Below are 144179 nucleotides of genomic sequence, written 5' to 3'. Positions count from 1 at the left end.
CATTATGAACCTAATTATGCTATGAATAGGAGAAGTAGGACATCCCTCTCCTATTCATAGCATAATTAGGTTCATAATGAAATAAATGTGACAATTTAAAACTTAAATCTACCTTTTAACAGGGTCATATCTGGATCATGGTGTAACTTAGTGGCTGGTTGGATAAGAAGCTCCCTCCAAAAATGTTTGCCTTATCACTGCTTCTGTTTCGATTGGATTCTAACCTTGCGGTGAATTATAGTGTGCAGTTGGACGATTGAGGACGAAGTTTCCAATAGAGCCTGAGAACGTTGAATATGCTTTGAAGTTGAATTAAGGCAAATATCAACTTCAAAAAACCAGAATTGCGGCTTTTCAAGTTCGCAAAGAACCGATCTCTTCTAATTTGGAATGACAAGATTGAATCTTGCAGGGTCAGCGCTGCGTGAATTGATTTTTTATTGAGGATTGAAGACTTTGGATTTTTACTAAAGCATTAGCTCATTGAGGCAACTGCTCATCTGAAAAGGCGCTCCATTCACTGAATGGATTATAATTGGAAGAATATTTTAACATGGAGAAGCAAGGTCACCGCGATGATGGCTTGATTTGAATCGTCCAAGATTACGCGGAGACGGAAATACATGATGCTCGCAGCCGCTAATAGAACCTGTTGCATCACTTTTTATTTATTGTTTCTTGGGGCTCTCGTGAAGCGGCGCTAGTTCGGTGCAAGGTAAATCACATTTGATGAATCTGCTCGCGGTGTGAGTCGCTGGTGTTGCTGGAGCTGGCGTTATCAACTCATCGGATCTTGTGGGAAATAGCAACAATTTTCATTTCGACGCAAAGAAATTTCAATTCTGGAATAGAAACGTGAACGTGAGAGCAATGAGTGGTGGAGTCACCAGTCAATCTGAACCGGTCGCGTTTGATCGCACGTCAGAATACTGTTAATGCAGCAAACGCTTAAAATTGTAAAGTATCCGAGGTCAGATTGCTTTGTGCTCTTTAAGGCAATTACAAGGCTATCATCATTGTTTTCCAGTGATATAGCGTCCGCGGCATCGTACTTTATACCTAGTAAATCACTCTTGGAAAAAAGCCGTTTATTTGTTTTATTTTTTTGCTGAATTGCGGCAGAGACGAATTGATTGAATGAGCTGCGGCTGATCGATTTCTAATGGAAGGAATTTGCAGCAGCAGTCATAATCCGAGGCTTGCTAATTGACGTCGCCCTCTCAGCCACGGTGCTGAGCACGGGCGCAGGGGACTGGAGCACAGTATTTTCCACAAATTCCTCGGCTCTGCGCAATAATAATGCACTTCGGACGCCTATAAAAGGTGAACTTACATCATTACGCTTTTTACCGTTCTCGGTGGAGCCTAATTCACAAGGTGAAGAAAGCGGCATTTACCGAGGAAACGTGATGCAGTGTACGGGAAGACATGACTAGGTTGCGCATGCTTCAGGAATATTCTGTTGGAGGTGTGCTTCTCAAAAGGTTCCAGTGAAAACCTTAAGCAACACAGGCTGTGCAACGTGTGTCGACTTTACAATTCATGGATTGATCCATGAAAAATGCGTCTTCGTCAGTAATTAAAGATAGAATAAAAGAAATCTACAACGTTTCCCATATTTAATACTTATGAAATGATTCCTCAAATCAGAATGTGAATTGCTGAAGTCTATCACATACAAGTTTGTCTGAGTCGCAGTTGACTGCATACAATTCTGGGAAAAGTTATCGTTTGTAAACTCTGAATTGGTGTTTCCCCCAGCAATTCCGCCGAAAAATGTGAAGTCAAGAACACAACTCCAGCAAGGTATACAGTTCTGGTAAAAATGATAAAATAAGAGAAGACAGGGAAACTGGGTATTAGTCTGAATCTGTATTGCATAATATCCTCCTAACTAAAAAATTTGGGGTTTTCCGGTATAATAAATTGAGAAATTAAAGAAAAGTTGAATTTCAGGAAGGGAAAAAGATAAAACACTTTGTATTTTTGACATTGTAAACTGGAATGTAAACAGCAAATTTACTTATTTCCGAGTTATCACAATCTCGGCAGATGCCGGATTTTACCTAATACTAGCACTAAGTGCCAAGCATTTAGGCTTGGATGATCCTACGTACTTAAAAACTAAAGGGGCGCTGGTGGTAGTGGGCGGTGATAGGTCAATGGGAGAATCCGTCGAGAACTCCCCGCGACATCGACCACGTATGCAGAATGGTGTACTTCTGCACGATTTGAACCAGATTGTGCGAAATTCCTAAGACATCAAGGGAAGCTGTGAGGGATTTAAGCACAATACCTGTAGCTGACAATATTATGGGAATTACAAGCACCCGCTCGAGACGCCAAGTTCATAGGTCATAGTAACCGATGTTGCTATTATGGAGAGTGACCTGACTTGTCAACTAACAGTACGTCAGGCTTGTTATATGCAGTATAGCGACCAGTCAGAACTTGCCGGTCCCAATACATGGTGTAAGCAGAACTATTAATTACTACTTGCGGCTCATATCGGTAGACCGGACATGTTCCCGTGATCAGCTTATGCTTGTATGCAAGGTTTTGATGGATAACCTTACATACAGCATTATGCTTGGTGATGTATTGCACCGGTGTCATAACAGCACAGCCAGAAATGAGATGGTCCAACTTCTCTAACGTCGAACCATACATTCTGCACTGGGCGTTCTCCACCCGTTTTTTTATGATGAGCTTTTTATAAGCTCAGGTGGCGACCACGCCATCCTGAATGGCACACATGAACCCCTCCGCAGCACACAGCCATCTGTTCGACAAGTGCAAATCAACAAATTGCTGCCAAAGACAATTCACGTGTTTACCGTGCATTGCCTTCGACTTCCATTCATCGATCCGCTCTTGGTCTGACCTCAATCCAATAAGAGGATTGAAAAATCGATCCTTCAAGTTAAGTGGTGTCAGTCCATAGTCTGCCTTACAGAGAGAGTCGACTTGGCGATGATGTTGTGCCGCCACGTCAACCACGTCCCTACCACCGATGTCACGAGGCAGGTTCATCCGCTCCACGGCAGACTTTCGATGATGTATTCGGAATTTGGACATAGTTGTGCGTATCCACCGCTGGACGTTTTCCAGATCGGTCTTCGTCCACGGCAATATTCTTCCCCGAGAGATGCGATTTTAGCACCAGCTTTACACGTCGCAGGAATTCGGACAGCAGAGCATCCTTCAGATCACCAACTCGAGCATGGGTTTCTTGCAGAATTCCTAGGTACTTGTAGAAGTCTGTCTCGGTCATAGCTTCGATGTGGAGGTCAACAATGCTATGTCCGGCATGTGGCTCGTGATGACCTTTGCGGATGGCTTGGATTCTACATTTGTCCAATCCAAACTCCATCCGAATATCACGGCTGAACATGTTTATTATTCGCAACAGACTTCTAAGAAGGTCGTCAGTCCCAGCATACAGCTTGATGTCATCTAAGTACATCAAGTGTGTCAGTTCGCACTTAGCACGTAGGCCATACTTTATTGCAAAACCATACCATCTAGCATCATTCAGTAGCCATGAAAAGGAGTTCAGTGCCATACAAAACCAAAGGGAACTCAACGAATCCCCCTGGAAGATGCCCCTCCGTATACGGATGAGTTGCTCTTGCAGGAGCAGAATGTTGTTGGTCTCGAGGTGCGCACTGATCCTTCCACTAATAATGGACGTGATGAGTTTGTAGAGGGTTGGTAAGCAAGTAATCGTTCTTGTGTCTGCGGGGTCCTATACCGTGTCCTTCTTAGGGAGAAGGTAGGTAATGCCCGCAATGCGGAAGGGTGGAAATTCCTCCGGTCGATTCATGACCTCGTTTATACTGCATGCCAACCGACTGTGAACGCTGGGAAATTTGTTATACCAGAAATTCTGCATCCGATCCAGACTGGGCCCCTCCAGTTCTTCGAGCTGTTTATGGCCCGTCGAACTTCCTCTTCGGTGACATCCGCAAAATTCGAGATATGAAAAAGCTCCGCTGGTTCCTCCCTTATGTTGCATTCTGGACATGTCTGGAATAACTTTCGCCGTACTGTCGTAACCGACTGCATATGACAGAAAGTTTCTGTTTTAGTGTGTCCAGAATTTCAACTACGGGTGTCTCACTAGGGATGGCATAGTTCCGGTAAATCCTCTGCACTTTATTTCTCACCCGTCTACTGGCATTGCCAGTGATGATCTGAATCATTCTAGCTATGTCCTGCGTTAGTGAATCCCGCCGACGTCCCAGACGAATTTTCCATGATGGATCTCTTTGGTCACTCAAATCAATAACACGAAAGCGAATATTCTGACCGTGCAATCTGGCAGCCGCAACTGTACCATAATACACAAGTGATTGCAATTGCAGCAGCGACATGTTAGCACAGAGCTGAGATGCAATCTCATCATTGATTTGAGATAGAATTCAGCTGGATGGTAGAAAAGAGTGCCGCGGCGAGTACTGAAACTGTTAACTGCAGTGCGGCGTGGTGTTGTTGATGCTGCCGCCTCTGCCCCCATCGACTCTTGGTCACCAGTTTCCCCGATGACCCCATGTCGACCACCCTTCCTAATGATGGCTGGGATTGTGTCGCTGCGAGTAATAAAGCGGTACTGGTCTGCGACTCGCTGCATAGTCACGTACGCGAATTGCGGGAAACACCCGACGAATCTCTGGTGTAACAAGGGGCGGTAAGATGTTGTACCCGGCCCCGCTGTTATTTCGTAGTAGGAGCGGATGGTGAAGAGATTCATTTCTTCAGTCCATTTCATCGGCTGCCTTCGCGAACAACTGCGGCAGGCGGCGCTATGCCCCTGGTCGTCGTGGCGCCTAGACGTCGAACCGCCCCACGACTTGCGGTTTCGACGCCGTGCTATCCATTACGGGAGCCCGACGACTCCCGCCGGTTATCCATACCGGGCCTCAAATTTCTCCTTCTTCTCATTGGATGGATTTGCATTTTATACCTAGCTACCAGGTGTTGGGATAGCTTCCTCAGTGAGATGTATTATATGTATATATCCATTAATCCATCAATTTATATTGTCTCTGCGGTAGGCTTCTCATTTTTTCGAAAAGTGCCAAGCTATCCATGGTATACTCAGTTAGTATTAGCCTATTGTCTCAGCTTCGGTAATACATCCCCAGAGTGTTTGGCAGCCGGTATCAGTTTTTTGCTCCGCTGCTGCCAGACACGTTTTCGTTCGTCTCAACTAAAAATATTGAACTTCGAATCATCTTCTATTTTTCTTACCTACGTGTAGCTTTTTTCAAGCGGATCAAGACATAACTAGCTTTCGTCAGAATCCTTCGAATCTTATCCGCCCTGAATACTTTGTAAAATGTTCCGAGGTAAATGCGATAAAACAGTTCCCTGGTGGAATCGGAAACTGTAAAGACTTTGGAACTTACGCAGACGAATTCTTAATCGTGCTTGAAAAAGCAATAAGCATCAAAACTTGTTAGAATGCTCATATTTTGATCATGGTGTATGATAATTTAACGGCTCGATTGATAAGAAGCCCCTCCAAGAAATTCTGCCTTGCCACCGTTTTTGTTTAGATTTACTAATTCTAACCTAGCAGTTACGCATTTATCAAGCAATCTTAAAGAAGGGCACTGAGCACCTAGACCGGTCTCCAGGAAATACCTTTTGGGAGTGTTCCTCTGGACTACATGGCTACCTCTTGACAGTAAGTTAGGATAGTGTTTATAGCAAACTTTAGAAAGGATAGGTATTCAAATTCAAAAAATTTCACACAAATTATTCTCACCAAAATTCTGGCTAGCGTCGCAGTCGCGTGAAAGCGATAAGGTCTTACCCGTTAAGTCAAATCCAATATACGAGTACACCAGCGTGAAAACTCCTGCCATTTTGCTCTCCATTTCATGGTTTCAGGATACAACTCTGAAAGCTGAGTATCTGATAGGGATGTTCGTGGAAATTGACGGGGTTTTGGCTGTGCTCTCTTCTACAGTAGTGATGATGACACTTTAGGTATTATTATATAAGTGGATCTACGCTGTGCTAACGCAAAGATTGTGGTGCGCTGAAGTAGGTGTGGATCACTAGGTATATCGAAGTAGGTATGGATTGCTACCTGAAGCAACGAGAAGCCGTCATACTGTCGCCATTTCTGTGGAGTATGCTGATTGGATTATTCTTATGTGAAAGACCAATACAGGCTCAAGTATATGCGGATGACTTGGTTGTGCTGATTGTAGATCAAAATTTCGGAACGGTATGCGGAAGAATTCAACATGCTGTTGACTTGATTATTTAATAGTGCCTTAAGTATGGACTTTCAGGAAATCCAAATAAAAATATAATGGCATTATTTGTAAAAAAGGAATATATTGGAAAATCTTTCACTTTCAAAAATGAAGAACCCACCGAAATTGTTATCTGGGAGGCTTTCTAGATAAGGCTCTTTTTCAAAAGAAATATGTAGAGGCAAAGATGAAACGACCTCTCATAGGGGTCGCGGATCTCCATAACTCTGTTTGTTAGGAGCTGGGGCCGACCAGAAAAATGCGTGATAAGGTGCAAGGCGTAAGCCCTTCTATATCAATGGCTCATAAACAGAACAAAGTTTTGAATAAAAATGAAAGGTGGTCCGTTTCTTGGGGAAAATATACAACGGTCTTTCCGTCTGAAGGATATGCGATCCTAAAAGCGGCCACCTGAATCATTGGCGAGGTTCTGGAAAGAGTCATACCACCAATGTTGATGATATTTTATTTTGACAATTAATCAATGATTATTTTTTTCGCGCAATCGAGAAATTAAATTAAATTATTAACAACAATTGGTGACCATGATTAGAATTATAGAAGTTTCCAAGAATATTGTTGGAAATTTAGAGGTGTCAACCGGGCCAACCGCTGTTGGTGAAATCGAGAAGTCCAGGGTTCGGAAGGAGCATCCCATGCTGAATGGTGGAAAGCCTTCGAAACATTTCTCAGTCATGTGGACGATTTAAAACGATTGAAGGCAAATTCATACAAAATCAAATCAAAAATCAAAGTTTCTGAGTTAAAAATAGACACAACTGTGAAAAATTTACAAATTGACAAGCGATTACCAACTGTTACAAATGTGGTGGGATCGTGGCACCAAGTTAAAGACACGATCCACAAAGTGGCCTATGCAACCCTCGGGGTCACCGAGGCAGGTCAGCGGTTCTTCAACCGACAACTAGGTCGGTTTGGAATGACGATATTCAAATGATGGCCCGTGAAAAAAAACCTACCACAAGCTTCTCGAAGATAAAACGCTGGCCAATTGGCAAATTTACAAGAATGCCAACTGGGAAGCAAAGAAAGCGGTCGCTGCAATTCGAGCAGTCTATTGCAAAGGCCTTTACGATAAGCTGGACACTCGAGATGGCGAGAGAAATTTTTATCGACTTGTCAAAAGCCAACACCAATGCACACAGGATCTCGAACATTTAGAGAATATTTCGAGAAAATTATTCATTCTCCACTTCTACAAGCGCTGCCGATATTTGGAGCAATTTCACCTGTCAAACCTACCCAGAACCGAGCGATTTGAATATGTCGAATCAATGCCAATGGAGAACTGCGTTATGAAATTATGAAATTGCTTCACGCATTAGCGCAACTTGGACGAAGTGGAGTTCCACAATTGATATTTTTTGTGATAGTAGTGTAGCGTAGCAAGGAACGTATCAAAAATAAAATTTATCGCAATATCGTCCTTTCTGTCGCCCTCTATTGTTCTGAGTAGTCCGTCAACTAGAAAAGATAATAGACGGGGTCTTGCGGTAAAAGAGACGAAGATGCTGCATTGAACTAGTGGTGTGATATCTGCGATCGATATGGGGTTACACTGATTGTGGAAATGGTTACGCCATTCGCGCTAACGAGAACTCACTTACCAAAATCGGTCTGAACATCGAAGTCGATGATAAGCGACCAAAAGGCCGGCCGAAACAACGGTGTCTTGATACGCTGGATGCGGATTTGACACCTCGCGACTGTATCTAAATTAGGCCTCTGATAGAACAGAATGACGCAACCGATTACGATGAACCAACCTCGCTTGTGAACGGGACAAAGGCTAAAGAAAAAGAAGAAGCATTTGGAGGAGATAAACTAATGAAAAGTATCATCTGAAGTGAGTTCTTTTCAAAAGTTGTGTTTACTGGCTGACCGTTGATTTCAGAATAAATAATAAAAGCAAATAGGCTTTTGGAGACGGCGTCGTCTTTTGATTGTCGTATGTCCCTGTGGGTTGCGTCGCTTCGTCACTCACAAAACAAGATGACCATAGACAAAACTGGGACAGGACGCTTAATAATTGCGTGGCAGTACGGGTGCCAGCGTTTTGGCAAAGGAACCCTGCATCATGGTTCCGCCAGCTCGAGGCCAGAATTTGCTTTAGTCGGTGTCATGGTTGTCGCCACACAGTTTAACCACGCGACCGTTGAGCATGATGAGGAGAGGACTTCCGGAAAGCAGATAATCCAGCCTGTTATGTGCGGATTCCTGGTCTTTGAACACGCTGACCGCCACCGCTGATAAAATCCATGAGGTCCACACGCGTGGTTGGCGACATGTCAAACTATGTGGCCCAACTGCAGCAGACGGTGGCTGCGCTGATGGCCACCATTTCTAAATTGGTGGGGATAGTCAGTGATTTGCGTTTGGGATGTGAGTCTAGATTCGCCTGCTGGAAATGGTAGCTCGCGGAGCAATAATGGCCGGGGGGAGGTTTCGTTGCGATCAGTCCCGAGTCTGCAATGGGGCTCATCTGAAGTTGCTCTTACCACGAAGTCTCATCGCATGTTATCTGATACCATAAGAACCGGGATAGTCTTCTGAGAATATATTTTTCAAGAGAATTCTAGGAGTTCTTCTGCTACTACTGTCATTTTTTACCCAAGGATGCCTACCATCAATTGATCTTCATGCTTACTTGTCTGAGCCGAAAACCAAAGACTCCCGTCTGATTGTGGGGCCTTCAGAGGCTTCAGACATTGCCGATGTGAAGTGAGCTAAATCTGCCAGCCATTGAGTTTCGTTTCGAAGCAAGTGAAATCCGCTTAACGCCCCTCACCTTTGCTTTGAAACGGAAACCCGACAAAGCGTCCCCCCGTCAACTTCGGCTCCTTAGCTTTAACAGCCAGTACACTTCCGAAATCCAAAACGTATGTTGAAAGTATAACGTAGTTGCCGAAGCTTTGTTACGTGTTGCAGAGAGCAGGAGGCGCAAAAGGATGACGCAGTTCTTTAAAGCCTCGAGAACAACTGCACATTTAGTGTGTTTGGTATCTGCGGCTCAATGTCCAGTATATATTGCGAAACCTCAGACAAGCGTGAAGGGCATATATTCCGGTCAATTTCTGTGAGGAAGTATTTCACGGCGTTCACGATTTAGCACACCCAGGTATCTGGGCCACGAATGGGTTAGTCATCGGAAAATATTTCTAGTCATCCACGGACAAGAAAATTAATCTTTGAGTCAGATAGTGGATCGCATCCCAGAACTACATAACTACAAAAAATGCGAAGAAACGGGTGTTCGCGTGGTCTGCCAAGCGCTTTTACACTTCCACAATCCACCTCTATGTACTCTGCCCTTTGCAAAACTTGCACGGTTTCAGGATGAAGCCTTATATACCTCGATGCGCATCCTGCCGAAAAAAAGAGGGAAATCTGATTTCCGACAGAATGGGCATATTTGGGCGATGGGGTGTTTTGATGAACTGTTCAACAAGCAGAATATCGGCGAGGAGGTCCCGCCAACAGAACACGACGAACAAATACTGCCACCACCAAGTAAAGAAGAAACAGTCCGTACAATCCATCGGCTTAAAAATCGTAAATCGGCAGGAGCCGATGGAATTACAGTCGAATTCGTTCGGAGGCGACCAACTACACGAAGCGGTTCATTAACTTATGCTCAAGGTGTGGGATAGCGAATCAATGCTTGACGACTGGCAACGGACCATTAGCTGTCCTATACATAAAAACGGGGATAATCACGCAATGCATCACGTTGTTGACTACCATTTATAAAATATTCTCCGCTATCTTGCTAGGTCGGATAGCCCCATATGGCCAGAACATCATTGGCCCATACCAAAGAGGCTTCACTCCAACAAATCAACAGCAGACAAACGGAAAAACTTGGAATATGGACACCAGTTGCATCATATTTTCATCGACTAAGGCCCCTTATGATAGCATAACCAGGGTAAAACTGTACACGATCATGAGGGAATTCGGTATTCCATCGAAATTGATAAGACTGACTAGGCAGAACCTGACCAATGTGCGAGGCCAGATAAAAGCAGCAGGATCACTCTCAACATCAACAACGGTCTAAGATGCCCTATCATGCGTCCTCTTTAGCCTGGCCCTGGAAAAAATGGTCCGTGATGCTGAGGTAAAAGCGAGAGGCGCAATTCAACTACTGGCCTATGCTGAGGATATCGATATCATGGGAAGAATGACCCGATACGTACAAACTGAGTAAGCGATGCGAGCTTTTAGGCTGCACATCAACGAAGGCAAGACGAATATATGGTAGCAAGGTCAGCGCCAAAAACGAAAGAACCAACAACATCAAATCGCACTGGTCAAACGAGAACAATGAGGATAGGACAACACAACTTTAAGACTTGATAACTTCTCCTATCTAGGGTCGAACATCACAACCGATAACAACTACGACGATGAAATGCCCGCACGGTTGTTGGCAGCTAAAAAAGGCTATTTCAACTTGCAAAAACTCACCACCATATGGTTAAAGCTCTTACTGTACAAGACTATGATCTTGCCGGTCCCCATGTATTCCTCGGAGACTCGGGTTTTTAGCAAGAAAAAATGCGAACTCTTGGCCGCGTTCGAGAGAAGAATCCTTTGAAGAATTTTTGGCCCCCTACATGAGGATGGACGATTCCGTAGCCTACACAATGACGAAATCTATGAGCGGTATCATGACCGCCTGGTTGGGGATAAATTCCGACTTAATAGGTTGCGATGGGCGGGTCACTTAATCCGTATGGATGAGGTGGGCAATATATAAGACAAAAAAGGAAGACGAGGCAGACCCTGCCTGAGATGGAGCGATGGCGTAGGTCAGGACGCCAGACAGCTTTTAGAGATATTGAATTAGAAATTCTGGAGTTTCTTATCATGACAGGCCTAGACCGAGTATCGGTTGTTTCGTCGATGATGGTGATGATGATCATGGTATTTTTTTCCGAAGAATCCCAACTCCTAGTGGTGAGAAGTTGGTAGTATAGTGGTATAGTAAAATATTGAAAAAATTTTCAATTTGAAATGGAAAATTGATTTGGAAAAGTTAATTTGGAATGGCCGAAATTAGTTTGGAAAATTCTGAATTTGGTTTGGAATGTTTTGAATTAGACTTGCAAAACCTATTTACATACCTTGGTAAAATAAAGAAACAAATTTACCTAGGCTGTCGATGTGACTTACAAAGTAAGTTAAAAATAATTTTCGTGTTGCTGTTGAGTAGACGTGAATGAAACCTAAGGCAGCCAAAATCCCATACTTCCAGAGTCAAACGAAAAAGGTGTTCATACATTGGATGGAGTTGTGATCACCAAGGCAGGCTTGACGAGGAGGGGGGATCGAAAAGGGGCATACTCCCCGGGGCCGGAGTTTTCTCAGGGCCCGGAGTTAAAATTCCTCTGAAAAAAGAAGGGATAATAGAGAGCCCGAATAATTCTCACCCCAGGCTGGTATTGTTTTCACCCTGGGTTCCATTTTTCCGCATAATTTTCACCTTGGGCCGAATTGCGGCCCTGTTCCCAGGTCATGAAAGTCAAATATGTACATATATTTGGATCATCTCAATCACCGGCTGATATGGAAAAAACACGTTGAAACGGAGAAATGGCAACTAAATTTTAAAGTAAGAAGTATGGAATGACTCCGTCGCAAAATCTCTAAGCTAAGAGTACTAACTTTTACTCTACAAATTCTATTTGGAATTACGGAGCCCAACTCTCTCGATGAACGAGTATTGAGTTACATTCCTATTATCGCCGATGAAAATTCTAATCTAATTTAATAATTTAAATATTTCACCCTAAGGCCTCAGGGAATGAAGGAAGGATAATCAGCTGTTATTTTCCGGTCAGTAGAAAATTTAAATTGCTTTGGAAACTTTTGTGTCCGGAATCGTACACCATCCTTTTAAGCAAAAATTTGGAAAGTGCCGGCAAAATACTAGACGAAATCAAATAAAAGTGAGCAATTATTACAAGGAATAACATTGTTTATTGAAAACATAAACAATTCGGGAAACCAGAAGCTTGACGCTTCAGGTATAAAAGGTTTTGTGTTTCCTTATGTGAGGTGCATTCCCTCAAATTCCCGGAAAAATCCATATCCCACCCAAATCCACTCATCTCCCAGGCCATGCAGATCGAGATCGTCGAAGAGAATCTTCTACGAACTCATCTGTTCCCACAAATCCTCGTATCTCTTCAAGCCCGTAACCTTCTTTTCGACCCCGGCGGTAGAGTAATCTTCTACAACGGTAATTACTCCTCATCCCAGTTTACAAAACCTACCCATCCTTAGCGCCACTCCTAGCTTCCTTTCCCAAACCCCTCACGCATGCCCCCCATCCCATCCTACATCCTAGTTCCTTTCCCGCCCGCCCGCTTTTATAAAAAAACTTAACTAATGGAGGTTTTTTTCGACTTTTCTTCCAGAGTACATATTATGTATATTTCAATATATTCTTTAGTGATAAGTTAGTTTAAGTCATAGATTATACCTTAGATTAAGCTAGGCTGTTTAGCATTATATGTTTATAGGTTAAATAAAAATTGTTGTTTTTTATGTGAGGTGCATAACGCAATTCTCCATTGGCCGATAGCATTGACTTGAGATATTTAAATCGCTCAGTTGTGTCAGCGGCGGTGACCTGCCCAGAACTAATCGATTTAAATATCTCGGGTCAATGCTATCAGCCAATGAAGAATTGCATAATGAAACTGTTTCACGTATTAACGCAATCTGAATGAAGTGGCATTCCACAACCGGTGTTCTTTGTGATCGACGTATCTCTATACTGTAAAATACTGTAAACTTATCCACATTATCATTGCCTACTATGTAATATTTTCTCTAAAATACTGTAAATTCATATGTACCGGCCTAGGTAAAAATTGTATAAAATATGAAATATGAATTAAAAATACGTAGTTCGTTGGAACTATCGAACACAAGCCTAACGTGTTTTATTCTGTGGAGTCCAGGCAATTTGCTGCTTCCAAAATTTACACTGCTTGACTAGGTCATTGTGGAGTTCAGGCAATTGCTGCTCCCATAGCTGGTTAGTCTGGAGTTTTGGCATTTAGCTGCTCCGACTAACCATAAACTAATTTACAAAGAAAGAAGAGTAAGGGATTGCCAAGTGGACTGGCAACAACCACATAAGGTGGCACATCACAATACTTCTACTATAAAAGACAATGAATGGCGTTTTGCGGTAATGGGGACTAAGATGTTCTATTGGACTAGTGGCGTGACACGTTTTCATCACATCTGAAATGCGGATATCCGCGATCGGTATGGGGTTGCATAGATCGTGGAAAAACTGCGAGAGGCGTTTTCGATGGTTTGGTTACGTAATTCCCGCTAACGAGAATTCACTCCCCAATATTGGGTTGAACATCGAAGTGAATGGTAAGCGACCAAAAGGCCGGCCGAAACAACGGTGGCTTGACACATTGGATGGGGATTTAAAAGTCTCGCGAACACATCCAGATCAGGCATTTGATAAAATAAAATGGCGAAACCGATCTCGACGAGCCGATCCCGCTTGTAAAAGGCACAACGGCTGAAAAAAACGAAAAAGATGTGAGAAGTGACGAGCGCATGACAGCTCCGTGTCACATAGCTAAAAATTCCATTGATCGCTATTTTTTAAAAAACTATTTAACTAAATCTTTTGATGGAAAGCCTTATATTGATAATAGTCAACCTCATACGCTTCATACTATGAGTTTAATATTATTAGCAAATGCGAAGAATTTAACCGACACCAAATATAAACAAGTCGGAAAACCGAAAGTTTGAGTGAAGAACTATCCCATTTGTACGTAGCCCGTTATGTATATGCATTTAGCATGTTTGACTACCCACGTTAGTGTGATAATGATATTCAGTTGCAGTAAATTTATACGGTAAAGTCAACTTTGAGCTACTGTAACTTTGTTAGTAATAGTATGATTTTGATCAAACATGGGGATAATACGCTTCATATTATATTTTATATTACTACCGACTTTTATAATTCTGGAATAAATTTAAGGGGGGTTTTACTCAATTTCCCCAAAAATATATTAATATACTATTATTAACTTAATTTGAACAGATATCGATATAAAGAGTATTTTGAGGCCTTGGCACCATATAGAGGTAGCTCCATGATTTTTTTCAGATTTTTGGGTTGGGTAGTTTCTGAGAATGGGTCCGTTAAAGCAATCGTCACTTTCCACCCCTCCCACTCCCCGCCTTTGTAACAAATCTCAAAATTAAGACCGGCTTCGAAAAGTACTAATCGAGAGCTTTCATTTGATATATTCGGTGAAAAAAAATTGTACACCTCCCTTTTACATGTATGGGGACCCCCCCAAATCTCAACGTAGGAGGATATCAATCACTACATGTCTGGGGATCCACAGTTCCCACCTTCTCACCAAATTTCGTGTCAATTGTTGTAGCCGTTTTTAAGAAAAGTGCTTGTGACAGATAGACAGACAGACATTGAACCGATTTTAATAAGGTTTAAACCTTAAAAAGGGCTGGGGAGAAATATATTCTTCATGAATGGAATTTTCATATTTCACTCGAATGTCAATTATTCCCGTTAATTATGACGTGATCATATCATTTGTATGGCTTACGATGCTGTTAATCCGCACGAAATTGACAAGTTTGAACTGCTATAATTTTGTCACTTATAGTTCGATTTTCATGAAACTTGGCACGCGTATGCACGATACTACCCTCTAGTATTCCTAGGATGAACTTAATGGAGGTTTTTTAGTCAATTTTGTAAAAGTTGGTAATATACCAACAGATATCGGAATGGGACATATTTTGAGGCCTAGATTTCATCTAGGCGCACCACCCTGATTTTTTTTCGGATTTTTAGGTCCGAAAATGAGTTCTGTCTCACTTTAAGTGCCTACATTTTGACTCCTTACTCACGCACTTTGCAATTCACGTCAAAACTAATATCAGTTTCGGAAAGTACTAATCGAGAATTTTCATTTGATACCCTACACGACTATATCCAGTGAAACAATTTTTGAATCCCCTCTTTGCATGTATGGGGAGCCCCCCTTTAAACTCCACCTAAATTTATGCCACTCGAGGTATGCTGTATGTTCCCATCTGTCCACCAAATTTTGTTCGGATCGGTTCAGCCGTTTTGGAGAAAAGTGCATGTGACAGACAGACAGACATTGAATCAATTTTAATAAGGTTTTGTTTTACACAAAACCTTCAAAACAACATTTCATATTCTGACCTGAACAAAGTCCGTATTCGTAGACTTAATTGGATTAAAAAAGCGTAAAATAATTTTATTTCTAGTAATTTATTGGGTGCCCTTTCTGTTTTTTTATTGCCTTAAGCCTATTTGGCATAGATTCAACAAATTTTTTGTTAAATTTGGTGAAATTTGTTCCCGTTTAGTACGCAAAGCGATTTTAAGGTCTTTTGTGTTCCTTACGTTATAATAATTTAATTTTTTCTCAAAAATAGACCATAAATTTTCTATGGGATTAATGTCGGAACTTTGTGGAGGCCTATTCACCCGTTTCCGAAAATTATAAAGCAACCAACGGTGCCCAATAAGTGCAGTATGTTTTGGATCATTATCCTGCTGAAATACATACTTTCTGTGGATGTTAAAATTTCGGGCACTCTCATGCAAATTAGCTTTTAAAATTTGAATGTATTGTTTGGCATCCATTATACCATCGACAAAGTGTAAATTGCCGACAGCAGAAGCAGCAAAACATCCACAGACCATTACGGAACCGCCACCATGTTTGAAAGTCGGTATAAGGTTTCTAGTGAAGAGTCTTGTATTCCTTTCACGCCATATTCGCACACGCCTGTCAGATATTTTCACATTAAATGAAAACACAAAACCTTATTCCAATCGGTTTACTGTCTGTCCGTCACACGCGCTTTTCTCGGAGACAGTTATAGCGATTGATACCAAATTTGATAGAAAGGTGGGAACTGTGAACGCTCACACATACAGTTACATCCTTTTACGTTGAATTTAAGGGAGGGTCCCCATACATGCAAAATAATAATAATAATAATCGTTGGCGCAACAATCCATATTGGATCAGGTCCTTGAAGTGTGTTAGAGCACTTCATTCAAAACCGTAACGGTACACTAGGAGGCAATGTGGTCAGCATTGCGCTCGCCCGAGATTATTACCCTGATTTGACTCAGGTACTCATTCACAGCTGAGTCGACTGGTATCCATGCAAAAGGGGGGTGTAAAATTTTTTTCATCAAATATAGTCATGTGGGGTATTAAATTAAAGGTCTCGGTTAGTACTTTTCGAAGCCGATCTTAGTTTTAACATTTGCTTTAAAGGTGGGGAGTGCGAGGGGTTGAAAGTGATCGTTTCTTTTAGGGGGCCATACCATACCATGATGTAGGCTATAATGTAGAGCACGATCATATCAAGTTTGGTGGAAATCGCACTATTACTAACAAAGTTATAATATGTCAAAATTGTTGCTACTTTGAAAATTGAAGAAATGAATGTCAATACCACCGGAAAGTCGATACTCTCACATAATATACGGATATGTTACGTACTACATACTAAGAGATACACAAAACCTTTCGTACCTGAAGCGTCCAGCTTTCGATTTCCCGACTTGTTTTTCTGTTGACGTTACTAATAAATGGTTTGCGAACAACAATGCAACTGCAATTGCTGTCGCCTTGTTAAAACCATTCTATATTGTCTTTTGGATTCTGCCGGTCTCTTTGTAAATCGCAACGACACTTTTGATGGTAGAATGACTTCTATGGAAAAATTTTCCTATTTTCCTTAATGATTTGCTGTCCTTGTACAATTACCCCACTAGTTTTCGCTCACTGTTAAGTAGTTCACCAGATTTCCTACCCATTATAATTTTTTTTGAAAAATGGCGTTTTTTTAACTATGCTTTGCTCGAAATTGTTTATCTCACTTTACTTGAAGTTAACAACTGAAATTTTACAGGGTGGCACAATAAGTATTGTACTAAAAGCATATTTTAACTGATTGACTTAAGCCAGAAATTTCATTCCTCTTAATGTAATAGTGATCGCAGCTAACATTTCGTATTGTTAGACAACTGCAGACACTGTAAGCAATAAAATTTGTGTATTTTATTTGACATATTTAGTACTAATTTCGAGTAATATCCGTGTGGAAAAATTCAATGACAATTCTTCTGATTGGCTATAATTGGCGCCTAAGTTTCAACCCGGCAGGCAATTTCTAGATTTCAATTCAAATCAAAAATTATTTTGCATTATAGAACTGGAGTTACTTCTATTCTGTAAAATGGAAGGCAATGCTATGAGTGGCTAGTTTAGAAAGATTGATGAATTATTATGACTTCTTTAAGCGAAAAAAAAACTATAAAATAAGCGCTTATACGAGGGTAGTTCAATAAGTCCTTAGAATGGCCAGCCGATGGCGCGCGAATCGCCCTAAATCATCTGTTTTTAGTCAGCGCCACTCCCGACTAGATATATAGTGCAGTCACAGTCCACATCTTCTGAGTTTACGTGTTTTTATAATCAATTGAAAAAAAAATTGCTTGTTAAAAAAATGGAAAGAAACGAGTTCAGAGCGGTAATAAAACATTTTCATTTAAAGGGCTTAACTCCATATGAGATAAAAAATGAATTAGACTCGTTTCATGGCACATCTGCCCCCGCCTTAGCAACGGTTTATAATTGGGTGAACGAATTGAAGCGTGGTCGTAAATCAACAAGTGACGAAGCACATTCGGGAAGGCCCGTAGAAGTGACTACTCCCGAAATCATCAATAAAATCCACGATATGGTGTTGAAGGATAGAAGATTAAAAGTGCGCGAGTTAGCTATGGCCACAGGGATATCAATAGGTACAGTTTTTTCAATTATGCAAGTCGGGAAACCGGAAGCTGGACGCTTCAGGTACGAAAGGTTTTGTATATTTCTTAGTACGTACCACGTAATATATGCATATGTCCACTTTCAGGTGATTTCAGGTGATGATTCAGGTGGTCTTCAATTTTCAAAGAAGCAACAACTTCGACGTATTATAAATTTGTTAGTAATAGTGCGATTTCCATGAAACTTGGTATGATCATGCTCTACATTATAGCCTACATTTCGTGCCGCTAGGATGAATTTAAGGGGGGTCTCCAGCCAATTACAAAAAATTATAGTAATATACTATTATTAACTTTCCTTGAACAGATATCAGTATGAAAGGTATTTCGGAGCCAAGGTACCATATAGTGGCAGGCTCCTGATTTTTTTCAGATTTTTCGGTTCAGTAGTTTCTGAGAATGGCCCCCTTAAAGAAATGATTACTTTCAACCCCCCGCACTCCCCATGTTTCAAAGAAATGTCAAAACTAAGATCGGCTTCGAAAAGTACTAATCGAGACCTTCAATTTGATACCCGACATGACTATATTTGATGAAAAAAAAATTTACACCCCCCTTTTCCATGTATGGGGACCCCCCTTAAATTCGACGTAAAAGAATGTAACTCACTGTATGTGTGAGCGTTCACAGTTCCCACCTTTCTACCAAATTTTGTGTCAATCGCTATAACCGTCTCCGAGAAAAACGCGTGTGACGGACAGACAGACAGGCAGACGGTAAACCGATTTTAATAAGGTTTTGTGTTTACAGCAAACCTTAATTAGGCATGAGAAAGCTATCAGCAATGTGGGTGCCGCGTTTGCTCTCAGCTGAGAATAAACGAAATAGAGTGGTCACCTCTGAGGCTCTTTTGGCGCGCATAAGTCGGAATCCTGAGGAATTTTTCGTCGGTTTGAAACATGGATACACCACTACACTCCTGAGACGAAGGAACATTCAAAACAGTGGATCGGCACGGGTGAACCAGCTGCAAAGAAGTCGAAGACCGTAAAGTCAGCTGATAAGGTTATGGCTACAGTTTTTTGGGATGCCCGTGGAATTATCCTTATCAAAAGAGTAAAACAATTACTGGTGAGTATTATGCATCATTATTAGGGCAGCTGAAAGAATAAATTAAAACAAGTCGGGAAACCGGAAGCTGGACGCTTCAGGTACGAAAGGTTTTGTGTATTTCTTAGTACGCAGCACGTAATATATGCATATATTATGTGGGAATATCCACTTTGGGATGATATTGACATTTATAGTCTTGAATTTGCGACGAAGCGACAACTTTGACGTATTATAACTTTGTTAGTAATAGTGCGATTTCCACCAAACTTGGTAAGATGATGCTCTATATTATATCCTATATTGTTGCGAAATTTCGTAGTCCTAGCATGAATTTAAGGGGGTTCTGCAGCGAATTACTAAAAATTATAGTAATATACTATTATTAACTTTATTTATACAGATATCAGTGTGAAAGGTATTTCGGAGCCCAGGCACTATATAGTGGCAGCCTCTCAATTTTTTTCAGATTTTTCGGTTTGGTAGTTTTTGAGAATGGCCCCCGTAAAGGAATGGTCACTTTCAACCACCCGCACTCCCCACCTTTCCAACAAATGTAAAAACTAAGCCCAGCTTCGAAAAGTACTGGCCGAGACCTTTAATTTGATACCCCACATGACTATATTTGATGAAAAAAAAATTTACACCCTCCTTTTGCATGTATGGGGACCCCCCCTTAAATTCGTTGTAAAAGGATGTAATTCACTGTATGCGTGAGCGTTCACAGTTCCCAGCTTTCCACCAAATTTGGTGTCAATCGCTGCAACCGTCTCCGAGAAAAATGCGTGTGACGGACAGACAGACAGACAGTAAACCGATTTTAATAAGGTTTTGTGTTTACACAAAACCTTAAAAAACGACCACATTTGGCGCAAAAAAAAATTCTTTTTCATCACGACAACGGCCGAGTTCACACGTGCTTCGTTTCAATGGCTAAAATTGAAGAATTAAAATTTGAATTGGTCGAACATCCTCCGTATTCACCTGATTTAGCCCCCAGTGACTTTTTTTTATTTCCAAACTCGAAAAAATGGGTCGGTGGACAGAGATTTACGGACAACGAAGACGTCATTGCCTCTTTAAGTACCTATTTTGAGGAACCTCCGAAAACACACTTTTCTGAAGGATTAAAAAAACTTGAAAAACGATTGACCAAGTGTATAGAGATCCAAGGAGATTATGTTGAAAAATAAAAAAAAACTAACTCAAAAAAATTGTTTTTACACTTTATCCTAAAGACTTATTGAACTACCCTCGTATGTTTTCAGCCTGGTGAAGAGAACTGGCCCAAAGGCCGTACTATTTAGGTTAGTTAAAAGAGAACAGAAAACAGAAATTATAAATTTTTGCAACCCAGTAAATCATTTATCATCCCTTCCTCTTTCCCGTATGGAAACATTGTTCCTCAAGGAATTCATAATGAGATCTTCTGAATCGAGAGTTCATTAAGAACATATTTCCATCTGTCTTATCCATATTTTATCGATGTTCGAAATTGACGATAGTCACAGATCATAAGGTAAATCAATCCATAAATATCTGTAAACAGAATCGTTATGTTGCTGTTCATTAGTTCCCAGGTCTATAGCTTTATACAAAAAATGTTAAAGGTTGAAAAGGTAATTGTGCAGTATTTTTAGCGTAAGTGAACCGAGAACAGGTTCAGCCCGTTAATAGGTGGATCATGACTGAAGCTGAATGCCTCGTCACACCTTACATCACCCCAATCGATGTGAGAAGAGCAAAGGATAGGGAAACGGATTTGTAGATATTCTAGTCGAACTGGCGATACACTCAGCGCTGCTAATTGTCCGACGCTTCCGTCGGTTCGCGCCTCACCAACCCAATCGGAATCCCGTACATCACGGGCTATGAAAACATTATGACAGTCAAAATAATTGCACCTTGTATGCTATTTGATTGGGAGTCATAAATCTCAGTGATCAATTCTGAATAACCTGCACAGGTACAAATGTGTACTATATTGTGAAGCAATGCCTGGCCTGGGTAACTCGTCGCTGCAGTCGTGAATCATTTGCTGCAAATGAAGGCGTTCTATATCCCAAACCTTCTCAGCAACTATCGCCGCGGATAGCTTGGGTAGGAGAGCGTTAGAAGTAATGTAATTTGATATCTTCGGACGGACTTGTACATTCCTCGCCGGCAAACTATAACCCGGACCTCTGCGATGCATGCAGAGTGCACGGCACGGCATGGAAATTATAAACGTGTGATTTACCGATGAGACCTCATTACCGATGCAGGATTGCGAAAGGCTGCAGTTAAATCGAACCTCTCTGCACCTTCGGGTCAGACAACTGACTTGCCATGGATCCATGGATCTATGAATTCTGCGCCGCTGATTGCCGCCGCTACTCCGGAGCTCTGGAAATTGGAAACGATATTACAATTCGATTAAGAATGCTAAGTAATTTCCATTAGCCGAGCAGATAGCGCCTGCTCTGGGTTGCCGCGAAGCAGCGAGACTGCCAGTCTATTCTGGCTTTTCTGTTTTGGGCATGCATCCATTGACTACTCCGCTCCTTCGCTCGGCTGTGCACACTTAAGAAATTAATTTATGCATCTTGGAGCGCCTCCGCCATAATCTGAGCCACGTTACCATCTTGTTCCGAGCCGAGCGACACTATTAACAAGCATCCAACGTGCAATTATTTCCACGGAGTTCACATCTCGGGTCGGCGTTGCATCTTGCCTGCATAGCTGACTGGCCAATGTTGATACGATTGAAGCGATTCAGGTTTGGAATTCGAATCGAGATGCATTTTCATTTACGGCGGGTTCCATTGAAGAAGTCGGGAAGGTCTCTAACGCCATTCTGCCCAGGAGCTTCCAAGAATGTTTCTTCTCGGTAACGATTGTTAGTAAAGTCAGTCATCACTGCTTCTTCCACCAGCTATGCACGGATTCCAAAAACGCATATCGTTCGTTTTTCCAACTGGGACCTGCTAGCCTTTAACCTGATTGCTACTCATGCATAACAATTGAAAGCTGTGAGAACGTGAACGCAAGAATGTTAGATGGAAATTACATAAAAACGGACGGTTGGTGGCGATTTCCACGCCGTTCTCGCCTTGAAAGTGCACTTCTTACCCTTCCGAAGCGCAGCGTCTTCAGAAGAAGAAACTGCACTTGTTCTGAAATGCAATTGATTCCACACTCCTCGAATCACTTTTACTGGATGCAAGCTGCCTGTGTCATTGAGGTGCTACGCGTTTGTAAGATAAGTTGTAATTGCAGAAAGATAAATGCTTGTGTTTTGTGCTGGTATCAAAACGGTATTAGAAGCTGACGTCCGCCGTTAACTAGCTGAACTGGTTTCACTTTCTATGAGTAAGAACTTTGCGGTGCTCAATGATCAGGGATGATATCATTGTGGAGTGTGGAAATCTCCGCTATAGAATAAATTTACGGTATATCAATCCGCAAATCTGAGCAATATATGTTGTGATCGACGCGATACCACCTATGACTACGCCTATAAGATAACTGCTCAGGTGGAGTTTGCCACGTGACTTGCTCAGGTTAAGCGATGCAGGTTAACAAAGATTAATGGATTTTCTGAATTCATTAGCGCTATGTAAGGCAATTTGTTGGGATGTGTTTCTATGCATTCCGTCCTATTTGATTCATTCAGTTCTAAACTTTTTTTTTTAAATTATTATACAGGGTGTCCCATTGACGACGGTAGAAATTTTAATGGTGGATAGTTCCACTCCATGGAATGCTCATCTATCTGTTACCGTTACCCTCCAGTCGATAAGAATTCCGATTTAGAATCGATTTTTCTTCTATCTAAGGACATTAACTTCTAGTCCGTCCACATAAAATTTCTCCTGATTTTAAAACTAGTGTTTTTCAGTAGAGATGTTTCTCTGAGCCACTTTTGCACTCTCTCTATTCCCTTTATTTCATGCTATTTCGATACGAAGACAGGATCTTCTGTTTTTATCTTTATAAGTGTAAAATGTATCTTTTTTAGAACTTGATTAATTATCCATTTGATCAGTGGCGCGGCGTGGATGAGAATGAAGGGAAGCAATATTTCTTTAATTTATAGAGTTGAACTTTTAAAATCATTTTAAGTAGTCAGAACCTCTCTCGTTGCTAGTTGCTTTGTGCACCCAAGTACCACAAAGGAGGGCGTGCAGCGTTTTCACCCCCATGTTACAATATCAAAGCCATTCAAATAAATTAATCCCTAGAAACATCGCTAGATTGCACTTAGATTTCATCATCGTAGCTGTTATCGGTTGTAATTTTCGACCCTAGATAGGAGAAATTATCAACGGTTGTATTCTCTTTTTTTTATTCTACCCACCATACAGGCAGATTTTAAAACTCCACCATGCTATTAACATAGTATGCTGGTACCAAGCCCATGTAAAGGAGGAGGGTTGGAGGCAACGTACTCTGTACTATCCTCAGTAAAACAAAAATAAAATGCTGAGATCAGGGAAAGAGATAAATAGAGTATAGTTGGAGTTATTCTATAATAATATGCTAAATCCTACCTGATCTCTCTTGGTGACAGGCCCCGCGACAGGTCGACCAAGAAAATGCATACAATATCATTACAAACATGATGATCGGTGTGAATCACAAGCCTCGGAGAAATGCTAGGGCGTCCACCTCAGTCGACGCGGCAGGACGGGCCCCGGTCCTGTCGAGGAATGGGCAAGGGTTCTTGACGCATGGACGGCGTCAGGACGTAAGCAAGTTATTATAGAACGCACACAACGAACAAAACAAATACGTGTCTGCACGCTAAATGTTGGTACCCTAACTGGAAAGACGGAGGAACTCCCAAGAGCCCTTCGGAAAAGGCGCATTGATATCTGCGCTCTGCAAGAAACCCGATGGTCTGGTGCCAAAAGCTGCGACATTGAACGCGAACGCGGTAAAAATGGCTACAAACTTCTCTATTTTGGTAACCCACACACTCAATATGGTGTTGGCATTGCCATCTCAGAGGGTTTCCGTGATGCCATTAAAGAAGTCGAACGATTTGATGATCGGCTGATGAAACTCACCATTATATCAGCTGATCGCACCATTCACTTCTTCACCGCGTATGCACCACGGACAGGTCGACCTGATGCCGAGAAAGATGCCTTCTGTTAACTTCTTGATGAAAAGACTTGCCACGTGTCTGCTGACGATTACATAATCATTGCCGGCGACCTTAATGGTGGGTGAAAAGGCAGACGGTAACAGGTACCATTGGGGAAAGGGGTTCGGAGCGCGCAATGAAGGTGGCGAGCGTATAATCGATTTTGCGGACACCCATGACCTTGTACTTATGAATACATGGTTCATCAAACGATTGTCTCATCTTCCCACATTTTATAGTGGGAACAGTAAAACGCAAATCGGCTATATTCTCATAAGACGCCAACATTTTACCACTGTCACTGATTGCAAGGTCGTTCCCTATGAGACCATCGCACCTCAACATCGGCCGTTGATTGCCGTCCTGCGAATTAAGCCACCGATAAAACAGCGTGAGGAACGCACTGGCCCGCCGCGAATTAAATCGTGGCGATTTGGTGAGAAGAAAGAAGAAACGATCTCACTCATACGATTGCCAACCATTACGAATGTGGAAGAATCATGGAACCAAATGAAAGACATGATCCACAAAGCGGCCTCTGCAACCCTCAGGGTCACCAAGCCGGGTAAGCGGTACATCAACCGAGATACTTGGCTTTGGAATGATGATGTTGAAATGAAGGTCCGCGAAAAGAAACGCCTCTACCACAAATTTCTCGACGATAAAACGCCTGCTAATTGGCAAATTTATAAGAATGCCAACCGGGAAGCAAAAAAAGCGGTCGCTGTCACTCGAGCGAACCAGCGGGATGGCGAGAGAGATCTGTATCGACTTGCTAAAAGCCGTAATTAACGCACACAGGATATCGAACACTTCTGTTGTGTTAATGACAAGAACGGTACTTTGTTTACCAACCGTCGAGCCGCAACGGATAGATGGCGAGAATACTTCGAGCAGATTTCAACTGAAGAATTTGCTCATCCTCCACTTCCATTGCCGACATTTGGAGCAGTTCCACCAGTCAGCGCAACTGAAGTCGAGGAGGCAATAAAACAAATGAAATCGGGGAAAACAACAGGACCTTTCAACACGTTGTCAACTTACGATATTTTTCTCCTTCAAGCTATTTATTGAATATTTTCAAATCGAAATATTACGATCCAAAATGATTCAAAGATGTGAACCGAAGATGTTCTCAAAAACTCAAGATTTCGATTAGTGCAAATTAGTTAGAGTTTGTATCTTTATAATTTCCTATCATCAATATTTAACACTTCTTCTCCTTAAAGTATTTTATTTTTTTACGTATTTTGAATATTTAAATTTTAATTTAATAATGAAGGGCGATACATAATGAATGGTAAAAAATGTTTGATCCCACTGTTTATGACTTCAGAACAAAAATCAGTATTAATGTGTTCACCGCCGCGGTTGGAAACAGAAGAGACCGGCTTATTTCCATGCGGTCCTTACTGTCCCAACCAACGGCATTTTTCCACCGCTAATTCTCCACTCCCTTGGTGCGTTCTAAAATGAGTGAGTGGAGAGTTCCGCGCCATCTACCCGTCCGCGTCCGCAACATTCGAAATAAATTTCGAATGCTGCAGATCCTGCCGCGCCACAACCTGACGACATCGCATCTGAGCTCTGGAAAGCGAAGAGCTGGGACCCAACACTGTGGCTCAGTGAATTCTTTAACCGGTTTATTCAGGAAGGAAGAACACCATCTGACTAGCAAGAAATACCACTGTTCCAATATGGAAAAAGAAAGGTAGCCTAGCAGAATGTTCAAATTACCGTCCGATCCGGTTACTTTCCCATACCATGAAGATTTTTGAACGCATTCTTGACAACCGTATTCGCGAAATCGTTAAAATAACCGTGAATGAAGCCGGATTTGTCAAGAACTGCGGAACTACTGATGCAATACACGCTCCGCGGTTACTCATGAAAAAACACCGTGAGAAGCATCGCCCTCTTTACATTGCCTTTCTGGATTTAGAGAAAGCGTTTAACCGTGTACCCCACGAACTCATCTGATATGCTTTACGACAACACTTCGTGCCAGAAGAACTCGTGCGCTGAGTTCAATTGCTCTACCACGATCCGAAAAGTAAAGTTCGAAGTATGGCGGGTGTATCAAAACCGCTTCGTGTCTCTGTTGGTGTTCAAGGAAGTGCCCTCTCACCACTCCTCTTTGTCCTTGTTATGGACACCGTCACACGGGATATCCAATGTCCAGCGCCCTACACAATGCTTTATGCTGATGATCTGTTAGCAAAAATGATCTCGAGCAACTTGTTCAAAAATGGAATGATCGCCTCTTGCAACACGGTCTCAGATTGAGTTTAAACAAAACTGAATTTTTGACGACCGATCCCCATGAAACAGGCACAATCACTGTCAGCGGCAGTGATCTGCCCAGAACCACAGTTAGATACTCGACAGCTACCTCACTCCCCCTTGCCCCTCAAGGGGGGAAATCAGTGCGAGCACACATGATTTCAAAATGTTTTGCCCTTAAGCATGAGCGAGATGTACCGAAAATCCGATCAGCTGTGTTTGACATACCGCCCGGACTTGCCAATGTATTGGTGATATTGGCAAGTTTTTGCTTATGTATAAGTGAATACGTGAAACAACTTTTTGTTATATGGGTGAGCACGCCGTGGTACCAGAATAGCAAAAGCTCACCGATCTTTCTCTTACCAATACGATTTGACGAAGATTATGCCTTTTCCTTGTTTAGCGTCTCTAATGTGTACAGATAAGCTTCTGCAAGCACATTCGCAAGTGGGGTCATTTTAGTAAGGGTACTTACTGCCTATAGTAGATCTACTGTGCCCAGAACTGAGCGATTTAAATACCTCGGGTCAACGCTATCAGCCAATGGAGAACTGCGTTATGAAATTGTTTCACGCATTAACGCAACCTGGATGAAGTGGCGTCCCACAACTGGTGTTCTTTGTGATCGACGTATCAATGAACGTCTCAAATCTAAAATTTACCACAATGTCATCCGCCCTGTCGCTCTCTATAGTTCTGAGTGTTGGCCGACCATAAAAGACAATGAACGGCGTCTTGCGGTAATGGAGACGAAGATGCTACGTTGGACTAGTGGCTTCACACGTTTAGATCATATCCGAAATGAGGATATCCGCGATCGTTATGGGGTTGCACCGATCGTGGAAAAGTTGCGAGAGAGGCGTCTTCGATGGTACGGTCACGCAATTCGTGCAAATGAGAACTCACTTGATAAGATTGGTCTGAACATCGAAGTCGATGGTAAACGACCAAAAGGCAGGCCTAAACAAACGGTGGCTTGATACGCTGGATGGGGATTTAAAAGCCTCGCAATTGAACCCAGATCAGGCATTTGATAGAACCAAATGGCGAAGCCGATCACGACGAGCCGACCCGGCTTCTGAACGGGACAAAGGCTGAAGAAAAAAAAGATACAGGCAGATTTTAAGATACATCTCGTTGGGCATATTTGTATTCGTAAATACGAATAAATTCGTACGACGATTTTCTAAGAATACAAATATTCGTATTCGAAAATGATGCGCAGATGCATTTTTTTTGTATTGAAATGTTATTATTCGCTTGGATAGCGAGTATTAGCGCCTTAGTGATCTGATCATGTTGTAGAATAGGTCTAGGTAAATGTCTGCACCTGTATCAGACATCAGACAGACTAATGCCAGTTTCTGATAAATGTCTGTTTCAGGCAATGTCTATTTCTGTATCAGACAAATGTCTGAGGCTGCCTCGGACAAATTTAGAGTCTATCTCAGACATCAGACAATCTGTATCAGACAATAACCGGACAGATTATTGTGTGAAGCAAACAAATGGTTGGGCAATTGACTCACACAGTACGTGCATATAAATAATTGCCACTTACGAAATACGCATATATAAATATTTAAGTTTATAAATGGTGAATAGTCCGGCACACAGCCACGCCTAGGCAACGTATAGTGGCATATTCGCGATTTTTTAGATTTTTTTTTACCAGTTTCTGAGAATGGGTCAGTGAAAGAAATAGCCAATTTCCAGCGCCCGCCTTTCATAAGTACAGCACAGTATATATCAATGGATCGAATAGAAACAAAAAGAGAAGTTTTGAAAGTGTGTTTTCGTATTGATGGCTATAACCGTCTCTGAGAAATATGCGTGTGACGGACAAACAGACAGTAAACCGATTTTAATAAGGTTTTCTTTTACACAAAACTTTAAAAAGGCCATGGATTCCTATAATGAAGAATACCAATAAACTTCTAAGATGAAAGGGGTCAATTATTTTAAAGACCCATTCTCAGAAAGTCTCCAGATAGCTGAGTGGTTAGAGCACAAAACTGTCGTATGGAAGGTCGCGGTTTATATCTCACTGGCAGTGGAATTTGTATTTGACGTCGGATACCAGTCGACTCAGCTGCGAACGAGTACTTGAGTCAAATCAAGGTAATAATCTCGGGTGAGCGTAATGCTGACCACATTGTCTCCTACAGTGTTACTGTAGTATACCGTTATAATCTTGAATGAAATGCTTTAACACATAAAGGCCGGTTTACCGTGCATTGCCTTCGACTTCCATTCATCGATCCGCTCTTGGTCCGGCTTCACCCCACTCAGAGGATTGAAAAATCGATCCTTCAAGTTAAGTGGAGTCAATCCACAGTCTGCTTTGCAGACAACCGCATGCAAGGGACTCGCCTGCTCTTTGCTGTAAAAATAAGCGCGCAACGAGCCGACTTGGCGATGATGTTGTGCCGCGACGTTAATCACGCCCCTACCACCGACGTCACGCGGCAGGTTCATCCGCTCCAAGGCAGACTTTGGATGATGTATTCGGAATTTGGACATAGTTGTCCGTATCCGCCGCTGGACGTTTTCCAGATCGGTCTTCGTCCACGGTAATATTCCGAATGCATAAGCCAGTGAAGGGATAGCGAATACATTCAACGCGCTTATTTTATTCTTCCCCGAGAAATGCGATTTCAGCACCAGCTTTACACGTCGCAGAAATTCGAACAGCAGAGCATCCTTCAGATCGCCAATTCGAGCATGGGTTCGTTGCAAAATTCCTAGGTACTTGTAGAAGTCTGTCTCGGTCATAGCTTCGCTGTGGAGGTCACCAATGCTATGTCCGGCACGCGGCTCGTGATGACCTTTGCGGATGGTTTGGATTCGACACTTGTCTAATCCAAACTCCATCCGAATATCACGGCTGTACATGTATATTATTCGCAACAGACTTCTAAGATGGTCGTCAGTACCAGCATACAGCTTGATGTCATCTAAGTACATCAAGTGTGTTAGCTCGCACTTAGCACGTAGGCCATACTTTATTGCAAAACCATACCCTCTAGCGTCATTCAGTAGCCATGAAAGGGGGTTCAGTGCCATACAAAACCAAAGGGGGCTCAATGAGTCCTCCGGGAAGATGCCCCTCCGTATTCGGATGGGCTTTGAGGTATTAGCACCCTCGCATGTACGCATTGATAAGGTGGTATGCCACCCTTCCATGATTGTTGCCAAAGACTTTATTAGTTTCGGATCAATGCAATGTAGGATGTAGGATATCGATTAGCAAGGTATGCGGAACGCTATCAAAAGCCTTGGCATAATCGATATAGCAACTAAAGAGGTTTCTTTGGCCTCTAGTTGCTTAGGATAATGAGTTGCTCTTTGCAACCTTTTGACCCAACTCGGGAGCCCTTCTGCTCCTCGGAGAGAATGTTGTTGGTCTCGAGGACATGATGAATTTGTAGAGGGTTGGTAAGTAAGAAATCGGTCTTGTGTCTGCGGGGTCCTGCACCGTATCCTTCTTAGGGATAAGGTAGGTAATCCCTGCAGTGAGGAAGGATGGAAATTCCTCCGGCCGACTCATGACCTCATTTATACCGCGTGCCAGCCGACTGTGTACGCTGGGAAATTTCTTATACCAGAAATTCAGCACCCGATCCAGACCTGGGCCCCTCCAGTTCTTCGAGCTGTTTATGGCTCGTCGAACTTTCTCTCTTTCTGCCAAATTCATGCCAGGCGTATTGGCATGGAGGGTGTCTTCGGCGGTGATCCCCTCTGCGTGGTCAGCATGCTGGGCGGATAACCTCCAAAGTCCACCCCAATACTCTTTCGCTTATGTCACCGAAAACTGTATTGTCTGGACGCTCTGTTGGGATTCGTTGAGAGATCTGAAAAAGTTCCTCGCGTATATTGCATTCTGGACACGTCTGGAATGACTTTCGCCATACCGTCGTAACCGACTGCATATGATAGAAAGTTTCTGCTTTAATGTGTCCAGAATTTCAACTACGGGTGTCTCACTGGGGATGGCATAGTTCCGGTAAACCCTCTGTACTTTATTTCGCACCCGTCCGCTGGTATTGCCAGTGCTGATCTGAGTCAGTCTAGCACTGTCTTGCCTTAGTGAGTCCCGCCGACGTTCCAGACGCATTTTCCGTGGTGGATCTCTTTGGTCACTCAAACCATAACACGAAAGCGAATTTTCTGACCGTGCAATCTGATAGCCGCAATTGCACCATAATACACAAGTGATTGTAGTACAGCAGCGACATATCAGCACAGAGCCGAGATGCAATCTAATCATTGATTTGAGATAGAATACCCGGAGTTGCTGGAGATGCATAGAGCCTGGGAATACCTGGTCTATACAAAAGATCCATATCCGAGAATTCTATACACGCTCTTTGGAATTCATTCCGAACCTCAGCTGGACGGTGGAGAAGAGTGCTTCGGCGAGTACTGAAACTGTTGCCTGCAGTGCGGTTTCGACGCTGTGCTGTCCATTATGGAAGGCCGACTCTGTGACCAAGTCAGACGACTCCCGCCGGTTATCCGTACCGGACCTTAAATTTCTTCTCCTTCTCATACATGGATTTGCATTTTATACCTAACTGCTAGGTATGGGGATAGCTTTCTCAGTGAGTACTCTGCAAAGTTCCTGCACTTTCCTCACCTATCCCCTGAGACGCTGAGGGAGCGTGGAGCCATTCAGACTGAAGCTACCGGGTACTCCACCGAAAAATCTGAAGGGAAATGATGGTGGTCCAGGCTTCAATATCCCTACTCCAATAAGTTATTTAAATTTGCTGTAAACCCCTCTTAAGTTTGTCCTAGATCTGTTAAATTTTGCAGTAATATAGCTTCTATTGGCCACAAGAGGAACAACAGGAGAAGCAAATCCACTTTCCAGACAGCATAGAATGTGTTGAAGGTGTGAAGTAGCTAACCGGTGCGTGGCGCTTCAGGTTCATGTATTGTTAGTTGGTGTGTTGATGGAGCCTAAATCATCACGTGCACGACACCAACACTGCCAAAACGATGTACAGAACTCATCACGCGCAAGTGATTGAAGAACGTGGAATATGTGCGATAATTTTCTTCCATCACCTCTCTCGGGCGTCTAAGCAATCTAAGCAAATCTAAGCAAAAATGTTTTATGAAAATTTGTCGTAAAAGTAGTACTTTTCGAGTTATTCATGTTCAAATATATCGTTTTTGGATTGAAAAATGCAAGTTTAAACGGTTTTTCGCAAATTACTCGAAAACCATGCATTCTCTGTAGAAATGATGCGAAACGGAAACAAAGCATATTTAATAACAAAAAGATGAGCCTTTTCATTTTTTTTAGAGGTGCATTTGGACTGAGTTATAGCTCGTCGAGCTTAAATCCATAAAAGCTGAACAAAACATTAATACTTTCAAGGTTAAATAACGCAAAATTTTTAGTGGAAATTTAATCAGACCTTTTTTTAAAAAAGAAACATTTATTTTTTTAAATATTTCAAAAAAATAAAAAAGAGTGAAAAAATACTAAAGTGAAAAAAATGTAGCTAGATTTTTATCTTTTAGAATATTAAACAAGTCGGGAAACCGGAAGCTGGACGCTTCAGGTACGAAAGGTTTTGTGTATTTCTTAGTACGTAGCACATAATATATATATTATGTGAGAGTATCCACTTTTGGATGATATTGAATTTATAGCCTTTAATTTGCAAAGAAGCGACAACTTTGACGTATTATAACTTTGTTAGCAATAGTGCGATTTCCACCAAACTTGGTAACATCATGCTCTATGTTACACCCTATATTGTTGCGAAATTTGGTGGTCCTAGCATGAACTTAAGGGGGGTTTTGCAGCGAATTACTAAAAATTATAGTAATATACTATTATTAACTTTATTTGTGCAGATATCAGTGTGGAAGGTATTTCGGAGCCCAGGTACCATATAGTGGCAGCCTCTCGATTTTTTTCAGATTTTTCGGTTGGGTAGTTTCTGAGAATGGCCCCCGTAAAGGAATGGTCACTTTCAACCCCCCGCACTCCCCACATTTCCAACAAATGTCAAAACTAAGACCGTTTTTGAAAAGTACTGACCGAGACCTTTAATTTGATACCCCACATGACTATATTTGATGAAAAAAAAAATTACACCCCCCTTTTGCATGTATGGGGACTCCCCCTTAAATTCGACGTAAGAGGATGTAACTCACTGTATGCGTGAGCGTTCACAGTTCCCACCTTTCTACCAAATTTGGTGTTAATCGCTGTAACCGTTTCTGAGAAAAATGCGTGTGACGGACAGACAGACAGACAGACAGACAGACAGACAGACAGACAGACGGACAGACAGACAGACAGACAGACAGACAGACAGACAGTAAACCGATTTTAATAAGGTTTTGTGTTTACACAAAACCTTAAAAAATGATTTTTTTTAAATAAAAAAAAACGGTAATTAATACTTTTTTTTCTGAAACTACGCACTTGAAATCCACAAAATTGTCAGAATTTATTGTGAAAACTTAGCTACAGTAAATTCTCAAAGTATTTCGCTTGCTTTCAATGTATATGGGAAACTCAGGTTTTGTTTTCTATATCAAAAATTCAGGCAATTACATTATTGTGATCATAGCTCCGTTATTATTTATCTTACTGACTTCTATTGTACCTCATTTTTGCTTTGTTTCTGCTTCATATCGTTTCTACATATCACGCATAGTTTTCGAGTTGTTTGCGCTTAAAAGCATGCATTTTTTCAATGCAAAAATGACATATTTGAACAAGAATGACTCGAAAACTACTAATAGTACGAATAATTCTCATAAGACATTTTTTGCTTAGGTTTTGCTATTTAATTGATTGCTAAAGTTATTTTTAAAAAATGTCCACTCCGGTGCCACACACCTCTCGGGGGAGCGCACATCGGCGCTATATAACTTTTGTTTCCTATGCCACACCCTACTTCCAGCCCAAATTGCATACAATCGACCTTGACTAAAAGAATTCAGAGGTCGCACCCGATTTTCAGCTTCAATGACTGGACTATAAACAATGGATTTATGTAAAACGATCGATTAACGTTGCCACCTTAGGCTCTAGCCTGCCATTTCGGTATTGCGGTTTAAGGTCACCGTGAGGTAGGATGCTCACCGGAGTGCCGTGGACCACCACAAAAAAAAAACAAACAAACAACAACAAAGCTTTAACCTTAAATTAAGATAGCTGCTACGGTTTTTAGGTTAAATATATCTTAAAGTTGAGATGTTTGCTATTTATGAATAAAAATTTCGTTTGACTCCTAAATGCTGCCTCAATCACAAATGTTTTCAAGAGAGCCATCGTGTGCTTCGAAAGTTAGATAAGCATTGGTTATGGGATTGACATTGCAGGACCCTCATCCTTAGTAGATTGTCACCTTCGCAACTCAACATTCGAGGCCGCTTCATCCCAGAAACCTTCCTTTCTGAGGAATCTCAAAAGATCTCTCCAGAATATATACGTGTACCGCCATAGTAAATGGGAAAACATTTAAGTATTTATTGTCGCACTAGTGATGAAAGTAGCTATTCGGTGATAGCTCTAATCACATCAGGTCTAAATTTCCAGAGATTAATAGTAACCATACACGTGTGTGTACGATGTATATTAAAATTAAACAATCACAAATATCTATCTTTTTTCCTCACCTTTTCTGTAAATCGAAGGCACCCCACATTGCTACTGACGGATTATGTGAAATGAGCAATTAAAGGATTTCATACAAATGTTATTCAAACAATCGGGGTTGGAAGGCTATTAAACTGCTTTAAAAATTTAATGTGCCGTGACCTCGGAACAATCCTTCAGAAGACATTGGAAGCCGCAAACAACTCAAGCTGAAAATTTTGTGAGTAGGATGCAGTTTTCCGCCAATGCCTATCAATCGATAGCGTCCCCACGTTATAAAGGGTAATAAACCAGAGCAGGTCTTCCTCACCTCAAATTATGGCTATCGATTTGTGTAAAGGAACTCATCGAAATACAAACAATTACTTCATCGTAAGGCGTGGGCTGCAAAGTGGGAGCCTAGTATGCGAATCATTAATGAACTTGTCAAAGTTGTGATAAACGGAGTGTGATATCCTTTCGATTAGGTATGCGCAAATGCGAATTATATCGAGAAAGCTTGTGAATATTTCAAGATGAGAGAAACATGTACTTATTTGGAGTTCTCCTGTGCCTATGGCGTCATCGTTATGACGCCATCGATAATCGTGCTCCCCTTGCAGAGGGTGTGCTGGCTCTGCGGTTGCGCTTAGGCCGGACGTGTAGGTTCTTTTACTACCCCAACCCACGCAAGGCCACACCACTCGTAGTGAGTAGAATCACACGGAGCGTTGCTATGAATGAACCCACGCTTCATGCTTCCCAGAATAGCACGTGCCATCGTGACGCAATTAATGCGGATAATGGGGAGAGAGTGTTTTCAAAATTGATTTTTGACGTCATACATGGGTATGGTGAAAGAAGTATTTATTCATAATGATATGTGTACCGCTTCGTTATCAATCATTGACGTTGTTTTTCTTCATTAATGAGCAAGTACCCATTGTATTCCACTTTAATTGGATGGCGTCCTTTATTATTGGGGAAAATTAAAGTGATGTGAGCTGTTTTAAAGCAGCAGATATAGAAGCTATGGATTACATAATGGGAGGCTTATACTTGTTTAGAGATATACGTATAGTCAATCTAGCACAGGTGTCGGTTTCGGGAACAGTCACTATCCTGGAAAGGTAACTGAGATCATATATTGTTGTTACGAAAGTCAAATAATACAGAAATCGGGGAAAGCTCCAGCGTGATTTTCCTGGTGGAACACAAATAATCCTTTAAAAATTGTTAACTCGCTCAAAATCTATTAGGTATTTGAAAGACCTAAATACGAATATGTTTCCACGTAGTCCTTAATTGTAGGAAGGGATGTAAATATATCTGGCTCGTGTCAGTTAATCGGAAAATACGTTGTGGGTGGGAGAGATATCCTAATTAGGCGTTATCTCAACGTTTGTGGAAACTCACGTCACTTCCCATTATCTGACACATTATATATTTCTATTTTGAAAACGAACAAAAAATATTATCTTAAGTCATTAGGGTTCGACTTATTGGTATGAAGATAAAAAAGTTTCTAAAGTCTAAAAGTGTCTTAGACCCCAACTGATCCTTTTAGGGATCATTTTAGTACAAAGGAATGAAATGTAAAGCTCTAGCTTTAAGACATAAGGTTTTGAGAGGGCGATGTAGGCTACAAATCCCGCTGTTAGAAATTTTGACGAAAATAGGTTTTCTTTCGAAATATTTTTCTTCAGCCTTTCTCCCGTTCAAAAGCGGGGTCGGCTCGAGGTTTTCTTTCGAAATGTTGGGGTTTTACATTTACTAAACAGAGAAAATCATATGTTACTACAATGTTACTCCCTTTTGTAAATATGCAATGTTGTATTTATTTAAGAAATGATGTAAATCAATTTGTTAATGACTTTTATTATATTATATATTCGAAATTTGCTGGTATATTCCACACACAACACACCAACCATACAACTTGCAATGAAAATCCATGCTCTTTGGTGGTCAGTTTTTGATTTAAATCCTGCATTGACTACTCCTAATTGATTAATAATATCCAAAGCATTCAGAAAATTCTCATATCATGACATTAACAAAACGCTCTTGAAATGTTGAAGCGATTGAAAAATTGGCTCAAGGATAACAAGAAGTCAGAAAATGGTTTCCTAATAAACATTGGCAAACTTATCTTGTAACCAATATGTCTATCAGTATCTGGCCCGTACGCTGATGTAGTTCCGTATTCGAGATTATGACTGCCCAAAAGCTGGGTATTAATGAAGGGTTAGAGGATTTGAGTTTCGATCATTAGTGCCGCATAGGTGTAGAAGCACGGAACAACCTGAACTTGATGTTGGTTTTGAGGTATCTACATTATCGCATCTCACACGGTTAACACGTTGAGTAAGATGGAGTTGGCTGCCACCATCATCAGAAATAATAATAATTAAAATGGTGGCCACAGGTTAGAATAGGTCCCAGGGCGAAACGTGGAACCAACAGCTCTACTACCAAACCCCGCTCTCAGCGGGGGTTTTTTTAACGAAAAGCTGCAGACGGAAAAGGATGAAGGTGAGTCTCCCGCGCCTAAAAATGGGACGAATTGTATCAACTGGTCCTCCAGGCTGGGGGTTGGATAGGGCTGACAACCCTACTAGGAAAACAACTTGTTACGAAGCCACAACAGGAGCCTTCGGACTGGACGGATAACAAAACGAAGAATCCGGCAACGACAAAGGAATAAAGATTTGTGCATTTTCTCATGGAACGTGCGCTCCCTGTACAAAGATGAAACTGCTGAGCAACTACCCGATACCCACTCCAAATATAGAGCTGATGTAACAGCGTTACAGGAAATGCGTTGGACAGGCACCGGTTTCCTGGAGAAAAGTCGCTACACTATATATTATAGTGGCCATCCAGTAAACCATGTGCACGTAATAGGATTCTTAGTCAGCCAAAAAATTAAACCTGCTGTTATCGGCTTTGAAAACATAAGCGAACGGCTATGCACTCTGCGGTTGCAAGTTTAGAAATATAAGCCTCATTAACGTTCACGCTCTTATAGAGGAGATTGCAGATTCGGAGAAGGATACCTTCGACGAGGTAGTTGAGCGGACTCTCGAAGCCTGTCCCAAGTATGATATCAAAATCATACTTGGAGATTTCAACAGTCAAGTAGGGACGAAGCCCGTATTCAGGCGATACGTCGGCGCCCATAGCTTACACCAAAATACAAATGATGACGGACTGCCGATCATTCAATTAGCAGTGTCACACGAAATGGTTGTTGGAAGTAACTGATTTACGCGGAAAGGAGCCTACAAACAAACGTGGGCCTCTCCAGACGGGACGACTTTCAACCTCTCAGCCTTGATGAATGTCAGAACATATAGGGGGCCAATATAGACTCGGATCACTATTTCGTTGGCATCGTTCTCCGAACTCGAATAACAACACTATTCAGAATCCCCTCTGACAATCAGGTGAGAGTTAACACTGAAGCCATCCACAACACAACCCTCCGCGACACCTATAAGATGGAAATGGATGCCGCAATAACCACAGTCAACAGAGATCCAGGAGATGAAGCATAAAAAAATGATCTTCACAATCACCTGAAGAACGTTGTCATAAATACGGCCACAAACGTACTTGGCCCCAGTCGCAAAAAGAGTCGGAACGGCTGGTTTGACGATGAATATAAGCTAGCAACGGAACGGAAGGATACCGCATACCGAGTAATGTTGCATTCTCAAAGAACGCGGGCACGCACAGAGACTTATCACGAACTCCGTCGAGCGGAGAAGCGACTTCACAGACGGAAAAGGGAAGCCCGGGAGAACCAACAAATCTGTAAACTCGAAAAATACAGGGAGCAACCGCACCAGGCGCGGAAGTTTTGCCAACAAGTCAGCAGGATGAAGTCTTACACACTTCGATGTTCATCCTGCCGAGGCAAAGAGGGAAATCTGATTTCCGACAGAATGAGCATATTGGAGCGATGGGTTGAGTACTTTGATGAACTACTGAACAACCAGAACATCGGCGAGTTGGAGGTCCCGCAACTGAAGACGACGGACAAATACTGCCACCACCAAGTATAGAAGAAACAGTCCGTACAGTTCATCGGCTTAAAATTCATAAGTCAGGAGCCGCTGGAATTAGAGACGAATTGGTTAAATATGGAGGCGACCAATTACACCAAGTGGTTCATCATCTTGTCTTCAAGGTGTGGGGCAGCGAATCAATGCCTGACGACTGGTAAAGAGGCATTATCTGTCTCATACATAAAAAGGAAGATATCACACAGTGCAGCAATTATAGAGGTATCATGTTGCTGAGTACCATCTATAAGATATTCTCCTTTATCTTGCTAGGCCGGATAGCCCCATACGCCAGAATATCATTGGCCCATACCGAAGAGGCTTCACTCCAAGCGAATCAGCAACAGATCAGATTTTCTCTCTGCGGCAAGCGAAGGAAAAACTTTTGGAATATGGACATCAGTTGCTCCATCTCTTCATCGACTTTAAAGCCGCCCATGATAGCATAGCCAGGGTAAAACTGTACACGGCCATGAGAGAATTCGGTATCCCGACGAAATTGATAGGACTGATTAGGCTGACCCTGATCAATGTGCAAGGCCAGATAAAAGCAGCAGGATCACTCTCAAGACCATTCGACATCAACAACGGGCTACGACAAGGGGATTCCCTATCATGCGTCCTCTTTAACCTGGCCCAGGAGAAAGTGATCCTTGATGATGAGGTAAATGCAAGGGGTACGATCCTCTTTAAGTCCAGCCTTCATCCAGATCGAGAAGGCGGCGCGAGGTCTTGGGCTGCACATCAATGAATGCAAGAGAAAGTATATGGTGGCAACGTCAGCACCAAAAACCAACCAACCAACAACATCAAACCGCACTGGCCAAACGGGAAGAATAAAGATAGGTGTTTACAACTTTAAGACCGCTGATAATTTCTCCTATCTAGGGTCGAAAATCATAACCGATAACAACTGCGATGACGAAATTCGCGCACGGTTGTTGACAGCCAACAGAGCCTATTTCAGCTTGCAAAAATTGTTCCGCTCGAAACGTCTCACCATAGGGTCAAAGCTCTTACTGTACAAGACTATGATCTTGAGAGTCCTCATGTATTCCTCGGAAACTTGGGTTCTTAGCAAGAAAAATTGCGAACTCTTGGTCGCGTTCGAGAGAAGAATCCTCCGAAGAATTTTTGGGCTCCTACATGAGGATGAACGATTCCGTAGCCTACATAACGACGAAATCTATGAGCGATACCATGACCGTCCGTTTGTGGATAAAATCCGACTCAATAGGCTACGGTGGGCGGGTCACTTAATCCGTATGGGCGAGGATGACCCAGCCTGGAAAGCCTATAAGGATAATCTATGGTAGAAAAAGAAGACGAGGCAGACCCTGCCTAAGATGGAGTGATGGCGTAGGTCAAAGCTAGACAGCTTTTAGGGATATCGAATTGGTGGACCTCGGCTCAAAACCGGGATGTCTGGAGTTCCTTATTAAGGCATGCCTAGACCGGATACCGGTTGTTGCGCCGTTGATGATGATGATGACTAAATATTGGCAAATTTATTTTGTAATGAACATGTCTATCAGTATCTGGCCCATACGCTGATGTAGTTCCGTATTCGAGATAATGATTGGCCAAAAACTGAGTGTTAATTAAGGGTTAGAGGATTCGAGTTTCAATCATTAGTAGCGCATAGGTGTAGAAGCACGGAACAACCTGAACTTGATGTTGGTTTTGAGCTATCTATGTTATCGCATCTCACACGGTTAACACGTTGAATAACATGGAGTTGGGTGCCACCATCATCAGAAATAATAATCATCGGTAAACAAATTGATCAGACCTTTCAACGTACTATACTTATTAATGTAAATAAGAAAGGAGTGATAACCGTCAGACTGAGAAACTTGCTTTGTTGGCCTTCATCTTTACTTCGACCCTGCTTATCTCCTTTTCCGAATTCAGGGCCATTTGAATAGGGTAGGTTTGAGAGTAAGCAAATGTCATCAGTGTAGTCAAGATGTTTAAAAAAAGATGATAATAATTAAACCCTCGCTACTTTAGCACACAATACTCCCTGCATTAGCATAGCATAGATACACCTAACTTAAGTATTATTGACTTGGTGCTCCCTGGCAATATCACAAATGTGATGTCCAGACTAAAACTTACAGGAGGACAACTGGTCCTTGAAATAATAGTATATGGGACATTCTTGTTCAGCATTTCTTTGTCTAACCCTTCATACGCTTTGGTATTAAAACTACTTTAAGCTTCTGCTAAGAGGTAGCCACTTTCGTGTTAAAAGCTAATTCTCTTCTTTCCAATTCTATCATCTGCTCTCCCAGATGATGCTTTTCCAAGAGAGTCTAAACTGACCCAGTTCTGGAGTTTTTGAAAGTACCATGCGATTTTATAAGAGAGTTCAACTTAGCCAACTCAACTCGATTAGGAACCCTGAGCAACTTTGAAATCTCTCTTTCGACCTCCAATTACTCACAGTATGTTCAAAAGAAGTCTCGTTTTGAATTTCTTATGATTCTCTTACGTTCACGCTGAAGTCTCTTGTAGTTTGACTAGTCTGCTTTGCAGCTCTCAATTCCATCACGAAACTGTTTAAAAGTGTTTTCTCTGGCCAATGAGGTAAACTTCTTCAAAGGACTTTAGAAGTGTGCGATTTGCGGTTTCCAAATGTTCTATCTCCAAAGGAGTCGTCAAGACCCCAGGGGCTACACTTTACTGGTGTTCACATCATGATCTGCCCGAAAAAGGGTTTAAAGGCATTCAAGGAATTTTGACAGTCTTGCTGTCAGTAGAAAGGAACAGGCTTTGGAATGATGTAGGTTACTTTGACTCATCTTTATTTTATAGTTCAGGTGTCCGGATAGCTGAGTGGTTAGAGCATAAGGTTCGTACGGAAGGTCGCGGTTCAAATCTCACTGGTGGCAGTGGGATTTGTATCGTAATTTGACGCCAGATACCAGTCGACTCAGCTGTGAATGAGTACCTGAGTCAAATCAGGGTAATAATCTCAGGCGAGCACAATGCTGAAAACATTGCCTCCTACAATGTACTGTAGTGTACCGTTACGGTCTTGAATGAAGTGCTCCAACACACTTCAAGGCCCTGACCCAATATGGGTTGTTGCGCCAAACGATTATTATTATTATTAAAAACAGTTCAGGTCACTCTCGAAAAAAAAATAAAGATTAAACATTTTTGAATTTAAATTTTACCAGCGAAAAGTAGAGCAACTCTTCGTGAGCACCATCGAACCAGTCCAGTTCAAGCACTAGGTTTAAACAGTTCACATCAATCTATCTTTCCTGGCACTCCCAAATTATTCCCTGCCCTGCCAGTTTATAATCGCTATCGATTTTCATATATTGATGCTAGCGAAAGCTTTCTCATTGTAGAACAAGCGAAATACATGCACTACTTCACAGAAATCCGTAAGGCGTTGATGTGGTCAGTACAGGAGGATATCCTTGAAGCTTGATGCAGTATTTCATTCAAGACTGTTACGGTACACTACAGGATTACTATACAATCTACAAGGCGATATGATCAGCATTGCGTTGGTCCGTGATTATTGTCTTGATTTTTCTCAGGAACTCACCCACAGCGACGAGTGGTATCCGACATTCAGTCATAGTACGAACCCTTCTGCCACCTGACTGACTTCAACCGCGACCTTCCGATGCGAAAGCCTAACGCTGTAATCATTTAGCCATCCGTACACAGTGGAGGAGGACCCACAGCAGAAACTAGTTTGCTTGTTATCGAAGTTTTTATTGTGTTCTTTGATGCATTCCAAATTAATTTTAGCTATTATCTTTGCGATACCTTCAATTATTGCACTCAAGACTCAAGATTGCCCTGCTTCGGAAATATGAGTATTATGGATTTCTTCCACTCTCTAGGAAAGATCTCAGATTCTCAGGAGTGAAAGTTGCAACTCTATAGAGACTACAGGGGCTGCGGTGAACAGTTTCCCGAAAAAGCCGCCAAGCAAGGCTGAACTGCTCTGTTGTTTGGAGGAGCAGTCCGTCTCCACATGTTACAGTGACTACGAGAGGTGGAGCTTTATCGGTTGTTATATGGATGAGATGGATGGATGGATGGATGTTGTCCGGATAGCTCAGTGGTTAGAGCACTGGGTTGTCATACGGGAGGCCGCGGTTCAAATCTCGCTGGTGGCAGTGGGATTTGTATCGTGACTTGACGTCGGATGCCAGTCGACTCAGCTGTGAATGAGTACCTGAGTTAAATCAGGGTAATAATCTCGGGCGAGCGCAATGCTGACCACATTGCCTCCTACAGTGTTCTGCAGTGTACCGTTACGGTCTTGAATGAAGTGCTCTAACACACTTCAAGGCCCTGATCCAATATGGATTGTTGCGCCAACGATTATTATTATTATATATGGATGAGAATCGTGATGAAATGCTCTTTTTGTCTCAAAAGATACTCGTCATTGTGGATGAGGTGCCTAACACATACTGGTTGGACTTCACAGGATTTGTATCTGTACTGGAGCCCATGTACATTACGTTTACCCCTGCTCGTGATATCGATATCAATTCACTTTGAAGATTCTACTGTCATGTTATCTTTTCGAGACATGGGCGACAATTTGGCTAGCGTCAGAGGTACTCGCAATTTTTAATTACACATGTGTGCTCATCAATATTCTGCAGCGAGCTGTTCAAAATGTCTGTCATCCGGCCAGGGAGATAGTTCTTTCACTGTCGAACTTTTCGATTACGAAAGCGAGCCGTTTTGAACTTGGAGCGTCGAAGCCTCAAGAAGTAGTTGCGGACACGTACCACAAGCGGAGGCAAGCATCCATCAAGTAATAATCCCATTCGAGTTCGGTGCCAATGCTTATCTTGTTATGCGTACCTAAAAAACAGCTACCAAATCGACTACTGTGCTGGGCGTTGCCTGTTGGCTTACATCTAACTGATGTTACTGTAGATTCTGTGTTCGATGTCCTCCCCGCTATCCAATGAAAATATGTTCCCATCATTGTCAATACAATTCCCAAGATTATGTTTCCCTGTTATATGTCCGGTCGTATTCCGTGGTTCTGAGTACTGGCCAACTATTCAACTCAATAAACGCCGCCTCGCGGCAATGGAGATGGGAAATGTCGCATTGGACCAATGGTGTAACGGGCCATGAATACATTCGAAATGAGGAGACCCGCGATCGATATGGGGGTTTACCAATCGTGGAAAAATTGAAAGAGAGGCGGCTTCAATGATATGGACATTTAACTCGCTCCGACGAGAACTTACTAATTAAGATTGCCATCGAAATAGATGGGAAACAACCAAAAAGTCGATCGAAACAACTATGGCCTTATATGCTAGATGGTGATTTGAGAGCCTCGCGATTCCACTCAGACTATGTAAAATCGCTCAATCGATCAAGAAGAGCCACGAATTATTGTAGCCAATGAAACATTATACTTCGCACTTCTCTCATTGATGCAGTCGACAAAACGTAAGCTGCGGAGCTACCGAATTCTAATCAGGACCACTCTTCTTTATGGGTATTAAACAAACAACAATAACCAAAATGCCAGAAAAATAGGTTGACACTTTCAAATAATGGATTCTTTGGTAACTTTGTGGCCCAGCACATATGCGTGGGGGATATGATACAGCGAGGGGAGTTGTATCATCTATTTGATGATCCCCATGGGCCAGTTCGGATGAAGGATCGGAAACTCGAGTGGGCCGATCATGTCGAGCGGCTGGATGCAATGGGAATGCCCTAAGGCCACTATCCAGGTTGCATTCCAGGAGAACGCTGGAAACACACAATAGACGCAGGTAGTCCAGTTTTTCTAGGAAAACCGAGCTGGAGGCCGGTGGTCAGCAGATCAAATGCATTGGAAGCTACGTATCAAGGAGACCTGGATACGAATTGGACTCGCGACAATGTAGCTAAGTAAGCAAATAAGGGTATACCATGCTTAAGGAGTTAAAAGTCATTACTTCAGTGCATTTAGGATATTTTCTATTCTGGTTGTAAACATTTAGCACCTCCGGGTGACTCTTGATTGGGCTGACGTTCATGTGCCCATTTTAGATTTAAGTTCTCCCACGATCAATAGGTCATATTGAATTGAGTAATTAGAGGACAGTATTCTGCATATAAATATCACGAGACACATTACAATTTTCATTCAGGTATTGTCACTGTTGATTCCTACATTCTTCTGCAAGTTGTTAACAAGAAACGCAACAAGGCTGTGCACCAGGTCGCCGGTGTAAATTGCCTTAAAGCCTAATTTTCGCAACCGTCCCAATCGAATTGAATTGCGCTGAACATAAATTGAACAGCGGAACAACCATTATTGATATTTTTGTTAACAGCATTGTGCGACTGCAATTGCCGGAGTGCACTTTTCACATGCAATCTTCTGAACAACTCGTTATTTGCGCCCAACATAGTGTTAAAATATTTGCGGCGCAATGTTTTTTTCTCCAATTTAATTGTGCAGATCGTGACAACTTATTTAAAATTATTAAATATTTGAGATTGGCTGATACAGCTATAGTCGCCCCATAGGTGAGCGGCATCGAACCGAACCGAATCGACTTGCAGACAGTATTGTGATTTGTGTTGTTGTTGCTAACGATATCGAAGACGAATTTATACTTTTACTTCGCCCTCGGTCTTGGTATTAGGCACTGTCGCGGATACTTTTGGATGTCAGGTCGACTGATGGTACCCATACATTTTGGGATATTTTACATATGTTAAATGTCTAGTGAGTGGGGAAAACCAATTGTAATGGGCAACGTATTGTACTATTAAGTTACGAGCACTTTCTATATTAAATCTAAAAACAATCTTACTTTTTCGAACAATTGTTTGGAAGACCCTGTCACACAAAATTCTGGTTGGGACCTTATTCCTGGAATCTTGGAAAAAGCATTCCATCAAACATTCTCCCTACTTCAAGCAGGCAGTTTGTTACGTCTGCTTCGGATCTACCTTTTCTTAAGGAATTTCCGAATCTGCATTCGTGTTAATGTTGAAGATAAACATATGTGCATTTTTAAGGTTTTGTATAAAACAAAATCTTATTAAAATTGGTTTACTATCTGTCTGTCTATTTGTCCGTTACATGCATTTTTCTCGGAGAGCGTAGCAGCGATTGACACCAAATATGGTGAAAAGGTAGGAACTGTGAATGCTCAAGCATAGAGTGAGTGACATCATGGTACGTCGAATTCAAGAGGAGGCTCCCATATATGCAAAAGGGGGGTGTACATTTTTTTTCACCAAATATAGTCATGTGGAGTATCAAATGGCAGGCCTCGGTTAGTACTGCTGGTCTTAGTTTTGACATTTCTTGGAAAGGCGGGGAGTTCGGGGGGTCGAAAGTGATCATTTATTTAACGGGGCTATTCTCAGAAACTGCCCAACCGAAGTTTCCGAAATACCTTCCATAATGATATCCCTTCAAATAAAGTTAATAATAGTATATTACTGCAGAACCTCCTTAAGTGTATCCTGGCACCACGAATTACAACAATGTAGGCTATAGTTAGAACTTGATCCTACCAATTTTGATGTAAATCTCACTATTACTAACAAAGTTATAGCAGGACAAAGTTGACACTACTTTGGAAATTCAAGATTTTGAATGTCAATATCACCCTAAAGTGGATATTCTCACTTAATATATGCGTATATTACGTGTTACGTACTAATGGGACAAATTCATTATCAAGTGTCTTTATAAAAGAAATACACAAAACCTTTCATACCAGAAGCATCCAGCTTCTGGTTTCCCGACTTGTTATAAAGTGCTGACTTTTATGGTATAATATCAAATAGTTATTATTACAAAATGCGGGTGGAAACGAAAGCGTGGATTGGTATCCACGATGGAACGCAAAACCTGGGAAAAATCTGATGAACAAATACTAACTGCTCTACTACCGAATTCAATCTCCTTTTTTAAGGTTTCGTGTGAAACAAAACCTTATTAGAATCGAGACGGTGTCTGTCTGTCCGTCTGTCTGTCTGTCTGTCTGTCACACCCGATTTATTCGGAAACGGCTGGACCGATTGTCACGAAAATTGGTGAGAGTATGTAATCTGGTGATCCCTTTACATGCAGTAAGTGGCGCCATCTTGTGTTAAGTTTAAGGGGGGGCTCCCCGTACATGTGAATGGAGGGTGCAAATTTTTTTTTCACAGAATGTAGCCAAGTAGGGTATCAATTGAAAGGTCTCAATTAGTACTTTTCGAATCTGGTTCAATATTTGATATCGGATAAAACATAGGGGAGTGAGGGTTGAAAATATGACCCACAAAAAGTGTAACAGGTCTCGTTCTCAGAACCTATCCAACCGAAAAATCTGAAAAAAATCACAGTGGTGTATCTCTACGAAATCTAGGCCTCAAAATATATCCGGTTCCGATATCAGCACAATTAAAGTTAATAATAGTATATTTCCACATTTTAGAAATTTACTCGGGACCCCTCTTATGTTCATCCCAGAAGTACAAAATTTGGCATGCGTGTAATGAAGGCTATAATGCACAGTTTGGTCAAGTTTGAACAAAATCCAACTATTATTAACAAAGTTATAGGGGGTGAAACTTTACAATTTTTTGTGAATTTCGTGCACTCTACAACCCGCATGACGTCATCATCACATATCAATTCGTCAATACCACAACCAAATGAATTCTTATGAATTGGGTCGCAGACAATTATTTTGTTTTAGTTTTTTAGTTATTTGTCAACCAGACATGTGTGTATGTAGGTATATAATATATGCGTGCTAATCAACTTTGCGGGTAGTGCCTAATTCAGATAGATATAAGACGTAAATTGGAAATGTGGGTACGATAAATTTAGATACGTGCATATATGTGTACAGTAGGTAATAGGCAGTTTGTTTGTTTAGGGTGAGCGTGATATCTATGGCTCTAATATGTACGTATGTCTTGTAGTTTGGAAAAATATGAAGGATTATGTTGGATTTGTAGCTATATACGGACAGAAAAATGTGCGTCTCTTACATAAGATGAACATAAAACCTTCATACCCGAAGCGCGAGCTTCCGGTATTCCGACTTGTTTTTCTTTAGCCTTTGCCTCGTTCACATGCGGAGTCGGCTCGTCGTGATCAGTTGCACCCATTTTTCTCTGTCGTTGGCCTGAACTGAATGTAGCCGCAAGGCTTCCAAACCACCATCCAGCGTATCAAGCCTCCGTTGTTCCGGCCGGCCTTTTGATCGCTTCCCGTAGACTTCGACGTTAAGACCAATCTTGGCAAGTCAATTCTCCGTAGCGCGAATTACGTGATTATATCATCGAAGACGTCTCGCTCGCAAATTTGCTAGGATCGGTACAACCCTATATCGATCGCGAATATCCTAATTTTGGATGTGTTCATGGCGTATTACGTCAGTAGAACAAAGCAATATCTTCGTCTCCATTACCGCGAAACACCGGTAATTGTCTTTTATAGTTGGCAAATAATCAGGACCATAGAGGGCGACAGGGTGGACGTCAATGCGGTAAATTTTAAATTTAAGACGTTCGTTGGTAAGTCGATCACAGAGGACACCATTTCATTCAGATTGCGCTAATGCGTGAAGCAATTTCATAACGCAATAAACTTAATGTCATCTGTGTCGCTAGATGTAATTTTCATTCATCATATATTGATATTTCGGGAACAATTTGTTCCCTTCTTCAGTGCCGGGGTATAATCGTAGCACAGTTTTCATTGGTTGATAGCATTGATCCGAGATATTTAAATCTCTCAGTTCCGTTTAGGCCACTGCTATTGGCAGTGATAGTGCCTGCTTGATTTCGTTAGGAAAATATTATTGGCATAAGGTAATGTTGAGTCCGTTCGACGTTGGATCTCCCGTATGACAGTGTCTCGTGCGTCACACAGTCAAACGCTTTCTCTAGATCTAGAGCAATGTAAAGTGGGTTATGCTTTTCACGGTGTTTCTCCATGAGTATGAGTATTGCATTAGTAGTTCCGCAGTTCTTGACAAACCCGGTTTGATCCACGCTTATTTGAATGATGTCGCGAATACGATTCTCTTCGGACAGCAACCGGATAGGATGGTAATTTGAACATTCTGCTGGGCTACCTTTCTTTTCCCATATTGGAACGGTGGCGCTTTCTTGCCAGTCAGATGGCGTTCTTCTTTCCTACATTACCTGATTGAAGAACTCACTGAACGACAGTGTTGGGCACCAGCACTTCGCTTTCCAGAGCCCAGATGCAATGTTGTCCTGTTACTTTCCCTGATTTCATTCAATTTCAGTGGCGCTCAATGTGAGATTGCTCCAAATATTGGCAGTACTTGTGGAAGTGGAGGATGAATAAATTCTTTCGTTGAAATGTGCTCATAATATTCTCGCCATCTGTCCGTCCCTGCTAGTCGATCAGTGAGTAAAGTACCATTCTTATCATTTACGCAACAGAAGTGTTCGATACCCTGTTTGCGTGGACAAGTCGATACATACGAGTATCTCTGTCGCTATTCCGACTGTCCAGTTTATCGTAAAGATCTTTGTAATGAACCCCTCGAGTAACAGCGATCGTTTTCTTTGCTTCCCGGTTGGCATTCTTGTAAATTTGTCAGCTGGCCAGCGTTTTATGGTCGTGAAACTTGTGGTAGAGGCGTTTTACCGGTGGAGGAGCCGGATGGCAGGGGGCTCCTTGAACTGACAGTTCCCTTCCTCCTCTCCCCTCCCGTTGGTGAAATGAATTCCCTGATTTGAAGGCTCCGCAAGGCGGGATAGTTCGGGGGCTGGCCCGAAGTAATGTGACAAACGGTTCCAGGCTAGCTCTCTGACGATGGGGAGGTGTTTAGTTGGTAGTCCGACGACGTACCAAATCGGGAGTCCAACACTGTGTGCGTAAATGCATTCACCTACCCCCCCCCCCCCCCCCGCCAACACAAAAAAAAAAAAGGAGTCGTTCTTTACGGACCTTTATTTACTCAACGTCATTTCAAAGCCAAGTATCTCGTTCATAAACCGCTTATCTGGTTTGATGACCTCAAGGGTTGCATAGTCATTCTGTGCATCGTGTTCGTGATCGGTTTCGGATGTGATCAAAACGTGTCATGCCACTAGTCCAACATAACATCTTCGTCTCCATTACCGCAAGACGCTGGTGGTGTGATATCGTATTTTGAAATTTCAATCGAAAATCAATTTTAAAATTTCTTTAAAGTTTGAACCGTTATATCTTCGCAGTGATGATGACTTTTGCAATTAAAAAATATCCATTTGTACGAAATTTTATGTAGTTTCCGAAAATGGTATCCAATCTGCTATTCAATAATTGGGGGAGTGAGAAATTGTGATTTTGCTGTGGAGGTCACTTTGAAACTATTCACGAAAAACGCTATAACTCTGTAACGGTTAAAGGTAGAGTATCCTTTCCATGGATCAATTTTCCTCAAACAAGTGGTACTAGCCACCATTGAAATTTCTACCGCTATGAACGAGAGACCCTGCATGCAGTATCTGTTCATTGGATTATGAACGATAAGAAAATATGCAAACTTTCAACTTCGAGCAGCAATGAGAACCAACGTTTGGAATGTAGGTTAACAAAATATGACACATAGCTCCTTACATTTAATTCTTGGTAATCCCACTTCCATTTCACATTACATCTTTTCTGCGATCAGGTGTACCACGAATACAATTTCTAATCATTGCTCTTAAAGCACCCTCATTGTACCATATATCCTTCAAGCTTTCTTTTAAATTTTTAAGTGTAGTAGGTCTACGCTGATATACCTTGTGTTCTAGATAAGGCCAACAATTCTCTATCAGGTTTAAGTCCGAAGAATTGCTGAGGCAAGACAGTAGATACAGATCCAGGGAATTTAGATAATTCATGATAGCTTTGGATGTATGGCAATGTGTCATGAAGGCATATTCTGTGCACAGAAGCTGCAGATTGTTGATATATGGTGCCAAAACCTTTTGTATTACGCTAATGTAATGCCCAGATCGTGTTATACTGTTAATGATTGTATTGGATCAGGTCCTTCTTCAGGAGTGCAGCTCCAAATCATTACTGCTGGTGGATATTTAGTTTTTTTAACCATACAGGCATCAGGAAAGCATTCACACTTTCTTCTCAAAACATAATTTACTACTTCGGACATCACTTCTAGATGACATTGGTCGTTAAAGGTGACCTCCAAAAATTAAAAAAGCCAGAATTTTGAATTCGAGAAAAAACTATTTCCAACCAATTTACCGTTCTTCAATAACTTTATTATTTATTAATTTTAATCCTCGTGGAATCGAGCCCATACAATCGCTGTCGCCGCATCGCTTCCGTTATCTTTGGCTTTTTAGCTGCGTACTGCATTTCGATCCGTTTAGTGTATGATGGGATAATTCAGCGCTAGCCCCTCTTATATCATCTAAAATACTCTGGGAGCTTGCAGTTTGAGCCTCTCGTCCCGTCCCTCTCACAAAATTAATCGTTCTTCCCTTTGAGTATTGTTTCTTTATTTTCCTCCTTATCACCAACAACACTGTGTTTTCATGGGATTTCAGGCACTGATGATTTAGAAAGACCGAAATTCAAGGCAGTCGCTGCATAGCTCAACCTTCCCTCTTTCGAAAAGGGCACAACTTGCATCTTCTTTTCTAACTTAATATCTCCTTTCTTACCTATTTCTTGTTAAGTTAGGGTTCTTATAAAACTAAAGGGTAAGTCTAAAACAAAATCAATTTTTTAATTAAGGGTACCGTTATACAGACTATAAACCTCACAAATAACTAGTCTGAACTCGAATATTGAAAAACCAACAAGTTTAAAATACGGCTTTCGGCAGAACTCTTAGACTGTGAGGCAAATAACGGTTCTAATCTTATACTAATATTCCAACTAAGGTAGAGGAAAAGCAAATGAAGGTGGGTATATACTTTAATTTTTGTCCATAATTAAAAAGCGAGTGATATATCGTGCAACCTCTTCTAACGGACCCCTCTATTTAGCAGATCCTTCTTAATACCAGGCAATATCTGTTGCACGAGGGGATGCTGAGGAGTGCTGACAGGTGAAGCCGTGTTGCCCATTACGTTCGGGTCCTTCTCGTTGCTAAGAAGATAGAGCTCGACTGGTGGAGGTGTCGGATGGCAGGCGGTTCCTTGAACTGACAGTTCCCTTCCTCCTTTCCTCTCTCGTTGGTGAAAGGAATTCCCTGATTTGAAGGCTCCGCAAGGCGGGAGAATTCGGGGACTAGCCCCAACTAATATTACAAACGGTTCCAGGCTAGCTCTCTGATGATGGGGATGTGTTTAGTTGGTAGTTCTACAACGTACCGTACGTAAATGCGTTCACCTACCCCAGCCCACAAAAAAAAATCTGTTGCGCGGCCCCAGTTGCGTTTCTTAACACAACAGTTCCTCTATTTAGCGGGCCGACGAAATAATGGACCTGGACAGAAACATTCATAACGGATAACAGAGGCCGAGGTTTTTCTCGGAAAATTCCCACCTGGGTCTGTTTACTTTTTTTGTTTCGTTTCTATGGAAAGATATTATTTCTTTTGGGTTTATACTTTCTTATGCTCAGTTCAGTTCTGTCTTGACCTAATAACCACGTAACGCAAAAGATCTTCCCTTGCTTCATTACGTCATATATGTGTCACCTCTATTTAACGGATGCCTTCGAATAACGAACAAAATGGCGTGCGCCGTGGATGTCCAGCAAATAGAGGTCTCACTATAGTTAATTTTCTCAAAAAAGTTCATCGTACATAATTCGATTGACAGATACTGCATTGTACAGGGTGTCCGAAAAGTCAACGATAATACTTAAAAGGCTGCTAGAGCAACCAACAAGGATCCAGAAAAACATTAAATGATTTTAGCAAAAAATTGATAGTTTTCGAGATATCGTTCTCTTGGATCAGATTGGATCTTATTCTTAGATTCAAATTTCAGCTTTTCGATACTAATTAGCCATTTCATTAATCAAATAGCAAACTTTGGTTAACAATTCAAAACTTTTAATAACAAATCTGTTTTAAATTGAAGTATGACATTTTTTTGTTTTTCATCCCTAAAGTTTGAACCGTCATACGGTACATGAAAGTCCTGGGGGTTTAACGTGAGTACCTGCCGTGTAGGCATAATCCCATGGTCTTCTTCGGACACGGATTGATTTTGGGACCACAATCAGAACCCCGCCATGCAAGCATTCATACCAGCCGATGCGAGGCCTATCTAACACCTCTGCCGCAACTAAGGAGTACGGCGCCCGGGTTGTACAGCGCAACTCCACGCTTGAGCTCCGAGGAGCTCTGCCCGCGATGTAGGCATAACCACAATCACCATGAAACTCCCACAAGAACACATCCTCCAGGAATTCTCCTGGAGCATATGTTCTCAGAGGGCCGTCCCGGTTCCCATGGTACCAGATAACCTCTGGTAAGGCTTCGTGGCCGAAGCCACTTCAGATGAGTCCCTTGCAGACTCAAGTCTGATCGCCATCCTCGAGTACGTGGGGACGGAACTCCCCAACGGGTTAACTGGAATCAGCCCGAGGCGGAGAACCGCAACGGAACCTTTCACCAGCTAACTACCGCTGTCATACGGTACAAAAAAATACTAGCTACCTTGGCCAGTGGCAGGTGCTGCATATTTCCGAAAACTACATCAAAAGAGCAAACTTTTCAAGTCACTGGCTAAGTTAGCTTAGTATTTAGACACTCGAAAATCTGATCCAAGAGAACGATTTTAACGAATTCCATTGAATTGCCAATATCTCGAAAATGATCAACTCTTTGCTAAGGTTATTTAATGGTTTTCTGTAGGTTGCTCTAGCAGCTGTTTAAGTATTATCATTGAGTTTTTGGTCACCCTGTATATATACTATTATTAACCTTATTTGAACAAGCATGAGTATGTAAGGAATTTCGAAGCCTAGATACTCTATAGTGGCAGCTTTGTAATTTTTCGATTTGTTGGTTGAGCAGTTTCTGAGAAAAGGTCCATAAAAGAAATAATCACTTTCACTCTCCTCTTTTGCAATAAATGTCAAAATTAAGACTGACTTGTATGCAACATTTGGGGATGGCACCATCCTCCCCCACCCCTTCAGCAGTGAGCATACTTCGATGATTGTTATCGACGATGTCAACTCTCGTCGAACACATTCGTGATATGGTCAATCTGATTAGATGTTCTGTCTTGTGGCAGCAGCAGTCCGACACCTGATTCGCTTCTACTGTACTCGGGTTATCAAAGTACAAAAGCAGAGCTCTGCAAAAGGGAGAAGAGAGTTCTTTAGTTTCCAACCACCTTACTTCGTTTAGGCTTATAATGTTCAATTTACATAGTTAGAATTCTCATTCAAGTTGGAAAATTCTAGGGACTCACTTCACAAACATCCCAGAAACCAATCATAAACGATAGCCAAAGGTTGTAGCCGTGAGTTGAGACGCCATCCCAAGCATTGTTGACGTTTCGGTAGCGATGGAGTTTCGAAATTTGCAAGCTGCTAGCCCGCGAATTTCTATCCCTTTTAGTCAGCTTTGGCAAGCAGGGAATACTTTGAGTTTATCCTTAAACTCCAGCTCACAAGCTCCTAAACATCCTTACCGATTCAACAAGGTGGTGCGAATTTGAGAAGACAGTAGCTGAGGCGCTCTTTGATCTCTGAAGCCATTTAATTCGAAATGAATGTAGTGTAATCACATTCCTTTACATGGGTAGATACCTTTACCGAGAAGTCGTAGCCCATGCGGTGCACTGCACTAGCTCGGCCTGATGGGCTTTACCGACATCTACCTCACGGAAGAATGCTAGATCTCGTCTGATCCCATTGTTCATTCGCTTCGAGAATCGCTCTGCCTGGTGCCTCTAATGCCTGGTTCCCTGTCCTTAATGCCTAGGCGTGCTTGAGTTCCACAGACATATTTAATATGATAAGACCCTGGAGCGTAAGTGTTATGTGAATTTAATGGCGATGATGACCCACTCCGAGTAGGTGCAAGAGGCAACGTTACAGAGTTCAGGCGCACAATGATGCACATTTAGGTGGGAACTGTGCAAATTTGGTCTAATCGATTAAATCAAATATGTCGATTGTTTATGCTAGGTATTTCAGCCCATTCATTACAATGTAATAAACAATTTCCACAGAAAACAGAGAAAAGAAGACAGCGTTCCTCGTTGCTGTTACTGTTGATTCATGTAATTTTCCGAATCAATTCATGCGATCGTCTGCTGATTGTTTCATTGCAGGCTTTTCTAAAAGGAAGAGACTGAGGTGCTTTCAACGGTTTTGATGTTTTCTGACTGGTGCTCACAATTTGAATTATACTCGTTGCGAATTACATAACTCCGCAAGTTCGTTTGCAAGGAAAACTATAAAAAAGGTTTTCCTTTCAGATGCAGTAAACCACTGGGAGTAAATAGAAGGTACAAGTTGGTCTGAGGTATTTGCTTATCTGTTGCAAGTCATTGTTTGAGTCCATATCTTATGGGTGGTGCTGTTTTGTTAATAGACAATCTATTGAGATAACTGCCAATTATGCTAGCTTTAATGAGGAAATGATTCGCTGATAAAATAATGCAGTTTAATTTCCATGCCTTTTGCGATTTTTCTTTACACTCACTCAAAAGAGCAATGAGCAGTTGCAGTCTCTTTGGGAAGAACCTTTTCGGTGGGAGTTGAGTTATGATATCAGGAAAAACCAAATTTTGGCTAAGAATTGCAAATGCATATCACTTAACATTGAAGGGGATCATCCCGTATGCAGACTGTTTTTTCGCTTTCCTGGGAAATTATTTTTGAAGAACTAAATAAAGATACAAATGCTAATTTTTCATCATATAATTATCAGGATCTTGAGCATACGTAATAATTTCTTCAGCCCGATATCGTCGATCATTATTGAAGTACGCGGCAGCATATCCACACATCTCCAAAAAAATTGTCTTCCGGTGCCACGCTAGAGAGCGCTCTCCTCATTTCAAAGAAGAAAAAAAACGGCCGCTTCAAACGCCATTGATTATGACGAAAGAGAGCTTAATATTTTGCAAAATAGTTAGTATATTATGTATTTTAACATTCGAGGAAAATTAAGTTAATGAGCAGGATTTTTTTGAGAAAAGTCAAACCAATTTTTCTTTTTCGAGAGCTACTACTCTTACAGAATTTCCTTAAATATGACGGGGTTTAGAGTAAAATCTTTGTTATAATTCAGTCAGAGTCCGGATAGCTGAGTGGTTAGAGCGCAAGGCTGTCGTACGGAAGGTCGCGGTTCAAATCTCACTGGTAGCAGTGGAATTTGCATCGTGATTTGACGTCGGATACCAGTCGACTCAGCTGTGAATGAGTACCTGCGTCAAATCAGGGTAATAATCTCGGGCGAGCGCAATGCTGACCACATTGCCTCCCACAGTGTACTGTGGTGTACCGTTACGGTCTTGAATGAAGTTCTCTAACAAACTTCAAGGCCCTGATCCAACATGGATTGTTGCGCCAACGATTATTATTATTATATAATTCAGGGTTTATTTTAATGTCGCGATAACACTAAAATTAATTTCGAAATAACCTGTATATACATATATGGTCGTTTTTGTCACCTAAATGGCGCGTAGAGGGATATCACTCAGTGCAGCAATTATAGAGGATATTCTCCGCTATCTTGCTAGGCCGGATAGCCCCATACGCCCAGAATAACATTGCCCCATATCAAAGAGGCTCACTACAGGCAAATCAGCAACAGATCAGATTTTTCCTCTGCAGCAAGCGACGGAAAAACTGTTGGAATATGGCCATCAGTTACACCATCCCTTCATCGACTTTAAAGCCGCATATAAAAGCATAGTCAGGGTAAAGCTGTACACGGCCATAAAGGAATTCGGTATCCCGACGAAATTGATAAGACTGACTAGGCTGACCCTGAAAAATGCGCAAGGCCAGATGAAAGCAGCAGGATCACTCTCGAAACCATTCAACGTTAACAACGGTCTAAAACAAGGGGATACCCTATCATGCTTCTTCTTTAACCTGGCCTAGGAGAAAATGATTCGCCATTCAGAAGTAAATGCGAGAGGCACCATCTTCTTCATGTCCACCCAACTACTGACCTATACTGACGATATTGACATCATGGGAAGAACGACCCGACATGTACAGTGTACCTTCATCCAGATAGAGAGCAAGATGAAGTACATGGTGGCAACGTCAACACCAGAAACCAAAGAACAACACAAAATCGTACTAGTCAAACGAAAACGATGAAGAAGGAGACTACAACTTTGAGACCGTTGAAAATTTCTCCTACTACGACGAAAATCACAACTCATAACAGCTATGACGATGAAATCCGTGCACGGTTGCTGGCTGCCAATAGAGCCTATTTCAACTTACAAAAACTATTTCGCTCGAAACGTCTCACTATAGGGTCAAAGCCCTCACTGTTCAAGACAATGATCTTGCCCCCAGGATGAACGATTCCGTAGCCTACATAACGACGAAATCTATGATCGATATTATGTGGTTGTGGATAAAATCCGGCTCAACGGGTTGCGGTGGGCGGATCACCTAATCCGTGTGGATGAGGATGATCGAGCCCAGAAAGTCTATAAGGGCAATATCTATGATAGAAAAAGAAGACAATTCAGACCCTGGCTAAGATGCTTGATGGCGTACATCAGGACGCCAGACCGTTTTTAGGGATATCGAAATGGTGGACTTCGACGCCAAACCAGGGTGCCTGAAGTTCTCTACTAAGCCAGACCTAGACCGGATACTGGTTCTTGCGCCGCTGGTGATGATGAGGGTGTCGATCGTTACTTGAATGTATTATAGAAGCAACATAACGCTTTTTCTCTCAGAGAGCTTCTTCAACTCTCTGAAGAAGTGAATAATCTGGGAGCCACTCCAGATAAAAAGCTTCTTTGGAACAGACGTGTTAAGGTAACGGACCTTTGCCTCGACATGGGGACTCAGGCCTCACATGGGGATGTGGATATACGTTGCTATTATTAGGGCGATGTTTGCTTATGCATCTGTAGTGTGGTGGGTTAAGGTGAAACAAAAGGGTTTTCGCTGCAAACTAACCACACTGGAATTAACCGATCGCCCGAAAACAACACAGGGTTCTGGAATAGCAGTCTACCTTTCGATTAGGAACGAGAAGTGGGATTTACCCTTCGGGTAATATGCAACGGCCTTTCAGGGTGAAGTGTATGCGATCCTAAGGGCGGCAACCTAGATGATCATTCAGGAATGTAGAAATCGATTGAACTCTGTTTGTAAATTCAATACAGTGGAACTACTCTGGGTAGTTGGTCATTATCGTATAAAGGGAAATAAAACCTCGGATGGTTTATCCAAAGCGGATTCAATTTTCCCTTCTCCCGGACCAGAACCAGCAGTTGGGGTGTCAGTAGCATTGGCTAATGCTGCTATTAAAAGTTGAGAACAAGCTTCCCATAATGATAAGTGGCAGAGCCTTAATGTTTCTAAACACACCAAACTTTTCCTGCCAGAACCAAACACTACTGCAAAGTTTATTTTGTCGAAAAGCTGGAATTGTTTGCATTCTGACTGATCGTAACTCGTTAGATGAGCATAGGTTCAGAATAAGATGAATGTGTCCATCCTATAATGAAGAAGCAGCATCCACGGAACATTTTCTATGTGGGTTCCCCGCCTAAGGAGGCATTAAACCTGAAATGATCTGGTGCTGATGTGCTACAACTGCAGCGGGTACTAAGGGAAATACTGCATTACATAAACCAATGCGAAATATTCTGTTAGAAGGGGGAATCGAGTACAATGGACCAATAGGGTCTTAATGTTCAGAGGATTTGCCCCTACCCCACCTCATACACACACACACTATTCTGTCCTGAACGTTGAATTGAAATAAGCCAAAAGAGCCAAAGGCAACATTCGGACATCACGTGAATTTATCGGACTCTAAGGCGTGTACAACGTCATCTTTATATAAAGTGAACTGTTATAAAAGGTACAGTTCATCATCATCAACGGTGCAACAACTGGTATCCGGTTTAGGCCTGCTTTAATAAGGAACTCCAGACATCCGAGTTTTGCGCCGAGGTCCACCAACTCGATATCCCTAAAAGTTGTCTGGCAGCCTGACCTACGCCATCGCGCCATCTCAGGTAGAGTCTGAATCCTTATAGACTGTCCGGGCTCGATCATCCTCATCCATACGAATTAGGTGACTCGGTCACCGCAACCGGTTGAGCCGGATTTCATCCACAACAGACGGTCATGGTATCGCTCATAGATTTCATCGTTATGTAGGCTACGGAATCGTCCATCCTCATGTAGGGGGCCAAAAATTCTTCTCTCGAACGCAGCCAATAGGTTTGACCCTATAGTGAGACAGTTTTTGTAAGTTGCTGCTCTGTTCATTGTCATAGCTGTTATCAGTTGTGATTTTCGACCCTAGGTAGGAGAAATTTCCATCGGTCCATCCAATACAACTTTATTGCCCTATCTTCATTGTTTTCGTTTGACCAGTGCGATTCGATGTTGTTCGTTCTTTGGTTTATGGCTGACATTGCCACCATCTACTTCATCTTGCTCTCATTGATATGCAGCCCAAGCTCTCGATCTAGATGAAGGTACACTGTACATGTCGGGTTGTTCTTCCCATGATGTCGATATCGTCACCGTAGGCCAGTAGTTGGGTGAACTTGAAGAGGATAGTGCCTCTCGCATTTATATCTGCATGGCAAATCACTTTCTCCTGAGGCCGCATCATAGAGCATCCACTTTTCTTAGACCGCTGTTGATGTTGAATGGTCTCGAGAATGATACTGCTGTTTTTATCTGGCTTCGCACATTGGTCGGGGTCAGCCTAGTCAGTTTTGTTAATTTTGTTGCGATATCGAATTCCCTCATGGTCGTATTCAGTTTTACCCTGTGTCATATGCGTCATATCATATCGCTTGCTGCAGAGAGAATATCTGATCTGTTGCTGATTTGCCTGGAGTGAGCTTCTTTGGTATGGGCCAATGATGTTCTTGGCGTATGGGGCTATTCGGCCTAGCAAGATAGTGGAGAATATCTTATAGATGGTACTCAGCAATGTGATACCTCTATACTTGCTGCACTGTGTGATCTTCCCCTTTTTATGTATGGGGCAGATAATGCCTCGTTGCCAGTCGTTAGGCATTGATTCGCTGTCCCATACTTTGAGCATCAGTTGATGAACCATTTGGTGTAGTTGGTTGCCTCCATATTTAACTAATTCGGCCCCTGGGGAGCCAGTGGATTGCACTGTTGCAGTTCTTGACCGTTTCTTCTATGTTGGTGGTCCGTCGTCTTCAGTCCAACTCGCTGATAAGTTTGTTGTTAAGCAGCTCATCAAAATATTCAACCTATAGCTCCAATATGCCCATTCTGTCGGAAATCAGATTTTCCTCGTTGTCTCGGCAGGATGAGCATCGAAGTATATAAGCCTTCATCCTGCTGACTTGTTGGTAGAACCTCCGCTCCTGGTGGGGTCGCTCCCTGTACTTTCTGAGTTCACAGACCTGTTGGTGTTCCCAGGCTTCCTTTTTCCATCTGTGAAGTCGACGGGGTTCGTGATAATTCTCCGCGCGTACCCGCGTTCTTTGAGAATGCAACATTGCTCGGTATGCGTCATTCTTCCGTTCCGTTGGTAGTTCACATTCATCGTCGAACCAAGTATTTTTGTGGCCGTATCTATGATAACGTACTTCAGGTGGTTGTGAAGATCATTTATTGATGCTTCAACTCCGACATGTCTGTTAGCTGCGGTTATTGTGGCACCCAGGGGAGTTTGGGAGTTGGAGTTTGAAAATACATACTATATTTAGAATTTTTAGGAATACGAATGCGAAAACACCATAGGAAATTTCTCACACAAGATGTGCGCAAAGCCTTTATACCCGAAGCGTCCAGCTTCTGGTATTTCGATCTGCCTTTGATTGATTTAAAATACACAATCTTGCAAAAGTTCAACGAGTTGGGTGCATTTGAATTTCAACGATAAAAATCGTGACAACTTGCTTAACCTATACTACCCAAGACCAAACCTAACAATATCAATGTCCACTATCTTCTCCTGCATTTTGAACAAACTCGTACAAAGGCCAAGCATACTACACAGTTTTCCCTGCTATGAAGTCCAGAAAAGTACACAAAAATAAGTTTTGCATTACAAGGAAGGGGCAGAGTGATAATTTCGATATAATAAAAGAATGTACACCATATATGACGAACCACCTGTGTGCTCGACGGGAATCAACGGGACACATCGGGAGGATGGAACCGAACAGGATACTCTAACGAATGTTCAAGGATAAAGCACGAGGAAAACATCCAGCAGGAAAACGACTGAAGAATATACTTGCAGGAGCGGTAAGACAATCGGGGCAAGGCACTTTTCACCGCACATTTGGAGTTATTGCGTCATAGAAGATGATGATGATGATGAGAAATGATGGGAAACTGTTGATGAGGAACAGAAATAATAAATCATTTAAAATGGAGCCCCAGGAAACACTCTAAAATGGAGATTAAAAGCCGGGTACTCAGTCGTTGTAGGGGGCTCTCCATGAACGATTTGGAAGATATAACAAGTGGGACGTTAGTTTTCAACATAAGAGGTATTTTCCCTTATGTGGATGAGAATTGTTAGTTCGTCTTTCCAGAGAGTGAGAAAGGGATTGATTGAAAATCAGCCAAGTGGAGCGGCAATATGCTACTTACTATCGGTTAGGGAAAGGTTAGCAGCATCATCAAGACGAAACTTAAAGTCGGCATCGAAGTTGTCATAGATAAATTCTACCAAACCTGTTCCAAACAGGGGGAAGCGGTAATAATGTAAGCGTTTCAGTTATTGCCAGTGAAATATTAGGTAGGCCGCGGATTAGGAACAACTTTTCGAATGCGGTCTTCAGCTAGCGTAGACGGAGCAGGATTTGTTTTTTGTAAACTCCTCCATAACAGTGTTGAAAATCCCAGAATGCATGTACATTCACTCCAAGTTGAGAGTGTTTACAATGTTACTGGTCGGGAATTCTCCCCCTTTCTGTGTTGCACTCTCTTCAACGCCTGTCGAAAACAAATGCTAATTCAGTGTCGCATTGATGAAATCTTGTTCCAAAACAGGGTTTACTATGGGGGCTTACTTAGGTGTAGACTTTTGGATAAGCGCAATATCAGGGGTGCTGACAAATGATTCGAAAGGAACGTGACTAATTGTCGCGCAATTCGTTCCAGTTCACTACAAGCCACAGTTCACACAAGCCGGAGGATCACCATAAAAGTTAGCTCAACTCGGAAATGTGGTAGCAGCATAATGGTCTAATATGATAATACTGCGTTGCATACTAGAAGTCCTGTAACTCTGTTTCGAAACGACCACAGCAATGGCAAATTGCTGCGGTCAGGGAAGGAAAAAAATTTGCTACAAATAAGTAAGACTTTGACTTCAAATACTGCATTATGAAAGTTGGTTGCAAGCCTGCCGATGGTCCACCCACGATGGAAACAAACTTAAGAATTGGAAGGGGTCCATTTCTAAGAGGTGAGATATTGTCTTCTATTTGTAGTTAAGTCTCTATCCCGTATTCCTACCTATTTAACATCAGGAATTAGATAAAAAAGTACCAAATGAATTTGCTGGGAAGCGTCAAGAAGCCTTTGGCAGCGGAGCAAAAAAACATAAGGCAGACTCTATCCCGCCTGATAACGACTAGATTTAACGAACACGTCAAGGAAGCGGTAAGTAGTATTCGGAAACCAAAGTCGTGCATAAGATCATCAGTGGCAGCGCACATAGTCGAGGAAGCGCATACCATTCAACGCGAAAATCTTGAACTCTTGCGTCATACAAACCGAACGACAACCTTGGACCCTTGGGAAAGTCTAGAAATTTTGAGAGAAGATGTGACGCGGTTATTAAACACAGATTCCGGTAATTGCCCCTCAAAATTAATAAGACTCGCCGCGGTAATTAACAGGTAATTGGGCTAATAATTTAATGTTGCTTTTTTTTTGTTAAAAAATAATTTAGGTAATTAGTGTTTAAGTATAAATAGAACCGTATAATCGCAATTGTTTTCAGTAGCTTTGTACCGATGAAGGGGGTAAGTTCCCGAAATATGTATATACACTATAAAATAAAATTGTAGTTTGGAGTAAGCTACTGGTCTATCAATTTTAGAAGGAGTCTTTTACCACATTTCCCAATCATATAACGTCCGGTGAACCTCAACTTTTCATGGATCAAATGGAACCACCATAATATTTGAGACAAAGGAATCTGAGCAATTTGAGGAGTAAATAACATGGAGGAATTCATACCTTTGACTGTTTTATCCTCAAGTCATGGACTTCGGTGAAATGGCTGTGAATCTAGCAAGAGTACAAATGTTCTTTCTGAAGTCAAGGGCCATTGCTGCTTGAAAGCTCCAACAGTCTTTTAAAACATGACGGGTTGTGGTCCACAAATACCCGTGGACGTATTAGAACCCTCTACCATGTGCTGCTTATATAAACATATTTAAGTGGGCATTTGTCCCATTTGTACCCAGGTCGTAATGTTTAGTTATCAAACCATTAACTTTCGTATGATATTGATAGTGAAAGTTTCCTGTGCGGAGTTGCCAAATCTCCTATCAGGCGCGTCCCTTCGTGCGGATAAGGGAATGCTCGGCGAATGTGTCATGGGCATGCATATGCACGCATCCGGAGATGTGCGTGTATGGGCATGCTTATGCGCAGGCCGGGTAGGTGGGTAGTAAACGCCCACCCGTGGATAAAAATTGGCTATGGGAAGGACACCCAGAAATTAAACCAAATATGGAAGAGGAGAAAAGTAGTTTTTTTACGGTGCAGGGCTTCGGAAACCCAGTACCGGCGGTTTTTGGGAGTGAGCAAGCGGGCTCCCGGCCGTCGATATCCAACGACCGCAGTGCCTCAGTAGTGGGAAACTTGGCTACTGTGGCATCTAATGCTACAAGAGATAATGGTGGAGTGGAAATTAGGTCCACACCGGATCCCTTTAGGAGGAGTTCGAAGCTTGGGAGATCACCACCGAGAACAATGGTTCTTTTTGGTAGTCGAGATTCGTCGCGGGACTCTGAAAGAGATCATTCCTTGTGGCGCAAGGCGCGAAAGCAAACGGGAACATACCGGAATGGCGTTCGTTACACTTGGGGAACGAATAAATGAACTGTGTGAGTTCATCAAGGAGAGGCGGAATATCCATCAAAATATTCCAGCCTTGATAAGAGGCATTAAATTGTCTTATATCAGGGCACTCGAAGAAAAGAATTCCCAAGCGTCAGTTGGCAAGGTCACAAGGGAAACGCAGGTGACGCCTCCCCGTGATAAAGCAGGCGGGAAAACAGGAAAACGGGCTAGAGACGGTACCAGCGAGCCTCTTGGACCACAGCAAGCCCCGAAGAAGAAAAAAGCCTCTTCACCAAAGAAGGCGGAGTCGGCGAGAGTACCCGCGAAAGTCGGTAATCTCACGATTGCATCCACAACACCTACAAAAGTGGAAGAAACCAACGCCCGGAGGCCCGAACAATGGACTAAGGTGAGCAACAAGAGGAAAAAGGACAAAAAGAAGCTCCGCCCGGAAATAATAATTATTTCCAAGTAGGGAAATATGTCCTATGCCGACATCCTCCGAAAGGTGAAGTCAGACCCGGAATTGAAGGATTTGGGGGATAATGTGAGCCGTATTAGGCGAACACAGAAAGGGGATCTGATGCTGGAGTTAAGTAAATCCGCCGACAAGTCGGCCGATAACTTCCGCGGGAAGGTGGAAAGTGTACTTGGAGAGGAAGCTGAGGTAAGAGCTCGGAAACAGGAGATAGTGGTTGAGTGCAAGGACCTAGATGAAGTCACCTCACGGGAGGACATCTGTGCTGCGCTAAAGCAGCAGTTCAACCTTGGCGATATAGACCAGAGTGCCATAAAAAGGATGAAGAAGGCATATGGTGGCACACAGACCGCTATTATTAGTTTGCCGGCAGAATCAACTATTAAGTTGATTACCGCGGGCAAGGTAAGAGTAGGTTGGGTCGTGTGCAGGCTCAGGGAACAAATCTCTCTAAAGAGATGCTTCAGATGCCTCGATTTCGGCCATTTTGCATGCACTAGCCAGCATGATAGGTCGAGGAGTTGCAGGAAGTGTGGGGAAGAGGGCCACCTCATCAAAGATTGCACCGGAGATCTACGGTGTATGTTATGTAGTGGGAAAGAGGGCGTGGACGGCCGGCATATTGCGGGAAGCAGCAGATGTCCGGTATATAGGAGGGAGCTGAACCGCACAGGAAAATGAGATTGATACAAATCAATCTCAATCAGTGTGAGGCAGCTCAGGACCTGCTCTCGCAAACCATTCGAGAGTCGAATGTCGATGTCGCGGTTATTTGCGAGCCATACAGAAACTACGGCGGTGCGACTTGGGCGGTGGATGCGTCTGGCAACGCCGCAATCTGGGCGTGCGGAAGACAGGCCATTCAGGAAGTCATGGCCCCCCCCGGCAGCCGGTTTTATAAGGACGAAGGTCAACGGTGTCCATATTTACAGCTGCTACGCTCCTCCTAGTGCAACCTTAGCACAATATGAGGAGATGTTAGACAGTCTGGTGTTGGATGCTAGAGACCGCAGCCCTAAAATCATTGCGGGCGATTTCAACGCGTGGGGAAGCCGATCGACGAACGCCAGAGGTCAAATTCTGTTGGAGTCATTTGCGGAGCTGGACATCGTGCTGGCCAACGTTGGATGCGTGCCCACCTTTCGAGGAAGAGGGTCGGGTTCGATCGTTGACCTGACATTTGTTAGCACTTCACTGGTGAGGGGGATGGCTTGGCAAGTGAGTGAGCACTACACCCACAGTGACCACCAGGCCATCTTCCTCCACATTGGGAACCGGGGAAGCAGTCAACGACGCTCTGGAGGTGGAAAGGCGAAGGCGGTTGGCTGGTCTATCGGAGCTTTCGACGAGGAGACATTCCTGACCGCATTGGAGGGAGCCCATGATCCGGATGGAACAGCGGTGGAAAGGGTCACACAGCTGTCTCAGCGTGTAACCGAAGCATGCGACCCTACGATGCCACGACGACGTTTGCACCACGGCAAGAGGCCAAACTACTGGTGGAACACGGAGATTGCTGCCTTGAGATCCTCTTGTCTCCGAGCGAGGAGACTTTTCAACAGGACAAGAGGAAGGCCGGAGCACCAGGAGCGTGAGGAGGAATACAGGGATCTGCGAAGCAACCTTAAGAAGGCCATTCGGAGAAGCAAGCGGGAATGCTACCAGAAGCTCTGCATGGAGGCTAATACGAATCCGTGGGGTACAGCCTACCAAGTTGTAATGAAGAAGATCCGCGGGCGAAAATCACCTCAGGTGACATGCCCACGGCTCTTGTTGCAAATAATTGCAACTCTTTTCCCGCAGCAGGAGCAGGACGAAAGAGAACCCTAACCGGCAGCTCAGCAGGACGTCTTCTCGATCCCTGATGTTACCGAAGAGGAACTTTGGGAAATCTGCAGACGTATTGGGGACAGCAAGGCTCCGGGATTGGACGGAATTCCGAACAGGGCTCTGAAGGTGGCAGTCAAGGCCAGACCAAGGTGGTTCGCAAGCACATTCGAATCGTGCATGGCGGAAGGAGTGTTTCCCGCCCAGTGGAAGAGGCAGAAACTGGTCTTGCTACCGAAGCCTCGAAAACCATCCGGCGTGCCCTCTTCATATCGCCCTATTTGTCTCTTAGACACCATGGGGAAGATGTTGGAGAGGGTGATTTACAACAGGCTGCTCCCGTTCATCGAGCTTGCGGGTGGTTTTTCAGAGCGGCAATATGGGTTTCGGCGAGCCCGTTCTACGGTCGATGCAGTAGCAAAGGTCGTGGAATTGGCTCGAAATGCGATGGCCATGGGCAAATGCTGTGCTCTGGTGACGCTGGACGTCAAAAATGCTTTTAACTCAGCCAACTGGGGCTGGATTAAGGGCGTTTTGGCCAAACTGGGTGTTCCTAACTACTTGGCTCGGCTCATCGAGAGTTACTTTTCGGATAGACTTCTCTGGTACGAGACGGACGACGGGCCGAAGGAGTACATTGTGAGAGCAGGTGTGCCTCAAGGTTCTGTATTGGGACCGCTGCTGTGGAACATAATGTACGACGGAGTGCTTGGCCTTCGCGCGCCGGAGGAGACAACGCTGATTGGTTTTGCGGACGACTTGGCGGTAATTGCAATTGCAAAGCATCCCGAGGACGTGGAGCTTTATGCAAATGAAGCCATTCATACCATCAAGTCATGGTTACGAATGGCCAAGCTGGACCTGGCGGACGAAAAGACGGAGGCGGTCCTCATTACCAACCGTAGGAAGAACAACACGGTTACCATCCGGGTTGGTAATCGTGAGGTCGTCTCAAAATCGGTTGTCAAATACCTGGGGGTGATGATCGATGCCAAGCTGAGTTTCAAGGGACACTTGGATTATGCGCGAGAAAAGGCAGCAAATGCCAGCTCATCCCTTGCAAGGATGATGCCTAACGTGGGAGGGCCGAAGTATAGTCGCAGGCTACTCATCGTGGGAGTGGTGAGGTCGATCCTGCTATACGCGGCCCCTGTCTGGGCGGGAGCGTTGAACCACGCGGTCAACCGGAGGAAGATATGTTCGGCATACCGGCCAATTGCGCTAAGGGTGTGCAGCGCATTTAGGACGGCATCGACGGAGGCAGTGTGTGTTATCGCAGGAATGATCCCTATAGATCTTCTAGCGAGCGAGGCACACTGGCTCTACGAAAAACGGAAGGCAAATCCAGCCGAGGTGAATGCGGATTTCCGAAAAGCCATCAGGAGAGAGTTGTGTGGCAAGTGGCAACAACGATGGGATAACTCCGACAAGGGCAGGTGGACCCATACATTGATCCCGTGCATCGAGAAATGGGTCAACCGAAAGCACGGAGAATTGAATTACCACCTGACACAGTTCCTTACGGGACACGGTGGCTATAGGAAGTACTTGCATCGCTTCGAGTTGGACGAGTCTCCCAACTGTCCTGAATGCGGTGCTACACTCGAGGACCCGGAGCACGTTATGTTCTATTGTCCCAGATTTCTACAGCAGAAAAGGAGGTTGAACAGCATCTTAGGGGCGGACATCGAGCCCTCCAACCTGGTGGAAGAGATGTTGAAGTCGGAGGAAAACTGGATGGCGGTAAATGAGGCAGTAGCCGTGGTGCAGACAAAACTCCTGGAGTTGGATCGAGCTCGGAAGGCGGCGCGACGGAGACGTGACATGGACGAGCTGGTATAGCGAACCAGAGCCTCCCCCGCGAAGTAATACTTCACGGTGGTCCCGCGGGGAGGGGCGGAAGAGTGGGGGTGGTTTTAGTGGGTGTGAATCCCACACACTGCTGCAACCTGGCGCAGCAGCGTCTTTCTAAGATTTCCACCTCCATCCATAAAAAAAAAAAAAACAAATAGTCAAAGTTTATTAATATAAGAAATTTGCACAACTCTGTTAGTGCGATTTCAACCAAACGTGCTAGTATCATGCACTTTAGTATAGTCTATTTTACTGCAAATGTTAATGATTTTACGATAAATTTAACGGTAATACACTATTATTTTTTGATTCCCGAGTTGTCACAATCTCCACAGATCTTAATACTAGCACTACCATAAGTGCTAAGCATTTAGGCGCAGAAGATCCTACCTATTTAAAAGATAAGGGGGCCCTGGTGGTGGTAGCCGGTAGTAGGTTAGCGCGAGAATCCGTCGAGAATTCCCCACAACGTCGAGCACGTATGCAGAATGGTGTATTCCTGCATGGTTTGATCCGAACTTCGTGAGAGTCCAGGACATCAAAGGAAGTCGTGAAGGATTTAGGTACAATACCCGTAGCGGACAATATTATGGGAGCTACAACCAACCACTCGAGACGCCAAATTTCTTTGATTTCCGGAGTCAGTAGTTCATAGTTCACCTTCTTCTCCAGCAGGCCTTGCCGCATTCCTCCGTGCTGCGTGCCTCTCCACACGTCTTGCATTGTTCAGTACGGTCCTTTCCTTCGCCGGAATGTCGACAGGAATCATACTGCCTCATCTAATGTGGTTCTTAAAGCCGATAAACCGAGTCACTTGCTTCCATCTCTGAGAGTCTTCAAGCGCCTCTGCCGCCACAGTTGATGAGTAAAGCAGGAAGGATCGCACCACTCCGGCTAGAAGCAACCTCCGACAGAGTTTCGCAACCCAATAATCGGCAGCATTTTTCCAAGTGTTTGCGGTGGCATGGATTGCTTTTTGGCACGCATGCTCTAGGTGTCCTGTAAACCTCAATTTGGTGTCAATTATCACCCCCAGGTATTTGATAGTCGGCTTTGATATGCCCGTATATCCACCGACTTCCGCTTTCATAGTATTCTTTTTCCTGTGGTTCGTTATTAAAACCGCTTCCGTTTTCGCGTCCGTCAAGGCCAACCCGGCTCTTTCTTACCACTCTCGCTGCTTCTGTCCCAAAAACTAATATCGGTTTCGGGAAGGATTAATCGACATTTTTCATTTATGATGACCATGTAATCGTTTCTAAGGTGAAAGGTGTGACAACATGGTTGACGCCTGGACCACTCTAACTTCAAGTCGAGGAAGCATATAGATTTATTGAGATATCCTGAAAAGGGCTTTTGTCAGAAGCAGCGAACAATGGGAGTAGGGTTAGGATATAAGGCTAGTATAGCAGTGTGTATGTGATTTCGTTCTGCTATGTTATTGCTTTTAATAAATTTACATTCAGTTATTAATTCTCCAGCGGGATTGCAATGAATGCCATTTTCACCAACCGCAGAACAGTAGTATAAATATCCCACATTAAGAAAGATATGGAGAGTAATATATGTCTAGGAGGGGTTTGCAGATTTGACATTGCAACCCTCAGCAAATACCTGGGTAATGAATGCATTGAGCTTCGGTTTGGGAAGGAAATACATACAAATATGTTCTCCCTCTCCAAAACTGGCGCTCATTGAAAAGCTCGAAAAATACAACATACATACAAAACGAAATGACCAGGCAATGAGGTATTTGACTCAAGGAGCGCACACTATTTCCTATGTGTAATGAAGAGAGGACTTCGGATTTCGAAACTTGTGTTCACCGGGATATGTTTTCGACCAGGCCTTATACTGGTGGACTGCGCGGCGGAGGACACTGCAGAGTGGATTAGAATCATAGTTCCTAGATTGCCAGGCTAGAAAGGGGTGGAACTGTCAACATGTGCTGGGGATGATATATCAGGAGCCCACATGGTGACAGTTTTTCTGCCAAAAGCCGCGACAATAGAAACCTAAGACCTTATGGGCCTCCTAATCGCGCAGAATGAAGATCTCCATACCCGACTATGGAGAGTCTTCAGAAGCAAGGTGGAGGGCAAGGATAAACTCCTCACGATTGGGATACATGACCGATCCCTGGAGGCAATCAAACGTCGGATTGGCAACATACCCGTGCATGTGCACAGGGAAAAACATACCGAGGTCCCCGAAGAAGTCTCGAAAGCCATAGAGGCGGAAAGGACTGGATCAACTAGCGAAGTAGATCTGCTGCCCAGTGAAGAGCAGAAGCTGAACGACCTACGACTTCTAGGGCTCAGGGTGGACAGCGATGCGCACGAAAGCGCCATGTCGGAGGAGGAGGGCCATACTCTGACAGTGTAGAAGAGCTCCAAACAATAACAGAGCCAATGGCCAGCAAAAAGATAGCCCAGATAAACCATGGTGGACCATGCGAAAGCTACGTCATTGGAATAGTGCTGGCTCAGGAGCCCTGGGTGTACCGGGGGCAGATTCGCGATCTGCAAGGAGGAAGCATGCATGTAATTTGGGACTCCTCTTGTGAAAAACCAAGAGCTTGCATAATTCTTAAACCTAATTTAAAATACATATGTCTTTCAGAGTTCTTAACCGGGGACCTTGTGGCTATTCAAGTCTCATTGGAAGCCGGGAGGAGCACTCGAGAGGCAGTCGTGGGATCGGGATACTTCCCAGGAGACGAAATCTGGGCTCCACTGGAGCAAATCGTGAAACTGGCGAAGTATTCTGAGAAGAGGGCGTTACCACTTCTCCTCGGCTGCGATGCCAATGCCCATCACGAAGTCTGGAAAAGCAGCGTCACCAATCGAAAAGGTGATTACCTTCTTGAATTTATTCTTAGTACTTCAACGCCCTGATCCAACATGGATTGTTGCGCCAACGATTATTATTATTATTAATAAGTTAAATATATACTCTAATGAACGGAATGGTCAGGAATTGGAGGGTGTCGGATGTGCCCTCTATGTCTGATCACAGGATAATCAGATTGGACATTGAGGGTAACTCCGAAATAGAAAAAATAATAAGGAATCCCAGGAGAACGGGTTGGGAATCCTACGCAATGCACCTGAGCAACAACATTGCCCACCTTCAAGGGGGCGGTGACATCAGGAGCGAACTGGAATTAGAAACAGTGGTGGAAAACCTCAACACAGTCGTCATTGACGCATATGAGGCCAGCTGTCTGGCTAAGACAGTTAAGTCATCTAGGGATGTACCATGGTGGAACAGGAACCCGGCCAGAATGAGAACTGGATACTTTGGGTTCCAGGCAGACTGTGGGCTGACTCCACTGAACTTGAAGGATCGATCTTTCAATCCTCTGAGCGGGGTGAAGCCGGACCAAGAGCGGATCGATGAATGGAAGTCGAAGGCAATGCACGGTAAACACGTGAATTGTCTTTGGCAGCTATTTGTCGATTTGCATTTGTCAAACAGATGGCTATGTGCGGGGGAGCTCTTTGCTGAGACGGAGAGATTCATGTGTACCATTCAGGATGGCGTGGTCGCCACCCGAGCTTATAAAAAGGTCATCATGAAAGAACGGGTGGAGAACGACCAGTCCAGAATGTGTGGGTCGGCGTTTGAGGCGTTGGACCATCTCATTTCTGGCTGTACTGTTATGGCACCGGTGCAATACATCACCAGGCATAATGCTGTATGTAAGGTTATCCATCAAAACCTTGCATACAAGCATAGGCTGATCACGGGAACATGTCCGGTATATCGATATGAGCCACAAGCAGTACTTGATAGTTCTGCTTACAGAATGTATTGGGACCGGCAAGTTCTAACTGATCGCCACATACCACACAACAAGGCTAACGTTCTGTTAGTTCGGGAGGGGGGGGGGATGCTCCGCGTATATTATTGATTTTGCTTACCCCATAATAGCAACATTGAACGGAAATACGTGGAGAAGAAGGTGAACTATGAGCCACTGACTCCGGAAATCAAAGAAATTTGGCGTCTCGAGTGGGTGGTTGTAGCTCCCATAATATTGTCAGCTACGGGTATTGTACCTAAATCCTTCACGACTTCCTTTGATGTCCTGGACTCTCACACAGTTCGGTTCAAGCCATGCAGGAATACACCATTCTGCATACTTGCTCGATGTTGCGGGGAGTACTCGACGGATTCTCCCGTTGACCTACCGCCGGCCACTACCACCAGCGCCCCTTTAGTTTTTAAGTAGGTAGGATCATCCGAGCCTAAATGCTTGGCACTTAGTGCTAGTATTAGGTAAAATCCGGCATCTGCCGAGATTGCGATACCTCGGAAATAATAATGAAGAGAGTTAAAAGGTACGAATTGCAGTGAATCAGGAGACCTTTTCAGAAACTATGCAACCCGAAAATCTGGACAAATTCATGAAGGCCACAAAACACATCTCATACCGATCTCTGTTCAAATAAAATTATTAATACTATATTTTTATATTTTCTGAATTATACTGGAAAATTCGTTTAAATTAATCCTTGGATTACAAAATTTTATTATACATTTTTCCTTTCCTTTCCCTACAGATCCTTGAAATGGGTGGCTGGTAGAAGAAAATTGGAAACTATGAGTAAAACTCCTTCTTCACTGTGGAAAGTAGTCAAGAATATTGAGTATACTTCTACAATTTGAGACTATCTAGAAGCTTGACCTACATATGAGTAATTGTAATTTTCGTCCAATAAATAAAGGGTCAATTCCCTTCAAATGCTGGTATGTACTTATTCCACGTAGCTTCCAACAAATAATCCGCCCAATTCCCTGTTAGCCATAAATGCAAGCATACTTTCCGGAATTAAGAAGTTCAGAACAATTAATTGTAATTCTATACTTTTGCCTTTCACATGCATAAATGGCAGCTGTGGAACTCATGTAGGCGAATGTCAGTGGAAAAGGAGCCAGCACGGTATCTAGAGAATAGGTTCAAATCTGAACCTGAGTCGTCTTGACGATTACAGAACAACGCAAGGAACTCCAATTTCCTAGGAAAATCTGACCCCCATCATTGGCGCTATCTCCGTAAACACAATAATATCCCAAAAGGTAATAATAATTGTGACGTACGGCAATCTGTATTCGTCCTCATCTGCTATGCTGTAATATTATCCCCGATTCAATTCATCGGTGACGACTTTCCCGGGGTGCGCGTCACCGAACATATCGTTCTCCATTGTATTGATTTAAGCGCTGATGGTTGCCGTGTTCCAAGGCATCATGGACACGTTTATAGCGTAACTCATTACGTAATGGCCTGATCGTATGACTATTTGGTCATGGAATGCTACTTCTGCGCTACTGCCGGTCTGTAGATTCCGACTCCCGCTTCTATTTCCTTCTATTTCGCGACATGTCACAAATCTCCTTTGAACTTGGCCATGGCCTTTGGCCATGCAAATAGGCGCCTGCTTAATTAACATACGTATCTTCCATTGCATGAGGATATGCACTTTATCCAGCCGCGATTTTCGTTTGCTGCTAATTGTGTACTATTGATTTTCGAGGGGAGTGTGTTAGTGTTGCGGCAAATTCTACGCCAGGATTAGAACAGAAGTACGAAAATGCCACTGGAAACGGTTTATCGTCCTCTTGGTACCGAACTGTTCTATTTATAAGGCAGCATGACTTTTTCCCTGCGAATGAAGAGGGTAAAGGATAAGACGTGGCACTTCTCTAGGATTACGTATCATTGGATCAGAAATAGAAAGAATCGAAATGTTTGCTTGCTAAATTTACAAATAAGTTCATGGCCGACTAATTATGTTTTTCTTTTTTCGTATTTCATTCACATCCATCCATTTGTAGTTACGCCACTTTAAGGATAAAATTTTATCATCATCAACGGCGCAACAACCGGTATCCGGTCTAGGCCTGCCTTAATAAGGAACTCCAGACATCCCGGTTTTGCGCAGAGGTCCACCAATTCGATATCCCTAAAAGATGTCTGGCGTCCTGACCTACACTATCGCTCCATCTTAGGCAGGGTCTGCCTCGTCTTCTTTTTCTACCATAGATATTGCCCTTATAGACTTTCCGGGTGGGATCATCCTCATCCATACGGATTAAGTGACCCGCCCACCGTAACCTATTGAGTCGGATTTTATCCACAACCGGACGGTCATGGTATCGCTCATAGATTTCGTCGTTATGTAGGCCACGGAATTGTCCATTCTCATGTAGGGGGCCAAAAATTCTTCGGAGGATTCTTCTCTCGAACGCGGCCAAGCGTTCGCAATTTTTCTTGCTAAGAACCCAAGTTTCCGAGGAATACATGAGGACTGGCAAGATCATTGTCTTGTACAGTAAGAGCTTTGACCCTATGGTGAGACGTTTCGAGCGGAACAGTCTTTGGAAGCTGAAATAGGCTCTGTTGGCTGACAACAACCGTGCGCGGATTTCATCATCGTAGTTGTTATCGGTTGTGATTTTCGACCCTAGATAGGAGAAATTGTCAACGGTCTCAAAGTTGTATTCTCCTATCCTTATTCTTCTTCGTGTTTGACCAGTGCGGTTTGATGTTGGGATGTTTGATGAAAGGGATCAAATACCACCTTGTAACCACTCCGGTCACGCTGCTTACAGGGCAGAGGCGAGGCAGCGTCTGATGAGTTGCCTCTGCCCTGGACGGAACCACAAGTCATTGGTATATTTCTTCTCTGTTTACCTTAATTTTGTAAATTGTTACCTTAAAAACACAAAACTCCATTGGCCGAAACCGCTCCTGCAGTTCAGGTGTACCGAAGCATGCTTCTACTAGCTGAATTCTGGTGCTCAGAGGTGGCGGTGGGGAAAACGGGGCGGCAACCCTGTCCGCCAAACCAAAACCAAGTGGCCGAGGAGAACCTCCATAGTGGTGGCACCGGGAGATGCTGTACTCACTTTGGCTTACCGGCCGTTATGCAGTAGGCGAATGCTCCAAAGGTCTAATCAGGGCGATTAGACCCCAGTCTGCACGGGGACTCATCTGAAGTGGCAAATTGGTCACGAAACCTCACCAGGGGTATACTGGTACCATGGGAACAGAGATAACCCCTGGACTCTCATACTTCGGATGAACTCCCGTTGCATGTGAGTACAGCTCGGTTATTTGCAGTTGGCTTCCTAGTGCGAGCTTCATGGGGGTTGTTGGTTATGCTCAAGTGAGAAGAGACCTTCGGGCCTCGGCGTGGTGTTGCGTGTCAACATGGGTGCCGTACTCCTTAGTTCGGTAGAGATTTAGGTAGGTCTACATCCACCAGTATGAATGCTAAGCCATGCACTTGGTTATTGTTGCTTGTCTCAGCGGGGCTCTGATTGTGGTCACAAAACCAATCCGTGTCTTAAGAAGACCGTGGGATTAAGTCGTCCACGCTCACGTTAAACCCTCAAGGACTCACTAGCTGAATGCACAAATTACGTAATGGCTTATAACGGTTTTCTTGGGAACGTTCAAACAGTGACAACCACAAAATCAAATTGAAAAAGAAACTTTGAAGATTTCACGAAAATGGTTTTTAGAGTTCCCTGTTATGGTCAAAGCCTAGTTAACTTTTCCATATATTTAACTTTTGCGAGTCTAAAGTTTCGTGAGCCCCTATTGTATACTATCATCTACTTTATTTGAGCAAATATCGTTACGTAGGGTATTTTGAAGCTTAGATACTATATACATGGAATATCATAATTTTTTCAGATTTTGGTTAGGTACTTTTTGAGAACGGATCCTTGAAGTAATTAACTCTTCGCGCACTCCTCCCCTTTACACCCAATGACAAAACTAACATCTGCTTTGGAAAGAGACTTTTCATTTGATACCACCTCCCCCCCAAGCTACATATACGTGTTCGATGAAAAAACTTTTCAACAAAACCTTAAGGAGTACAGTTAACCAATTAAAAAGTTGGACAGTTACCCTAATACATTTTGAAGTTAAATATCTTCAAAGCCAGATGATATTTTTAAATGAGTTATGATAGAAAAAACAACAATTTTTGATGGGAATTTTCTACCGTTATTATTATTTTACCATATTTGCGGAACAAAAAGTGAACAGCAGCCAAAAAAAACTTGGACAATTCAAGTTGGCATTTCGTACCGGCAACACGTAAGGTGATCGTTGCTCCAAAAGAGATAACGTTATCTTTCGTGATGTCTTTAGAAGTTCTGGGCTTCTTGGCAACTATTAATTCGTTGCATATATTGCGTGTAAAAGACCGAAAATGGAAAATAAGCAATTCTCCTCCGCAATTAGTGTGGAAAAGAGTTGAGCAGTGCATGTTATAGTATTTAAAGGACTAGGGTCACTCCATATTATCCAAGAAAACCTCACTAAATTAGGCTACCTTGATATGCTTAGGCAGCACATACCAGCTACAGTTTCTATATTGGGCTTGCTCTCTACTATAATGTTAGTTCATGACAATAATTCAAAACACACAACTATGGTCGTTAAGGAATGAAGTGGATCCTCTATAATGTCAAAAAGACTCTTCCTTATCCATCTCAGAGACCACATTTAAGGGGGTCATCCCGTGTGAAGGCCGTTTTTCTTCGCTTTTTTTAGAAATTTTTTGTGAAGAACTGGATGAAGATACAAATACGAATTTTTCACAATATATTTATTGATATTTTGAGCATGCACAATATTTTTCCCAGCCATGCTATCGGGCTGGAAAAAATATTGCGCGTTCATTATTTCAATACAGAGCAATTTATACACCCAACTCCAAAAAAAGGTGTTTTTTCCGCTGCCACGCTAGAGTGCGCTGCGGTCATCTTAGAGAAGAAAATAACCGTCATTTTAATGTGCAGACTTAGCTACAGTCCGCAAACTAGGATTATTAAAAAATATTAAAAGCTAAATTTTTGGTGCCGTGTTAAACTTTTTTTTGTGAATTTTGGTGTTTTTCAAGGCTTCGTTAAAGAATGAAGAAAACTACTGAATGAATCGCAATTATCCTAGTTTGCGGACCGTAAATATGTTGGCCAAAGGGTAGTATACGTCCCAGGGCGAAACGTGAATTGGTACCCACGATGGAGCATAAAACCTGGGAAATGCCTGCTGAACCAACACCAACAGCTCTACTACCAAACCCTATCTCCACCTCCACGTGGTGACCGCTGGGAGCTCTTCCTTAACGAAAAGCTACAGACGGAGAAGGATGAAGGCGAGTCTCCCGCGCTTAAAAACGGGACAAATTGTACCAACTGGTCCTCCAGGTTGGGGGTTGGGTAGGGCTGACAACCCTACACGGAAAACCGAAGTTACGGAGCCACGAAAGGAGCCTCGGACAGGATGGATTTTACAACGACGAACCCGGCAACGACAACGGAATAACGATTTGCACATTTTCTCATGGAACGTCCGCTCCCTGTACAGAGATGAAGCTGATGAGCAGCTAGCCGATACCCTGACCCAATATAGGGAAGATGTAACAGCGTTACAGGAGACAGGGACCGGTTTCCTGGAGAAGAGCCACTACACCATATATTATAGCGGTCATCCAGTAAACCATGTGCTCGGAGTAGGTTTCTTAGTCAGCCAAAAAACGAAACCTGCTGTTATCAGCTTTGAAAACATAAGCGAACGGCTATGCACTCTGCGTTTGCGAGGCAAGTTTAGAAATATAAGCGTCATTAACGTTCACGCCCTTACAGAGGAGACTGCAGAGTCGGAGAAGGATACTTTCTACGAGGCAGTTGAGCGGACCTTCGAAGCCTGTCCCAAGTATGATATCAAAATCATACTTGGAGATGTCAAGTTAAGCAGGGACGGAGCCCGTATTCAGGGTATCGCCCATAGCTTACATAGGGATACCAATGATAACGGACTGCGGATTATTCAGTTAGCAGTATCGCAAGAAATAGTTGTTGGAAGTACCCGGTTTGCATGGAAAGCGGTCCACAAATATACATGGGCCTCTCCAGACGGGAGCACTTTCAATCAAATTGACTATGTGCTGATTGAACGCCGCCACCTCTCAGCCTTGATGAATGTCAGAACATATAGGGGGGCCAATATAGACTCGGATTGCCATCTCGTTGGCATGGTGTTCCGAGCTCGAATAACAACACCACCCAGAATTTCCTCTGACAATCAGGTAAGAGTTAACACTGAAGCCATCCACAACACAACCCTCCGCGACACCTATAAGAGGGAAATGGATGCCACAATAACCACAGTCTGCAGAGGACCTGGAGAAGAAGCATCCACAAATGATCTTCACAACCACCTGAAGAACGTTATCATTGATAGCCACAAACATACTTGGCCCCAGCCGCAAAAGGAGTCGGAACGACTGGTTTGACGATGAATGTAAGCTAACAATGGAACGGAAGAATGCCGCATACCGAGTAATGTTGCATTCTCAAAGAACGCGGGCACGCGCGGAGACATATCACGAACTCCGTCGAGCGGAGAAGCGACTTCACAGACGGAAAAAAGAAGCCTGTGAGAACCAACAAGTCTGTGAACTAGCAAAGTACAGGGAGCAACCGCACCAGGCGCGGAAGTTTTACCAATAAATCAGCAGGATGAAGTCTTATACACCTCGATGCTCATCCAGCCGAGACAAAGAGGGAAATCTGATTTCCAACAAAATGGGCATATTGGAGGGATGGGTTGAGTACTTTGATGAGCTACTGAACAACCAGAACATCGGCGAGTTGGAGGTCCCGCCAACTGAAGACGACGAACAAATACTGCGCCACCAAGTATAGGAGAAACAGTCCGTGCAATTCATCGGCTTAAAAATCATAAGTCGCCAGGAGCCGATGGAATTACAGCCGAATTGGTTAAATATGGAGGCGACCAATTACACCAAGTGGTTCATGAACTTGTGCTCAAGGTGCGGTACAGCGAATCAATGCATGACGACTGGCAACGAGGCATTATCTGTCTCATACGACAAGGGGATGCCCTATCATGCGTTCTCTTTAACCTGGCCCTTGAGAAAATGATCCGTGATGCCGAGGTAAATGCAAGAGGTACGATTCTCTTTAAGTCCACCCAACTACTGGCCTATGCTGACGATATCGACCTCATGGGAAGAACCACCCGAGACGTACAAACTGCCTTCATCCAGATCGAGCATCAATGAAGGCAAGACAAAATATATGGTGGCAACGTCAGCACCAAAAACCAACCAACCAACAACATCTAACCGCAACATCTAACAGGTACGATGAGGAAATCCGCGCACGGTTGTTGTCAGCTATCAGAGCCTATTTCAGGTTACAAAAACTGTTCCGCTCGAAACGTCTCACCATAGAGTCAAAGCTCTTACTTTACAAGACAATGACCTTGCCAGTCCTCATGTGTTCCTCGGAGACTTGGGTTCTTAGCAAGAAGAATTGCGAACTCTTGGCCGCGTTCGAGAGAAGAATCCTCCGAAGAATTTTTGGCCCCCTACATGAGGATGGACGATTCCGTGGCCTACATAACGACGAAATCTATGTGTGATAAAATCCGGCTCAATAGGTTACGGTGGGCGGGTCACTTAATCCGTATGGATGAGGATGATCCAGCCCGGAAAGTCTATAAGGGCAATATCTATGGTAGAAAAAGCCTGAGATGGAGCGATGGGTGGACCTCGGTGCAAAACCGGGATCTCTGGAGTTCCTTATTAAGGCAGGCCTAGACCGGATACCGGTTGTTGCGCTGTTGATGATGGTGATGAAATATGTTCTGAATAAGTGGTGAAAATTTCAAGGAATTTCGTGTGATAGATTTTGAGGTATGGTGGCAGCAGATTTTCAATATGCGGTTTCGAGAAAAACGCATATAAAAAGTAGGATGTGGTTTTTAGCCATAAAATCTTAACAGACCATTAATCTGCGATGCTTAGTCCACAAATCTTAGAATTCCTGAAAAAACACATGTACAGTCTTAGCTTCAATTCTTGTCCTTTTAGCGAAGTCATTCGAACGTCATTCGGACCGATAAATATGCGCTTTATTACGGCGATCGACATAAATCTGGCATGTAGCTTATCACGCGTTTAACACTATAATTTCCGAATGACTCGGAATATCAAAAAATTACTTTGCCCATATATTCTACACTATATCTAGATACAATTGATGTAAAAGAAAAAAATCGATTCCGCGGATCCGACACAAGGGATGACCCCCTTAAATTTGATAGAAAACTTGTGGACACACCTTGAAAAGGAGTTATTCAAAAGTATGGAGCAAAAAGGGGTTTTAAAAATTGCATGATATCCTTCTGGAAGTTTCTTCCTGTAGAAGTTCCCGAAGAAATTAAAGGAAGTCAATGAAAAGAAGACCTCTCACAACTTTCAAAGCTAACGGTCACCATACAAAATATTACCTTAATGAATTGCTGGCATAAATTTTGTCTCCTATGAAATTTTAAGAGTCCAAGTTTTTTTTTTTGTTGTAAAAAACGTTCATTTTGTAGTTTACTTTTCTGTTTAAAATATGTTATAAAATAACAATAAGGGTAGAAAATGCACGTCAAAATGTAGTTTTTTTCTCAATAGTAATAACCGTTGGCCCAACAATTCATATTGAATCGGCTTTAAAGTGAATTAAGTGTAAAGGTACACTACAGTACACTGTAGGAGACAAGGTAGTTAGCATTGCGCTCGCCCGAAATTATTACCCTGATCTGACTCAAGTAGTCATTCACAGCTGAGTCGACTGGTATTCGACATCCAGTCACGGTAACAAATTCCTTTACCACCAGTGAGATTTGAATCGCGACCTTCCGCTACGACAGCCCCACGCTCTAACCACTTCAACCATCCGGACTTTTCCCCCAATAGTTTACCATGATACATCTATCAAATTTTTTAATTAGTTGACTGTATATTCGAGGAGTACCTGCATTAGCCCAAGTCCAAGAGGATCAAGCACATAGAGGAAAGAAAAAGGAAGTTACCCGAAGCTTCACTCGCCCCAATATGCATTACTTTACAATAGCCGTCCATGTGGGTAGTAAAAATAATGCATAAATCGAGTGAGTAGATAACCCCCCATGTTGGACTTAGTATGGAGCATGTGTAGCTTTCCAAAAATCTTTCCTTCCACAAAAAAAAAACTTTTTTTAATTGCAATCTGCAAGAAACGCAATTACCGAAAGGGCTTTCTCGAAAACGCATCTTGCAATCTGAAATCAAATTGATCCGGAACTCCGGGCAAGGTTAAGTTTGTTTACTTACCCCCTGACGATGACTTTCCGTGATGCACTTCACGTTTTCCAACCCAAACTGTGCACTGTGACGCCATTAGCGTCCCCAAATGTAAACAAATGTGGTAGAACCCAAAGTCCAAAAGCCGCCGCCGCCACCAGCAACTCGAAACATTACGCCAAACCAAAACAAATCCACCGGCTTAGCTTGCACCGGAACCGCACGTGAACAATAGAACGCAAATGACACGACGCATAGGCGTAATCCACAGACGCCGCGGCGATGGTGCAGATATCCGCCTGTCCAGATAATTTGCTTACATACATCATTGACGTAACCTAAGTTCGCATATACACAAGCCGCACTGCATAGCGTAGCGGCGCATCACTTTGGCTAACTTTGCCTTGTCGCCATGTTGTCGCCGGGGGCCTAACCGCCCGAAGTAAATAATAGTCCCCAAAAGCGAACCTGGAAACGGCAACAGACACGGAGAATTGGGGACGCTCGCGGCTCCATAACCTACGCTACGCCAAATCTCGCTGTGCAACGTAGCGGAATCTGTGGACAGTGCGCCTATCTCTAACGGTAATTGTGTTTATGACGCGGCCATCTTGTCGCCATGGCGGATTTTTTTCGACGTGCCTACTCCCGAGTGTTTCAAGCTCGAAGAGACCTTCAATTATTAACCAGCGCTTCTACCAGTACCTTGCTTACCGCCCTATCTATGGACCTGTACCTGGCCATCGCAGCCATGTAACTATAACCGGCCGCTTGCGAGTGTGTGCGCGGACGGATGGCGAAGTGCAAGCGAAATCGAAAAGCCCAACAAAGCCGAAAACAAAAATAATTCCGTTCGCTTGCGGCACTCGACCCACAACCCACTACACTTTCTGTTATGCATGGTCCGTGACGTCAGCACTAACCGTGACGTCACTCCTTATTCCGCTCTCACTTTCGATCAACAATTGATTGATGGGCAAGTACCAGGCACGGCGTAAGCGGCGCTCAGGTAGAGGGCTCTGGTGTTCCCATGGCCGCTTCCGTCTCCTTCCATTAGCCCTGCCGCCTCGCCGGCCGGGATTCCGAAGCACAACGCCGGGAACGGGACGTTGCTACGTGCTGAGCGGGTGCATGCACTTGCCGCCCGGCGTGCACCTGAGCAAACCAAAAATCGTTATTATCCCGTTACTCACTCCAGCCGCTCCGCAATTGCACACTAACCCCAAGGCGGCTGGGGACGAGCTTAACGACCACGCAACCAACGGCCGGGGAGTGCTACGAGAGCAGCGGCGATGACGACACGTTGGGGTTGTCGGATGGGGGTGAGATGGGGTGGATGATAATCGAAAAGCTTTGCAGGTACAGCGATGTCGTCACCGATTGCGACTGTGGGAGCGTCGGCTTGTGCGCGGGAGAAGGCGGGCGGGGCGGGCGGGCGCGGGCCTTTGAAGATGGATTCGAATTCGACCGAGACATTGATGACGCCGGCGTCGTAGCGTGCTGAGGCACGGCTAGACCAGACCAGATCCAAAGATATAGTCTTGTGCAATCCACGAGGTGAACTCAGTCGCGTCATAGACGCCGCATTGTAAACATACACACAAGAAGTGGAAGTTGCTCACGAGCAAGGCTACAGAACAAATCGATTGCAGAACCCGGTCAGGAAAGTGGTTAGTTGCATCGCTCCAGGAAACTGTTACCGGTGCTCCTGTAAGGACTGAAGAAGTCGCCGGGAGAGGTTGCCATCAGTTGCCAGTCGGTCCGTTGAAAGTGCAAGTGAACGAAAGTAACCGTTTCTCGGAGTGCGGAATCAGAAGCGCGAAGTGATCAGTGTTTTGGCGGTCAGAGTGCATTTCTGCAGGCGAAGGACTCTTCCGTTTCCGGTGTCTGTGCTGCAGAGTCGCGTGCATCCGATTGACGGGTGCAGCAGAGTGCTCCTCTGGCAAGGATCCTGTTATGTGCAAAAGTGAAAACGGCAGCGGATTGTACTGGATTTTACCCGAGTTCGAATATTGAGTGCATTGAAATCCGTACTGGAGGACCAAGAAGACTTGCACCCGAGGGTTTTAGAACCTTCCCCAGGTGCTCATTCAGTGTTTTCTCTATATTTCGTTGTGTTGTGCGTAAGATATCGTTTCTTTCGATGTATTTCTGTTGTGCTTGATGCAGCTTGCTCTTAACTTCACTTAGAAGGACATTTTCAGTTTTTCTTAGTTTGTTCCGTTCTTGCACTGTTCACAATTTTGCGACTATGTAACTGCCTAAAGACTCTTGAAATGGATTGTTTTGTTCCTTATCACTGCCACACTACCCCACTGTTACCTCGCGCTACCAGAGCACGTTTACGACAAACCCAGCCTAGAACTGCTTCCTTCCAGAGACACTGCCGCTAGCTAACCATTTTCAGTTGGTTTAAGTATAAATTTTCGTTTTGGTCACGTTGTGGATGATTTGCTTTCACTTTGCGTTGTGCTAAATCTTAAGGACATGCGAAATCGCCTAGCCTCGCTGATTGTTGTGAAGCAAGAGCCTATCAGCGATGATTTCTTGACCGGCGAGAACGATGAGAACAACCGCGGCAGTATCGGCTTGCAGACAGGCTCGTATGTTCCCTACCATCATCACCATCACTACCAACATCACCACAGCAACAATCAGCCGCTAGGATCTCTTAATCATACGGAGGATTTTAACAATAACGAGAGTAGCGCGATAAGCGTAAAGAGCGACGTGTTCGAGGAGAAAAAGTGTATGTACGGTACCTTATGCCTAGAAATGTAAGATTACTAACCTGCCCTAACCTTGGGCTGTTGCAAGGTGCTTACTAATACTCGAGAAGTGGACGCTTCGAATCCTTCTAACATGCGCGACTAACAGCTAAGCATAGTGGTTGAATTCGTTCCAACTTAACAGTAAAAACATCCTAAATCACTACCCCTATCGATGAAATATTTATAAACATTTGTGCTGAACTTGAATTTCACTGCATTAGATTAGCAACGTCGTGATTGGCTTGATAAAGCGTTTCCGTGTGACCACACTTCGCTGCAGTACTGCCCGTACTTACGTAAACGCGCTGCAAGTCATATGCACCTATGACGTCGTCTGAATGCACTCCTTTGCCAAAATCTACAACAACCATCTGATTGCAATCAGGCTGCCGTGCGCTCTCGAAAAGAGTAGCGAGAGTAGCTTGTATTCACATAGAACACAGAGTTTCACCCGCCCACTAGGTGTGCATGCCAGTGCGATAACGTCACCTCATTTGAGAACACCAGGATCCGTGTTATCCTCGTTCCTTACTTACAACTTCAAGCCTGGAACTATGCTCTATGTCCACTTCAAAGGATGGGTTTGAAAATTGATACCCCCACCTAAGCCGGTTCCACATTACCCTCAACGCAATAATTTCGTACAATACGCCAAGCACACCTATGGCATCGCTCATTGTCAGGTGCATGGTGCCTGAGTGTTTAGCCGGAAAACACTCTTCACGTGACGCGATGATTCGCCCAACTGCACACCACTCAACCCCACATACCTTGGCCACCAAACCGCCAATAGCACGAGACAATTTTATTAATAAATCTGCAATCTAAATTTAAATTGCAAGTACCACAGCGAGTAATTATCCCGACAAAGGCGTAATGAGTGTCTCGAATGATTTCTTGATTTGCTCACCATCTCCCCCCGATCGATGATTGGAATTGCAGTGGAACCGCTACTATGCCGGGTTCGCTCCTCATGTCGTTTGCGGCGTCTAATTCTATTTCAAGATTGATTGCGATATGCGGAATCGATCGCGAGGAATGTTGAAGTGCAGTGCCTGCTATTGGAAATAGCTTACAGTTCTGGGGAGTCATTTACACTTGACCACATCGAAAATTTCCATATTTTTATTTCTAAATTAGAGAAACCTTTTTCTGGTTCTCCCTTTCTGGCCATTTAATTATGCTTTAATTGAGCGTGGCAAAGGCAAATCAGCTGCTCCGGTATATTATGATTAACCTTGAGCCACCTCAAACCTTTGTGTACCCAGCAATTCACCTGTCACCATCTATCGTTGATATACATGGCGAAGCTATACAGCTCGAACGTTATCCGAATGACGTCACAGCACGCGCGTAAGAATTCCGTAACTGCTGCTTTTCCGGCTTGTACAAAGCAAGCTGCTGGTCATAAACACTCTCCTTTAATTTGAAACTATGAGCTCACGCATTTCCCCCACCTCCCACTGACGACCCCATGTGGGAACCGATAGAGTTCCTGTACAAAGGAGGAACAACAATTCTTATATCCGTGGGGGCGGCAGGATATTCAGTTATCTATTATATCCACGACTGCTTGTGTACCTATATCACAGCCGGCGTTTGTAAGCCACACAAATCATGGCAGCATGTGCTTCTGCCACCGTTCCCTCATCCAGCTTTCGAGCAGTTATTATCATAACACATTACGTCACAGTTAAAAGTATCTCAGTGGATCGATAACCCCTGTCCGTGACGTCAAAGGCGAATACATGTCAATAAGAAGGAGGGAAAACGGTGCGGAAACCCGTGAAAATAGAAGAAACTGTTGGTTTATTAATAAGCCGACTGTGGGGGCTGTTTGGGCCCACCGGTGTGTAGAACGTGCTACTGGTCTTCCTTATGCGGCCGTCATTTTATGGAATCGCTCTAATGAGTGACGTCACGCAAAAATGGGGTGTATTGATTTTTTTGTTTAATGTGGCTTGAAAGATATGAAGGATGAGGTACTATGGATTGCAGCTGAAAATAGCGATAATAATTTAAGGTGAAGTTTGTCTCAGAGGAAGTTGTCCTTAATCCTATTCAGCATAGTTTCGGAGTAGACTTTTTAGAGTACAAAGAATCATGCTTGCGGAATAAATGCTATTAGCACCTAAATCGAGAAGTGTGGTCGACAATGGTACTTTGGAAGGATAAACTCTTCACTCCATGGCTATTCTTCCTGAAATTCTCCATTAGAGATAACCGTTCTGCATTCGTGTCGATTGATGGCAGAGAGACATATATCGTAGGCTGGATGTTGAATATCAATTGATTCAGCGGTCAATAAGTGCCTGGGACAAATCAAGGTTATTGCCATAATTTGAACCAGGGTAATGTCGACCACATTGCCTCTTTGCCTACCGTTACGGTCTCGAAAAGAATGAACACACGTCGAAACTCGAAGTTCACATTGAACTTTGCGCCATAGGTACGCAGAGAGATAAATCACTGATGGATTGGAGCTTGTCTGAGGTTCTCTGCACTGAGCTGATTCTATAATAATTCAACCATTGTGAAGTAGTGTGCTTACGTTTTGGAGGAAAACATTCAGATCCGGATCAGCAAAGAGCTCACCTCACTAGAGGTTATCTGGTACCATGGGAATTTCCTCTAGAAGAATTGTTGGTGTAAAGGTTCTCGGTCCAGTTATTGGAACCTATGAGAGTTTCATGGCGGCTGTAATTATGCCGCCTCTACACTCAGCATAAACAAACAATAGCTATGGCGCTTACGGAAGGATTGTGGTTGCAGTCAATCCTTGTTCGAAGTGGTCTATGGGTTTAGGCTTACAAAAAAGAGTAGCCCCGTTAAACCACCTTCAGTTTCATGTTACGCCGTCGTCGTCATCCTTAAAGGTGACTCTGAAATTATACCTTATAAGAAATCTCGGTTGTCTTTCTGTTGTATCAATTTTCTTCGTAATTTATGGGAGAAAATGGAGGAGAAGAAAACACAATATTATATTTTTCTTTTTAATTTAAAGAATCAAGTAAGGGACTCGCAGCTCTCAATGTTGTGCTAGGTTGTGATTCCTGAGACTAATTAGCAATCGGGGCTGCCTTTTGAATATTTCATTCCCTCTCCCGTCATTAACAAAATTTTACGTGTCTTTGACCTGGTAGCTTAGGATCGCACCAAAAGGATATTGTGGGAAATTAGAACGCTGTAAATGGAAAATAAAAAAAATGGAGCTGGAAAACTCGAGACCCTATTGCCGCGGTCGAAAGAGAGGATTTAAACATAGCTTCTTCTTTTTACAAATATGTTTAGTTAAACATTGAAGAAGGGAATAAGTAGATATCGAAATAAGGACGTATATGCTAAACAAAATCCATCTGTAAAAGGAGAAGCTATGTTTTTAAACACTAAACGGACACGATAATTAATTTACAACGGATTGCATCTTCGATCGATGTTTCCTCTGCGCAGCCTTTTGCATTCTCAACAGCCAACAACTAGGGATGGTCACGCATGTGTAGCGCTTCCACTACAATCCGATGTTGGTATCCCTTTAGTCCAGCGTCAACGGATGTTTTGATCTTCGGCGATTGAACCGCTACTGTTGCAAAATCTGATTTTTGCCTAATATGGCACTTTAAGCGAATGTACTGGTTCCGGTGGCGCTTAAGGATTCCTCAATGTACATCTACGCCACTAGATTCTCATTAAACCTTGCAAACTCTGTTTATTTCAAAAAGCACTTTGTCATTTTGACTATTGGCAATGCCAGTAAAAATTTATATTTTGCATTTATCGAGGACCCTCTTCTTTTTATTAGTAGTGTCTATGTATATGGTAGTTTGACTCAACCAATTGGAGTATCACAGGACATTTAATCCATATAACCATTTGATGCAAAATCCACTCCCCCTAGAAATTGCTTAGATTCCGCTGTTAAGTCTTTAGACACTTCATGTAGATGGGGGTCTTAAAGGCTTCCTTGCCAACGGGCTTTAGGGGGTCTAAACATTTTCAAAGCTTATTTATCGATGGAAATTAGGTTCTTATATTAGTATAGTTCTAGGCAGCACAGCAACTTTTCATTGTGAACTTAACGGAGGGTTCCGGTCTTGGGAGAGTTTTACCTGAGTAAATAAGCGAGTCTATGTACAAAGGCTCTCTTATCGAGCACTCTCTTTGTCTTTGTGTTCGCACCGTAGTTTCTATTTCGATCAAATAACGGACAGGTGAAGATGTTTTTGTAGTTTTGTGTGAAACAAAACCTTGTTAGAATCGAGCCGATGTCTGTCTGTCTGTCACACCCGGGAGTGCCTAATTTAGATAGATATATTTGTAGATTGACCAAACGGTATTCAATATAGGTACGTATTTTATATGTACATATGTATACTTTTATGCACGAAGTAAATCGAATATAGATGCATATAGAATACAGTATTCGGTAATAGGCAGTTTGTTTGGGGAGAACATAACATCTACTTCTGTAATATGCACGTATATCTTGTAGTTTGAAAAAATATGAAGGAATATTTTGGGGTTTTTAGCCATATGCGAATGGAAAAATGTGCGTAGAATGTTTCTTACATAAGATGAACGCAAAACCTTTATACCCGAAGCGCCAGCTTCCGGTATTCCGATTTGTTTTTTTATAATTTCCATGACATCGTGCCAGATTTCACCAGCTTGATTACGATTTTTAAATTTGTGGTCAATAGCTTGAAATAAATATTACCGCAATGTCAATCTGCCTATCAAGTTTATCAAAAAGAAAGGTCTATCTATCTGTCTGTCACACCCGGTTTGTTGAAAATATTATATGTACACAATGAACAAATTCAGTTAACTTTGATTTTATTTGATGCTAGAGCTTGGTTTTCCTCTAAATATAATTCTATATGACATCAAATGAAAGATCCCAATTAGTACTTTATTAAATTGATCCTAGTTTTGAAGAACCTGCACAACCATTTATGACATCTAAGTCTTGAGATGGGGTATATCTCCTTATATCTGATGTAATCAAATTAATTCTTTTTAAAACGTTCTAAGAACTATGAAACCTCATTTATGCGTTAACGTTACGGGCTTCCCCAGGTTAAGTGGTTTGCCAGAGTAGTAAACCCAAAGGTAGAACCTAAATACTTTTGTATGTTCAAAGCATTGTAACCCGTAGGAGGATTCATTACCCTTAAAATCTGAAACAAGTACTGCCTATCGTTTGCACATAGCCAGCACAAAATATAACATCTAAAAACACTTCTCTTTTCACGAAACATTTTTCTAACCCGCCTAGCGCGACGCGTCAAAAAGCGAACAATTTCCCTGATATTTTCATTTATAATCACATTAGTGAAGTGCTCCAATTGATTTTGCAGAGTCTGAAATTACCATTTCGAATTTGGAATTAGAATTAGATGTATTTCAACCCACAAAAATTGGCATTGGATCGAAGAGGGAAGATCACCTTCTACTTCGTGGAATTCAACTCAAAAATTGTTGGTCAAGGGTCATCTTCTTAGTTGAGACCAAAGGGGGAGAAGAAATAGTAGGAACGACAATATATCTACCGCCATTTTATCCATGGTCTTTTTATTCTTCGGAAAATTTATTTTCCTATCAGAAACAACCCTAAAGACAGAATTTTTGAAAATATCCAATAGATTTATAAAAATCCATTTTTTCTGCCGGATGAACCTGCAATTGTGCTTCTTTTTGGAAGCCACCTTTCTTAAAGGTTCAACTACTTTTGAATGTTTTTTGTTCAGACATAAAATTTCAAAAACTTGCTGGTATTTGCTATTACTATATTCATATAGAATGTAAATTATTTTACACTCCACTGAGCTGAAAACATTTCAGCAAACCGTCAACGATGTTGCATACGCGTGGGTAATGCGGTAGCCCTACTCAGGGATAATTTAAATGTTGCTACAGAGAAAACTTACAAAATTTCAAAAATATTATTGAATCATTATGTACTTATCTCTTTCTGTTAAAGGATTAAAGGAGTTATGAGCCCCTGTCCACTAAGATCACGAATGGGAACAATTGGTGAGAAACTTTTTCGCACATTTTTGGTGCCACGTATCGCTCTTTTCGCACTAGACATCAAACTTTTTAAAAAAGAACAACTGACGGTTTCCTTCTGGGCAGAGGTAGCATTTCAGGTGCTACCTCACCTCTGCCCTGCGAGTTTCTACCTATATCTATACCTATAAATGACGTTCGATCTTAGTAGATTGTAAGATTGTTCATTGCAAAATTCTCTACGAAATTGGTGCGAAAACGCAAATATCTAAGATGTTGTTATTGCTTCCTATTCACTTCTACTAGAGTGTGAAAATTCGCTGTACTTTTTACGTCGTTAGCATCCGTGAAGAGACGCCGTAGCATACATAGCGTACACTGCACTGGTCCGAAAATTAAGTTTATGTTACCTCCAAACTCTTGACGACAGATCTCCCTTTTCAATTATTCTTGGTTAGTAACCAGGTATTTGAAGCAATCTAATGTTTTGTTATATTTGACGGTATCTAACTTAGAACCGATCTGCTTGTAGACGAATTCCTGCAAAGGAAAATTTGATAAACTTGAATTAAAATAAGTTAAGACATGCTACATGAGCAAAACAAAGAGTTGTCAACAAGTTATAATAAACTTATACTATTCAAGAAAACTCTTCAAAAACTTTAATCTGAGGATCATCTTATAGAAAAAAGCTAACTCGGAATGAATGCACTGGAATACTAAAAGAACAGTCAAAAGTACTCGTTTCACGAAATGTCTGCTAAACAGTCAGTAGTTTAGGATCCAGTTGACCTCAAGCATTACCATGAATACTGCGGGAACCTTCCTTTATTTCTTTATTCACCGAACAAAGCAGTACGAACCAGATATTGAGTATCTTCAAAAAAGAAAGGAGGAAGAACACGTCAGCAATACATGTCCGAACCCGCAACATCCATCATATTGCAATATTGAAAATTGGCAATAGACCGTCTTGAATTCTTTCAATTTATGCGACCTTGTGAAGAGGAAAGTATGCCGTTTTTAGCGTTCCCAGTTTAGTTTGTAGCGTTACCGGTTTCCAACTAGATTTCGGCTATAAACTATCACTAATTTGAAGAGTGATGATGCTGTGCTGATTGCTCGGGGAAGGTGAGAATGGGATATGGAGATATGATGCCGAAATTATTAGACAAACGTTTGAAAGTGATACTGGGCGAAGGCAAATCATAAAAAGATGATTGGCGTTGCTAGGCGTAATCATGCTCTTTGTTTAGGTTGAAGTGGAGTCACGCGGGTTTTCTGCTCAATCGAAACCATCAGACTATGTCTAGCCCAAGGCAAGAAAAGAACAAATAAAAGTGAAATTATAAATAATATCTCAACGCCTGGGTTCATTTTACTGCACCAGGCAGCCGAGCCACTCTCTCGCTATGTCAAGGTCGTCTGCGTTTTTACCCCCCGAACATCCAATTGTCCGAAATTCTGTCTACCGTTCTACGCTGCATTCATTTCCCTAACTCCGTACTGTTGGCGTCCAAGCCATTAGCTTCTCAGATGTACACAATAAAGCCGGTTCCAATCGACTACAAAGCCCGGCTCAGATAAGTAGCGATAATACGAGCATGATTCTCTCATTCTTTTAATTGCTCGTAAAGCAGCCGCGGCTGGCATCTAAAATTCAATTTATGCATGCAGAAGCTGGAAGCCTCGTAGCAATCTGCAGAGAGTCTGCTAGTCCGTACACATAGTGCGTTCCAATGGCCAACTAAATTTGAAGAAATCAAGTTACAAACCTGTACCGGAACCAATTAGCAATTCTCTTGGCAAAACCAGAATATCATCATAATATAAAACTGGACGTGGGAGCTCAGGGTCATTCGGTTAACGGTGAATTTTTAGCAAGTTTGGCTATTACTTAATCGGTTCGCCTTTATAAGATCTGATGGCGATCGCAATGGCGACAGTGAAGCAGAAATTTGAATAGATTCGCTTTCGAAGATTACAACTTTGGACATCTATCGGATACAGGTATACAGGCAGATAGTTGGGTAGACACATAGCTGGCTAGGCATTCCAGTAACGAAGCTATCGTCGTAAGCCATTAGCATCAGTCACTAGCGTCGTTATTAATGTGGACTGGACTACAGCTCGCAGGCAGATGAAATCCTGCGGAGACGCCGAGCGGGGACCTATGGTTGGAGGAGTAGCGTGTAGCCTCCTCGGGAGAACTAGTTTGAGGCAGATGAAAGTTGCGGTCCAATGACGTCGTCCTGCCATGCCAAACTGGACTGCAGGCACTAGCGTTTCTGCTAACCTAACTGACTGCTCATCTGCATATTTAAATTACAATTTTTGTCTGATTTGATGATTCGGACAGGTTTTATCTGTTTTTGCTTACTTTTTTCTGAAGTTTTTTTTATTGTATTTTGTTAAAATTGAAAGTGTTTCGCAAAGTTGGGTACATATGTAAATGGACCTGGCGTGTGAGCTTGCTGAACAGTACATATAGGTTCACATATACCAGTATTCACGCATATAAGAGCGACTTGTGTGCTATATTGTTGGTACTGATCCGAATTGACATGGTCATCACCAGCTTTTTCTTCGGACCATATTGCAAACAGTTTTAGATAAGATAATGTTTGTGTTTTCGGCCACAGATGCTAGGTCCCGTAACGCTTCTGCCTGGTGGAGGTTACTTGTGTTGGTCAGCTTGCTCAGTCTACTTTGGCGAGCAGCTTAAATTAGTTTATATATTTTTGTTAGCCCCTATTATAGTAGCTCGTATTGGATATTATAATTTATTTTCGATTACCACTTATATCAGGCATCACAGACTACGCCTTTCAACGTCGCGTGAAAATAATAGAAGTGGAATATTAAGTTCAGATGTGATGGGGAGACATATAGTCATTTGCAAAGATGACATATGCTTCGGAGATGTACATATGTGCGAGTATGTGTACTTCATTATGAATTTATGCATGGAAAATGATGGCCATGAATAAATATAATTCGGAAGTTTACTCCTTCATAACATATGCGCGTTTTGTGTATTACATAACTCTTGGAAAGATTTGAAGTTCAAAATAAATCTATTTTATTGAAACCTAGTCGAGTACCTTATAACTCAACCAGACTAATAGACTTGAAATCCGCTTTCCTTTGAAATCAGTCCTGATTCAACGTCATTGTCCTGATTATTTTCGGAGGTGTCCTTTCACGAATTATTTTGAGATTCTGTTGCTGCACATTATATTATATTACCGGCCTACGATCTCAATCTGTTAATACTGACATTTGAATTTGTTAGCTGTTTAGAATCACGTACTGATACCTCCTACGCTTTAGAGTTTATATTTCAAATATTATCAATGGAGAGAACAGTTTATGTGATTAAATAAATGATAAGGCTACGTCATAAGCGACTTTAAATTGTCAAAAAGAAAAGAGGATAGATATTTATGCTCCGCCTTTTCGTCCTTTTAGCCTAATTGAAAATTGAATACTCTATTCAGTTTTTTAAGTCTAGTAAAAAACTGGGAAACTACAGAGAAGAAATTTAGTATGAACTTATTTTCGGAATGGCGGCAATTATCTGGAGAGGACATGTTGATGCGACATCGTATTCACACTACGTAAAATGTCATTGGTTCAAAAGCAGATCATCACCTGCCAAGTCGTACCTCTAGAAAGCTGAACTATATTGCAGGCTTCCTTTAATAAAAGCTTGTAGAAGCTATTGGACATATTTTCAAAAAGAAACTTTGTGCTGCATTTCGTTCAGCGAAATTAAAGTAGTTGAGCTACGTGCAAGCAATTCAAGTTTCCATATCCCCGAACACACTGACATACTGAGATAGCTCATTTGTGTAATAATAACAGGACCATTTTGAAAAAATATTGGAAGAAATACAATATTTTCGGAACATCGATGGTACATTAATCACCCTGAAATGTATAAGAAAGTAATAGAAAATGACTGAATTTTGACGAACAAATGACACATGTATGTTGATTGAAATAATAAAAACTTGTTGTTTCTTGTTTGCACTGATGAAGGGAACAAGTGGTTCCCGAAATATCGGTATTTGCAAGAATAAATACCCACGCCAACGAAAAAGAAACAACAAGTTTTTATTATTTCAATTAATTAATCGTTGGAAACACCGCATAATTTCACTCTGACATGTATGTTTTCCAAAAAAATCGCTGTCAAAGATTATCTACCTTCCCTATACGCATTGAGATATTTATCACACAGCAATCCATACCGTAATTTCCCACTAAACATCCGAAATAGAAGCAAGGTTCTGTTGGAACCTGTATTGAAAAATGTTTTCTAAAATTAGAACCTGTAGTAGAAAGCGCTTGCTAAAATTGTGTAAGGAACCTAATGTTGAAAAAAGTAACGACCGAGTTTTTTGGGAGAATGTATGTTGCCAATTACCTCTAAACAGGGTTAACAGTGTGCTGAAATGTGCTTCAGCTCTGTCTACTGTCAACTTTGTCTCTGGGCCATGTGTTTTTGGGTTAAACAACATTGTTGTATTGGAGAAGCTTATCCGTGCACATCACAGGCGCATGTAGATACTGCTAGATGCTTAGAGCCAATGATGTGTACGGGTAAGCTTATATATACATACAATATATGCATTCGCAAGTCCGGACCATTTAGTGTGGATACTGCCTATTAGATATAACATGTTCTAACCGTCGATGTTACCGATGAATTACTCGAATTAAAAAGTGAACATTACATTCCAGGAGAACTTCTGACCACTACTAAATGGAAAATTAAAATTCACTAAGTTTAGTATTTGAACCTCTCTTTTTGGTTTTGGTTTTTTTTTTGGAAAATACGTGTCATCTGATATCAAATATGGAACCAGTTTCCAAAAGTACTAATTGAGCCCTTTTTTTTTTGATACCGAGGTGGCCACATTCTGTGAAACAAAAAATTTGCACCCTCCATGCGCTTATATAGAGAGCCCCACCTTGAACTTAACGCAAAATAGTGCCACTCTATGCAAAGGAAACAGAAGACCACACACTCTCATAAATTTCCGTTCGAATAAATCGGCTGTGACAGCCAGACGGACGGACAGATAGACATCGACTCGATTTTTTGTTTCACACAAAACTTTAAAAAACCATCAATGGCATATACAAAACGGTCTTTAATTCCACCATAGATCTTAAGCTCGCCATTCAGTTGAATTGAAAGCACCATCCACGTATCGGCAAGCCGCAACATCATTAGTTCAACTCTGGAAGGCTTTGAGACTCTTTAGGCGTAACTGACAAGCCAAACTGAACGTGGATGGCGGGCTTTAAATGATGCGAATCTGGTTTTTATCACTGCCCTTTAGTTCTCTATTTGGCTTGCAGGAGAATAAAAGTTGGAGAGTTATTGTTGCAATCGACAGATTACTGTTTTACAAGTCAACATAACGTCAAAATTTAAATTTGATTTGTTTGGAAATATTCCTTGCTTCTTGAGTTGATTTTATGGTTTCATTAGTTTAAGGACGATACTTTCTGTAAATTGTAAGAAATCATGATAACACCTACATATATTATCTAAATTTAGTCTTTTGATCTATTGTTTCAAATGGCTCCTGGAAAAATTTGTAGAGCTGTTATCCGTTCGAGCTAAGTAGGCTGAGCCCATTCTCTCTCAAATGCAAATATGCCTGTGAAACTTATTCCATTTCATTCTCAGAGCAGTTTCGGTGGTATTAATGCTGTCTCTCGTATTTTGTTCGCGAAGTCTTCCAATGTGTCCGACTATTGGCGCTTGGTGATCGCTATTTGGCTGTATATGACTGTTCCCGATGGGTTTGATTTATCAATTTATTTTCCTATGGAAACGTTTAACTATCTGAGATTATTGTAGAACAAAATCTTGAATGACACCCATCTTCCTCCTTTTCCTTTTTCATGAAACTTATAAAATGGATTCAATTATTTAGAGCTTCATTTTAGCTTTTTAATGGAGCCTTATTGTTTTAACAGGACTACGAATGTCTTTCACTTGACTTGCATTTAACTTCTCTGCGTTCGACCATATGAATGAAATGATTATTTGACGTACTTATATTGCATCATCTCCTGTTTTTTAAGGATGTAACCGTAGTTGCAGCACTTATACCTTTAGCAAGCTCATGGTACTACACGTCTTTTCCCTTTAGATAGCAACAAATATAGATATCGGTTACAATGGCCGAGATTAGAATCCGGAGTACGAGATCAGACTCACAAAGCCTTTTTCGTCCCTCCTGAGTTTAGATTTCCTTTTTATTGATAGAATTTCAGCGCATATATGTCATTTTTTATTCTTTCATGTATTCAACTAGATTTCGATATTTTTACACATTTAAAATTCCTGGTGGAAGCTTTTCGATTCCCTTGTGCCTGCTTGTTCGTTGCTGCTTAGTCTCACGTTTGATCCTTTAGCTTGAACTATTGAGTGTTTCCAATTGTCCTTCTCGATAGGACACATATATATTACGATGGTCTTCCATCCATCCATATATTCATTCTTTGTTGCTTTGCTATGCATTTTTTTACGACTTGCTCTCACTTCTAGAACGATCATTTGACTACAATTGACACTGGTTTCCATGAGCATCTTGTCATATATGTTATATTTCAAGAATGGTTAGCGTTCCTAGATGTTGGATCTGAGTATAGATATCATTGCTAGATCTTGAATCTGTCTAATTTTTTTTCTCTTCTCTTGTTGGTAGAACCTTTAATCTCCCAAATCTGTGTAGCTATTTTATTCCCCATTATTTCCAGTTCTCTTTGCAGAATTTGGGGATTTTTCTCTTTTGTCTTGTCTTTTGTTTCAGCTTAATGCATTCTTGTTTCAGATATGTCAAATAATTCCTGCTTCACGTTTCTTACTTATGATTACATTTTCTCTCTCTCTATTTAATGTTACCTACTCGCTGCTTTTACTGCTCTGATTAATGAATTCACTAATTCTTGCATCTTATCCTGAGAGGAGATTCTCCATGAAAAGCGAATACGTTCTTGCGCCGATGTGGAAGTTTCATATTATAATAACTATACTTGGTACCAGAACTCATAGGAAAGGTCCCTTTGAGTTCAGAGTGAAATTTTGCTTATTTACAACCGAGTAGTAACTACCTAAGGGCGATTAGCGATTAGATTAGATAGCCCTCGCATTAGATATTAGATAGCCCTCGTATGCAGTGGCATGAGTGTGAAACTTACTATTATCAAAGGCCAGTGCCTCTGCCTTGGGTGAAGTTAGGCCCTTAGATTTCCATCAGTATTTGTTCTTCTTTCTCTTTTTATGAAATTATTCATATTTTCTGAAGTAAAGAACCCTAAACGCTCCAGAGGCACCATCACTATCGGCTTATTCATCGTCTTAAACAATGAACCAATATTGTTGCTGATTTGTATTTTGTGGTTACAAAAAAGGCGAAAAACAAGTTTACGCAATTCCACTGCAGTAAAAATCGATAGACAAAACATGCCATAAGTCTATTCTCTCTCACTCCCCTTACATGAACCGAACCAGCTTGGCAAAACAGTTCCCTTATTAATGCAGATTGCATATCATCATCGATTTTCTTTACAATCGCTTGGAAGACATTATTATTAAAATGGTTTTCTTTAAAAATTCATCCTCAAATTGTCATAACATGCCAACGTTATTATCTCATTGATGCGACGAAGACTCCTCGGGCACACCTTTTGGAACAATTTAGATGCTTTTACGGCGTACGTTTCGGAGATGCAAAAAAAATGTTGGTTGCATCAGCGAGTAACGGTGACTGTTTGTGCTGAATGTGTTTTATTTGAATGCAAATAATATTATATTATACTAATGATCGTTCCCCTTATCGAATCTAAAATTTTGCCATCCACATATTGTATCTATTATAAAACAGCAGCCCATCTTCTTGATTATGTCGTGATCGGAGCAATCATTAGTGCGATTAGCGCTTGCAAGAGGAACATCAAATGATGAATTTCGATGGTTGCGAAGTCTCTTGGCAAGTAAATTATAGTAATTAATCAATATTTAAATGAGAAGTTGGGCTTCGTGCTGGTAAACTTTTGAACTTGAGGGTTTCACCCAATCTTCAGTTGATTTGCTGAGCATCTTACTTGGCTCAATTGCCTTTCGGGCAAAAGTCGATTTCTCCATGCACACCTATACACACGTACCTATGTCTACATTTTATAATTCATTTTCTTCATTAAAAAGTAATTGCGATCCCTAATTTCCTGAATGCGACCTATTAACCTAACTGTCAGCATGCAAGAACTGATTTTCTAGAACCCGCGCAGAGCATGTCACGCTGATGCAAAATTCAGTCTTTTATGTCTTCCTACTGAAGTCACCGAGGTTGCATATGAGTGAACAGCGCACGGCTACAGTCAGAAGCTAAATGTCGAGTTCTTGCATAAACTTCACGTTCCTGAACAATGTAATATGCGGGTAATGCCGAGCCGTCACAATATTTTTTAGTAGCCACTGGCACTGGTTTGAAAGTATCTTCTTAAGTGAATCCGGAAAAAGTGTAATCTGCTATCTTATTATAGAAACTGGTTTTCGCAGTGAAATGTATTATATTGCCTATCGATTGGATAAGCCAGCCAAGCTACGTGGTGTATTTGGGTATGCGTAACGACCAGCTCTCTAGAATGAGAATAGAAATACATGTCTGCCTGCTGGACATGAACTAATTTGAATATGCAAAAAGATTCTTCTGCTTTTAGTAGATACCAGAAAGAAGAAGAAATATTTGCATTTATATCCGTACGAATGTTGGGATATAAATTTTATCTCAAGGCTGTGTGAACCATTAGTGGAGCTCATCACACAATAACATAATCGCGTGTGGAGCAGCTTTTTGAGACCTTGGCGTAACTGCTCTTTGACGTCAGTTGAGCTCTTTCTGTTACTGTTACTGCTTTTGCTGGCCACAAGATCTTCTGGAGATTTCTTTGGTTTTCAGAGTTACATGGAATCTAGCGTCTTTTGCGATTGTTCAAGGAGAAAAATTTGGCATTAATTAGATGCATTCGTTCTTAGGTTTCACTGAAAAGGCGCATTCTAAACGGTTTCCTTTGTATTGTCGGTAATACAATACCCGTTGCAAATCATTAGGAGCTTCATCTGAACAAGATTGTGCATTGGTCCTTGACTGGATTTAAATACTAGCTATTCCGTTTGTTTCGAAACGTGACAAATTCTATTGGAAACCAACTTGAAACTTTGAAGATCTTTCGGAAAATGATTATCATCATTCCTTATTCGACGAGATACTAATAAAAACTAATCTTCTACTCAAAAAAATTAATTAATACAGCATAAATTTTAATAAATTAAATTGGCAGGTGATATAATTAATATTCTCCAAGCAGTTCAGGATCACAAATCTGTCTCTACATCATGTTTTGCCTGAACGTCATATAATATAGTTGCGGTGAATTTTCATATTGAGACCTTGCGTTGTTCATTTCCTGCTTGCAGCCTTTCCAATAGATAGACATAATGATCCACACGTTACGTAATCATCCATATTATATTTATCTATGCTTCCATTTGATAAAACTTACATACATATGATAGGTGGTCAAGTTAGATGAGGAATAGTTAGCTGTCGGTAGTTTAAACGAATTCACTGAGTGTATTACCATATTTACACCTAAATGAAATCAAATTCTCTGAAAGGAGAGTCAGCCAAAATTACTGAGAGTTTATCCAATGTAGGATTTGACATATGTCGCTTGATGTGGCAGAATCACTGAAAAGAAGACGAAGACAATTTTGAAGAATCAGGTGTCTCCTCACTAGCATCTAGAGAAATCACTGACTGCTACAACAATAAACAAAGAGAACTCCAGGTACTTATCGTACAATATAAATGGTTGAAACACTTTTATCAAAGGAGTATTAAAGTTATTAAGGATCTCCGGGGCTGATACTTCAAAAATTGAGAATTCCGTCGGTGTGGGTTGTGAATCAAAGTATGGATATCCATGAATTGCTGAATATTCTGGAAACTTCATTGATGGAGTCGATATTAGAATAGATTTAACCTTGCTATAAAATGCTACATCAAGTTACTTGGATGAGGACATAGCTGCTAAAAGCTGAAAGCAGGTATCAAGGGAGTAGAAAAAAGCAGGTGACTATGGTTTCATCCAGGCAGAGGCAGCTCGTCGGACACTGCCCCACCTCTACCGTGGGAGCAGCGTAACCGAAGTGGTCCAAGAGTGTTGCCTACTCATTTATAATAATTCGTAACACGCCTAAGCTGGCCGGAGCTGAAGTAATTATTTGTTTTTTGGAATTGAAAGGATCCTGGATTCATCCACTTGATGATGGATCGGACCAATTAGAGGGAAACTTTCTCCCTTTTTTTTGGGTTAACACTCAAAGTTGAAGAAGAAAGCAGCTTTCAGTAAATTGTATAATAAGCGTCATTTATTTATTTTCGATGCGAATTTGCTCCTGCAGTCAAGATATAATTACAACAAAAAAGGAGAATAAACCGTATTCTGTCACTCTCCTGTGTTTTATTTAGATTTGCAAATACTAATTTCGGGGACCATTTGTTCCCTTCTTCAGTATAGTAGGCCGGCTTACACTTAAATAATACAGTTTTGTTTAATCGTTAACAATATTGCGAACATACACTCAGTTGGAATAAAAAAGTTTATGGCGTTCACATGCAACTTCAACTTTTTTAACACGTAGTTAATCGCTGTTTTTTCTGACACTTGTCGAGCAGCAAGCGGTTGATTCGGCGGGTGTGAAAAGGTTCGATTGGCAAAGCCTTCTCACTCATGAAGAGTACCTTTGAAAGCGACCACCACCAGCAAAGCGTGTATTTTTTAGCCTTTTCGGCATCATTGACCTGTGTGCGGAAATATATGTGGAGTTTGTAGCTCTGCAACTTCTCTCTGTTGAATGTTTCCTGTTCACTTCTTTATAGGACGTCCACACAATTTTTTTTCGTATTGTCATTTTTTTTCCAACCGTGCTTCAGTTTCATTATCATTTCACTTAATGTGGTACAAGTAATAAGCATACACAAAGGGAAAAGCACAAAGGCGAACAGAAATATACATGGTCAAGCGGGATTCAAACCGGCGATAAAGAGCTTGAGAAGTTAAAGCTTAACCAACTCGACTATCTCGCCAGCTCTTTGTTAGTACTGTTTATTCTGATTTTTTTGCATTGACGCTTCAGGATTATGACGCCACTACCCTCGGGAATTTTATTCACATTCAGTGGAATAGGATTGAAGAAAGGTTGACCATTTCTACGATGGTCCACAGTTCTTGTATTTTCGTAACGTTTTCTGGAGCATAGCATGTTTTCAAGATTTTGTGTAAAATAAACCCTTATTGAAAGTGGTTTACCGTCTGTCTGTCTGTCACGCACACTTTTCTTAGAAATGATGTGGGGTCTTCATACATCCGAGGGATGTTTTCACTGAATTATTTCTCAAAACTTGCCCAACTGATAAATGTGAAAAAAATCAGTTCAGTGAAAATCATACTATTACTAACATAACTGACGATTGATATCGAAACGGATATTTTTTCAAGTTACTACATTTAGTCAAAAGGCATTTGTATCACCTCTAAATGAAGTGAGATAGCAACAGCCTGTGATGTCTAAAACTTGGAAATTTCGAATTTCAAGTAGTTTAAACATGGAAACTAATTCACTTTTGACCGATGGCCCGGGATCGAATTCCGGGATCAGTTGTATTTGTGAGAAGTAATAAAATGGGCCGATCGCAAGCATGAGTGATTATTAACTTACGTTAACTTCAGACAACCATAGAACCGTATGAATCCCTTGGTGGACTCATTAAATGGCAATGGACCCAACGCTATTTCAAACCGCGGTGGAGTACGAAAAATGCCAGTGGGTTTAAATGGTATACTAGAGTGTAAATCATCCCAGGTAGTGTCTGTGCGGATAGTGGCACGATTAAAAGAAAGCGTGAAGAAGGAGATCTCCTCCAGGTAAACCGCAGTACCGAAATTGGCCTAAAAATTAGTGAAGGAAAGTCAAAATTTTGACACAAAGAAGAAAAAAGACGCATATCAGGCAAAAGGGCACACTAATTGATTAGAACTTGAAACAAGTCTACAGTTTTTTGTACTTAGGTACTACTCTCACAAAGGATAACAACGAAATAGAAGAAATCAACAGATGAATTATGCTTGCCAAGAAAACATTGTATTATACTTTGTATTGTCAATTCCAAAAAAAACAAAATATACACAGGAAAACATAGTTCTCCATGTATAAAACTTTGATTCAGCCTGTCCTATTTTACAACGACGAGGTCCAGGCCGGAAGGCAAAACAAAAACAATGCTTTCGAAAGTCGAGGCGAATCTCAGGATCAGTGAGAGTGCGGACAACGAATGAAATATAACAATGAGTTATACATATTATACGACAAACCATAAGCCGCCAACCATATTAGGATTCGAAAGCTCAGGTGGCACCAGCACCGGACTATAGCGCCATAGAAGAATTCCTGTTTGTGTTTCAAAACTGATCAGGCGTCATTATTTTCTTTTCCTTTTCTAATCGCCTCTCTAGCGCCCTTTCCGCATTTTCAATCTTTTCTTCATTTCCTGTTTTATTGACATGCTAGGACCAACCTGAATGGATAGCCAGGCAAATATTTTTTTATTTTGCGTGTATGAGTATTTCAGTGGAAGAGGAGGAAGCAAGTTGTTCCCGAAATACTGGTATACGCAAAATAAAAAATAATTATCTAGCGACGGAAATGATGTTTACAATTGCATTTACTTTTGCCAGAAGCCCTAAAAATACACACAAGTAATAGGATCGTCTATCTAAGCTTGAATATTCGCTTGCAGGAAAAAAAAAGTTTATAAGTTGTGCAAATAGTTTAGAGAAATCTCGGAGCAGGAGTTAAAAGTGAAAATTGCCCCGAAACACCTTTACTGATGAAAATCACAAATCGGAGAGTTGGAGCTCAAAAACGGCGAATTTACAATTGAAGACCTCGTTAACGTTGGTTTTATTGCAACAACATCGGTATTATTATTTCAAAATATATAATTGATCTGGGGGACCTCAAATCTCACTTGGTACCAAAAACACTCAATTTCTTTATTCTCGTGACTCCTTCTCTTCTTGGTTCTTCAATACGTAAAAATTCAACCCATATTATTGGACAACTGCCGCGTCTGCATGGTTTAGCACCATGTGACTTCTGCCCGTTACCAAAACTTCATAGGCTTCTCCGAATTCAGTGTTTTGACACAATTGAAGAAATATATGTTAAGCTGAATCAAAGGAAGCGCAAATTGAAATTAGGAAAAACATTAGAATAAGTATATTGTATCTGAACGGAAAGAAAATGGAAAATTTGCCCTATTTCTGGACCGGGTATACAATCGGGTCAGTAAAGTCAAAAATGTATATTTCATGACCCAACTAACTTTAGTTGAAGTTCCCTCAAAAAAAAAATTGCAAAGACAAAATGCAGAACTCATGCTTGAGGAATTATTAAGTCATCAAGCGAAATATGTAAACTCATTTGCCTGATGATCTCCGATAACCGATTGGGTCTGGGTATATCTTACATGAGCGATTAAACATAATCGCTGGCGCTATGCAACAAAACTGCATTCTCGAAGATAAGGACGATAATTCACTAAAGAATTCTCCATTAATATATCAAATATATCCGCCGACAGCATCAGTATGTAGAAGTGATTTATAACCCATATCTAACGGTTCTTGTGTCCCATGTCATCTTCAATAAATAATAATTTATATTACAATTGTTATATCTAGCTGCCCCCACATGCATATACCTCTTTTACAACTATGAAAGTGACTTTGCGCAACCACTACAACAATTTACAAACCAGCTATCCGGGCAGCAGGCAAAGCTAAATAGCCAACTAAAAAACTGACTGGTCAACTCGTTTCGTATGTTAATGGAGGCTGCTAAGTGTTAATGATTTCAAGGATCCGAACTGGTCATCTCGGACAGTAATGTGATAAATCACAAGGAAAACATTTCTAAACAAAAATAATTAAGTACTCTGGGGGCTTTTCTGCAATCTCACCAGTATACGACCGCGAAGATACAAATTCCGAGCGGTATTTTCTCGTTGCTAAAGCCACTATCGTAACGCACGATGGGCCAACCAGATCTAGACAAGACTCGAAATTCAAAACTCTTCCTTACTATCATCGAAGCTCATTGCTTCTGTTGCCTTGCAATGGATCTCCTCCAACATTTTTTTTTACTTCCCCGAAATGAAAACAACTTTCAGACCACAATGTCTTCTTCTTCCGATTTGTCCCGAATCAAGATAGCGGCGCCAAACTGTACTAATGAAAGGAAATAACTGTTGAGATACTTCAAGGTATGATCAGAAGCGCCGAATAAAATAAGAAAATTTGGTATAACTACCGCAAGCGCTATCAAGCGGCTCAAGGATGATAACTGGCCCTGTAGGAGAATAGTAGTAGTAGAAGTAGCGAATAATCCGAAACAATAATAACAACAGCAACAACAAAAACAACTTACAGATGCAGGCATGTATGTAGATCGGCTAAGACTCCACTTTCCGCGTTACTCTGCCCCACAGACAAATGGTTCCCATAGAGTATTGGCTGATGGTCCGCTAAGACTGGATTTGCTAACTTTCAGCTGAGTACAGTGTGTGAATTATCAATTGGTACAGCTTTATGATTCACATCTCAATGGCTAATTCAAAGTTGGCTTGCGGACTTCCTTCGGTATCATGATTATTTAACACAACTCTCTGGGTCTCTGGGAAAAATTTATGTTATCCAATTGCTGATGAATACGCATATACGAGTTTGGAGGCGCAAACCTGAACCTTTCTTTTAGTGCAGTTGCAGTGATAGTTGGCAATATGATAACTAAGAAAAAAAGCTGCGACCTATTTATTAGGTCTTGGTCGTTAATGATCGCCCGTTTGATATAAATTCGAACCATAATAATAACCGTTGGCGCAACATTCCATATTGGATCAGGGCCTTGAAGTATGTTAGAGGACACTACAGGATTACAGTACCCTGTAGGAGGCAATGTGTCCAGCATTGCGCTCGTCCGAGATGGTTATCTTGATTTGACTCAGGTAATCATTCACAGCTGAGTCGACTGGTAGTCGACGTCAAATCACGATACAAATTCCACTGCCACCAGTGAGATTTAAACCGCGACCTTCCGTACGACAGCCTCGTGCTCTAACCACTCATTTAGTATCGGGTTATTTATTCACAGTTTGTTAGCCTTTTTTACGGTCTTTCAGATAAAGCAATACCTTACGAAGGAATCAATAGTTTGATAATGATAGGGGTGCCTGTCTTTTTAGTTTGATCTGGGAAGCTGCTGTTCGTCTGTGGCGGTACAGCCCAATGTCGGTTCTTAGTCACCGGGGATCGTCGTTTCCATTCTTCACAGTCCCGCGCTTGCCTCCTCCTATTTCGAAAAACAAGCAGCGGATAACTTGCGTTGTCCTCCCATCTGTTTCGAGGTTTTCCTGGTGATCGTTTCCTTTCCACTTTACCTTTGAGTAGGCAATTGGTAATTCTGGCATCCATACGATGCACATGACCTGCTCACCTGAGCTTTAGAATCTTATTATTGATGGTGGTTTCTGGCTCGTGGTAACTTCATCTTCATTCTTCAAAATTGTTAGTTCGGCTGTTACGGTTCCCCGTTTCCTATAATAGTAGCAGGGTAGTTGATCGATCACCTCGAAAATTCTCCCTCGAAAAGATTGCCACTGGCCAAAACACGACAGAAACAATGCGTTTTCCGTCCCAGTACCGAAATACAGACTCTTTGTTCAGCCAGTATTCCTTATAAAGCCAACCATAAATTTAGCAACATTCGTGTTGTCGACTTGTTGCCAACTGTTGTCAATGTGTATGTGTTAGAACGGAGTTTCGGGTTGCCACTATTGAGCTGGATCGCTACCGCAGATAAATTCAATGTTGTTTGAAGGTCGTCTAGATAAAATTTCCCTTATCTACTTTTGTTGCTTTCGTTGACCTTGTACCCAACGAATTTATTGAATATTTTAATAGATTTAAGCTTGGTTTTCATCGTAATATTATGGCAAATGGTCTGAAGGTAAAGGGGGTTCAACGTGAGTACCTCCCATGTGAATATAAGTTCACGATCCTCTTGAAACAGGGATTGATTTAGGGATCACAATCAGAAATACGTCGTGAAAGGTTTATACTGAGTGTAGGCTCAGCATTCATACCAGTCTATATGAGCCTTATTTAACACTTCTGCCGCAATGACAGCTGGTCTGCCAACTTTTGGTAGATAGACATGGGGTAAAAATTAACGACTGACGAACAATGCATAAAGACATCTACAGTACTGCCAATCTACCAAATTCATGAGAAAAGTAGATGAGTTGCCTCCTTTTTTCCGTCTAATACTTCTGTGAAGTTTTGATTGAACTCTTTCGAACTGGCCAGAATAGGTGGCTGAAGTTAGTTCTCTGAAATGCACTCCAAAAGGAACCTTCATGGTCATTTAGGGCTTGTGGCTTCCCTACGCTCACAGGGAGTAATTGATTAAAGTAATAATAATCAGAGCAAACAAGATACTGCCGGTCACTTGTCCACATCAAATCAACATACACTGTTCTGAGTGCATACTAACATATATCTGTGCTTTTTAATTATGAGATTCGTACTGATAAAAGCGCGATGCACACGACATTGTGAAATATCCCAAAAAAACTTGTTTTGACTCAGAGGTTCCGAACTTGTTTCAATTCTCCTCCATAGAAATGTACTTGTTGCTGATACCTCGAGGCCAGCAAGCCAATCCGACAGCCAAGATGAAATCAACAAATTTAAGAAAGAGATTAAAGACATGGTAAAAGAAGCCAGCAAAGACCATCAAGATGCAGAAGTGGTACGAAGAAGTTGAAGGAGCAAAAAACACGCTAAAAGATACTTATTACACGTATATGAAAATAACAAATAAATGTATGCCCGAGGAGATGTGCTGGCCAGCGCGTTATTGAAACAAAATTAAATAAAATCATTAAAAGGTTTTATCGCCACCAGGTTTGGGCTGTTGTTGCGATTGTCGTTTTTACTTATATTTATACTTTTTTCTTTATCTCGCACACGATTAATTGCAGTTTATGCAATTGGGAGAATTATGACATCGTTAGTTCGTTTTGCAGATAACATGAAGTGCGAGAACTGGCCAGGTTCCTGAGTTTGCAATCTCTGTGTTGCATATTAGAAACATGAGTGTCTACACAACGAATTTGCATTAACAGAAACATTAATTTATTACCAAATGTGGACATCACTTCGCTATGTGATGGTATGGTTACTACAATATCAGCTGGATCTGGGATATATTCAGGAACTGCAGGTTTGGCGTTTCAAAATCTATTAGGTGATGTGTTACTGTACACTCATTATCGGGTAATGGTTTCTCTTGAAATTTCGTAACGAAAATATCGTTTGCAAATTAGGATGTCTCTATTAACTATGTTGTAATACAATATGGGATTTGTAGGTTGTATCTCGTGCCGTGGTTGCTAAGAACTGTACTCGATTTTGGAATACCTTAGCATTTCCCTCTAGTTTCACAAATTATAGGTTTGCGTGCATAACGGCAAGTAATTATCACACAAAAATATCTTTTATTAACTTGTAATCTGCTTGGAGAGGACCCTATGCTTCATTATTGCGACAGAGGGGCTGAAGAAACATAAACATTGCAACGAAGTAGGTTCAATGGAACCAGTAGGAAACGTAGTTTAGTTTCTTTTTGCAAAGTTTGGACTCTGTGGGTAAGACCACTTCACTGTAGTATAGTTGTAGTTCTTTAGTTGGTTTCTATAACTCTGGGCTCCTCATTCATGAATTCTTTCCTCATCAATGGCTGATTATTTTTAGTTATCTTACACATTACTTGCACTAAAAATTCGGATCTAATATTCAAAAAAAGCTGACAGTTTGCAACTAACTGATTCGACAAATCTAGTGCTTCGGTGGCCGAACCTGGACGATGAATCAGGCCGGAAAGTAGGCAATCAATGGCTCCGAATTGGGAGTTTTCTAACGAATTTTGAACCCCATGCTCGAGGAAGATTGATGGTGAAGCAGAGGAAGGAGGAGAGCTATCACTTTCACAAGAATTGAGGAGTCGATTGGAGTGTTAAACCCGTCCATACCCGGCCTTTCGACTTATGGGCCACATTTCAAAAATCATAGGAAAGGGAAAATTTATTTATATTAGGTTGCTCTAAAGTGTCCAAAATTTTTTCCTATTGCGAGTATGAAGATTTTGTGGGAATAATTTCACGATTCTGGTGTGATAGCGGCAAAATGGTGTGACAAAGTAATTCTTACAAATCCTTTCTCACATTAACTTATCAAACAACTAGCATTTAACAAAATAATAAATAGCAATTATATGCAGGAACCACGAGAGGGGTGGGGGGATTTCTCCTATCTAGAATAGAACAACTTAAAAAAAACTAAATAAATTATGCAATTTCGGGTTGAGGTGCACGATTTTCTTCCCGGGTCCAGCTTTTCCAGTTACGATCTTGATAATATACACATGTATGATATAGAAAATATAGAAGAAAATAATATATTCTGCTGGTTTCGAAGTAGCTTTCCTTGGCGGCGACGTAGTGCTCCAAACCTGGCTCGTAACTCTTTTGGTGATGATCACTCTTCACATAGGGACGACTGAAAATACCGGCGCTGAATCCTGGCTGAAAAGTGCATTTTGCAACCAGGAGATGGTACTGGACCCACCGAAGTACCATGTGTATTGATTTTCCATCCCTTAATATACGAAAACAAGTCGTAGTTCACCACTGGAAAAAAATTACAACCCATAGCATAACTGACTGCAGATGGCTGTGCTGAAACACCTATCATTCTGTTCATCAGATGAAGAAGATGCGCTTCCATGACGTGGCGACAACTTTTGAGTTGCATATTCTCGTTCTTATCATGAGGAATTGTACGTTTTGAAATTTGTAATACTTGAGGTTAAACTCCATTTTAGCCATTCGCGGTGGGGTATAGCGTGTCAACCACACCTACGCGTCATCGCTCGCGGTTACCTGAAATGCGCTTCAGCATTCGTCCTCTACTGTTCTGCGTCAGGTGCTCTTGGAGCGCCCCACTCGTCGGCCATTTCGGGATTGGCCCATTGATCGGCTACTAATACCAGTTTGACAATTTTTGCACGTTCTTGCTGTGCGCTTCCCCGACTGGGACGATTACCAGCCAAGTTTCTTTAACTGCCGAACTGGGTTCGCAATTTTCATCTCAGGAACACGAATCTTTCACGCTAATGTTACGACGAAACGGGTCCAAAATTATATTAATAATAATAATCATTGGCGCAACAATCCCTACTGGATCAGGGCCTTGAAGTGTGTTAGAGCATTTCATTCAAGACGGTACACTACAGTACGCCGTAGGAGGCAATGTGGTTAGCATTGCGCTCGCCCAAGATATTAATCTGATTTGACTCAGGTACTCATTAACAGCTGAGTCAACTGGTATCTGACGTCAAATTACGATCAAAATCCCACTGCCGCCGGTGAGATTTGAACCGCAACCTTGGTATCACAGCCTTGTGCTCTAATCACTGAGCTATGCGGACCACCAAATTATATTAGCTATACTAATTAATCATTACTAATCTTAAACCACAAGGCAGATATGATACGTTCGCGGCAGTATACGCCAGATGATTCCCACCTATCAGAAACTACCCTCTTTCTCTAGTTCTCTCCCATCCCAACCACGCAGGACCACCAAGTCCAGGTCCTCGTGCAGTCCTTCCAGGGTCCCCACCATAGTTGTTTAATATTTTCACAATTACGGAGTGCAAGTCAGTTATCCTTTGATTTAAACATCTTCTAAACATACTGTCCGCAGTCAAGTTTGCCTTCAGTATTTCGTTAAGGTTTTTGCAGGAGTCCAAAACAATTCAGGCAATCATCTAATCAAAAACGATGCCGATACTATCTGCAACAGCAACTGTGTACTGTAAGGTACCATTCCCTACTGTTACAAATACGTTTATACGACTATCAACTCTCAAAGACTCTTCCCATTTGCATTAGCGATAATGCGACTCAAACTTTTCAAATCCATACATCACCAACTTATTTTTCGCACGACTGAAGTTAGGCTCATCATTACCAACACCGGATGTCGTTCTAAAGGCGCCCTCGGCCCTCAGAGCTGTCGGATGGTAAACCGACCTTATCTGCTTTTACCATTGTGAATTTGCAACCACCTTTGTCAACACGGGGACCCGATTTGTAGAATGCATTGCACGACTCCAGGTATGACCAATTTCTGACTCTATTCAGTTCATTGTATAGGATGTGATGCTAATAAACTGTCACCACCATTTCTCATTTCTCTCTCACGTCAAGGGGAAAATCGAGCTAATGAAGATTTTCATTTGATAACTCCCACCTAGACGGGGCCCAGATGCGCAAATCGTCTTGGCGCTTATATAGTCCCTACATTTTTAACGTTCTAAACTTGAGCTGCACATTAAGAAAAAACGAAGTGCATAGTGACAATGTCAGTAGTAAAAGCAAAAACCACAACAACAATGAAGGTAGGAGATTAAAACTTCAAAAATTGTTGAAAATTTCCCTACCAAGGGAAAATTACAACTAATAATAACTATGATACCAGTATCTGCGCACGGCTGCTGACAGCCAACAGAGCCTATTTAGGAAAACCCTCGATCATTTGGCTGTGGATAAATTCCGACTCAATAGGCGGTGGGACTGGAAAGTGTATAGGAGCAATATTTATGGTAAATCCTACCTCAAATGGAGCAATGGCGTAGAACAGGGTGCCAGCTGCTAGGAATATTGTATTAGTGAATTTCGATGCAAAGGTAATGATGGTGATGAGCAAACAGGAAATCATCACCTGAAGCAATCAAAAATGCATATATTGCTTGACAATATTTCGAGTGACCGCTTTGAATAGTACAATTTGTATACAAAACTAATAATTTTTTACCCGGACGTTTATCCACCAAATTTTACAAAAGCCGCACGATTTTCTTTCAAATTGGAAGTAACAATTGAGGCTACCAAATAGGAGAAAAGCTAGACCTCGTACATAAAAGCTTAGCAATTATCATCCGTTTTGTTCAATATTGGAAAACACGGTAAAGAACTTCTTCAGTTTTTGGTACTTTTGGCAACAGAAACTCCGATCAGTAAGTCTCCCTTGCATAACGTTAGAAGCCTCGCGGTATTAACAATGATTTGTAGCCCAAAAACTGAATAATGGTTAAAATAGCAACAATAAAGCCATTGATAGGAATTGAAAGCGAGGAACAAAATAATGCACCAATAACGCCAACAAAAACTTTGCATTATGATCCTCCAACAAGTACTTGATCTTAGCACGGTACCAAACTATGTCGTTGCTTCCATCGAGCACTGGACCTCTTATGTAGGGTCTCATTGCAGGTTATATGTAACTATCATGTTGCTTCGCCGAGTCAGCCTGTTACTTGGGGTGTTGCATAGGCTCTTTTGGTTTGTGGGTGCGTTCTGTGAACACCACGATCATTATTAGTTATGCACCATGTTTCGGCTATAGCCTCTCGATGTTTGTTTTTTTGTTCACTACAATCCTTCGGTGCGATAGCGACGATGACTTGGATGGTTTTAACGACGATGACTGTGACTGCAGAGCACATGAAGTCGAACCCTTCGCACTTTGAACTGGGATCGTGAGCTTGGGATATAAGATTTCGCGAACATTTTGCTGTTTTGGCGTATTTGGAAAGTTACTTATCGTTGGTGGTGATCGGTCGACTTCAATGAACCTGTTAAAAATGGAATTGATTTGACTCGAGTGGGATGTGGGAAAATGGAGGTAATTTTAGTAGTGGTATGCATTGGATTAATGAGCACACATTTTTCATTTGGAAACTATACGTTTCATAAATCTTATCGGAAAAGCAGATTTTTAGAACTTGATGCACACATAACTCAGAAGAAATGATTTTTGCCTTGACTTGTATTGCGTTTTCCTAGAAAAGCACATTCTCATTTTAAAAATGGACTGGGATGTAGTAGAGAATATCAAACCATTCTCAGAAAAGAAAAAAACACGTTTTCAATAGCAAAAGCTACAAAGTGGTTGCGGCTTTGTAGTCTGGATCTTTTGTCCTGGGGTAGATTCCGGCCAGATGCAGAAGGCCAGTCTCTAAAGTGCCTATTGCAAGAACCAAAAATACATAGAACAAGTCGGGAAACCGGTAGCTCGGTGCTTCAGGTATGAAGGTTTTGTTGATCTTTCATATAATAATATTCGGGTACACGATGGTTTCACTTATACATAGGTCGTAGTGTATATACGTTGAACGTACCCGATATTCAATTCAATGTGGTACTGACATTTTATCTCTTAAAGAATATCAGTTTGGCGCAAAACAGGCAACTTTGACCTACTGTAACTTTGTTAATAATAGTAGGATTTCCACCAAACTTTCCAGTAGGCGGCTCTATACTAAACTCTTTATTTACGGGTGTAGGATGAAATTAAGGAGAATATTATTAACTTTATTTTAGCAAATATCGGTCTGGAGGACATTTCGGAGCCTAGATGTCATCATCATAATTGTTTTCGGATTTTTCTGGCGGGTATTTTCTGAGAATGGCCCCTCAATTTAAGTGACCCCATCACTCCCGTGTTTCGCAATCGGTTTCAAGACGAAGATCTGATTTGGAACGTAGTAACCGATACCTTTCATTTGATAGCTCACATGACTATATTCGTCCAAAAAAAATGTTACGCCTCTCTCCCTAAAGTTCCACATAGAACGATGTAATTAACTGCATGCATGGCCGTTCACAATTCCCATCTCCCCATCAAATCGGTAGAACCGCTTCTGAGAAAAGTGCGTGTGACAGACAGACCGACAGAGAGTGAACCAATTTTTTCAACAAAATCTTAAACAGAAACTCGAGCAGAGATGATTAGAAATGGATGGTTTTTGGCATTTATAGCTTTAAGGTTATTTAATTATTAACAGATTCTAAATGACATGGCACACCGGAATGAAAAGACAAAATACAGAAATCATGACATGACATAATTCGACACCCGCATTAGTGGGCAAGTTGTAGAGTAAAGTGGACCGAATTTCTTATGGTTAGTATCCAGGCTGCTTAAACATGAGCTGTTTTTACCAATGATCTGAAGCTTTAGTGAAAAGTTCTTTACTTTGTGTAATATATTTTGTTTTCCAGCATACCTAATCTGACAATGTCAGGCAAATAGGACAAGAAGAGCAAGTTTGGCCTTACTCGCGCTAATTTCTCTGCCTTTCTTTATGCTTGTACTGACCTTATTTTTGACAATCGATAATTCCGATTCATGCGATGCGATGCAGCATAGAGACAAGAATTTTATGACCAATTTCAATAAGCATTTTTGGAGGAAATATTTCTTTCGCAAATTTTGCAATTAGGGTTCTCATTAAGTAATTTATTATTAAAAAAAATTATAATACAGCAAAAAAAAGTCCATATGATAAATCCTTGTCTAAAAACGCAGAAAACGTTTGCATTCATACATAGATATCGGCATGTCTTCAAAATTCTCTACCCCCCTGAAGAAGACAATACACCACACCTTACCGCGAGTATAACTTTCCCTGTAACCTAATGATACCTAGAGCAACTCTCTAAGGTTCTGGAGGCTAGCAAGACTAGAAGATGCTAATACGTAAATTTTTTTTTGGTAAAAGGAAAAATAGGTGGTTAATGACAATCAACTTTGTTATTGTCAAATCTTAAAGTGAACAAATCAAGTGTTTTCAAAAGATAGTATAAAGTAGTTGTGCTATAGGAGTTTTCCCGAACTATATTCAATAGAAAGTGCTCGCGGCATACATTATAATTGTCGCAAACTTCCAGTCAAGAAAACCATCTCTGGTTGTAACATAAGTAGCAACTTTTGGGTACTTGTTTACCGTTTCTCTTTCTGTGTTTGAATCAGTTCTTAAGGACTCCGAATCTTTGGATTGTCCCATTGAAGCAAGATGTTAAGTTATCATCATTGCGTAGTTATCAATACCAACTAGTTGTTTTTGTTTTTAAGTGATTTTCTTTCAAAAGAGCCTGGAAACTTCTTCGTTTAGCTCTACAAGTCGATCGATATTCATTCATGCATGGAGTGCATACATTTTTTTTAACTTCCTACAAAAACTGAGGCTGTAACTAAACTACCAAATATTTCTTACTCATGAAAGTTAACATCACACCAAAAAGCTATATTTTAAGCAATGCTCTTTGTGTAAAGTATTCTCATTGGCTTCTAAATGCAAATAATAAAATGTAATTCTGAGCAGGTATGGTTTGTAGCTATGTTGTTATTTTTCGAATACTCCGTGACACTTGGAAAACAACCCACGACAGCAAAGAAAAACTACTTTCATAGGTTTCAAATTGTTCTCTCATTTTCTAGAAAGTATTTTTGAAACCAATGAAGAAACAAGTTGGAAGCTGCAAGAATATTTAGAGGCACGATAATTCCATTTCCGTTCCATTCCAAAGATATTCGATATGTCCGACTAATCAGTTCACTGTGATACTTTAATAATAGAAGGATTTCCATCAAACCTTCCAGTATGATGTCCCGTTTTGTGATCCTAGAAAAACTGAAGGAGGGGTGCCTCGCAGTAATTTACCATTATTAACTAAAGACTAAGAACTAAGATCTGAATAAGTGATAGTCGTAAGGTACAATGGCAGGTCTTTATAACGGATAGGTAAAAGCTCCCCGGCCAAATTGTTTCACCAAAAATCTGACTCGCCCCGTATTTTGCTAATAGAAGGTGACATCTCAAAATTTCGTCAAATCTGCCTGCTTTTTCTTAATTTCTTCACTCAGTTTGATTTACAGTCTAGATTGAAAGTAACTGTTTGGCTAAGCTAAAGTAGTTCATAATGGCTTCCTTTGCAACTCACTCATTAACCATCTTCTTGATGAATGTAATCTCAAACAAATGGCTCAAAACTATTTTGTGGTAGATGCTTAGTTCATCAGCTTGAATGGCGAAATACGGGACGTCTATTTCACAAAGGTTTGCAGAACGAAATCGTTTAAGTATCACTATTACTCGCGTTTATAAGGCAGCTTGTTCGTAAACCTCTGAGATGTTCTCAAGAGCTTGCGTCACATCTTCGCTTTTCAGCAAATAAAATTTTGAAATATTTCAAATTTCCTCATTTCATATAACCATTTTACTACTTCAATAACTTTTCCGAAGTTGAAGAGATACGGCATCAACATATCTTTAAAACGTCATCTGTGCAAGCCTTAATTCATTGAAATAGAACCAGTGATCCCAGAGATTGTCTATCATCAAAACTTTCGTATTTAGAAAATTTTTCTTCAACTCAATGCTTGGGAAGTCAACTCTGCCTGGCATTGTTGTAGGGCAATTTTCGAGTAAGTTTCGGAGGTCTCCTGACTCCTGACGTTGAAAATAAAATAGTTGCCAATCAAAGTTACAGGAAATACAAGATTCTTGTACTTTCCACGTAATTACAGTTAAATTTGACAACGACAAGGAAAGATATAGAAAGATGAAAACTTTAAGGAAACCCTACTAAGTCTCCAATCCATACCTACAGTCCAGTGATTATCGATCACCCATATAACTTCCTTTTACCACGAAATTCTGTAACGTTCACTTAAAAAAAGCCAATAAAAAGGAAAGTATTAGCGAACATCTGACCGTAACCGTAAAAAACACTGTCAACATATTGGTGCCAAATTTTAACGGATAGATTTAAGTTGAATAATTTTTACATTTCGAATGCGAATCGATAGTTTTTTCCCTTCTCTCCGAAAAACATCTGCTAAAATTCTTCGAGAAAGTTATTCCAATTTTACAGTATTACGAAATGCATTATGCAACGTTATCACTTTTCAAGTATTACCTAAAAATGGCAAAAAATCATGCATTTCTCTTCATTCAGGTGAGAACCGCTGAGCCGTTTTTCAAGCAGACCCACAGCATAAAAACTATCGCGTTGGTGTGTTCTTATTAGCGAATCTCCTCGCATGGCTTTGCATATACCTTGATGTGATAAATTGAAATTCGCTGTGATCAAATTAATGCAAATTATTAGTTTACTATCACCTTCCATACAAATATTGCATCGATAAGGCGTCAGTTGATTGGAACAACCAAATTCAGATCATTTGGCTGCGTGGCCAAAGTAGTTCCCATAATGGCCGAGACATAGCAATCATATTCAAATTAAATGCATCCAAATTAATGCAAATTGTGGCTCAATCGTCATCAGCCAGCATCACGATCGACGATCATCATCGCCTTCATCATCATTGATCCCAGTAGTTATATGAACTAGCAGTCATCCAACTAGCTAACTGGGTAACCCATCACTCTTCCTTTCTCGTGGCGGCGGCGGCGCAAGCAACATCTTATCGTGAATGGTGGCTGCTTTGCATATTTGCAGTAGTTTATTGGCCATTTTTTCTTGCGCTAACCAAAAATCGCAAAGCCAGTTCACGTAATACTCAGTATATCCCACATTTTATTGTGTACAAATAAAACTCCCCTTTGGGGTTATATGAGGCTTCGTTCGCTTGGCTCTATGTCCGCTGTGTTTGGCACCTCTCCTCAGCTTGCGACCGGAGTTTTTAACACGATTTTGCAAATGTATTGATAATGATAAGTGTCAGCGAGGCGCAGCACAATTCGAAAGAGACATAATAAAATACTTATTAGCGCGGCCAGCGGCTCCGTATAGCACGGTGTGTTGCACCGCCATCAGCAGCAACGACTTAAGATTTATGTAACGAAAATGACTTTAACCTCTTCGACGATCGATGATCGAGTCTTGCGAAACCCCAGTGTACCTGTCCAAATATTAGAAATTGTACACAACCACGGAAAGAGACACCGAAAAAGGTTGCACGAAAAAAACTAGAGGATGGAGGCAAAAAAGCTAATCGCCTTCTAGTCCCTGCCCCCAGTTGCCGTATCTTCTTGGTTTAGAAAACGCTCGTAAGCGTATAAGTCATATAATTTACATAATTGCATATTAGATCCCGTCTCTCCTTTGCTGCGAGCAATGCAACCACTGTAAGTCGCGAATTCCATGCGAACAAGTCGACTAATATAGTACAGATCACAAAGCACAGCGGACCGGTGTCATCTCTTCAACGCGATTTTGTCTATGACCTTTCCAACAATTAAACGTTAAAATAATTTAACATGAGTTCCTCAATGATCTTATCGCTCCTGCAGCGAATCGGGCTGAGAAACATCTCACGGGGCCTTCTTCACAATCAGTGCAAGACGTACTACCGCGATGTCGGCAGCACAGTACTCGGGGATTCACAGCATAGATCCCAGTCAGAATTGAAATTAACTGGCGAGCAACCAACAAGACATCTCACAAAATACATCAATACCTGCAAGTTTAGGTAAATTATTTTATGGTTACGTCGATCGCGTAGCTTATCGCTTCCTTTTTTGTGCATGTTCTAGCTGTTTCGCTACTACTTTGTCGGTATTCGCGTTTTCTGGCTTCGTTTTTTTATCTGCTGTAATCAATTTTACAGCAAACATTACACAAAATTCTTCATCGAGTTGGTTATATTTAAGGTGGGATGCTTCTATGTTTTCACTACAAAAATTATATTCAAGACTACAGAGGAAATCCTCGTGCCTAGAGTTACCACATACATATGATGCGTTAGACTGTCCACCCAGTAGTACTTGTTCCAAATCGTTAAAGATTCAGGAATTTTTTTAAAGAAAGAAAACACATTATTCACCAAATTTTTCTATCAAAGGAGATTAAGATTAAGAATATTCGTTTTTTTTTCGTGGATTATCATTTGAACCGCCACTGCTATGGCACATTTTTACAATAAGTGGCACTTGGATATTTTGGAAATAATTCAGAACACCCTCACTTACGTTTCTTAACAATCTTATTGAGTACTTCTTCTAAATTTGGATATCAGAGATTTTTATCCACATTCCACTGAAACGCTCAAATCTCATAGATAATAGGTATAGTTTGGCGATCTCGCGATTAATATTCTTTGATTTTTTTTCTGAACGGGAGAGCTACTTTTGGAACCCTTTTCTATTGTTCAAGTTTTTGGCTTCAGCGACAACCTAGTATTCATAAACCATCCCTATAGTAATCCCATGAAGAACTGGAAAGCTGTGATATAAAACAAAAATCCAGATTGTGTGTTCTTTCCCAGTTTTCAGATAGCTTTTCCTATAGCGTGGGAATTTTTCCTTTTAGGGTTTGAATTGTTTATTCTATAGTCTATAAAAAATTCCTCTACGCCCGCTTTGGTGTACTAAACACCAACACATCAAGTGGTTCGCACAAGTGTGTATTACTGATAAATTTGATATTGAAGTAGATATAAGTTTCGTCAATCATGACAGCTTCACATCTGATGTGACTGCTAAGATTGTGCCCAATGGTGAACTTCCATTCAGGTTTAACCCAGGGAACCAGTACTTTCATGATTCGTGGACCATCCTTTAAAATTAGCACCATCAAAATACTCACTTCTGGTTTTTCCATGAAATGTTCTTGGTAGGCCTCCTTCAATCATCGTGTGGGCGTACAATCTGCTTTGTATAAAACATAACACGACAGCAAAACACCACCACCACTGGCAGAAAAAATAAACGAGATGCAGCCCTTTGTTCAATTTATAATTTTTTCCGGGTATTACCCCTTTGTGAAAAATCATCCTTTTTTACCCAAAATCATCGGGTAGATTTGTTTCATCGGACTCCTTGCGTCCTTGCGTCCTACGTTTTAAAATGTTGGGGCCGTCAACTCATCTCTGCCATCATCATCATCGACGGCGCAACAACCGGTATCCGGTCTAGGCCTGCCTTAATAAGGAACTCCAGACATCCCGGTTTTGCGCCGAGGTCCACCAATTCGATATCCCTAGAAGCTGTCTGGCATCCTGACCTACGCCATTGCTCAATCTCAGACAGGGTCTGCCTCGTCTTCTTTTTCTATCAATTCTACCAACTCATTTCTGTAGCGTTGAATAAATGAGCTGTACTAGTCTTGTGTTGAAAGGTATACCAGTCAAGGGTTCTGGATATACCAGTCAAATCTCACTAAGTTGCCTCATGATGAATCACATACAAAGCACCTAATTGCATCACCCAGCCAATGTATAAGGATTTGGTGGAAGGTTTTTTCTCATTATCTGGAAAATAAATCCAGTTAGGTGACCAACGATCAGGTGCTTTCCTTGGAATGTTGAAAGTCACGTTGAGCTTTTTTGCCATTCGAATAGGAAAACTTGTCAGCTTTCGTTATACTCTGCTCTGGAACTCTAATTACATGTACACAAGTCACATTGCACACTAATAAATGATCTCAACAAAGAGGAATGCATGAAACATCGTTGTATCTTCGATTGCTAGTTGCAGCTCCGATTACTAGCTTTATTTTTCGGCGGTTGAAGTCAACCAATTTTTGAAGTAGTGATGGTCGAAGCAATGAAAGCAGAAACTCTTTTTGAGGACATCTATCATTAGTTTCAAAACGACGACTATTGTTCGTTTCCTTACAGCAGAATTAACGCAAAACCGTTTCTATGCAGTCCTTTAGATGCAACGAGGGGCACGACTTGCGTTGAGTTGAAGGGAGGCTCCCCATACATGCAAAAGAAGAGTGGACATTTCGAATTGGTCTAAATTTTAACATTGGTTGAAAAATGGATCCAATCCTGTCCAATCGAAAAATCATTGGAGACTTGTCCCTTCACACTTATCGAAGTGTAGCTTACTGCCTGCATGGCCCAAGTGGTAATTAGAAGGAGCCCTGTCAGGCGAATACAGTTAGGGTTTTACTTGCCAGTCATATTCAATTAATGCATTTCTAACCATTTTTGCTGTATAAGGCGGTACATTTTACTAACTACGTTTTTCAATCAGTGTATAGTTCAAATTGTTCATTCGCTGTTAATAATGGGCAAAAGTAATTGTTTATTGTATTTTAATAGTTCGTTATGTGCCAAACCCCTCTGGTTCCGACAAGTGCAGAGCATTGCCTTCTTTGCGAAACCATTTGGTGGTGCAGTCAATGTGGGTAGTTAAACTGCATTAACCCATGATTTTTCGGTTTTATGTTTTTCAAAACATATCCAATTTTTGTCCAATGCAACGATTTGATACAAAAATTACTTCAGCACAAACAGAACTTGAGAAGTGTCTGTTTTCCAGTGTTTTAGGGTCTTGTTCACATGGTACTATTAGGCGGTTAGTTATAAGTTTCAGTAAGTGTTGTCCTGCATGTAAGCAGTGGACATTGACTCCAAAAGTCAAATCTATATAATCTTCAAATCTACCTACCAAAATTATCCATTCTCTGTAATTAAAGGGTGGTTTGTATCTAATCTACCATAAATCTGTTCAGATATTGCACGAATTCATTATGCGTACATTCTTCGAATTCGCTCCGCTAGTGCTCCGTTTCACAGCAAAAAAGGTCCTTTCAGCCAGCTGTAGAGAAGGTACGGAGCACGCAATCACCACGCAGCGTAATTGACCCTATAAACGCTCCTTCTCTTGACAATATGCTTAGACACACTCCAATAATGAGCTTCCTTCATCTTAACAACTCACCCACCTTAAGGAATTCCCTGAGATTTATACTCGTAACCATTGCGCTGTCAAATGGCGATGAGCCCAAGATATCGCAAAGTCTTAAATTACACGAATAGAAGATGAACTGCTGAGATGCACAGCGATTCCAGGCCATATAGTTTGGCATGCCGCTAGTGTACCTTGGAGGAACAAAACAAGCCTTCTTTGATCATCAGCATAGGAGCAGCAACGATGGGCAAGCATGTATTGGTTTTTGGGTCAATACTTTCACTCAGCATGAAAAACCACGATTACTTGTTGAACCATATTCATCTGTCGAGGGACCCAATGCTGTGCATCAAGCGCACTGCCTTAGTACGATAATAATAAAACTAAACAGCAACAAAAAACAATAACAATGGCAACAACAAAGTAATAGACGAAAATATCGGAATACAAAACACACTAGAATTGGTGATTTAAAATGAGCGTTGGTAATAAATTGGTCGTGTATCAATTTGCGAATACGATCGGCCAGCATCACGGATGGATCAGTGTGCATTCGCGCTACGCTGAGTCTGGGTTAGACCTCGGAGATATCTGGCAGAGTTAAGGAATAGGAAGCAACCCACGAAGACGGAGAAGAAGAGGATTGATCACCGGAGACCATTGGGCTTTCAGTAATGTACAACCTGAATGAAATTTACATAACTGCGCACATTACTAGATACCACACTAGTGACTACACACGCCTCAGATTGCTAGCCTAGTGCCTAACCTGCTTGCCTTCATGCCTAAATGCCTGAGATGAGCCTGAACACGAGCATGGGTTTTCGGCTCCACGCTTCATTCTCCAGCGTTTGCGCTCATATCTTGCGGGCAATTGTCGTTTGTGTTTTGGGTTTTTGTACCTTTTCGAGTTTCGCGCGCTCACGAAAAACGCCAGGGTGCATTTAGAAGAAGGCGGCGAAGGAATTACAATGGCGCATAGTGAATACAAGCGATTACAAGTCTTCTCAGCCTCTTATGTAACATGCATCTCTCAATCCAACACACCTTAATAAATAATTTGCTAGTAAATCGAAAATCATATTGCAGAAGTATTGTTGTTGGTGTCGATGTCGTTTTCGATTTCGTTTTCGTTTTCTTTGACGTTTCCAGGCAATTTGTATTTGACCATATTCATAGCGGGCTCCAACTTTGAATAACACAAGTAGCAGTTGTATGGTGACAAGTCGTTGGTTTCGAAAAAAATCTTTATATGCTTGAATGGGTTGGAATTCAATGGAAAACATGTTTTAGGAGTCATTTGAAAAGAAGTATCTTGTATCGGTCCTATCGTGTTTTCAATAGGAAAATTAGTTGATATGACTCCTTAAATTTCGCTTGCTTAAGTTGATTGCTTCCAGATATAGCATACTTCAGACTTAACGATCATTGATAAAAGATATGGTTGACAATGATGACGCAGCAATGAAATAGGTTGGTGACTTACTTGATATTTGGTTAACTGAACTCTGATCTGATGAGTTATTATGCATATATCGTTGCCAGCTTTTCATTGAAGGGCTAACAAAGGATGCTCATGACTGTTATCTTATTTGATGGGGTCGATGATCCATACCTGTCTGTAATCCTAAGTGTTCACGAGAACACACATATATAAAAATAGGAGTATAAAAAGGCCAAAACAAGACTCAAAAGGGCCCTAAAAGATTGCCGTTCGATAGGGGCTTCAAGAAGTTAGTTCTTGATCATTATTTTTCTAATCCTCCTTACATTCCAGTGAATAAACTGGTAACGGAATAAAATCGCAGAGATCAGTCCTTACGTTATCCAGATATGATCCCCTGGAAGCTACCGACGTATACACTTATACACGTATACACTTATAGAATAACGCTTGTCAATGATTCTATTGAGATAAGCTTTTAGATGCATTAGGTGAAGTTACTTTGGGAGCATATGGTTTGTGAAATGTTATCTGGCGAATTTCTGCGCGAGTGGGATTGACGCAAAAAAAATTACAAGCAAGGGGAAACTAGCTCCTTGACCCTGCAGCTGAAAATTAATTTAATATCGCTATAAAGCGCGCCTAACTACTCCGCTTTTTGTCATAAATGGTCGAAATATAGGCTAAAAACCCTCCGTGTTCAATTTCAAGGAGTTAAATATGAAAAAGGGATATCTTCACTTATCATCTCAACGTGCAGTTTCAGCATTATGATAGGAGAGCTACAGGGAAAGATCTTTACAAATTTGTCTTTGTCTTCGATAAATTAAATCTATTTCGAGTCTGTCCATTGCACTTGATAAGTGACCTAGTCAACATACCAAATTTCTGCTTCATACAATATCTTGCTTCAAGTTGTGTTGGGAGGTCTGTTTTGGTGTGAGTTGGGACAGAAAATAGACCCCACAATCTGTTTGACAGTAGCTAGTGGCTCAGTGTCGGATGCTAATCGAATCAGTAGTAAATGCGTACCTAAGTCAAATTAGGGTAACAATCAAAGGCTAAGACAATGCTGACCACATTCACTACTACAGTGTACTATAGTCCTCTAGTGTACCATTACGTACGACAGCCTAGTTCCCTAATCACAGCTATCCGGACCGTCAATTTGGAAAACAAAAAATTGATATTTCAAATACGAGAACAGGGAGGAGAAGGTGATGTTGAAGAAATACGGTAAGTTGAATGACACTGGGGCTATGATGATAAATTGACGGGACTGCCAAAGACGTCGATGTCGTCTCCAAATTATTTGAAATAAAATGCCCTACCAAATGCATCGTATTTTCATGGAAATTAGTTTAAATCAAATGTCTCCGCAAATGCTCCAAATTGCACATTCAACACCAATAGTTTCAGGAATTGCCGCCTCAAGTTTTTGAGAATACCCGTGTTTACCATCTCTTGCGCTTTTCAACTGTGATGCAGTTACTTATTTCTCGTATTGCTACTTCTGGATTTTAATGTATGTGATTTGCATACTTGGGCAATGAAATGGTTTAAGGCTTCAATTAGGGCCACTAGGAAATTCATCCCACAATAGACAATGCCATTTTTTTCCCTATCCACGGTATTCCGCTAGGTAGTAATTTTGTCTTCATTCATTTCATTCACCTACATTATAATAATAATAATCGTTGGCGCAACAATCCAATGGAATCAGGGTCTTCAAGTGTGTTAGAGCACTTCATTCAAGACTGTAACGGTACACTACAGTACACTGTAGGAGGCAATGTGGTCAGCATTGTGCTCGCCCGAGATTATTACCCTGATTTGACTCAGGAATTCATTCACGGGTGAGCCGACCGGTGTCCGAAATCCAGTCACAATAGTAAATCCTTCTGCCACCAGTGTGATTTGAACCCCGACCCTCCGTTACGACAGCCCAGCACTGTAACAACTTCAGCCACCTGAACAGCATCTACATTATCCATTGAATAATGCCTTCCTAGTAGATTTTGGAAAGAACGTATTGATATCAGACGATTTTTTTTTCCTTGTATAAGTACCGTGCCTTATTCGCAAAAAGATCTCTCAGGTTAAATCACTGAAATACCTAACTCTCTTTCTTTTAGTTTACTGTTTTGAGCAATGCTTTCATTCACGCAACCGCATAGCAGGATGGGATGTAACATTGGGGCCATAAAGGTCTGTTAACCAAAACTGACCATAAGATATTAAGCATTATCCCTTACCTACCTTCCTACCAAATATACAAGTCAATCGTCTCGTTCAATTTAAGGTCGATTAACGTAGATAGGAAGACTGCGATGACCTGTCAGACTTTTTCTTTTTTTTACTTGTCTTCAATCCGATTCTAATTGCGCTCTTCTCCAAATCCAGAGCCATTTGTTTAAGATCCATGACTATCTTTGCGATCAACTCCCCTCTTCTACTCCGTGAAAAAAATCTTGAATTGCCTTAAATCAATAGAAGTAGCCATTTGTTCTCTTCCTCAGTGCAACACGTCTACACGGACGTGTAGCGAAAAAACGTAAACTATGTAATTATTTCAAATAATTTAACTGATAACACTTAGACTTTACAGGTGTTACTGTAATTTGCCATTTGATGTAGCAAAGGTGCAAGTTTACCGAATATTTTACGGTTTAGAAACGTGGTAAAGTAATCTTTCCAAACCCTAAGAGGTTCGCCTTAGCGGATGAGGGGTCTACTGTTAACATACTTGATTGGACCTTCGGACCTCCTTTGTAGTGTGGTATGCGATTCCTGTTATTATTTACATAGTTTTTTGCTTCCTTGAAATGCAATGGCAAACCGCGACATTTGACATAGGATCGGAGATCAACTAGCGGCAATAAAAGCCTTCAATTTCTTCTTCAGATCTTATAGCACCCTTTGTACTGTGCTCGACAACCTGGCCTGGATTAGACAAAATACCACTGAAATCGCGGCTCAATATTGTTTGTTTCTCCGAACAAAGTTCTACCAAACCTCCCTACACTATTGCAACTTTCGGGACCTCATTGAATTGCTCATCGAAATCTCTTCTACTGCATCAGAAAACTCCCTTGCTGCTTCACAATGTATCATTGAGATATTCCTCATTTTCGTCCGGAATATCACTGACAATATCCTCTCTGTTACCGGTTTTTATGACATCAGGCCCCGACACTTGATTCACGTTTCCTTGGATTTTTTCCGGAGTATAATAGAGAAGAGGACTACTTATCAGAGCCCCATCATCTTATCTAACTTAGCCCCCGGTGGAGGTAGATCAAACATCACCCGTGCTAACAGCATTCACTGTTAACCCGAGGTAATGGATGCCTCGGTGAGTTAGTCAACCCCCTGTGAAATGGGGATTAAGATTTCACTCAAAGTACTCCATACTTATAGTAAACGACCACCAAAAGGGATAGACAATTGTGGACTAGCACTCAGTTAATCTTGAATTATATTTATACTACGGAAGCGTTAACCATGCCTAGGAGGAGGACTGAATTTTCGGCCTGGAAAATAGAATTGGACGACCCTCCGTCTAATCTTTTGGGCTATATTTAATATTAAATCTTTATCCAACTGTCGAGATGAACGTAGAATCGGTTAAACATATATTTCACGGCTAATTCTTCTGCAGTCATTCGGTTACTAATTCTTACTAGCTAAACTTTTGCAAGGAGGATGTCTTCCACTAGTGGAGCTTTACTGTTAAGAGTGCTCAGTCACTTTCCCAAACTCCCTCAAAATAGCAGTTTCGTCGATAGGCGATGAGACCGCTTCCAGTCTGATGGTCTGAGTGGACGATCTACAAATTAAAACAATGAAATATTCCGAGCTCCAGATGTGTAATTTCTGCTTTATGATGTACCTAGAAGCAATTCAGATATGCGTTCCGCTTAATTCACATCAGATATTCATCTCCCTTATGACTTGGCTACTGTTTTAATCCACTTTCTATTCACCTTAGCGACCTTGTACGAATTCTCCGTTCCAGTTTATGCCTTAAATTCGCAGTCGGCGGCTTGTGTTGTACACATGCGAACACACCTTATGCAATATTTACCTATTTGCTTCGATCTACGCCATTTCTTCGAGTTAACCTCGTCGGGTCGAATCTATTCTCTAGGCCGAGATAAAAGGAAAGCTTCGACACACTCGAGATGAAACAATTCCTCCATCTCGAGGAACAATTAATTCCAGCGGATCAGTGGATCGGTGCTTCTCCACGGCAGGCTTCACCTTTCAAAGGCGTCGCCACACATCGTTTTACCATTTCTGCATTGCGTAACCGAAACGTTCGTTTGAATCAATTTTTCGCTGTATCCAATCTTCGGCTGGGGTCCAAAGAACTCTGCAGCAAGCCCGCGCCATGGAGTGCATATTGTTGCTTTCATTACAAAAGTAGATAGCTCCAGCCGCGGAGAGAGATGAGTGGCAAAAAATTAATGATATGTAAGCCTGCGAACAGAACGAAATGGCCGCAAAGCAAGTAAAATTGTATACAAAAGTGCAGCTCCTCCAACTGCCTATTGCGAAACTCCAACTAATAAAGATGTTCTCATCCGATGCACATTCTGAAACTATTTGATAGATTTTTCACTTTCGATACAATAATGATGGCGATGGCACTGGTGGTGCTGATGATGCAGTTGATGAGGCTAACGACGATGATGAGGCATACTCCAGAGGTTCCAAGTACTTACCTTGGGTGCATGGCGGTACTTTTCCGGAGCGTGTGCATTGCAAAACACTCCAATGTACATCGACGGGTAATTTCGTAAATTATGCTAAGTTGTCGTGGATGCCGGCGTTGCTGGTACATCATTTTAAAATTGTGTCGAAATTTGCAGCTTTTAAAATACTTTGATTGTTAATGGATTTGTTCTTGATTCGAAATTACATAAATTGCTGCTACAGGCGTGAATTTCATGGGGAAAATTGCCAGCGTGGAAACTGATTCTAGGAAAATTGTTTGGTTGTGGAAAAAAGCAGGAGTTCCTTCTCTGTATACTTTGAATTGGAGGGTCTTAAGGAAATAAGGTGCTACTTTGTTGACGATTTGAAAATAAGAAAACATGGGTCAAGCAATGATCATTTGCGATGGCAATTTGTGACCGAAAAGAAGGAGATACCAGACACCGCCTTGCGGACCCCCTAATGCAACCGTTCATCCGCAATATTGGCGACATCCAAAAGGAGTTATTTTGAAAATCACACTTGGCGCATTGCATGGCATGGAACAATGATTTATTATCTTTTCAGCTTTGCAACTATTCCTTCATGCTTTCACAACTTTCTTTGTTATTTCTCTTTTTATCTTGCACCATCATAACATTTCGCGCAACACAGTACTCGTATATTAAAATCCTGTTAAATGTACCTTAACGACTGATTCGCCTTTCTACACATTTCACGCTTTTGCTCCTCATAATTTGCAACAAATTGAAACCATTCCCTATGTAAATGTCAGTGATTTTAATAGTCTCAAGGGACATGTTTAGTGATTATTTTATTCATATCCTTTTTTCTTGAATCATGTGGCATGCTTTATAGTTTAAATTAAATTTTACTGCATTTCGTTCAGGACTTTTGGTGTGCCAAATTATCTGACACAGCTCTTGTTTGTTCATAACAGGTGCTTCATTATCATTGAATCCAGCGTTTGGCCAACAGATTTCTTCAGAACAGAAGGAATCGGTCACACCACAGTCGCAAAGTGAATTAGAGGGCTCTACACCCGTTGGAACAACAGCAACGACGACGACGACTTCATTTCGAGGACCAGCTCCATCAAGCATGTTGCTGTTGCAACCGAATGTAAGTCTTATTCTATATCCATTCCTGTAATATAAATTAGAATTTTCCTTGGTTCCAAGAAGCCCTGGCACCACCGTCTTTATATTGCTTTTACCACGAGAGAATTTCGTCCTAAGCCTAATTCGACGAGTTTGACCGTTTTGTTCAATAATAAATTCGCAAAGATATCGATAAGTTGAATTTATAATAACTACTTTTTAAAAGATGCTGAATTTGGTTCAAATGGTTCAAATCATTTTGTAGCGATAAAAATCAGATAAAGAAAAGTCCGTATAATAATTTGGACTCACAAAATCCGTTGGGTTCCCTCTATTTATTCGCTGAGAAATACCTTGTTTGCTGAAAAGTGATGGCTTATTTGATATGATGATATGATTTATACAAATTGGTTTGCCTCTGTAATTTGAAGAGTAATCGATTCATCATCATCATCAACGGCGCAACAACCGGTATTCGGTCTAGGCCTGCCTTAATAAGGAACTCCAGACATCCCGGTTTTGCGCCGAGGTCCACCAACTCGATATCCCTAAAAGCTCTCTGGCATCCTGACCTACACCATCGCTCCATCTTAGGCAGGGTCTGCCTCTTCTTCTTTTTCTACCATAGATATTGCCCTTATAGACTTTCCGGGCAGGATCATCCTCATCCATACGGATTAAGTCACCCGCCCACCGTAACCTATTGAGCCGGATTTTATCCACAACCGGACGGTCATGGTATCGCTCATAGATTTCGTCATTGTGTAGGCTACGGAATCGTCCATCCTCACGTAGGGGGCCAAAAATTCTTCGGAGGATTCTTCCCTCGAACGCGGCCAAGAGTTCACAATTCTTCTTGCTAAGAACCCAAGTCTCCGAGAAATACATAAGGACTGGCAAGATCATTGTCTTGTACAGTAAGAGCTTTGACCCTATGGTGGGACGTTTCGAGCGAAACAGGTTTTGTAAGCTGAAATAGGCTCTGTTGGCTAACAACAACCGTGCGAAGATTTCACCATCGCATCTTCGACCTTAGATAGGAGAAATTATCAACAGTCTCAAAGTTGTATTTTCCTATCTTTATTCTTCCCGTTTGACCAGTGCGGTTTGATGTTGTTAGTTGGTTGGTTTTCGGTGCTGACGTTGCCACTATATACTTTATCTTGCCTTCATTGATGTGCAGCCCAAAATCTCTCGCCGCCTGCTCGACCTGGATGAAGGCAGTTTGTACGTCTCGGGTGGTTCTTCGTCAGGCGGTAAAGTCCCAAATTACAATGCTTTTGCCATCTCACTCCATAGTGCTCCTTTAGTTATTTCATTGTTCAGCCAACCAGATAAAAAGAGTCCTAGGATCCAGAAGTGATACAATTGTCATAAAATGACACCAACATTTGATAATTTCACGGATACTTCTTAACACAGTAGAATTCTGATAAGTAGAATAAAAACCATGCATTCAGATCCCTCCATAATTCTTATTATTATTATGCTCGAGGTCATCGAAAACGTCTTGTAATTCGCATTTCCAGCTTGAGAACTCCAGTAATTCGTACTCTTTTCATAAGGGGAAAAGATGACAATAAAAGTTGCGAGACAAATGTAATTCGAACAGAACTAAAGGGAAATTCTAGGAATTTCGTTGACCTGTTGTTAAATTTTTTCTCCTTTCTACAATTAAGTCTCAGTGATAATTTTTTGATATCATATCTAGGACTAAAAAAATTAAATTAAAATTAAGAGAGAAATGTGAATATTCTGAAAGTGCGCTGAATTCTTTGAAAATCTGGACCAGGCACTAGCCATTTTATACTCTTGTCATCCCATTTGATTCAAAACCCCGAGAAGTTTTCTCTAACGTTGTTGTTACAGCAAATACTTGACACGACAATTTAGCAATTGTTTGGAAAGATATAATACCAACGTCGGGCAAAACTCGGGCTCTATATGAACCCAAGCACCGATAAAGTGGATGTCAAACTAAGATGTCCAGTGGAACCAATACCTTAATTTTAGTTTCCCGATTCTTTGTTGTTGTGTTTCAGTGAAAAAACCGTAGCTCTGCTACTAGAATGATTTTTCATTATGTATTGACTATTGCTTCCTCATTGCATCCTCAGCAGCGACTTACACCCTCCTTGTGTGCATTTGCAGCAAATGTACTGAATACGGGATTAAGTCATTCCCGAAATCGTACATAATAAAAAAAAAATAATTTTAATAGGAAAGCTAAGGTTTTTTCATCATGACCTTTTAACTGACATAGTCAGAATACAAAATTGGTGAGATTAAAAGCCAGTCCAACCAACTATACAAAAGTACTATAATGCGCAACAACCCATATCGAGTCTTCTCCTTCTGGTTACACCTATTTCAGTTGTCCTGGTTTAACGGCCGCGTTCTAAATTTTGAAATATTTATAAGCAACATACTATTTACGCCGATTGAGTCCTCCCACTTCTGTTCAGGACCTTCCTCATGGGTGGTTTCCTTGCGCTCTCCTTTGAATGCTCGTTTCGAGATTCGATCCTCGCGTATTCGCTCTACATAATCGATAGATGCTGGTGGCTCGCTCATCAAACCATAGACACAAATCCTGATTGTATCTTGCGTTAACATTTACTTTTCGCATCCAAATATAATAGTAGTAGAAGGCGTACTAATATCTTATTGATACTTAGTTTGTTTCTTCTGTCGACCTTGAATTCAACGTAGGAAAGATGAATACCTTCCGAACCATAACTGGTTGCTCAATTTTGTGATTTGAGTTCCTAATTAGACCAACTTTTCTACATATCTGTCCGAAGTGTATCATGATGTTCCAACCGTCAGTCCTTGTTAACTCCAACACTTGGTAATATCCATGTTGTCTATGTACAATAAGTAATCCTTGTGATGGAAAGGAGTGAGCAAGGGAATATTTGATCCAGGTCCAAAGTTTTCTCGGGTACCCTGAACGGAAATTTCAATGAAGGAAAGGTAATAGGGTAAGGTAATAGGGAGCCAACATAACTTCAACAATGGGCCTGCTTTTTTCGCATAATTTTCATCTCGGGTCTGGATTCTCTTTCTGATAACACCAATTGTGTGGATTTTACGAGAGCATTTCCGTGGTGTCCACTGGAGTCACATTCTGGACGACCTGCTGGAGCAATAGGTTGAAGAGCACGAAAGAGAGATCATCCCCTTGTTTGAGCACTAACTCCATTTGAAAGCTGGTGCTTCTCTTTATCGAATTTGCATTTACCTGGCCTTTGAAACAATGTTCGTGGGATATTTGGTTCGATTACTGTTCTGTGAATATACCATTGGTTGGGCGCTGACGCGATTATTCGAATAATTTTCCACGTAGGTGAAGTTCCCTGAAGATTTCTCGATGATATTGTCAACAAATACTTTCAATCGTCATTCGATAAATTACGTGATAGTATTATAAATACACGATTCCCTGTAGTATTCGGTTACCCTTTTGTATACTGGTCGAATAAAGTACTTGTTTGTCGTTATTGATAATTTATCAGGCAGGACACAGATTCTGTAACAACAAAATAACAGACAAAGTTGACATCAAACTAAAATCTCAAGACAAACCTCGAGCTCTCCATAAGTATTATCAGTATCGCTTAATAATAATAATCGTGGGCGCAATCCGAATTGGATGAAAATCTTGAAGTGTGTTAGAGCACTTCATCCAAGACCATAACTGTACACTAAGATAGAATATAGGTAAAATAGTTTAGCGTGCACGAAATTTTAACTGAAATTGTAAAAGAGCATCTATTTGGTTTCGACGTCCAACGTTTTTTCCCTCAAATCAAAAGATTTCATAAAAGGAGACAATTTCGAAACTGTAGAGAAAATCCAAGATAATGTGGCAGATATGCAAAAGGATATATCGTACAAGGTCTTCCAGCGCTCCCATTACGACAGGGAACAATGACTCCATTGAAGGATAGTTGTCCAAGGGAACATGCACCTATTTTGAAAAGAGGCATTAGGTATAAGAAGTAATATTCTTGTCTGAACAAAAAAATGCTAAATAAAAAATCCGCCTTATTATTTTTTTCATAATACATCTGGTATGTTCCTCCGAATCTCGTTATATCCGCGCGGGAGTTCCAAACTTGTATAAGAGCCGTAAGTCCATCTGGTAGGATAAAGTGAATTCGTTTTATCTAATTGCTGTGGCGTTTCCAATAATACCCAATCCTATCAAGGGGAAAGCCTATTCTCCACATTGCTGACAATTATGAACAACACCCGCCAGTTACGTCGGCTTCACGCCCTGTCAAGTAACTAAATAATCAATAATTAATACCGCAGTCTTAGAGTTAGTTCCACAAAGCGATCCCAACGAGTTTGGTGTTTCAAGTAGGCACTTTCCACGCACAATAATGATCGAATATGCTAGAGAGACTCACAATTATACAAACGTATAAATAAAAACGTGTGATGAAGTTCGACGAAACCTTAAAATTCTTTTCGATCAACATATTTGATCGGCAATTCCTTTTATTGAGTCGGTTAATGCATATTTAATTCATTCAATTGTATTTTCTTTCCTTCCATGTCAGTACATATTTCACAAATCGAATTATCAAATGATTCAATAAAGTGACGTACGATATCCTTTACACGAAGGGTGTGAAGCACCTACGGATTTCCAATAATAAAAGACTCCTTTGATATTGCAAAGACATCTTTTCAGCATATGTGCACTATTCGTTTAGAAACTACAAATAATAGATACCAATGTTCATAATTTATGGTTTAAATATATTTTTTTAAATTCACCACAAACGTTTATCCTGAAAAATTTGTTCCGCAATTAGCACACAATTCAATCACAGCACGCTATCGTTCGGTTACAATCTACCCTTGTTGCACACAGACATGTGGTTAGAGCAGGAAATAGTGGAAAGCAAAGCCTACTCAAAACAATTTAGATAGCGGGGAGTTTAATTGAAAATAACTGACGGTAATAATAAACGCCAATCGTTTTTTAGACAAGAATCAGGTTGGAAAGTAAAAGCAGTAATGCGCATGCTATGGCCCTTTGACTCCGCCCCATTACTTACTACTCTCTTTTTCATATACAATATTTGGTATTCACTTCACGACTTGATCTCACCATGCCATTCTTTTGCAGACTTCTTTTAGTTCTCTTTCTTCGTTTGATAACACCACAACTTCGCAACAATCCCAGCTTCAACTATCGGACGATACTAACGAAGGACAACAATATCTGGAACAGAGCTTTAGTCAACTATCGGAATTATTTTTCGCAAACGAGGCAGCTCTTGCAGACACAAGTCTCTTCTCAACTGAGGATAGTGTTGGCTTGCCACAGCCAGTGGCATCAACATCGCACGGGGTGCCTTCGAGTAGCAAAAGTTTGATTCCATCAACGAGCGATAGTCCAAATCCCTTCGAATCATCTATCGAGAGCGGCTTGAAAACACTTCTTCCTTCAACATCCGCGCAGCCGCTCAAGGACAAACGCTTAACATCAATACCTGAACATAGTCTGACACACGTTCCCGAACACGATACATCCCCGTCTTACTTTGAGCGATCGAGTCCTGAAGAGATTGGATTATTGGGTCTTCGGTCAAGCAGCGATCCTACAATCGCTCTTCACAGTCTACAGGCACGACAGAGTCTAGAACCGTCTGACAGCATACGATCTCATCCAACTGCTTCGGGCTCAGGAGCATTCCTCTCGGCTGGATCCTCATTACCAAGTTTTCAGGAGACATATTCACTGAAATACGGACAGCTGCAGAATATTGCCGTGAAAATGGACGAGGATTGCTTCAATATAGCAACACAACATAGTCAAGGTGGCACATCATACTATCATGGTCATCCAGCCATGCATCAGGCGACATCCTATGATTTCCATTCTAATCCATCGTCGTCGTATGTTTCGCCTGGAACTGAAGGATATTTTCCATATCCCCCACAACAGACAATGGTAAATTTTTATTATTTTCAACCAAATTTATGAAATCAGTGGAATGTTATTTGATTTCTTTGAAACTATTTAAGTTTACTTCTACTTAGAGAAATTATAGTGAAAAGTTATTGGATTGAGCTATTTTTTCCAAATTTTACCCCTTTCCGATTATTTTGATTTACGGTATTAGGAAATCATTTCAATTTACTTTAGTCGCACTCCGACGTTCTTAAAATCATGCTGAATAACATGTAACCGCTGGACCCTTTCCTTACCAAACATAAAAGTGACGTGATAACTTCAAACTCCATAGATAGATAGATAGACATGTACTGAGATTCGAGATTGACAAATTGCAGAAGAGGTTTGAGCCCACTTCAATCTCTCTATTCAAAATTGGTGGAAAGATTTCAACCCCGAGTGAATTAACGCGAGGGAAGGAATAATTTCGTAACCTAACAGATCACATCATAGCTAATTATTTCCCTGACAGTAATTAATGATGAAAAATCAAATTTCTACAGCGGAACCATGGTAGAGTTGGAATTAAAAGCCATTTCTGAGATATTTTCGATTGTATAAGAAGCGGACGAAGTGCGAACTTACCGAAGCTTACAAGGTTATTGTTATAGCAACTGTGAAACAATTTTTTTTTTCTCAATTTGTCCGGACGTTTAATGAATGGGGTTTAACCCTGTCCTGCTATTATATCATATATACAATTATTATTTAAGAGCTTTGCATATATTTCTTCCGGCTGTTACCCTGGTCACTTGAATAGATATGTGTCAGTCCAGGCCACCTTTCAAATATATTACTTCTTGTATATAATTCCAGCGCTTCACTCAACAGTTACATGAGTAAAGCCTTTTTCAAATTCAGTCAAGGCTTTGAGTTGCTTTGAATTATGCAGCTAAAAATTGATTTGAAAGCAAGTGTAGACTATCTCACCAAATAAAATGTTTAAGCTGGATACTTGCCCGGGGATAGATTCCTACTGCCAACTTGAAGAAGTGAATTCAATAGAGAAAATTCACTGCTTCCGCCGACGAGTAGAGAATGCTGAATGTCACATCAAATCTCCGATCAGACATCAATCAAACCTCGCGCAAAGAATTAGCAATTACATATGCAATCCATAAGGATAGAACCCCTTAACTATCAGTGGTTAGCATGACAGATGCAATTGCTACTGACTTCGTAAACCGTGCTCAAGTCCTTGCCACGGTCATGTATATTTGTGATTTTCTAGAGAAGATGCGATAGAAGAAATGGATCTACTAAAAGCCTGAACGCTGGAGAGTCTAACATATCTAGATATGATCATGTGAAGCTTTGTTATTCCACCTGATCGGTCTGAAGAGGTTTAAAAAGCTCATTGAAAATTAAAACAAAGCACTACTAGTTCTGAAATTTTTACAACTACACATTTTCAGTTACTACACCGCATGAAGAACATCTGCTAAGGCTAAAAACTAACGAGTGTTGTTCTCATTTCGGTCATAGTTCTCAAAATACTTTTGAACAATGTCACCCTACGATCATGCCTCAATTAGAGAGTGATGCAACTGAGTTTGGCAGAACAGTGGTCGGGATCGAAGAAAGTATAATCTGAATGATGTAAGGTGCCATGAAACACGATTCGCCCTTTCCTTAGTTGAATATTCCATTTAACCAGGTACTATATCTGCTACGCTTTTTATATACTTCATCAGAATGCTATAGACATTCAGATCATTCAGACAGGCGTCGGTACCATCTTTAATATGATTCCATAGTGTCTGTTGTACATGTCTTCTCACCGTCATAAAGAAAAAAATCCGTACCCGGAACAAAACAATGTATCCCCCTCGGCAAAAAATTCATATTCGACCTAATTTTGTTCAGTTTTTTCAACTTCCTTTATTTTGTTCATATTTTAAAACAAGTAGCACCTCGTTCTGTAGAGCTTTTAATATTTGAAACAATTTGAATAAACTCTAAGTTTATTTTTGCGCAAATTATATTGAAATTATGCTCATATCCGAACTTTTCATAAGAACTCGAATACTTTTAAAAAAAGAATTGAAAATAATTGTAAGACAAACACGTATTACAGCATTACGAATGTTTTTTCTTACTTCAGCCATATGGAAGCACATCAAGCCACGAAAGATATTCGCTTCCTTCATTTCCTACCATCTCTGAGCTGCATGTTGCGACATCTCAGCGACGTGCATCATTACCACTTCAACGATCAGAATCTACATCAAGCAGTGAAAGTCCTAAACCTCCTCGAATGGCAATTCTGAAAACTATTCCCAGTGCATCGAGTTCCACATCCAGTTCGCCCGGCAGCTTGAATAATAATTCAGCAACAGCAATCAACAATAATGATCCCTTGCTATCACGCGGAATCCATACGCCTCAGAGTCCTTCACAATTGTGTGCAGTTTGCGGTGACACAGCAGCATGTCAACATTACGGTGTGCGAACTTGTGAAGGATGTAAAGGTTTCTTCAAGCGTACCGTCCAGAAAGGCTCGAAGTACGTCTGTTTGGCTGATAAAGCGTGTCCTGTTGATAAGAGAAGGCGAAATCGATGTCAGTTCTGTAGGTTCCAGAAATGCTTAGCAGTGGGGATGGTTAAGGAAGTAGTTCGAACTGATTCGCTGAAGGGTCGGCGAGGCAGACTCCCATCTAAACCCAAATCACCACAGGAATCACCACCGAGCCCACCAATATCGTTGATCACTGCCTTGGTGCGAGCGCATGTCGATACCACACCTGATCTTGCCAGCCTCGATTACAGCCACTATAAGGAACCAGTTCCTAATGAACCAGCAATTTCGGAAGCCGAAAAGGTTCAACAGTTCTACAACCTACTAACAACTTCGGTGGATGTTATCAAGCATTTCGCCGAGAAGATTCCTGGATATTCAGATCTGTGTCCAGAAGATCAGGAACTTCTCTTCCAATCAGCATCACTAGAACTGTTTGTTTTACGGCTTTCCTATCGAGCCAGGTCCGAGGATACGAAGATGACCTTCTGCAATGGTGTCGTCCTGCATAAATACCAATGTCAGCGATCTTTTGGAGACTGGTTCAACAACATTCTGGAATTCAGCAAAAGCCTGCACGCTCTGGAAATTGATATATCAGCATTTGCTTGTTTGTGTGCATTAACGCTGATAACAGGTATGTAATCTTAAACTAAATTGTAATTTATCCCAAATTACTTACCTTTCATTTTCTAATGGTATTTTCAGAACGCCATGGCTTGCGGGAACCAAAAAAAGTCGAACAACTCCAAATGAAAATCATCAACAGTTTGCGGGATCACGTCACCTACAATGCTGAAGCTCAGAAGAAAGTCCATTACTTCAGTCGCTTACTAGGTAAACTGCCCGAATTACGATCTCTTAGTGTACAGGGTTTGCAGAGGATATTCTACCTTAAATTGGAGGATCTAGTTCCAGCTCCTCCTCTCATTGAAAACATGTTTGTAGCCAGCTTGCCATTTTAAGAAATTACGCCAGTCTCCATGTGAAATAAAAATGTATTCCTGGACTATCGGATGCCCAACAGGTTTAAGTGAATCCATCAAAGGAAACTCCACAACTCTTCTTATAAAATCATGAAGAAATGCTAAAGTCAATTATATTCGAAATATTAAAAATGTCTATGATTTCTCAACAACCAGAGATGATGCAAATGATTTAATTTAATGCATTAAGAAGGAAAGGGAAGACTTAATTTCTTACTTAACAACAACAATGGATAGTAGTAGGGTATTTCGCGAAGAGGAGAAATGTAGGGTGTGTTTGGATGAAAATTCAAACGATATTATGATATATTTGATAGCATTCTTTTTTATGCATATCCCTTTTTTGCATAGATGCAATCCTTAATAAAGTAATCTATATGGTTACAAAAGAAACGACGTGGACATTTGCATGATTTGAAATTTCTATGCAAATTTGAGGTAGTTGTCATAACTGGTTTGTTAAAATGTTCAACTAAAAACAGAAAAGAATACAAAACTAGTTTCCTTAGTTCAATTGCCATTCAATGCTGCTATGTGGTTGCGCTTCACTCCGCCCGCTGCATTCTACCGTGATTCGCCAACTTACACTTATCACTACTACTATTTACGCACGAATGAAATCTTATTAAAAATTTACTCGATAATTGCATTGAAACTCAATAGTTTTCGTGACTTCGGTGATGGCCAGTGTTCAACTCCATCAAAATGACCATTAGACCTACTCGCTAGAAGAACTCTTTGATGGTTCAGTTTTTTTCCTTAAGATGAAACGAAACCAATTTCCAGCCTTTTAATATTTTATAATTTAATTTCTTTCTACCGCCTAACCGATTTCGTTCGTTGTTACAAAACTGAAGGCGAAGTAATTTCAACAATTGATTAGTATGACTCCGGAGTGATTCCCATAACCAGAACCGAACAGGAAACAGTTGCTATCGGTGCGACATCGCAAACAAGCGTTGCATGCCTGTAATTGGAAATGGAGATTCAAGTAAGATTGCAGCTTGTGATAGGTATAAAGGATGTAATACAAGAGTGACGGCAATCTTGAAAGTGAAAAGAAATGGTTTCAACACCGCCAATTATGACTTATCAGGATAAGTTCGAAAAGACGAATCCCATTTTTATTGAATGAGAGGGAGTCCCAGTTCGGGATTTAAGTTAAAGATAGAATGAAGTGAAGTTCTGCTGTTTTTCTTAATCTTAAAAATGGAGTAGATTTCGTTTGATTTGTCCAATTTAAATCCTGGTAACACAGTAACGCATTCAACAAGCGATATTATGAAATTGGCACAGTATCGAAATGGAAAACAGGGTACGCAGGAGGGTCTGTGATAATTGAGTGGCATCAAGCTAAAGTTTTTGAACAAACTAATCATTTGATTAGGTCGCGGACGATTTTTCGTCCCATAAAGAATTGATATTCTGGTGACCAATCGCTCAATCAGATTATAGAAAGTCGATTATTTTCTCATTTTGAACATTTGACTTTTAAAATGAAGAACACGCCTACATTTCTCCTCATACAAATTCATATCATGAAGCAAATACAGCTTAAACAAAAATATAAAAGACAAACCAATATTTTTAGGGTGTATCTATGGGTTTCCACGTGTACTAGATAAATCGTAAAAAAAAAATGAGTGTGCTTTACCTAAGTTTTTTCTTGATAGAGATAAATGCTAGTCTTTTTACTTTTAATCGAATAATTTGAATTTTGATTGGAATGCATTCGTGTATCCACTGTTTCACTTGATATATATTTTTACAATGCTGCCAGTTTTTTACCATATTAGTAATAATAATGATGTAACAATAAGCATTTTAGTTACCAAGTTTAGAGCCATTGATTTTCAATTTACCTGAACGCCTTGCCAATTTTTACATAGAAGATTTTATTTTTGATTTAAATGTTTGTGCGTCTTTTAATTGTTTCTTAACCTCTACCAGTTTAAATGTGCCCCGTGTGTCCCTTTTGTCTAGAAATTTAACAAGTCTTAGCCATATATAAATGTACGGACATCATTACTCTACTAGTAAGAATATATTTAGCATAGGGGAGTTATTGAGGAGTAAACTTGTGTGTTAAATGTTGACCCTATGTTAAACTACCTTTATGTGTCGATATTCAATTTTAGTATTTATATGTCTGTATCGTTAGGTTAGCTTTAGCGTAAGGATAAGAGCAGAGACATGATGTGAGTAATAGAGTAATATAAGTACCTTTTATCGAAATCATAATGTACAAATTGCAACGAAGTTGTTAAAAATTAATTCATTGAATAAATGAAACTTAAAATAACATATACATATTATGAGTATAAAGTGCGAATCGAGAGAAAAGATATTACCTTTACCTGTATTTTTTGCGTGTTGAAAGGAACAAGAATTTAATCTCTACCTAAGCAGGAAACGTCTAGAAAAATTAAATCAATTATATTTTTCGTCTTTTTAAAGATGCGTGCTTTCTGAGAAATGTTAATTGGATAAAAAATACCTTAAACCTAGATTTATTGATAAAAACATACCTAAAAGTGCCATTCGATATTACCCAGAGTTTATTCTATCGAGTTTTGAGAATCATATCCCACACAGGTATATAAAAGGAACTAAAATTATTATTGACTAATGAATAATATGAGAGAATAAATTTTTTGCACTTTTCCTCTTTTTCATCTATATCTATTGAACAAATCTTATTGTTATAGCTAAATCGAAATTCTAATCAGATGTTCGAATCTTTCTTATACACGAACTATTTAAGATTATCGGAAGGAGAAAGAGAGGTTGAGTGGAAGAGCGAAAGGCGTGAAAAGATAAACAGAATACGAAGGGAAGTACACGCACCAAGCGTGCACGTGAAAAGCGAAAGTAAATTCATTGACTAAAGACAAATACACAAATGTATATGATACAGTGACAATGAGAATATTTTTGGTGCGCTAACGCTCTAGATAGGTTGTAATGTGAAATGTGATAAAAGTGGATTGGACCCAATTTGTGATTTTTTATAACTTTATATTGGAAAGAAAAACAACTGATAAATGTTATAACTATAAAATTTAATTATATTAATATGTACGTCTTTTGAACGCGAGAAAACAAAAAACAAAAAAAACAAAAAAAAATAAATGCGATCTTATTTTTTACTCTTTAAAATGAACCATACTATTACCACATAAGCTTTATATAAAGGAAATATATTTAATATTTTGAATGTTGATGTGATTAGTTTGAAATGAACGCAGAATCTTCAATTACCTTACGTACAATATACAACTGAAATTAGAGCATATTACCCTACTTGTGCAATGTTACCACAGAATCAAATCCCCCGCAATAGTTTTATACCGAAAGCTTTCTAAAAAGATGCAAATTACTGCTTGCATTCAACAGTAAAACGCTAGATATGCACTTATTTTACCCAACCGCTCTGCATTGATAACTCTTAGAACATAAAAAACTATACTTTCCTCCTTGATTTAAACCTCTCCAGCATTGCAACTACTCCCTGTTGATGCACAAATTATTGTAACTTGATGAGATGAACATTTTACATTAGTTTAAGCACAGATCAGAGAAAGAGAAGAGTAAAACAATAAATTTTAGAGAAATTAGCGTAAAACGTATAAGCAATGCAAGATAGATAAGCGATCTTGACGCAGAAAGAATAAACCTAAATTATCGTTGCTGTTCCTGTAACTGTCGGCAAAGACGATGGGAGGGAGCTGCAAAAGTAACAATAAGAACCCTAATAAAGATTTTATACCTTGCGTTTGATGTATATTTGTTTGTGATTATGATAGAAACATATCTTATTCCGTAAAATCGGTTGTTATATGTAATATGTATAATTCTTAGTAATAATATATTATGTTTTTATGTTGGAAAAATACAATAAAATTTTATCTAATTTCCTGAGGAAAAGAAAGGTGTCTTCTTTATTATTATTTTACTTAATAAATTGAAATCCATGTGTGTCTGTTTTATATCGTGCCTCAAGCCAATTTTTCCCAGTCCGCTCATTGGTAAAACTGAATAGCATATTACTTTCCAGCCTCCGTCTGTATACTATGAGTGGCCTCCTGCCAATTCCAAGCTTGCACTCTACTCGTAGATGAATTCTTTCAATTCGTGATATTAGAGACAAAGGATAGATTTACAAACCCACTGTTGAAGCAAGACGCACTGAACATAATATGGGGTTTACCAATAAGAACGTTGGGATTTAAAATTAAAATAAAACAGTAATTTTGTCCAAATATGGTATGATGATGTAAAGAATAAGTCGTTCAAATGGTTGTGACGGCTCTTCTTGCACCTACACTCCAATTTTCGATGACTCGGTGCAACATTTCGAGTGGTATGGTGCCCATGGTGGCTCTAATATTGGCATCAAGTTCATCAAGAGTCTTTGGTTTGTTAGTAAAAATCTGCGATTTAACCTGACTCCATGGAAAGTAGTCCAATGATTTTAAATCGCACAATCTTGGCGGCCAGCTATGAGAGCCATTTCTCAAAATTCACCGAACTTTCCGCGCAATAAATCCAGGAACAATTGCAGTGCGGCAATTTGCGCCGTCTTGGTGAAAATAAATATCGCCGGGAGAATATCATTTAATTCTGGGAATAAAAAATCCGTCAATGAAGGAATGATTGCCTTCTACTCATACATTTACAGTTACGGCTCGCCCTTCTTCTTTTTTGGAGAATTATGGTTCGATGATGCCACCATATCATAAACCGGACCAAGTAGTGAATTTCCCCGAATTTAATAGAGATTCATAAACCAGTTGAGGGTTTAATTGACGCCAATAACCACAATTTTGCTTATTAATAAAGCTGCTCAACCAGAAATGTACCTTTTCAGAGAAGATGATTTTTCAATGAAAATTTTGACCAGTTCCTATCACCCCTGAACCCAATCTTGGTCAGGTGTTCTTTGAGACACAACAAAACTTCTGGAATTTTGGTAGAATACAGTGGAATCCTGATAATTCATACCCCGATTATTCGTATTTCCGGTTAATTCTTACAAATTGACCGAGGCCAGGAAGGACGAACCTGCGGAATCGCCCAAAGACAGAAGAGTTTGTTGTATGAATCTTGTGATGCAATAGTTGGACTGTCCATGAGGCTTTACTGTGTAGGGAGCAGGCGCGAGTTACATCCCTCTTCACAGGCTACAGGCAAAAACACGAGGATCCACTTCCCTTGCAAGGAGCCCGAGTTAATCAATTGGACTTATGCCCTGGATTACATTTCACTTTAACATTAAAATGACAAAATTCTACAACATTAAAATTGAAACAATAGGCATTCCCCAAAACGATCAATTGTATTGTTTCAGCTCAACTAAAGTTCAATCTTAGTCACCACCGTAGTAACGTAGCATATTAATTTGCTAAAAAAATCAAAAATAGTTTCTATAAGTAGTGCAGCCATGCAGATTTTTGTGCAACGAGCATGTATTGGTAGCGCAAAATTATGTAAGAACCAGCCTCGAAGAATTACCATGGTTCATCGAGCGGCACATGTTAATTGTCGACAGCATCAATTTTGAGCCTCGAATGTAGTTTTATTTAGGATGTTACTGATTATTATTCAAATAAGGATGTCAGCGAAAAACAGCGTACGCTGGTCAGGGAAGCAGAAGATGATTTCAGAAGTTTATACAGCATCCCGAGAAGCTTGCATGTCATCGCGAATCTTTCGATGGTCCTATGAAGGACGTCATTGGCCGACTTCTCATCCACGATAACGAGCAACTGAAGAGGTGGAAAAAACACTTCACCACACCTCTTAACTGTATCACATGCAGTGAGGTTCTTCCTCTTGTGAATAAAATGGATAGTGGACTGTTCCTCCAAGCAGAAGAGAAATCATTTCAGCCATTAATGCACTCTAACGCAGTAAAGCCGCTGGATTTGATGGTTTTCCCGCAGAATTATTGATTATTGCACCTGCAGTTACTGCTGATTTGCTACTTGCGCTCGTGCAGAAATCTTGAGAATCTAAGACCTTTCTCAGAGAGTGGAAGAAGGGGATGATTGTTGATATTCCAAAGAAGAATACCCCCAGAATCATCTGCGTGCTCCCTGCCGTTGAAAAGATAGTAGCTAAAATAATTCTGGAATGCATCAAACACAACATCAACGAAATGACCACATCAACGCCATACGGATAATTTGGAACAGTGGTAGAGCTTTGCGGCAACAATATTATTTCTTCTTGTTATCGGTGGTGTTCTTCATGCCGCTTTGTCCGGAGGACGATGACTTCTTTCCTCAAACACCTCGACTACGCTGATGACATCTGTTTACTCTCTGACCGGGTCATGGTCATTTATAGATCATTGCGAAATGGAGAGGCAAGTGGAGTTGGACTGAAAATAAACACCAACAACACCAATGTTCTTAGTCTTACGGATCATCGCACTTTTCCTATCTGCATCAATAGGCAGAGCAATGAAACCGCCAACCAATTTCTATATCTAGGAACGTAGTTTCTGGCGGCGCACAGTGGGTCGAATCAATCTACGTGGAAAAAATTCAAGTCAGAAAAATCTAAAATTTTTGCCGGGCCGTCAGAGACCGTTATTTTGGTAAGAAAAATATGTAGAAATAAACAATTAACAAGTAGTCTGAAGCTTACGGCAGTTATACATATATTGTTATATCGACCGGGAAAGCGGTAATATTTTTCATTTAGTTTCGGGCCACGTAACTTCCTCAATTCTTTTTTTTCAAAGCTCATGTTTTACATGTAATTCATTTGGTTTGGTTGGTTCATTTCAACATCATATATCCTCATCATCAACGGCGCAATAACCAGTATTCTGTCTAGGCCTGTTTTAATAAGGAACTCCAGATACCCAGGTTTTGCACCGTGGTCCGCCAATTCGACATCCCTAAAAGCTGTTTGGCCTCCTAACCTACGCCATCGCTCCATTTCAGGCAGGGTCTCCTTCCTCTTCTTTTGCTACCATATAGTGTCCGGATAGCTGAGTGGTTGGAGCACAAGGCTGTCGTACGGAAGGTCGCGGTTCAAATCTCGCTGGTGGCAGAGGGATTTGTATC

The 144179-nt window shown here is 41.3% G+C and overlaps 1 protein-coding gene across 4 annotated transcripts; it reads left to right on the top strand.

The window, feature by feature from the left end:
* Positions 1–82351: 82351 nt before the first annotated feature.
* On the top strand, positions 82352–141016 carry LOC119661365 (probable nuclear hormone receptor HR38). 4 transcript variants are annotated; one of them, XM_038070675.1, is made up of 5 exons: positions 82352–82928; positions 127460–127641; positions 132766–133593; positions 135701–136751; positions 136823–141016. In XM_038070675.1, exons 2-5 carry the CDS (start codon positions 127621–127623, stop codon positions 137077–137079), a joined length of 2157 nt encoding a protein of 718 aa, XP_037926603.1. In that variant the 5' UTR covers positions 82352–82928; positions 127460–127620; the 3' UTR covers positions 137080–141016. The 4 variants fall into 4 exon arrangements, with proteins under 4 accessions (XP_037926603.1, XP_037926604.1, XP_037926605.1 ...); XM_038070676.1 differs by having other exon boundaries at positions 82352–82965; XM_038070677.1 differs by having other exon boundaries at positions 82780–82969.
* The last annotated feature ends 3163 nt before the right edge of the window (positions 141017–144179 follow it).

This window comes from Hermetia illucens, chromosome 1 (assembly GCF_905115235.1).
Source record: "Hermetia illucens chromosome 1, iHerIll2.2.curated.20191125, whole genome shotgun sequence".
Taxonomy (NCBI): Eukaryota; Metazoa; Arthropoda; class Insecta; order Diptera; family Stratiomyidae; genus Hermetia; species Hermetia illucens.
This window is presented reverse-complemented; position numbering and strand designations above follow the sequence as displayed.

Bases quoted from the DNA above. Each gene is read 5' to 3' on its own strand.
- LOC119661365 (XM_038070674.1), top strand. From the start codon at position 83,334: ATGCGAAATCGCCTAGCCTCGCTGATTGTTGTGAAGCAAGAGCCTATC. The intron at 127,642-132,765 runs GTAAGTCTTATT...ATTCTTTTGCAG, and splicing joins TGTTGCTGTTGCAACCGAAT to ACTTCTTTTAGTTCTCTTTC. The intron at 133,594-135,700 runs GTAAATTTTTAT...TTCTTACTTCAG, and splicing joins ATCCCCCACAACAGACAATG to CCATATGGAAGCACATCAAG.